The sequence below is a fragment of the Pagrus major genome, chromosome 23, assembly GCF_040436345.1.
Source record: "Pagrus major chromosome 23, Pma_NU_1.0".
In the NCBI taxonomy this organism is placed as follows: Eukaryota; Metazoa; Chordata; class Actinopteri; order Spariformes; family Sparidae; genus Pagrus; species Pagrus major.
In genome coordinates this window covers 9,672,003-9,785,567 of record NC_133237.1, presented here as the reverse complement: position 1 = coordinate 9,785,567, position 113,565 = coordinate 9,672,003, and the positions used below count along the sequence as shown (strand labels likewise).

Genomic DNA, 113,565 nt, shown 5'->3' with positions numbered 1-113,565 from the left:
AGACGTGAGTGTGTGTGTGTGTGTGTGTGTGTGTGTGTGTGTGTGTGTGTTTGATGAGGAGACAATTAAAAGTTTATATTCTTCTGATTATCAGTTCAGTTATTATTGAGGTTTAATTATAATGGATATTTATAAGATGACAGCTATAAATGGCCTCATTACGATCATGAAACAGGGTATTTAGAGGATCATGGCAGTGTGGAAGACTACAAGACATTACTGGTTTTATTCCTTTAAATCAGACTTTAATATATGAATTATGAGGGAAGGTTTCTTGATTAAGTGGTCACTGAATTGGAAAGTTGCTGTAAATTAATAACTTAAAGGGGCTCTACGTAGTTTTGGAGAGGAAATTCAAACTCAGAATTTTAATATTTACAATATTAATGAGGTAATAATATGAACTCAGAAATATTTATCTTTTCCATAACTGAATAAACAAGCTGTTCTCAGAGGAAAATAAGGTCCCCAGTACACTGTTTGAAGCTAGTTATTGTATATTCGCCAAATATAAACAAAGTAAAACAGTATGAAACTGTGTTGTCCTTTAAGGTCAGTTTGTCTATTCAGTTTATTAAGTCACGAAAACAAAGAGTTTGTTTATTTAGTTTGTTTAGGCAAGCAAAGTTAGCCAATGAAGATCTTTCTCTTCTGATTAAAATTTCTTCCCCAGAAATACATAATGCACCTTTAACACTATCGGAAACTACAGGGACAGCAGCTAATTATTCATTTTAAATCCCTGGTTTGATGGGATAACCAAAGTAAAGTTAACAGTGTATCTCCCCGCATGGACATTGTATGGACATTCTAGCATGCATCACTCTCAGCTGTGGTCTATGATGCTGCCGCTGGTGTGTGTTTATGTGTGTGTGTGTGTGTGTTTTGGCTCTGCATGGCTTCGCCTCTCAGACACAGTTTAGCAACAGCTCAGCCAGCTTGCATTATTCATACAGGAGCGAGCCTGCAGATAGGGTTACCCCGAGGCAGTATAGGTGGTATATTAAGGTGCCCTTTGCAAATATAACTTGGGATACACTCACTGTGATGGATATACACGCACACAGACATGCACTACATATGCTCATATGTGCGTGCACATGCGCTGAGGACATGACGAGGCCTCAAGTTAAAGCAAACAGCGGATGGATGGAGTCGCAGTAACCAGAGAGAGATGCAGAAGGTTGCAGGAGGTCACAAAGGCAAGCTGACGTGGATGTGGGAGGATACAACCACGAATGCAACACACATACGTACTCACTCTCGGACAAAGAGGAGGACACCCCTGAAGGCCGAGACTCACACAGACGCACGCACATCGGCTCTCCTTGTTGGGGGGACGTCCTGCCAAAGTTGGTGCGGCGGCCAAGATGAGGATTCATTGCCGGACTCACAGGATGCACTAACAATAGGAGACACACAAAGGACTACACAGACTCTGTCACTGGGATAGCAGGGTCTTTTATTCATCGTGTGACCCTGGGAAGTTACTTACAAACCTATAGAGAGGAACATGACCTGGAATTTACAAGTATTTTTGCTATGGTGGATGGACTCATTGAGCCAAAGGCAACAAGTGGGTAAAACTGAGAGAGACTGTAACCAGTAAGATTATTTCTCTTCCTATGTAACATTTTGAATTCAATAAGCTTTTGCTTTTTTAAAAAAACACTCCAAGACAGATTTCTGTCTCTTTTTGCACTCAAACAGACAACAGCTCCTTTGCAGAGGCTTGAAGACATACTGTAATGCGAGCGAGCACTGATGGCTGAGATTCCGACTCCATTACTAGATCGTGTTTTGAAGGACTGTGGTTTCTGTTTGTCTCAGTGTGCATTATAGAACAACTGACGTGGGACAGAGTGTGCCACAGTGTGTTCTTCTGGGGTGTCACAGGGACGGATCAGATGGAGGAAAAAGGAGAGAAGACGTGAAAACAACTGAGAATGAGAGGATGTTGCTGCTATTTGGACTCTTCTTCTCCTTCAAGAGTGCACATCAACATTGACATTAATACTGACGTGCTCTAGCCCATTTTGGGAACGTGTTCATCCTCGTCTTGTTTTAGAATGATTTGAGTTAGGAGACATCATGCCACCTAAAAAAGGGGACGCAAAATCAGCTGCCAAGAAAGGCAAGACAGAGGAACCAAAGAAAAAGGATGAAAAAAAGGGAGGAAAAGATGACAAGAAAGGGGGAAAGAAAGCGGAGGAGCCACCAGCTAAGGGAAAAGGGAAGGATGATGGGAAGAAGGGAAAGGGAAAGAAACCTGTCAGCGAGTCAGAGGAGGGGTCAGAGGAAGAAGAAGAGGAGGTAATGAGTGAGGAAGAAGAGTCTGAGGACAGCGAGGAAGAGGTAGTTACCAAGAAGGGTGATAAAGGGAAAGGGAAAGCAGCTCTGAAAGGTGCATCCAAGGCCATGGCTATGAAGGGTTTTAAACCTCCGAAACACTCACCTACATCTGATGACGATGAGGAGAGGGGAACGAAGGGGAAACCTCAGGTGAAGAAAGGGATGGGTGCAGTAAACCTGAAAAAAATGAGTGATGTCCACATCAAAGGAGCCTCCAAAGCCATGATGGGCTTTGCTGCAGAGGGACAGAAGAAGAACGTAGCTGCAGCAAAAGCACAAAAGACAGCAGATGCCAAGTCTCACCTCAAAGGAGCCTCCAAAGCTCTCACAGGTCTCACAGGGAAGGCCTCTCCTTTTGGCCTTCCCTCCAAACAGCCAGAGAAAGCAAAACCAAAGAGAAATCTGAAAAGCACCTCCCGTCTCTTCCTACGACTCTCCAAAAAAAAGAAACCTGCTGCTGGTGGTAAACCACTTTTGGGTACCAGCAAGCTTTTTGCAGGGTTTGGGGGTAAATCTGCTTCTGCTGACAAAAAGCCAGGTCTGTCTGGCTTTGGCTTGTTTAATAAAGATAAAAAAGATACTGCAAAAGAAAGCACACCACCAAAAAAGACAATAAATCTATCCAGTTTAGGGGGCAAGGGAAAAATGGCAACAGAGGCAAAAGGACTCGGAGGGAAGTTCAAAGGCATGTTTGGGAAAAAGAAAGCAGGATCAGGGTTTAAGAGTAAAGGCTGGATGTTAGGAAGGATAGCTGCAGCCACTAATTGGTTGACTGGGAGGTTCCTGACTTCTAAGGGCCAAGGCCGGCTGGGGGTACGAGCAGGAGGACGAAAGCGTCTGTCATTTGCTAATAGGAATGCTGGAGGGAGACAGACACATTATTACAATGAGGGCTATGAGTATGATGATGATGAGTATGGATATGAGGAAGATTACTATCATAGGTCGAGACCTAGAGGCGTCCAGAGACAGCCCATGGCCTATGACCCATATGACCCTTATGGAGAGGAAATGGAGTACTATGAGGATGACGAGTGGGAAGATGAATATGGGTATTATGATGATGAGGGCAATTTTTATGATGATGATGAGTATTACTATGAGGATGACATGGATTACTACAGTTACCCTTATGGTTATTACGATGATGAGTATGAAGAGTACTATGGCGATGAAGGGATGGAGTACTACTATGGTGAAGATGGCATGCTGTATGCAATGGAGCCAGAGCAATACGGTGGTTTCTACGACCCATATGACCCTGAGCTGTATGGAGATTATTTTGACCACAATATGGGTTATAACTATGGAATGTCAGACCCTTATGGCATGATGAGTACTGGTTATGATGTCGTTTCGGACCTATATAATGATCCAATGTTGGGATATACAGACCCTGCTGCTATTTATAACCCCTATCAGCAACCTATCTTTATGGATGCAGGGATGGATCCAGCTGAGACAGCACAGATGTATGGACAGGAGCAGCTGTCTTACCCTCTTACTGAGCCATTTAGGGTTCCCAGGCCCCAGGTTAGGCTATTTGGAAAAGACAGAATAGAGGTGGAAACCCTCCCACCTCCTCCTCCTCATTCGCTGTCCCCACAGTATCTCCCTCCCTCCCCAGCTATTGCCCTCAACAATCTGGAAATGATGTCAGATATCCAATATGAGCAGCCCCTTCCAACATACCTTCCTACACAGCCCCATTACCCCACGGTCATGAACCAACAACAAATCCCCAATCTTCCTCGACAAGCCCCCTCGCCAACAGCTATGATCTTTCAACAGGAGCACTACACTCTCCCTCAGCCTTTACACCCTCCTTTAGCTGTTCCTCCCAATCACTTGTCTCAATCTCCCCTACAACACCAACCGTTCCTCCCACAAGACCCACTAATGTTCCAAATGGGGCAAATATCCCCAATGGTCCCAGCAATACAGCCACAAATGCCTCCACTGATGCATTCACCGCTGCATTCACCAATGGCCTCACCTAGGCCAGTGCGACGAATGAGTCCCCTTCCATCCCCACAACTATCACTAAGGCCAGGATCAGTTAGGGCAATGGCACCTCCTTCACCCCGCTTCTCACCACATCAAATGGACTTCCAAACAGGGATCCAGCCAGACCCCTACCTCTCCCCTCGCTTACATAAAAGAGGGACAATTCACCGGGCCTCAATGGCAGGCCAAAGGCCGACCTCCATACGGAGACCACCCAGCCCACCTGCTTCTCTGCCACACCAAAGGAGAGGGATGTCAGTGAGAGCTCAGCCATCCCTGACAAGAGGAAGGGGGGGCATTGGGCTGCGCAGGGCTCCATCAACTGTTCGACCCCAATCCCCACTTTCTAGCCCCCTAGCTTCACCCCGGGGATCAATGAGGAAGAGAGCGAGCCCACCACCTTCTCCAAGACTATCTTTCAGACAGCATCCCCCTCCGGATGCAGTGCCTTTGCCATCCACCAGACCGCATTTGTTCAAAGGAAGAAAACAAACATCCAAGATGAGGCGTTCCCCCTCTCCTCCCCTACCATCCCCACAAAGATGGAGCCCCCCTCTACCTGAGAGATCTCAGTCTCCTCCCCATACCTTCCGCCCAACCTCCCCCCATCGTCCTCCCTCCCCTTCCCCATCTCGTATCAGCAGTCGTCCCCTCCCCACCCGGTCCTCTACTCGCAGGCTGAGAGGTGGTGCTGGAGGTCGCAGTCACGTGCCCATGGGAGCTGTGAAACCCTCTCCAGCTAACCCCTATTTACAGAGACGCAGTAGGCATGGGCCCCCTGTCACTCAGCATGTAGCCCCATTCAGGTCGTCTATCCATAGTGGCTCAGCTCCTCCCCCAGGACAGATAGGGGGTGTAGCTGGAACTCCCATGTTAGCCAGGACAGGCTCCCGGGCTGCAGGTTTAAGGGAGTCAAAGCGAATTGGTACTCCCCAAGGAGGCTTCCACAGACCTGTAGGTAGGGGCCAGCCGCTAGTCCGCATGCCCAGAACCCAACCCTCTCTTCAATCTAGGCAGTCATTCAGAGCACCTCCCCTAGTCCCACCTCTCTCTCCACAGCCTTCCTTGAAACAGAGTGGCCCCCTTTCCCCACAACCATCAGTGCGTAGGCTGCAGAGTAGACCTCCATCTCCACAACCATTGCATCGTCGATCTCCTCTGCCCTCCCGCTCAGCCTCTCCCATGCACCATATATCTCACCCACCGTCCCCTTTTCCCAACAGGGCTATGAGTCCCCAGAGTCTAGGGCCAACATCTTTTCAACCTCCAGTACCTCATCCTGGTTATCCTCCTGTGACTTTGCCACCATCTCAGATTATCAACCAGTATGGCTACACAATGATGGAGCCAGGCCCGTCCCCAATGCTTACTAATGCTTTACCAAACCCTCAGATTGTAGGTGCTACCTTTCCTCCCTCTTCTCTTCCGCGAACACTCCACAACCCTTATCTGCAGAATGCAAGCATCACCACACCTTTACAGAGAAGCCCTTCCCCCATACCTGGAGGGCAGGGGGAGATACCCACTGATGTACAGATGAGCCAAGAGGTGAGCCCATATGCCACTCTTGGTTTATCCAATGCTTTGATGCAGAACTCCCACCTTCGCAGTGCCTCCTACTCATCTCCTCTACAACGCAATGCTAACTTATATACAACTGTCCTCTCACCCCCTGAAGTAGCAGCCCCTCCTGCCCCCTCTGTACCCTCCTCGCCGTACTTGTCTTCTGCAATGCTAAGCTCCCAGCTACGTAATGCTTCCTTTGCCTCACCCCTTCAGCGTCATCTCTCCCCCATGTCTGCTGTTTCTGCCGCCCCTCCTCCCACCGCTCCTCAACAAGGGACTATCAGAGGTACCTCCTCATTTCTCTCTGGTGGACTGCGGACTGCTCAAATCCAGGGATCCATGTTCAAGCTTCCAGGTGGCACTTTGACAATGTCCCAGGGCCCTGTTGATCTTCCAGTTAGCACTAGTGGTGGAGGTGGTGGGATGCTGTCACCCTCAATGCTCTCCAATGCCCTGCAGAACCCAAGCCTACGTCAGTCCACATATCGACTACCTGATGGATCACTGGTCACCAGGAGCGAACCTGCTGCTGAACCTTCTCCAGGTCCATCACCCCTCTCATCCTCTATGCTGTCCTCTGCCTTGCTCAATCCAAGTTTGCGACAGGCCACATATCGTTTGCCTGATGGCTCATTGGTCACCAGGACTGAACCTGTTGCTGAACCTTCCCCAGGTCCATCACCCCTCTCATCCTCTATGCTGTCCTCTGCCTTGCTCAATCCAAGTTTGCGACAGGCCACATATCGTTTGCCTGATGGCTCACTGGTCACCAGAACTGATCCTGTTGCTGAACCTTCCCCAGGTCCATCACCCCTCTCATCTTCTATGCTGTCCTCTGCCTTGCTCAATCCAAGTTTGCGACAGGCCACATATCGTTTGCCTGATGGCACTCTTGTTAGTAGGACAGAACCTGCACCTGCACCCTCCCCTTCCTCATCAATGCTTTCCTCTGCACTGTTGAACTCCAATGTCCGTAAAGCTACATACAGGCTGCCAGATGGAACTTTGGTTACAAGAAATGAGCCAGCACCTGAGCCTGCCACCCCTTCTATGCTTTCCTCTGCTCTTCTCAATCGTAATGTTCGTGGGGCCTCTTATCGATTACCAGATGGTTCAATTCTAACACAGCCGGGAGATGAGACTCAGAATGCTGAGAGTACACTATCATCACCAGGGCTATCTAGCGCCCTGATGAATCCTAACCTGCGTAAGACAAAGTTTCAGCTCCCAGACGGATCATCATTGTTTGCTCGGAACCAACCCCAAACTCCCACCTCTCCTCACATTTCTGGTGCCATGCTAAACACCGGCCTCCGTGGTGCCTCCTACAGACTCCCAGATGCATCACTATTAAGGCAGCCTGGTTCTGCTGATACCTCTGAGTCACGTTCTCTTGACCTTTCCAATGCTCTCCGTAACAAGAACCTCCGATCTGCCAACTACCGTTTGCCAGATGGAACTCTGGTGACCCACTCTCAGCCCACTACTGCATCCAAAACACTTGACTTGTCTAATGCGCTATCAAAGAACCCAAACCTTCGTGGGGCAAAGTACCGTCTCCCTGATGGTAATATCATGACAAGACTTGGTGCTCCTAGCACCCCAGAACCTCGCTCACTAAACCTTTCTGGTGCCCTGCAGAACCCTAACCTCCGGGGGGCATCTTTCCGCCTACCCTCATATGCTGTAGTGTCACCCCAGGTCCAGGGATCTGGCCCTGAACAGCACTGGTCACAGGGCCAAGGTTTGGGACTGCAGCAAGATGTGGATGTGTGGGGTGCAGAGAGGTTACTGCCTCATGGAACAGTGCAGAACCTCAATAAGTGGTCAATGTATAGAGATGGGGAGCTGCTGGACCCCCACAGCCTGATGGGACAGGGACAAGTGGGACATGATCCAGGGGAGTGGAATCTCAGCAGGGAGGGGGAACCACAGGGACAATGGTTTGACAAGGTAAAGGTTTTGAATATATCACTCACATAACAAGCTGGCAAAGTTGGGCACTATACTATATGTATATATAAGTCCAAATGTTCATCAAGTCATCTTGCAGTTAGAAGTGTTAAGTAGTGAAAACCTGAAACAGTAGAGAATTTTCAGTAGAGTGGAGTAATCAGAGGGATACTTCGGTAACTTCATGATATGCTGATGATTTTGAAAGAGCAGAATAATGAATAGGTAATGGCACAATGAAACACATTTCTTTGGTGAGATGAGGGGCTCTGGATACAATCGAGAAATGAAAAGGTTCCATGTGAGTGTGTGCATGTTTCAGTGCATGATCCCATTGTGCATCGGCTATGTAAAAGCATCATGTCTTCATTTCTGAGTGAGTATGTGCATGTTTCAGATGTACTCTATCAGAAGCCTGCCCACTGTGGCTCAGCATGAACAGCAAGAGGAAGATGGAGTGGAGGACATGACACAGCTTGAGTGAGTCAAAGATCACACACACCTGAGTTAACACTGTGTCAGTGAGAGACCTACAATGACAAGTGCGACATTAAAATGTGTAAAACAAGAACGTTACATTCAAGGCATTTCATCACTTCTAAAATGTCTTGCATATGGTTTATCATGATTCAAAGTAATAAACTGCCACCACAACTGCCTTAACCAGAGAGAGGGAGACAATTATCTCATGTTCCTGATCTTACACACCAAGGTTTTTGAAGTTTCAAACAAGATTCTGGATGGGTTCTTGAAGCTGAAAAGTGTATAGTTGCAATTAGGTGACAGGCCTAAAGATGCACAGTCTAGATGGTGGAGTTATTTGAGAAGTTCTCTGTTCTTTGTCCTTAAATACTACCGTCCTATTGCTTCTTTCAAGGGAGATGCATGAGGGGGCTGTCCTGCTGAACCTGAGGAAAAGATATGAGCGGGAGCTTATTTATGTAAGTCTCTGAGCAGCACACGCATCCAACATACAACCACCTACAGAATGTCTTGAACCTATAAATCTAAAGTTTGTGTGTGATTATGTGTTGATTTTAGAAACCTATATTTTTTATGTCATGTTTCTTTATTTTTTTCTTTTCACTGTTCTCATTCCTTGTTTTTTTTTTTCAGACGTACATTGGTAGTATTCTGGTGTCTGTAAACCCCTATAAGATGTACAACATCTACGGGACGGACGTGGTGCTGCTGTACAAGGGTTGTGCTCTGGGAGAGAACCCTCCGTAAGTCATGTTCAATCTCAAACTTCAGGAACAATGAACCAAAAACAATCTGAAGGTAGTAGAGTCATAGTCTTTATACTTGACAAAAATAGAAAAGGTGAATTTGTACTATAGATTTTTTAGTAATTATCATGTTCTGTTTTTAAGCTTTTTGTTTGTTGATTGCAATGAAAGAAAAATTAAAGGTAGGAAGGAAGCTGACATTTTAGTAAAGGAAAAGGAAGGAAGGAAGGAAGGAAACTGGTAAATAATTACAGCAGGAAAGAAGAAAAGAAGGCAAGAAAAACAGAAGAAAATATTTTGGTGCTTATAGTTTCAGTTCACTGCTTTCACCCCTGTAGATATCTAATAGTAGTTTCCCTTTCTCCTTCAGGCATTTGTTTGCCATAGCAAATGCTGCTTATTCCAAAATGATGGATGCCAAACACAACCAGGTCATAATAATCAGGTAAGAGGCTGAGTCTCTATAATCCATACTAAAACCTTCTGTCATTTGCCATTTTTAATCACTTTCAGTTTACCTGTAAATCAGACTTTAAGGTGGAGGGTTAGTAAAGCAGAAGTAATTTAATTATGAGTTGTGAAATGATGTTCACAAATTTCAGTTTGGCTTCCTCTGATTGGATGGTCAGTTAGCAACTCAGTGAACAACTATCTCGTAGCTCTTAACTTCAGTGTCATACACACAGATAGGGTTTTGTGTCTGACCTCACTGTTAAAAAATATTCCTGGACAAATCTAATGTACACATGCACTAAACATTTGCAACAAAACTTTATTGCACATTCACAAACTTGAATTTGTGAGATTTTTCTTATTATACATTATACATTACACCTGTTCCTTTCTGTTGCATTTCATAAGTAACCTTCCAGAGTTTTGTAAAGGTATAACCGTGGTGTACACAGTGTACATGAAGCTTCTTGGACAGTCAGGTTTCCATCTCCAGTTGGATTAGTGTTTGTAAATTCATGAGTGTCTGTCTGTGGTTTTCTGGCCAGCAAACTTAAGACACAGCCATATCCTTCACTCCTCTTCAGCTCCGCCTATCTGTCACAGGCACCTCGCTCCATGTCAAAACTGATCTTCACAAGCAAACACGCATACACTTGCTAAGCTCATTTACATCTAACTCGGATACACACGTATGCAGTGCATCCCTATGCACAAGGGTGTGTGCTTTTAGAGATGGCCAGAAACAATCATAGGAAATACTCAAATGCCTTCACGTGCACACGCTTGCACACACCTGGAACACTCTAGCCGTATTCGGAAGGAGACACCTGTAAGGAAAGCCCAGCCAGGTCTGGGCCAGGAGCAGATTATCTTTCAGAGGTTTGTGTGTCCAAGTGAACGTGTGCGAACCCTGTGTTCGTGTGGGAGTCACTGAGTGCGTGTTAACGGGTAACTGTGGTCTGGTGTACAGTGACCAGTAATGGCCCGGTTTTTAGCTAACCAGCCCGTTAATTGAAACCTTATGCTGGAATGTGGTCAAGGTGCTGGTGTCCCTAAATACACCCGCACACACATACACACACACACAAACCTCTGTCCCCCTGTGGCCAAGCTTACATAATGGTGGTATTTAGAGGTAATCTGTTGGCAGTGGTGAGGTGCAGTGTGTGTGTCTGCTTAAGAGCGTTTCAGGTGGTTTAACGCAAAAGTGGAAAGGAGGCCTTGGCGAATGCAAGATTAGCCTGGTCTCACATCACTTAGTCAATTAAGTCAAACGCTCCACACACACCAGAGGGAAGGTGAGAAGGATCGAATAATGGACGCTCTAAGTGATTAATAAAACTGGGTGTAGTGGTGCTCAAAGTGCGGATAATGTTCACTCTTTGGCCTTGTCATCAAAATGACTGGGTTTTCCACTATTTTACCTTTTAGCAATTGGATTATCGTAGCCCAGTATGCAAAATGGGAAAGTTCAACCTGCCACCATAAAAGAAAGCTTTTGCCATGAAGGAATCCATTGAATATGTGCAGATACTTTTAATTTTAATGAGTGAAAGAGTTTTCTGATGTTGTCGTTTTTCTCTCCTATTTTGTTTGTTTTGTGTGTAGCTGTTCTGCTTGTTCAGTTATCATCATAGTATTTTATGTCACATGGCCGGTATGACTGGTGAGCCAAAATAGTTAATTTAATGCTTTATGTTATCATTAGTGTGTAAATATATTAAAATATCCCATCTCTGATGAGAAAATTCGAAAATTGCAGGAGAAAAACCACCAGGCAATGTAAAAAACAGTGTAAATGCTGACTAAATGTACCTGGGCATGTACAGTGAAGGTATATGGTCATGTCATGGTCATTCTGAGCTAGAAAACCATATATCTGTTTATCCTTCCAATTGACATTTGATATTTCTCATATTTAACCAATATAAAATACAGCAACCACATGCACTTGGGTAAAATTATAAATGATCACTTTATTTCACATTTTTTAACAGTATCCTTGCTTGTCTGACATGCAAAGAGAAATGCTGTGACCTCAAACGCAGAACACTGTATCAACTGCTGAGTCATATCAATGTGTTATCTCTGTACAGTAAATGTATGACTGTGTTTCAGTGGAGAGAGCGGATCTGGGAAAACAGAGGCCACCAAACTAGTCCTTCGCTACCTAGCAGCAATAGATCACAAATGCAATCTTTCACAACAGGTACACACACACACACACACACACACACACACACACACACACACACACACACACACACACACCTTGACCTACACAAAGTGCTGCCAGGACACACACATGTTCCTGTCTTGAAGAATGACTAATGTCTGTGCATCTTCTTTTCCGTGTTTCTCTGTCTCTGGCTCTTCTTGGCTGCAGATTGAGGTAGTGGGGTTCCCTGCATGACTTGTGCTTTACACTTTACACCTCATCTTCACATATAGCCATAAGAATAGCAAGTTGCTGTGTTTTGCTGTGGTGTGTGACAATATTCATTCGAGAAATCGTGTTTTCATGTGAATTTTCTTGTCAAATAAAATCTGTTTAGCATCCTTTCACCTGTCTGATTGATCATGATCTAAATTAACTAATGCTTATTCAGAAGAGTGCATTAAAAAGTCTTTTATTTGACAGAATTTTACATATAACCATATTGAGATTTGCATTTGAATTGTTTCTTGTTATTCTGTTGAAAACAAGATCTACAAAACAATGAGCGTGTTTGCTTTAGACCAGCTATCACTGTCAGATCAAGACATTTTGAGCATATTTGTCACCCGGCTGACAAAAGATGTTGATTTACTGTGTTTGAAATCCTGGTAGATACTCGAGGCAGCTCCTCTTCTGGAATCTTTTGGAAATGCCAAAACTGTACGGAATGATAATTCCAGTCGCTTTGGGAAATACATAGAGGTCTTTCTGGAAGAGTAAGTATGAAATCAAACAGAAAAGTTCTAGTGTCACGCTATCCCTTCTTTAATCACTTAGACCCTACTGTGCTTTGTTTTTAATAAATCTATTTCCACTCTTGTTTTTGTGTTTCTTCTCTCTCGTTTGCTCTGTGCTGTTTCTCTCTGTCTCTCTGTCCAGTGGTGTAATCAGTGGTGCCATAACCTCTCAGTATCTACTCGAAAAGTCTCGTATCGTCTTCCAGGTGAGACATACAGACACACACATAGAAGATGACACTTCAGATCTTTAACCATGTTTCCACCCCAAGGACCCAGAACCTGAAGTCCCAGGATCAGCTTTTCAATGAACTGAACTTCAGCCTGTTGATGTCTGCATTTACTGCAAACTAAAGATCCATGAAGATTAGGCAAATCAATCTGTTGACATATGAAAGAGCAACAGCTGTCTTTCATGTTATTTTTACGTGACTATACAACAACAATGATGTTACTGCTGCAACAGCTATAATGTTGTGTGTCCCATCTGTAAGTCCATGTCCATGAAAATGGTGGCTGAAATAAATTGCTGCATCCCTCAACCAATCAGAATTGTTCAACAATGCAAACCCCACCTTCAAAGGTCCTTTAGGTCTGAGCAGGGACTTTTGGGGGGTAATGTTCCCAGAATGTAATCTGGACCCTGTTTGCCATGTTGGAAACATACTCTGGAGTTCCACCAAAGGTTCCCAGTCTCTCAGGAAGGTTCCTGCAGTGGAAACGTGGTTTTATACTTTCCTGTATGTGAAAATGTTAAGCTTGTGTTTCCCCTTCAGGCCAAAGATGAGAGAAACTATCACATCTTCTACGAGATGCTGGCAGGTCTTCCCTCGCAGCAGAAGCAGGCTTTCTATCTACAAGGGGCTGAGACCTACTATTACCTCAACCAGGTAGAATAACACAGTGCAGCATGATCATGAGTCTTTTCAGGACTTTGAGAAATATTGCTTGGAGATACAGATGACATTTGGAAGTGTCTCTTTCTCCATACAGGGAGGGGATTGTGGGATAACAGGAAAGAACGATGCAGATGACTTCCTGCGTCTGCTTGCTGCCATGGAGATCCTCCACTTCACCCCTGAAGACCAGTCGGCCATCTTTAGAGTTCTTTCTTCCATACTGCACCTGGGCAACGTCTACTTTCAGAGACATGAGGTAGAGTTACCAAAGTAATCTTTTATCTTCCCTTGTTTTTATTTTTGTCATTAATATAATTTACTTGGAGACAATACAGGCAATTCCAATAGCAATGTATATATGTGAAATACAATGTATATTTTTGTTGTCTTTTTGGAATATTTTGGAGGAAATATAGTCAAGCAAAAATAACAAATGAATTTTCTTTATCATGACAATATGTAAAAACATTATGTCAATTAACAGAAAAAAATACAGGCTATTGATATATGATGATTGTAAGAACAACAGATGATTTTTTTCTCTCCTATGTTGCACTACAGGCTGATGGCCAGGAGGTGGCGTCAGTGGTGAGCGCTCAGGAGATCAGAGTGGTGGCAGAGCTGCTGCAGATTTCTCCAGAGGGACTACAGAAAGCCATCACCTACAAAGTCACAGTCAGTATTTCACTGGGGAATTACTTCTTAATTACATTTTACATAGTGTTAAAAATATTTGCCCTGCTTAAAAGCAAGAGCTGGTCCAGGTATAAAACCCCATCATTCTCAGACTGGCTGGTTCTGTGCAGTACGTTTACAGTTGAGTTTGACCCAATGTTGACAGGCAGGTAACATGGCAGTGTGCCAGTGTCTCTCTCTTGCCTCTGTACACGTACTGTATGTACTGACATTAAAGACATTGTATTGCCTCTCAGTGTCGTTTGCCCAGACACAAAGGAGGCACACCTGTCGATCCCACACACAGAGGGAAAGAAAGAGATGTACTTTTGTCACTGGTCTACTTGTGCAGTTGTCTTGACTCTTTGTGATTGGCTTTATAAAACTTCTCTACCCTAGCTATCTTCATAAACTAAAGGTTTGTGGGATATTGGTCTCTTGGCTATCTTACTTTGTTTATAAGTAATCATCCACATGTCCCCAGTAGATTATTCACTACAGTGCCTCATGCTCATCTGTCTTGGTGGAGCCAGAGAGACCGCTAGAGTACACTGTATTTCCATTCAGTCAGAATGTGAAAAAGTGCTCCTACTGTGCCTTATCTGGGTTAAGGGATGTTTTAGGCATCAAGTAGCAGTTTATTTCAAAATCAAACCCAAGAAGGACTACTTGTATCAGTAGACAGTAAAAGGAGTGGGTAATTAAATGTATATTGTTGAGTAACTGATATTACGAGAGAAAGCTGTATATTTAAAATGTACAAATAAGTGACAAAAGGTTGGTTCTTTTAGTTTGGATAGATAATATATATGCAACAACTGCATGAGCTGTAAACTTTAGCCAATGCTTATTGGTTGATTATAACTGATTGTTTAGTAGAGGATATTTTGCAGATCTTGGCAGTGTGCACTGCACGAGGACTTCTCAGTCTGCTCAAGCATGTAGTCTGTTAAACCACCTGTTTTAGCTCTATTCAGTAATGGCCTCCTGTCAATGCACCACTGGTTCTGAGTCAGATCCTCAAAATATTTGTGTGCTGGTTTAGTTCTTCACTTGATTTACTGAAAGGGATTTTTTTTAAAGGAACATTTTGGCTCAAACTGCTTTTCACATCCATAAGTTGTGTTACCTGCTTTATTAAAATACCTTTCTCCACTGTTAGTGGTAAGCAGAGTCTTAGAAAGTCTCAGAAAAACACAAATAAATTGCTTGTACCCTTCAAAGTAATAAAAAAAAATCCATAAGATGATTGTCACCCAGAGTTTTGCTGATTTTAATGGAAATGTTCATTTATTTTTGTAAATGCAAAGAGACTTACAGTTTTGAGATTATTGAGTCTTAGCTGTAATGATTATTTATTTTATTTAATTTATTCCACATTACATGTCACTGTGTCTTTGTGTCCTGGACTGTTTTACCTGTTATGTGCCTTACCTTTGACCTCTGACCTCCATGAGCCCTCATTCATTCATTCAGTCATTCATTCATTCATTCATTCTTTCATCATGTTTTGAAATACAAATCTCAAATCAAATCTGTCGTCATGTGCAGCGGCCTGATTAAGTTTCCATGTGGAAACAGAATCGCTAAACAATTAAAACATAATGTGAGTACAGGTTTGTCTATGATTACACCGATGATCACTTTGTTCACTCTACACATGTCTGCAAAACACAACAAGGTAAACACATATGCACTCATCCTGCATTGTATGATAGGACATCCAGTACTCAGACATAAATAGGCACAAACAGTATTCACACACTTGCTTTTGAGCTACTCTTTGTAGAGCGAAGCTTCAGGCAGTGAAAGCATCTCTTCTGTTTACAGTGTGTCATTTGGATAGCTCATATTTTTATAAATAGCCACACTCAGCAGAAGTGAGTGCACTGTAGCTTGAGGGAGGAGACCTTTCAGTTAAATTTTCTGTTGGAATTTCAACTTCACCAGCTTTTTCCAAACATCACAGCTCTTTTGGATGAGAGTCCCGCTTTCTTTGTCCAAAACGGCAGCTTTTTGTTTGCCTGAGCATTTCAAATTCAAGAAAAAAACAACTCAATGCGAAATGAATTAAGAGAAATGGGACAAAAAACATTGCCGTGTTGCACTCCTTTGCTTTAGGCAGAGTTCGCTGGTGGTATCCAATGAGCTGTCATTGTTAACAGGCTGGTTGTTGAAAGAAGGACATCCACAGGCCTTGCAAAAACAAAACAAAACAAAAAAGAGCAGCATTTGAAAGACTTTAACCTCCAACCTGACTGCAACATCCCTTGCATCTCCTCTTATGACACACATTCAGTCCTGAGCTTTAATTTACCATATTATCCTTGAGCAAAAAGGCACTGAATCCGTACCAGCTCCATGAGCTTAACAGGAATGACCCCATCGGCGTTACTGGATCATAAGCAGAAAAAGAAAGAAACTGGCTTAACAAACCAAAAGAGTATTCTAGTTCTCCATCTACTGGATTTACCCTGTTGCTCCATTTATAGTACATACGCTCACAAAGTGGATATCCTGAAAAAAAATCCTTGTTTTCTTGGTAGCTCTTTTGTTTTTTATCCATGTTCTCTCATATTCCAGTCTCATAAAACATACTGTTTAACTATCCGGTTTAAAGGAGCTGAAGTTGTCCTGACGGTCTTGTGATGCTTCTGACAGGGAGGAATACATTTACACAAGTACATCTGATCACGGTGCACCTTATGTCCTCTACACATTCTTCGCTCTTATACAACACACTAAGAGCCTTTTGTATTATTGATTTTCTAATTACAGAGGTGGTTCCTATGGTTCCTATGTAACAGGAGAGGAGTCAGTCGTATCCACTAATTTCCTCTGGCTGGATGAGGTGTGTGTGTGCATGTATGTTTGTGTCTGTGTGTGACAATCTAGTGCATTTAAAGAGGAGGTCTCAAGTTTCAAACCATGCAGACAGACCTGAAGTCCCAGACACTCATGTCAATGAATAAGAGAATAGAAGATAGAAGAAGTAAAAAAGTGGGAGCGTGGAAAGAAATGAGGGCAGCAAAGAAGAAGATGTCAGCGAGGGAGATAAAAGTAGAATAAGAATAAGAAGTGAAGCACATAGGAGGAGATGAGAGCAAGGTTGGGAGAGTTTGCAAAAGTTGGGACAGACAAAAGAGCATTAAGCAGCATGATGTTGAGGTATTTCACAGGGACTGTACCATTTTCAAAAAAGCAAGGCCCTACCCAGTGTTATTATACATTTCATGGGATCCTCCCCTTGATTTGAAGAAATGCAACACCGTCGCCCTTAATATACAACCTCTTTAATCATAAATACTTAAAGATGGACTATGTAGTTTTGGAGAGGAAAAAGAAAAAGATCTTCATTAACTGATTTTTTATGCCAAAAACAAACTAAATAGATAAACTCTCTTTGTTTTTATGACTGAAGTCTATATGTGGTGGACCCTGCCACCTTTCTAGCCTCAAACAGTGTTCTGGGACTTTATTTTCCTCTGAGAACAGCTTGTTTATTCAGTTATAGAAAAGATGAATATTTCTGAGTTTGTATTATTACCTCATTAATATTGTATATATAAAAAATATTTTATATGTTTTGTGGGGGAGATATGAAGACAGGTAGGTTATACATTGGGGTAAGGGTTAGGGCCATCCCTCCTATTTAAAATGATAAAATCACTGACTGGGCACAACAACACTAACAGGAGAGTGAAGGAGCTATCAATCAAGTCTGCACACATCCATACAGTCTCAATAAGATGTCGAATCAGGCAACATAAGTGAAAACAGCTGTGTACAGTCTTTAAATATTTAAATAGTTCATATGCTGTATATGTTAGATTTGCCTTAAATTATGAAGTAGGTGCCAGGATGCTGAAATTGTTCACCCTTCGCTCCTCATAAAATGTGTTGCTTTAATCAACCTTTTTGTTGTCTCTACAGGAGACAATGAGGGACAAGATCTTTACGCCATTGACTGTGGAAAGTGCTGTTGATGCCAGGTGAGAGATAACTACATACACAACTTGCACTGCATGAAAATAAATTACTCTTCTTCCAGATGCAATTCACATGCAGTACCTTTCTTAGGTAATTAGCCATATGTTCTGATTAAGATTAATAATTTGCATCAGTGAAAAAATTATTCAGATCCCTTATTTATGTAAAAGTACGTAAATATTTCCCTGTCAGTGTTTTACTGTTATATCTGATGTTTTTGAATGCTTTCACACAAACAATCTGCGTTCTCCAGAGATGCTGTTGCCAAGATCCTCTACTCGCTGCTCTTCCATTGGTTAACTGAGAGGATCAATGCTCAGGTGTACCCCTGCCAACACACGATCTCCATCTCCATCCTGGACATTTATGGATTTGAGGTGAGTGTCTCTTATCTTGCGTTGATCCTCCTCCATACAGGATGATGCATCTCATCCCGTCTGTCACTTCCTTCTGTCGCACAGCAGAGACACTGCAGGATAATCACTCTTTAGACATGCAGATGAGACAGAAAGAATTACCAGATGTTCGTGTGTGTGTGTTTGTGTCTCTGTGTGTTTGTGTGGGAACAACAGGATCTGGCCTTCAACAGCTTTGAGCAGCTTTGCATCAATTATGCAAACGAGTACCTGCAGTTCTTCTTCAACAGGATCGTATTCAGGGAAGAACAGGTGAGTCGACATCACACCTGTAGAGGCACTCAGGCCTTGTCCACGTGTAAATGGATATTTTTCCCCTCTAAAATATTCTGTACACACAACCTTAAAATTGTAGAAAGCTGCTAAGTTAAGTTATAAACTTTTAAAAAAGACCTTGAGTGCTAACAAATAACTTATATTGGTGCTCCCGAAGCATAAACAAACCAGTAGTCCACCGCTGCTGTTATTGTTTTGGTGCATGTTCATTTTGCAAAACACTAACAGGTGTGTGCAAATTGAGGTGAGGATCATGGTTTCCCAAAAGCTCCATTTTACATGTCCACATAGACGCACAGCAGTACATGGAAGTTTTGACAAATCTACACTTTAAAGGGGGCATTTTGGTGACCTAAAACCCTGTTTGTGTGTGAAAAAAAGGCCAAAACAGAGAGCAAATGTTTAATTTAACAAAATATCTGTATATGACGGGGACAACGCCTCAGTTACACACATGCACACACATTCTTAACATCACAAATCCATACACAAAATAAAACAGAAAAACAAGGGTACAAAAAGCTCTCATCAGTGAGTTAATTGATAAGTTGGTTGACAGAAATGTATAAAAGTTTATATCTAGACAAAGGAATTGTGTGTTAAATTGCATCACATGTGATCCCTGTGCAGGAGGAGTACAATCGAGAACAGATCCCCTGGCAGGACATCCCATTCAGTGACAACCAGCCCTGCATTGACCTCATTGCTGCTAAGCCTCATGGGATATTGAGGATTCTGGATGACCAGAGCTGTTTCCCACAGGTGGGGCAGGAGAAACCTGAGGAGGACCTGAAGATACTGACACATCTGTCATACATTAAATATATTCATCTTTTTTATTTGTCTATTGCTTTGTTGCCAGGCAACAGACCACACCTTCCTCCAAAAGTGTCACTATCACCACGGCAATAACCCACTGTATCTGAAGCCAAAGATGCCCCTCCCAGAGTTCACCATCAAGCACTTTGCTGGTCGGGTCACCTACCAGGTACAGAGCTCCTCAGTGGCTAATTTCAATTAGCAAAACCTGATGTCAAGAGAATCTATTTGATTAACTGTCATTGATCTGTACCATGAGCAAACTGCTGTTTTTAGGCATTATAGCACCAGTGATCAAGTGATGGCTGTGAGTTATTAAAAAGAAAAGCTAAGGCATCAGCGGTTATATCTTAATTTTATGTCAACAATTAATCCCATACTTTTTGGGACAAATCTCCTAATAATTTGTTGTGTCACCGATGCAGGTTTACAAGTTCCTCGATAAGAACTATGACCAGGTCCGTCAGGATGTCCTGGACCTGTTCATTCAGAGCAAGAACAAGGTGAGAGGAGAGGAACATCTTCACGTCTACATTTGTGTATATGGTCATGTGTTCTAATTCATGTGAACATTGTTAATTTCTGTAAAACGTGTGTATGTTGTGAATGTATTTTTGTGTGTGTGTCCAGATGGTGTCAAAACTGTTCCTGGTTCACGCAGAGGTGACGGGTCAGCAGAGAGGTCACATGAGGAAGAGCAGCACGGTTACCAGGAAATACCAAGCTCCCACCGTCAGCAACAAGTTCCAACAGTCGCTGCTAGAGCTTGTGGAGAAGATGGAGAGGTTCAACTGAAAATTAATAATAATAATAATAATAATAATAATAATAATAATAATAATAATACATAGCACACAGTTGCTGTCCATAAACTGGCACAATCACAAGTTAGAATATTGTTTTTAACACAAGAAGCAATCTCCTTAAATTAGAAACGAATATGAGCTGATTACTGACTGATATTTTTCCATTTCAGGTGCAACCCTTTTTTTGTTCGCTGCATTAAGCCAAATAATATGAAGGTAGATTTTTAAACAATCTGTGTTTCTACTGATGATCATTTGCATGCATTCAGTCTCACTGTACCCTGTAGGTAATGACAGTCATTGTTGCCTGAATGTGCTTACATATACATCTGCGTTTAGCAACCAGGTGTGTTTGAGAATGATCTGGTCAGCAGCCAGCTGAGACACTCAGGCGTCCTCGAGACCATTAGGATCCGCAGAGAGGGGTATCCTGTCAGAATGCCATTCTACGTCTTCCTGTTCAGGTACCACACACATAGTGTCAATCAATGGATGGTGAAAGGCACTTTGGTGGCTTTGTGACCTTACACCTCAAGATTGAACAGAAGTATTTTGGCAATGGAAGTTTACACAGAGGGAGCTGTATGATTGGCCCTTTAACTCTGTGTTTAGTGCTAATTGGCAAATGTTAGCAGGCTCACATGCTAAATTAAGATAAATGAACATGATAAACATTATACATGCAAAACATCAGCATGCTAACACTTTTATGTGAGCATGTAAGCATGCATTTAATGCTAACTTTTTCATCTGTTGTTCTGAATCCGAACGTGGAGTATCTGGAAGATCTTCCAGATCTTCAGATTCTTCAGAACATCTGGAAGATCTTCTGAAGAATCTGAAGATCTTCTGAAGACTTCTGAGGAGTCACATTTAATTTGCAGCAGAGGCATCAGCAGTTTGTGTGGTACAAGAAGGATAAGCAGCTGGTGGATCGCATGTTATTTTTTTAAAAAGTGATACTTTTTGTGCGTGTTTGTGTGTCATCACCAGGTATAAGTCCCTGGTGGGCATACGAGAGCTTCCAGCGGCTAATGGAGAGAACTGTGTGATTATGCTCAGTAAACTGTGTCATCTAAGACCAGGAGCCTTCCATGTTGGAGTCACAAAGGTGAGGTTCTTTTCTCATATGTTCTTGCTAACCCTTAAGCAATGCAACCTTTGATGGTGTTGAGTGACAAATAGGCTGTAAATAGGCTGTACCTCCAACCACTGATGTTTTGTGTGTATGTGTGAATGGCAGCTGTTTCTGAAGGAGGACATCTACCAGCTGTTGGAGTGTAAACGGGAGCGCACCCGTAATCTTGCTGCTCTCACCCTGCAGCGTTACACCCGCATGTTCTTCGTCAGGAAACGCTTCGTGGCCTTCCGCAAGAAGATCATCGGACTGCAGGCGCAGTGCAGAGGCTTCCTCATGAGGTCAGCACCTCTGCTACTACTGGCTCCATAAACATCAACTGATTTGTGTATATTCACAGCCTGATTTAGCTGACAGACAAGCATTTATGTAAACAAAATGCGGAGCTCAAAATGTACAAAAACGGTACGTCAGTCCATTCACTTTTACTATCTTCACTGTAGTAGTGTGACAGACAGATTAAGGGAGACACCACTACACCGATGAAATAATTTAATGGGGACACAGATTTTAACATTATGGTGCATTATGGTATTGTAGAAAGTTAGAATTCCATGTTTTTTTATTATAAAGCAGACCTAGGTGCTATATAAATGTGAAATGTGAACGTGAATGTGAAAGGGAAAGTGTCAAAATATACAATCCACATAGAAAAGCACACAACCTGTATTCAGATTCTGTGCCTTTAAATGAGCCGTCAGGATTTATGTAAAGTTGTGATGTCACAACTGTACAGACACCGCCCCCAGCAGAGCCATAGTCACAAAAACAACGGCAGAGCTGATGCAGAAACACAGTGGGTGTTGCCTTCTCAGGCCTGTTAGAGCTGACCAATCAGAGTGGACTGGGCCTTTCAGGAGGCGGGGCCTGAAAGAGAGTCACCAAACTGAGTGTCCAGACCGAGGGTGAATAGAGGTGCTGCAGCAATATGAGATTAAAGCACATTGTAATGGTGACTTTTGTCATGAAGCACTTAGCGCACACCTACAGCGTTTGTCTCTTTGCATAAAGTTTCATAGAAAATGGACTCGGCACATGACGTTAGGTGTTAGTCATGTGTTAACAGTGAGATGTCTCATTCTGCTATTCAGGAAGCACTATGTGAAGATGAGGGAGAGTCTGGTTCGGTTCCGCTCTCTCGTCCACATGTACGTCAACCGCAAGCGATACATCAAGGTACATGAGATCATATTTCAATGGGCAACATATCTCCTTTCTTGCATATTTGATATAACCTCTAATGCCTTAAATCACTCATGCATATTCTGTACTTAAAGAAGCTGTAGATAAGTTTGAAAAAGTTGGCCACATTTGCTCCAATATTACTTTAGAATCTTTTTTCCCTGGACTGAAGTGAAAATGTTAAATGTGTGACATCTGTGATCTGAGTGCAGATGAAGTTTGATGCCCAGAGGAAAGCTGAAGAGGAAAGGAGGAGGAGAGAGATGGTAAGATGGATGTAAGGACAGGATTTACATGGGAATTGAAAACGCTTCACCATTATCACTTCTCCTTTTTTACTCTGATTTGAATGGAAACTTTGTCTGAATTCGTCATTACTCTGCAGATAGATAAAAAATACAGTAACTCTTTCAGGAGCTGACCAAGAGGGAGGTGGTGAACGTCACACACTTGGTGATCCCTGCAGAGCTTGGCGCGTTACTGCAGACAGCAGGAGGTCTGTAAATGTCTTTTGTGAAGACAACATTAGTGTTCATCATACATATTCATGAACTAAATGGCTGAGTACTTCTTTTAGCTCTTTGAATGTGTCTCATCTCATCATCACCAATCCAGATCCAGATCCAGATCCAGATCCAGAAAATGATTTGAATAATTCTGACACAATGCCATCAACAAACTGAATGTTATTAAAAAATCATTTCAAACAACTTTATGGCCTAAATATGTCTGCTTGGCCTCAACAGTAGCAATAGAAAAGTAGAACAGTATGCATTATTATTTTTCCTTTTGATTAACTCACCAGTTTTTGTTGAAGGACTGTAAAGGACTCCCTGCTCCTACAATACATTTATGCTGGTTGATTTAGCGTCTCTCTCTCTCTCATTCCAGTCAGGAGGGAGTTGCACTCAGACTGTTTGGCTCTGCTTCAGGCTCCTCACATCCAAGAAGATGCTCAGCTCACTCTGCCTCTGGACATCAACAACTACCCGTTCTACCGCTACGTACAGATCTACTTCAGGGTGAGATGTGCATCAATATTATTACAAAATACAGTCAGCGTCACTTTTACAGACCAATTTGATAATAATATAATTTGTTCTTTACAACTGCCCTTTCAACCGATTGTTCCTCAGATTTACCCTCCTCAAACTCCACTTTAAAAAGCTATATGTCCACTGTAGAGGAGTTATACAGGGAATATGTTTTATGCTACCAGACTGATGGAATGAGGACACTGTAAAAACTAGACTGTAAAACTCTGGTCAAAACAACAGACCAGAAGAGTTCACCAAGCCTTTGAAATATATATATATATTTTTTTTTATTTTACCTTTCTTAGTCAGGGAGGACACCACTGTGTTACAGTAAAGCACTTTGAAGTGGAAGGTTTGCTGTGAGGATTCATTTTGCTTCCTATTTTGCATCTCTGTTGCTGTAGGAACCAAAGTTTGGGATGTTGATGGCGCCTCTGGAGTCACCTCTGACTCGCGTAGAGGACGACCTGAGAGGAGAAGCTCTGGAGCTCTTCATCATGGTGGGCTGACTTTTATAAAAACTAAATTTCAATTAAAAAAAATGTAAATAACAGTTTAAGTATTTTTTTAAGGCTATACACGGTTAAATGATACTTTGATTCAATAAAATAATTAATAATGATCTAATATAGAATATAATAAATAAGGCTAGGATGTTGAATTATATTTTCATGGCATTTCTCTTCTGTTAATACTTCTCCTAAGAAAATGTTGACTGCAAGACACAATTTAAAAAACAGTACAACTGACTTAATTCTGCTTTCAGGTGTTACGATTCATGGGGGACCCTCACCTGAACGGAGCACAGGAGAACATGTTTGGGAATTACATCATCCAGAGGGGCCTGCTGTCTCCAGGGTTACGGGATGAGATCCTGGCTCAGGTTGTCAACCAGGTGTGGAGGAATGTGAACACTGACAACGCAGAGAGAGGCTGGCTGCTGCTGCTGGCCTGTGTCTGCAGCTTCGCCCCGTCGCCCAAGATGGACAAATATCTACTGAAGTAAGCAAATGTGTAACATGGTGACGTAGTGTGATGTCACAAAGTCACAGAATTAAAGGCGGGACGACTGACGAGGCGTTTCAGGAGCAGTGTTTTCTGTGGGAGAGAGGAGCTTCTGTTGGTGCGGACTTTGACCTTTGTAACATTCAAGATCTTTTAGATGCACAAGAAAATATATAAAACGCTGAAGGAAAGAAAAAAACGAAAAGGCATAATAGGTCTCTTTTACACCTTATGCTTCCATTATGAGAAAAAAAGAAAAATGAATGAAATTGATTATAATACATTACAGGCTTTGGGTAATAACCTGGTCCATGTTACAGTTTTAATTACATAGTAAGTAAGCATAACGTAAAACATGAACAAGTTGTTTTTTTCTGTTTCAACATAGTATAACCTCAGTTGTTTTTCCCTCTCCAGGTTTGTATCAGACCACAGCCCTCCTGGCTGCCAGGCGTTACTGCAACACAGACTCATCCAAGCCAATCAGAAGATGCAGCTAGGCTCAGGCTCTGTCTCTGAGACTGCGCGGACCTATCCGCTGTCGCTGCTGGAGTGGACAGCCAATAGGAAGAAGGCTAACATGGTGTTGCATGTGCACTGTTTTGATGGTGAGATACAGCTAGCCTGTTAACATTGTATTATGCAGTCTGAACCATCCTGGGGTGTAACATCAGAACAAATCAGAAATATTCACCAAATGTATTGGTTTTAATTTTTCCCTTCACGTTCAGCTGAAAAACTTACACCTCAAGATTGAACAGAAGTATTTTGGCAATGGAAGTTTATACAGAGGGAGCTGTATGATTGGCCCTTTAAAACCCTCAGTTTTTATTTAAGTGTCATGTAAGTCATTACCAACAGTTTTAAATGAGCACATACCTCGATAAAAGCAAGGGGAAGTGCGTGGCAGGGACAGTTGGCGTCTCTTTTATTGAGCAGGATCAATTACGGCCCTTGATCATTGATTATTAATTGCCAGTCAGGATCAAGTAATGGAACCACAGGGCTCTCGGCCGAATTAATTGCCCAATTTATTGCATTTTGCTAACACTAACACTAACAATCAGACAGACAATACAAACAGTTGAAGATGCAGTTTATTTTATCGATTCATCTCTCTCTCTGTAGGAGGATCCTTTCTGTGTCCGGTCCATTCCTGGACCAGTGGAGAGGATTTAGCAGGAGACATACTGCGCCACAGGTGCTCTAATAAGAAACAGAAGTTCAATTAATTTATTTAGGATAATTATTTTTTTCCTCACAGTTATATTATACAGTACACAATGCTTTGAGCGTAGTATTTACAAGGTACAGGCAGGTATTTGAAGTGTGTGGTCTTGCTTGTAGGGGAGTGTCCGACTGGTGGAGGGGGAGTTCAGTTCTGATGAAGGAGCACGGCCAGTGGGTCGAGTTAGCAGGTCATGACTACGTGATGGACCTGATTTCAGACCTGGAGCTTCCAAATGACTTCCCAAAGCAGAAGAGCTACTTTGTCATCAGCACCGATGACCCTTCCAAAGTCCGAGCTAACGCCAGCCTGTCAGTACACAAAACACACAAATACATGCATGTGCAAATGTATAAAATGTAGATATTTACACCAAAGACCTGAATTAACTAAATAACTAATTAATTTACTGCTCCTCTCCTCTCCTCTCCTCTCCTCTCCTCTCCTCTCCTCTCCTCTCCTCTCCTCTCCTCTCCTCTCCTCTCCTCTCCTCTCCTCTCCTCTCAGTGCTTTGTTTGGCAGTGGTTTTGACTCAGACGAGGAGCTTCCTCCTGCCTTTCCTCTCAGCAGCAGCAGCAGACCAGCCTACAGTCTGCCTGACTCTGATGGCTACTTCAGCCATGGTACACCCACATACATACTATAACAAGTGTATAAGTCTGTTGAAATATAATATACAGTATTTTATGGATATAAAGTGTAACAGCCATGTGTAAAACTACGCTGCTGTCTGTGTGTATCCAGTAGAGTCGGATGCCTTCAGTGATGGTCAGACTCAGAGAGGAATGGACCGCTACCTGGACAGTCTGTTTGACCCTGTGCTGTCAGACAGCAGCATGGTGAGTACTGACACTGATTTATGAGAAAAATCAGAAAACTGTTCCTTCTGCTTTGGAAGTACATTAGCTCTGACGATTAGTTGAAGACTGAACACCGCAAAGCATCACAAGCTGATGTGTTTTGCAATTTTTTCATTCATCAGAACAACTTTATACTTGTACTCCACTGCCTCTCAGAGGCAAATATCATGCTTTCTTATTGTGCCACATGTGTCTCACAGCTTTAGTTGCTTGTTCCTTTTCAGATGATATTTTCCATGTCTGCATGTCTGTCTGGTGATTTTTTTGAGTTGGAATTTTTCTGATGAACGTAAGGATCAATTGTTCCTTTATGGGTTGAGAAAATTCTCCTACTTTTTAAGATAAGTTAACAATTTAAAAGCCCTCTTGGAATAATTACAAAATGCATTGTCACAAAGCTGAAAACAGGTGGTTTTACTGAGCTCATGACAAGTTGACTTTTTAGAGATACCTTGTTCTCTTCAAACATATGATGATCTTATAGAATATGATGCAATGCTTTGGATTGAACTACCCAACAGTATAAATTAGGACAACATTAAACATCTACAGCAGTTTAATGCAACATGTAAATTAATTCTGCAGTAATGATAATCCAAAAGCATCATATGCAATAGTAAACAGACAAGGAACATTTAACTGCATAATGAGTACTTTTTATACTTAAAGTACATTTTGCTGATAATGCTTACATACATTTACTCAAATAAGGCTTTGAGTGCAGTACTTGTATTATTAGTAGTATTAGTATTTCCACAGTGTGGTATTAGTACTTTTTTACTTAAGTTCAGGACCCAAATACTTTTTGTTTCTTTAGAAACCCTAACCCTTCCTTTTTACTTAATCTCATTTATATAGCTAAAAATGTGTTTATGACAGCAATCATTTTAAGTCAAAAGAATGTCAGAGGAACTCTCTACAAATAAAATGTATTTAAATTAATGACATGTACATATATATTTACATTAAGGCAGTGATAGAAGATAAGGTTCCACTGTATTCCCATCGGATGTTTCTTACGTCGTACAATTTACTGGTTCCAGCTTCCAAGATGTGAGAATTTGCTGTTTTTCTCTGTATAAAGGCTTCATTTTATTGCTTTAGTTTATTTTATTGTTGACTGCTGGTCCAGATAACACAAGCAGTTTGACTCTATCACCTCTATCTTTGGCAACATTTGATGTGTATCTTTTTTACATTTTATAGGCTTATTAATCAAGCTCTGAAATGCATGAAACAGTCTCGTCACGCTCCGTCCACCTGACCTGCCATCTGAATGGAGGGGAGTGTTGATGGATGGCTGGAACATGTGATCCACTGCTTCTGTTTGTGTCTGAATGGAGCAGACAGGAGGGATGATTAGGTTACTGAGCGACCTACCGTATTTAACTGTAACAGCAGGCAGCACACATGCACGGCTCTGTGGGGAATACTGTCCCGTCAACAAGTTCACAATTCACTGTACTGCATTCAAGTAAAACAGACCCCAATAAAAGGCAAAAGGGCCAGTCACTGGGAGAAAACAGGAAAAAGACACTTCTCAAAGACACTATTTCAAAATAAAACAACAAAATATTTATAGTTGGTATTTTGTGAGCTTCCACTGCAAAAAGATTGTGTCCTTGAGGCCCTTGTTTTTTCTATAAGTTTGAACTTATGCATGTGCGACTTAAACTTGTCTGTGCTGTAAAGCAGTTATACCAGGGAAAACAAATATATGGTTTTGCTGTATTGAAATTTTTGAAATCCAAATTTTGTTGGAAGTTCGTGCTCATGCTGGAGCTTCTCCTCCAGGGTGTACGGTACTTCCTGCGGAGTATTCAGTTCCTGCAGCTCTACTGACTCACTCACAGAGGGTCTGAATCAACCAATACAATCCACTCCCCCTCTCCTGTTCACTTAGTCCGTCTACACACACACACACACACACACACACACACGCACACACACACTTCTTACTCTCCTCTTCATGTCTCTCAAAGTCCACTTTCTCAACATCTCCAACCGTCCTTTTCCATTTGCTGAATATCTACTGCCTGCTTCCTTCTGGCTACCAGGACATGGAAAAGACTGGAAGTTTGTCAGCGAGGATGAAGGGAGCAGGAGGTATAGGCATCACAGAAGAAGGAAGAGGAGAGGGGGAGAGTCATCCGGCCCCCAGCCGGCCTTATCCACCTGGAATACACCCCGGAGGTAAAACACTGAAACTAGTGTGTGTTTATCATGTTATGTTGAGAATAGTAGTTTTTCTTTAGATTTGTATTTGTGTTATTTAGTTTAGTGTGTTTCCTACATGTCATTTTTTGGGGGTTATTTTAAATGTTCTTGTCTTTCTTTTGTCATGCCTCTCAAGCCTCTCCCTCACTCTTTTTCTCTCATCACTGACATCAATAATTCATCTTATTCTAAGTTGTTTCCAAATCCTCTGTATTAGTCTCAGGTTGATAAATAGTTCACCCTCTTTCTCACTTCTCAGCTTCCCCTGAACGGTGAAGTCACTGCCAAGTTTCAAATGTTTGGGATTTAAACCTTCAATTCCAAAGCAATTGTTAATAAATTTACGTTACATTAGTACATTAGTAAACAACCAACAGACAAATAGAAATAAAAAGCAAGTAATTGGATACAGTTGAACACAGTTACTGACTGAGGAGATGAAAATATATCACAACAAAAGATTAATAGTAATATATTTATTATTGTAATTATTTGATTTTGTTTAAGGGTGAGGGCTAAAGTGACATTGAACATGACAGAAGTGTAAAGGTTCAGGTGTACAGTTCACCAAGCTTAATCTGTCGCTTAGAGGCTGTAATGAGCAGTCTGACCTCATAGATAATGCATAGAGAGCCATTCACTGTAACCACAGATGACTCCTTTACCCTCTCTCTAGAAAGTTATGTAAATTCTTTTTTGATTTTGGCGAATTTCTTTGCTGATATAATGTTGGATACATGTTAATGTGTAGTTTCAGACACATTTATATTTTGAAAAAATGAAAACTTTAAAAGTACTGCACTGCACCCCTGCAGTAACTCTGAGGACACCCTCGGGGTCCCAGACCCCCCGCGATGCTAATGTTTAAAATAAAAGTCAGTGGATCACAGACATCCTTAGGATCCATCATGTGGGGGCTGTGAATGTGTGCAGACAGACTTACATTTCCATCAGTAGAGGCATGCGTGTCAGCCTGGTAAAAATTAATAATTAAATAATTTGCTTTCTCAACCACATTTCTGTTGAATGATTGTATCAGCAATGATTTCTAATGTATATGTTGTAAAAATATACATCTGTTGTAAAATATCAGAACTGGCCCATTAACTCTTACAGTGAAGTCTTGATTGTCTGCTCTTGCCTCCCTGGGACAAAAATACCAATTAAGTCTTTCCTGGAAGCAGCATTGTTCCTAACTCTTACCCTATTACCTGCCTGTCACTCCTGAAGCTGTGCCAGTGCTCCCAGTAGCAGGAGGAATGATGCCACCCATCCCTGCCATGCCAATCCCCTCCCACCACCACCACCACGAGCAACACCACCAACAACAACAACAGCAGCAGCAACCTCAACAACCTCAACAACATCAACAGCAGCCGCAGCAGCAGCAGCAACAATACCACCAATACAACCGCCCCACACAGCCCTACCACCAGCTGACTTCTTCTACCAGCCCTCCAGCCACACGTGTAGCTCCCACCCCATCACCCTCTCGCGCTCCCGCTGCAGCCCCCACAGTTGACAGAGACGCTAACATAGCCTCCCATGTCACAAGTGTCCCCGGTGTGCCGGGGGTGCCCTCGCTCCCTGTCACACCTGTGGTTCCAGGCTTGCCTGTGATGACAGGTGTGCCAGGTACAAAAATGGGGCGTGAGTTAGGTTTTCCGGCATGTTTGGCCTGAGGCGTGTGGGCATGGTGGAGTTACAATGAATTCAGTTTTTGTGAAATAAAAGCCATGTCAAACTTTTCTACATTTGTTACGAGGAGCACATTATCCTCTGTGTGGTTGTTTTGAAGCGAAGTGTCTACTAAGTGTTTTGCAGTGAACTGTGTGTGATTCCACTGTTTCTCTACAACAAAATGATCTCATTTTACTACATGGTGTCAATGTTTTATACTTCTCTAGGATCAGAGCAGGCTGTACTGACTCAACAGCAACAGGCCATCATCAACCAGCAAGCTATCATTCTGGTTTGTCACATATCTTTCCTCTGAACAACTGATATTAATGCACAGTAACCACACACCCCTTAGCAATGCTAACTTAAAACATGCAGTATTCAACTGTGTATGAAGAGGATAGCTCAACATTTTGAGAACACTTATTCACTCTCCTGATGAAAGTTAGATGAGAAAATCAATACCACTCTCAGATTTGTAGGGTAAATATGAAGCTACAGCCAGTTAGCTTAGCACAAAGACTTCAAACAGCTAGACTGGCTGCGTCCAAATGCAACATTTACATTTAAATATGACTTACTAACATGTTGTAAAACATAAAGTAAAACTATATATCCATCATGTGAATGTGTAATCTAAGAAATAAAATGAACAATATACAGTTACATATATTAATGTGTGTGTGTGTGCGTATGTGTTACAGGCCCAGCAGATGACCATGCAGGCCATTGCGATCCAGCAGCAGATGTTGTCTTCCTTCCCTCCCGTTGCCCCGGCCCCCTTGTCACCCCCCTCACAGCATCATCACGAACCCAGCCCTGTGAATAAACACACATATATACAGACGAGCATATCAGAGTACCTGCCAGCATGTATACAAATCAGAAATATTGTTTCACTATAAAAACAAACTCAATTGTTATCACTTCCTGTCTTTTTCTGCAGACCAGAGAGAGTGAGCAGTCGCCATACAAGCCTGCTGCTGTTCAGCGAAAAATAAGTATGTTTTACACTCTGTGGGTCAAATTAACTGTGTGGCATGAATCCCACAAAACAATTTAAATGTTTTGAAATATTTTTACAAGTATCAACACTATTCTAACTTAGTTAATTAATTGGTCTTTAGGTTTAATGAAGTGTTAAATCCATGCAGAAATAACCAAAATTGAATCCAACAGCTGCTGAGTTAAATGGTCAAACATCTGCACTTGATTTAACAAAACCCCCGACATTTCAGGTCCAACACGTGGCCCCCCTCCTGAGGACGTGGTCCGATCCAGTCCAACAAACACAGAGCGCATGGATCCCAGCCACGACATCAAAGACACCATCAAAAAGCACCAGCCTGCCGGCACGACAACTTCTTCAGGAGCTGCCACGCAACGGTAACACGCTCATTTTCCTGACCTAAATACTGTTTCTGATATTTTTCTGTCTGTTTATGTGCTTCTTATCGTGTGTGTGTGTGTGTGTTTGTGTGTGTGTGTAGGAAAGGTGATGGAAAGATCTTTGCAAAGAAGCCAGACCCACATGATGAAGCTATGGAAATCCTTAAAGATCAGATGGCGAACCCACCACAACCGGTACCCCAACTCTGCACTGACCACACACACACACACACACACACACACACACACACACACACACACACACACACAAACTAAAATACTTTCTGATCTTAATAATTTCATGTCTCAGAGTCAAAAGAAGCCTCAATCCTTCCATCATAAAGAAGGAGGACTTAAGACTTCCAAGACGATCAAGTCTCGCCCTGCGGGGCCAACTAGCTCCAACATAAGCCCCGCCCCTCCTCCAGGTGAACTTTTCACACACTAATGTGACAAAAATACCCAGAAATAAACAGCAGAATGACAGAAAGTTCTTTACTCATTTCACCTTTGCATGTTTACATGTAAATATATTTGGGAAGTAACAAACCCTTCTGTGTGTGTGTGTGTGTGTGTGTGTGTGTGTGTGTGTGTGTGTGTGTGTGTGTGTGTTTCCAGTCTCCAGAGAGTTGCCCGTAGAGGAGGAGATCATTCAGACTCAACTCCACAGCAGGACCAGTGATGAATATTACACTTACTCCAACGTCCCCTGGAAGCTCTACATGAGGAAAGAGGTGTGTTTCATGAGCACGGTTAAACATAAGTGGACAGAAATAATTCATATTGCCCACAAAGTTAATGGCACAACAAGTGAAAGACACTGTAAGAATAAGTGTATTCTTTATAGATCTTCTTGTAGTGAACATTAAACAACATTACAGTGCTTTAATATCATCATATTTTATAACTTTGTACCACAATAACTATTTCCTTTGTTGATCTTTGTCTGTTTACAGGTTTTCTATCCTAAAGAGACCTTCAACAATCCACTGATTCTGGATCTGATCTTCAGACAGGTTGATGATGATTTCATTATTTATTTACATTTCTTTTGTTTCTCCATTTATTTTATATTAATTTAATTTATAATTTTATATCAAAATAAATCAGGTTTAGTTTTTCATCATAGCAAAGATTATAGTAATAATGCTAATTTAAAAGATGATTCATTTCAGAAATGAAAGGGTAAAAGTAGTGCTTTTGATGGAGATTATCTTTATTGTGAAAGAATACATCCAATATTACACTTGTAGGTACAGATAAAGTGACTCCTACTAGCAGATTATTATTTCTGAATGTGTTTGTGTCCCGCAGGTAGTACATGATACCTTCTCTGAGGCCTGCATCCGCATCACGCAGGAGGAGAGACAGAAGATGAAGGCTTTATTTGGTATGAAAAAAACAAACACATGAATGAATGACTTAACTCTGCTATTAATGGCTCATAGACCATTCTCCTCTTACAATTATGTGAAAAACTGTCAAACTCAGGATTTTATCACTTAAATTCCTTGATTTGTTGACAGCTGAGAACAAAGTGGATCAGGTTTCGGGAACACATGATGAAAACGTGAAGAAGAAAGTGGCTGCCATGGCCAGAGACTCGTGGGACATTTACTTCTCTCGCCTCTTCCCAGCCTCTGTGAGTTCTTGTCTCTTTTCCTCTTTAAGAGGAGTTCAACTGAAACCCAAGGCAGCTTCCTTCCTTCACTTGGTTAAATAGACTTTGACTTAACCATTTTCATATGTGCCTGTACTCTGTTTCATGTGTTTGTTCCAGGGCAGTGTGGGGACCGGAGTGCAGGTGTTATCTGTGTCTCATAAAGGCATCAAGCTGCTGAAGATGGTGAGGAGCAGCTCTGCCGCTCCAGACTACTTCAGAGTGCTGAGGCCTTACAGGTGAGCCTGTGTGATGTCAGCCAAAGGTCATCAATATTTCCACCTTTGCAAGTATGTCTCATAATTGGAACATCAATTTAAAAAAACATTACAAGCGGTGACTTTAATTGATAGCTGTGGAAATTCAAATAAAACATTAAGAAAAGACAGTCAAGTGACCTTTTTCAACATTCTGTGTCGGGTGTCACATTCATTCGAGACTCCTTTCTCTTTCTCTTGTTGACCTCCTGGTTTTTGCATATCACTTCCTGCGCAGCTACTCGGACATCCTGTTTGTGTCGATTCCGTCCAAGAACATGCTGGAGTTCAACCTGACCAACGAGAAGCTGATCCTGTTCTCAGCCAAGGCCCCGCAGGTCAAACACATGATCGACCACTTCCTCACGGAGCTTAAGAAGGTGGGCGTCTGTATGAGTGTGTGAGTGGAAGAGTGTGTTACAATGATTTTGGTATTATTGGTTTGATCTGGGTTAAAATGAGAATCTACTGGTCGGACTAGAAAACTCAAAACTTCTATCATTTGTCACAGTGCATTAGCCATCTAAGTCCACATTTAGCATGCAGCATGTCTGTGTCAAACATGTCACATCTCTGTCAGGACTCAGAGTACATGGTGGCGGTGAGGAACTACATTACTGAGGACAGGAGTCTACTCAACTTCCACAAAGGAGACATCATCAGACTGCAGCACATGGACGGACTGGAGGCCGGTGAGACGCATGCTCAGAAACACAGAAAACGCTTACGCACATAGGACCTGCTATCTGCTTCTGTGAACCATGTACTGTATGTCTCTGCTTCTGTGTGCTTCATGCCATGTCTGTCACGCTGTATGTACGTATGTCCATGTGTGTGTTCAGGCAAATATTACGGCTGCATAGTGAGGAAAAAGGTCATGCTTCTGGAAGAGCTGAAGAGAGACACTCCTGAGTTTGGTGGGTTTGACAGGGTGTGTCTAAGTGTGTGATTGCTTTGCTGTGTGCTATTTTTTTTCATCGGTGGTTTGGACTTGCTTTTTTGTTGTTGTTTTTTTAGCAATTTTTATGCTTTTTTTTAAAGGAGGATTCAAAATTGGCTTCTTTTCTTTGTCTTAAAGGCTGAAAAACATAAACTCGAAGACATGAACTGAAGTTTTATCCCATTTGTTTGTCTGTGTTTTACATCAGACAGTTTGTCATTGGTTTGTAACCGTTGATATGTTACTGTATATGCATATGAACCTCTCAGTGACTGCATCTTCTATCTATGTGTGTGTGTGTGTGTGTGCAGGCTGGCGGTTCGGGGCCGTGTACGGAAAATCAGGAGTGTTTCCCAGCGAGTATGTCCGTCCCGTGGCTGCCCCAGACTTCCTGGTTCTCCCCGCTGAGCGTGTGGAGCCTCGAGACAGACAGGGACGAGTCGCTGCATCTGCTGCCGTCGCCGTCGCGATGGGCTCAGCCATAGTTGCCCATGAGCTTGACCTCTCCACAGAGGTGCAGATCAGGAAGTTGTTTGATTACATTACAGCAGTGTTTTTCTTAACTACTATCCAACAAAGAAACATGATGCTTATTTCAGCTTCAACAGTACTTCAGGAAAAACATCAGGCCCAGAGCGAGAATAACATTGAGATTTCAGCATGAAGTAGTGTATACCCCTATATTATAGTATCAGCTGCTGTTTGTACAGTATATGTTGGAATGTTTTGGTAAGCAGAAATGGAAATATTCTGTAGGTAATTACATCTCTGGTGTACCTTTAAGTGGCACTGATGCTTAGCTTTTTTTCTGCTGTATGTGTGTGTGTGTGTGTGTGTGTGCATCAGGTAGTACATGAAATGTATGGCGACAGTGTGAGCGTCGAACTGGATGAACTACCTCTGCACAGCAGCCAGTACTACATGGCTGAGTTTGCCAAGAAGTACTTCAGAGAGGCACAGAGGAGCAAAAGGTCACACACACGCATACAAGTTTCAAAATGTCTGCACTTTAAACGTCCACAGCTCACATTAGTTGCCGACTGCCTCTTGTATTTTTTCCACAGTGATCAGAAAGCCAAAAAGGGGAAGGAGGGCAGGGACCCTGTTGACATGGTCAAATTCTCTAAGGTAAAAAGTGGGATCAAGGTCAAAAATGTCCATCTCTTTTGTATTCTTATCGTATGTTATCTTAAAGTCCCCCTCCAGTCAGAAAGGTGTTGTTGTTGTTGTTGTTTTTATGTTCAAGCTTCACTGTATGTGTAAAGTTTGACACTAGAATGCTGCTTTCACATTTATCTGCTGGAAATGTAAACTTTCTCTGTGCTAAGCATGTCAGACACATTCATCATCATCATTTTTATGCAGTCCTGAACACATATGTGGAGGGGATCTTTGATCACTAATAATATTGCTGCACAAATACATTTCTTGTTTTTGTCTCTCCAGTCTCCGGTCCAGGAGTCTCTGATCGACTTCTCTGACAGCGGGATGAACAGAGTGGCTGCTGACATCTTCTTAGGTGAGAGGAGAGGGGATAGATAGGAGGTGGAAGAGAATGGTAGAGAAGTAATCAATGGCTTAAGGTTATTTTACATTTATACCCTGTTGTTGTAGAATAAAATACATGTCTTCATATCAGATTCATGAGATCCTTCAGTTCCATGTTGACTGATTTTTTTTGTTGTCCAGCCATAATGAAGTTCATGGGAGACTTCCCACTGAAGGGTCAGACTGAGCAGGATCTGGTCACAAATATACTGAAGGTACAGACACAAACACTAACATATTTCATAGGCGTATAAAACATTACGATAATAAAAAGATAGAGTGGCTTACATGTGATGTAGTAATGTTAAATTGTAGGGAAATGTCAACAGCCTGAAACAAACTTCTGTATTTGTGTGTGTTTGATGAGCTTTATTGAAATGTGCTCATAAATGTAGTTAAGTGGTGACCACGGCCTGATAAAGGATGAAACCTACTGCCAGGTGATGAAACAAGTTACTGCCAACACCAGCTCCAAACCGTAAGACTCCTCTGGATTTTAAATCAAGTGCTGATTAAGGAGTTGATCAGGAGTTGGGCCTTAATCTGCGTATATATTTTTGTGCAGGGACAGTTGTCAGAGAGGCTGGAGGCTGTTGTACATCCTGACGGCTTTCCACCGCTGCTCTGACGTCATGAAGCCATTTCTGTTGAAGTTTCTGCAGGACGCCTGTGAAAGCCCCGGGATGCAGTACCAAGGTAGCTGATCCAGAAACAACCCAACACGTCACACTCATCAATCCATCACGACCAGTCAGACTCTGTTCTTAGTTACTGCTGATCAAAGTGTTGATTGGCTGCTGCTCTTAATTGACAGGTATTGCCAAGGCATGTGAGCAGAATCTAAGGAGGACTTTTCAATATGGCGGACGCATACAGTATCCAAACAGCATGGAACTCAAAGCAATGCTGGTTAGTGTCTAATTCAGCCATGCAGTCTTTTGATATGGCTTATATAAAGCTTGTTTAAAGTTCAAATACACACCAAACCAAAAAGGAAAACATAAGGCAAATGACTAAGGGAACTTTTACAAGACAAGACAATATTACAACTATGTCTTTATCTTTTGAGTTTTAATCTTTTTTTTCTTTGTCATAAACAATCATTAGAAAACTATGGCGATATATATTGTATTATACATTAAACAAGGGGTGTTCAAAGTCTGACACTGTGAGCCTCCTCTCAGACAAAGTTTAATTGCTTTGTTGTGCTCAAGTAGTGGGTGCCTATGAGATCATGAGTGTTATTTGATCCCATAGACACACAACAATGGAGCCAAGATAACCTAATATTGCTGTTTTACATAACTTCAGACTACAACAATACATAAAAAAGGTCTGTCCTCAGGCATTTATTAATGTCTGACTCTGGGAAAGTGGGAAAAACAGTAAAAATCCTTGAAAACGACTATCTCTGAACAACCCCTTTAACCAAACCACACACATTTAGGCTATTCTATATGATCTCCTTTCAATAACTAATGTAATATTTTTCCCTTCCATTCACTGAACCTCTGCCCCAGTGTACTCCTGCCTCCAACTTTGACCTCTGCATGAGACACGAATGTTTAGAACAGGTTCAGGTTAAGGATAACTAATACTAATACGACAGTAGTATTGATAGTTTTCTACTCAAGACATATGTCACGTTAAAGTGTGGGTTTACTCAGCAGGTGCTGTCCAGCTCTCAGTGACAGCTGTACGTTCCATGCTGGCGTTAATTCCTGTGACGTTTCCCTCTGATTGTTTTTTGTGTGCAGGCTGGGCGGAGCTCCAAGAGACAGCTGTTCCTGCTGCCAGGTGGGATCGAAAGGCACTTGAAAATCAAGACATGCTCCGTGAGTTGGACTGACTGCGGCTTTTATAAAAACAAATAACAGATGCTGCATTCATGAGAAAACATGATGAAGACTTCTTTATTTCAGGTTGCTTTGGATGCCATTGAGGAGCTTTGCTATGAGATGGGGCTGCAAAGGGCGGAAGCTTTGGATGAATACGCCATCTTTTTGGTCACACACAGAGGTAACAAGGATCTAGCTTGTTATAGCGAAGAACTACAATGCAGACACTCTTGACATAGGGCAATACAGTACACTATATATAAACAGGTAAAAACTGACTGTGTGTGTGTGTCTACATAGGTCAGAATGTCCGTCCCCTTAACAAGCGTGAATACATCCTGGACATAGCAACAGAAGCAGAGCCGGTGGATGCCAACTACAGTCTTTGGTTCAGGAGAGTCATTTGGAGTCTGGCTCTCAAACTTGACAACGAACTCTATGTCACTATGCACTATAATCAGGTAGAGATCGGCTGTATGTTTATACTGTACTCCATACAGTTCTGACAATTCTATCAGTTTCTGACGTTTTGACTAATATTTTTACTGTGTGGCTGCTTTTACAGTAGATGTTACCTCTATTGACCCCATTGCAGCTCCCCCCATAAGCCATGTGAAGTCCAGATCCACTTTCTTCTCTTTTTCACTTCATGGGTTTCTGCAGGGAAACAGTTGAAACATGCATTTGTGTGACAGCAGACTCACTCCAATTAGTCTGAGAAAGAAGATGTGTCTTTCATGTCACAAGCGAGCAGCAACACAGATTGAAATAAACTGTCGTGACTTCTTTCTCTATAATTAGTTATGCTTTAAAGTTCCATCACGCAGGAACTCACATTTGCTGATCTTGATGTTCTTCTTGTGGCTTGTTTTCCGAACAAACGAAAAGACAAATTTGTAGTTTGTAGGTAAAGCAAGCTTTTAAAAATGAAAAACAAATCAAATAAAAAATGTAAATGGACTTGCATTTCTATAGCACTATTCCAGTCTACTGAACGATCAAAGTGCTTTTACAACACTTGTCACATCCACCCATTCACACATACATTCGTACACTGATGGCAGAGGCTGCCATGCAATTCGGGGTTCAGTATCTTGCTCAGGGATTCTGAGGGCAACCTTCCATTTACTGGATGACCCGCTCTACCTCCTGAGCTCATGTCTTTTTATTTTCTCGCAGTTACTTTGTTGCAATTGCTTGTAGTTGAGAACTATTGCTCGACAGCGTTTTCATGCTACTGCCTGCATCTGATTCTATTAATTGGCCAGCCATTTGCTCCTATATTTTTTTATTGCCAACCTTTCACTCACAGGTGGCATTATTTTTATTTAAAAGCACAACAAAATTGGCTCTAACATAAACTCTAACAAAACGTTACTATGTGCCTCTGCTCAAGGTGTTGCCAGACTACCTGAAGGCCTTGCTGAGCGTGGTTCCTCAGGGTAAGGCCAGTGACCAGCATATGCAGCAGATCGCCAGACTGGCTGCCCTACAGCACCGTGCCAAGGACACCATCTACCTGCCTACCCTGTAAATATACACAGAAATACTCTCACAACATTCAGTTTCAACAGGCCAGTGGTTGGACACATCTCAGTACCATGAATACTTGTCAGCATCTCTATAGACAGACACAAATACAAATGCTCACAAAACATGAGCGTGCACATGCATGACAATCACAGGTTCATCCTCACTTTGCGAACACTCTTCCACATTGGCTACTTACACAGAAAACACTAGCTGGCGTGCACATGTATAATATGCAACTGCTGCCTCTCAGGTTTGGTTGTGTGTGTGTTTGTGTTTGTGTGATTTTAGCCGTGAGGTGCAGGAGTGCGTCCCCCCACCATTCTACGGCAAACAGGGTTCACAGCCGTGGCTGAATATGACAACTCAGCACATGCAGCAGGTGCAGCCCTTAAACCCACACCAGGCCCGCGCACAGTTCCTCGGTAAGACCACACCTCTCTGTGAATGTGTGTGTGTGTGTGTGTGTGTGTATATTTCAGAAAGTGATTCACAGTGTGAATGTGTAACAGTAGCCTCTATAGACACCTATAATATTCGTCAATGTCACATCAGTAATTCAATAACCACATTCATATAGTCTCTAATCTGTTAAAGTGACAGTATGTGTGTTTTTTGTCCAGGTCTGGTCAGTGCCTTCCCCATGTTTGGCTCCTCCTTCTTCTACATCCAGAGCTGTAGCTCTGCCTCTATCCAAGCCCCCTGCATCCTTGCTGTAAATCTGAATGGGCTGCACTTTCTTAACAAGGATACTCATGTACGTCACAAACACACAGTCAAATATGCAGTACTTAGTCCACTCAAACAAAGATCCAGTCTGTGTAATGTTGCCTCACATTCCAGGACCAGCTTTTAGAACATGGCAGTGGGCAGCTAAATATGTGTAACAGTATGATGCAGGACATGTACTCATTTAACATTGACCTTTATCTGCAAAAAACATACAGTAACTATTTGAAAACAACGAATTTGGCTCCCTCTGCTGGTTAAGAAGTTTGCTGTCTTCTGTCCATCCTTCCATTTTATTATCTAAATAGAAAAATAAAGAAATATAACATTTTATAGCTATTAAATCTTCTATGTTATATCTTATATGTGATTTTTAATATCTGTTGGTCAGAATATGTGTAGAAGTGTTTATTGTCATGGCTGTTTGCATGTGTATCCATTCATTTATCTAGTTTTGTGTGTAAATGTGTGTGTCATTAGGAGGCCATGGTGCGTTTCCCCTTGAAGGAGGTCCAGTCAACTCGCACCCAGAGACCAACTTCAGGCTCCAGTTATCCATATGTGGAGATTATGATAGGAGACCTGCTCAACCAGCGCATCACACAGCTACAGCTAGAGCAGGTTTGTGTGTGTGTGTTTGTGTGTGTGTGTGTGCGTGTGTGTGTGAGGGAGACGCAGACAGAAAGAGTTGATTTATATGTAATTTTTTTCTGTGCATTTCACTCACTTAAATGCTGTTTCCTCATATTTGTGTGTGTGTGTGTGTGTGTGTGTGTGTGTGTGTGTGTTTTCCAGGGCCTGGAGCTATGCCGAGTCATTGCCATGCACATGGAGAACATGTTGTCCGTCAGAGAAAAGAGACTCACTTTGCCACCAAGTGAAATCACCCTGCTATAGCACAAACATGCACACGCACACACAGATAAATCCCACTTTATGCCTCATTAATGTACTGTAGCTACCTCTATTTTAAAAACAGAATATTTTCGCACGTAAAGGTAATGTTTCTGTAGTATGATGGATGTATTGCGATGATGTTGATGACACAATTCACAAAAACAGGTGTACTGAATTCGGGCTGCTTTTAACAACGATTATCTTCTTCATTAATTTAGTCTATAAAATGTCAACGAAGACGTCAAAATCATAGTTTCCCACAGCCAAAGTTGTCATGTTCAAATGGTGTTTGTTCAACCAACAGTCCCCATAAATGATTAAAATAAGCAAATATTCACTATGTCCATGCAGATCTGTACCTTGCATATAACACATACCACTGAGCTTAATGCATATATGTGTCTATGATGCAATGTATGAGGTAGAACCTGAGAGTAAGACAGGATAAATGTCCTTTCAGAAGGAACTCATTAATGTTTTGACCTTTTAAGCCAAAACTGTTTAAGATCATGCATGCCACAGCTGCTTTATAGGGCCGGGACTATAATGGATAACGCCTCTTTAATTTACTTTAACTTTCCCACTTCAGAAGAATTTTGTGATTTGATCCTATGGCAACATTAAAAAATGCGGTCTTGCACTGAGGGTAGGAACCCCTGCTGTTGTTGGCTCTGTGCAAAGTGCGAAACTGAAACAAATAACTAGCAGATTTAAGTATAAACTTATTGGCCCTGTTACATTAATAGATGCTTGTGGTTTGACATGTTAAATAGTTTTTCCATTGGGCCTGGGCCTACATGCAAGAGTAGCCTACATAAATTATTTGTGCACCCATTAGATTTCTTTTTAAATAAAGTATCATGACCATTTAAAATGAAAAGAAGAAGAAAGCAGCCACAAATTCAATTGATGTTCTTATGTTCCTCCCTGCCCTGAATTTAAGGGAAAGTCATGACAGTGGAAAAATAAGTGGGAAGCACAATTTGTTATCAGCCACATCACATCCCTGAACACTTTGCACTAATTATGCTGATTATTTATACAATGTATATATGTTTTATAAATAGCTATTGTACATAACGAATAATGATGCATGTGACTAATGTTCATTAAAGTTTGTAGCATAAAATATATTGTGTGAATTTGTTATTTTAAAAAAAGGAAATGTATTAACAACACTAACAAACACGTTTACAAGCATGATTCCAAATGCAGCAGAGAGATGTCGATAGAGTAAATCAATAAATACCAAAGATAATATAGAAGACAAAAATAGATAAATACATACACAAATAAATAACAGCAGTGAAAGCAATGGGTTCTTGAGACAGATTGAGGTCAATGAACAGTTTTAACAGTCTGAATTCATGACAAAGGAAATAGAAAGATAAGGAATCATGGTTTTGTTTTCTGAAGTCTGTCTCATTCAAAGATAATTCACCAAATAGCCTGCAATCACAGCATTTAGGATCAGTTCATGTCCTTTCTATGGATGCTAAAATGTTTTCCAAGAAACCTAGAAAACAACCAGCAATTAGCATCATCCCAAGATGTTTTACTATAATTACAGTCGTAAATTATTTACGATTTTTCAACAAAAGAAGGTGAACAAGTTCACTTGCTTTGCCTTTATTAACTCTTACAAGCTATTTACTTTCTGACGGTTTGATTTCCTATAGGGGACTCGCCGTTTATCGCCTTGTATGAGCGGTTGTATGTGGGACGTTCACCCGGTGCGTCCTGTGTTACAAACCCAACACACCCCTCCAGAGCGCTTGGCTGTGTGGGCGTTCCTGTATAATTGCTCGCAGATTTCTTCGCCCTCATTGGTTCACAGCAGCGGGGTCCGTGTGAACCGGGAAGAGGAGGGGGAGCTGTGGTCAAACCCCTCCGCGACCTAAACAGCATCAGGAGGGAGAGAGGGGAGGAGAGCCGCAACCCGCAGCAGCAGCAGCAGCAGCAGCAGCGTCGCAGCCCCGCTCTCAGCCTGCATGGGCTAGCTGGTCGGTTAGCTAGCTTTAGCATCGTCCGACTACGCCGCACCGCCTCTCTCCTGCCGCCGAGAACCCCGGGTTGTTATCTCCGTGTTTTCCTCTCCGTCCCCCCGCCGGTCCTGCCTCCCCTCCCGCCCGACTCCAAGATGATGAAGTTTAGGTTTCGTCGGCAGGGCACCGACCCGCAGAGGGAGAAGATAAAACAGGAGCTGTTCGCCTTCAACAAGGTAAAGTAACGGGACGGAGGAGAGGCAGGGAGACGGAGAGTGAGGCAACCTCCTCTTCTTCTCTCCTCCTCTGCTGCTCCCCAAAACTATCTCCTCTATCTCAAGACGGGACCATGTTTTAAGTCGAGCACTCTGCAGCGTTGCCCCGGCCGCTCCTCTCTGTTGCTGCTTTCTGTTTCCAGCTAGACACAGAAAAGAGCTGTAAACTGCAGCGGAGGGGCGATGGACTCGGACTCTTTGTTGATGTGTGTGTGTTTCTGTTGTTTTCACGGCTCGTTAATTGGCTTTAACCCAAGCGAGGCCCGCGTTCAGAGTGAACGGAGGAAAAACTTCTCCCCGCAGACTCAACATCGCTTTAATTAACCACCAACAACAGATTATGTCAGTGATAGGGATTATCAGGCTTCGCAGTAACGAGATTATTTGTGTTGTGTTGCAGCACTTTGATGCTTCATGTGTGAGTGAGTCGAGTGACCCATATTTCATTCAGATATCGATCAAGATGGCTGTCAGTGTGGTGACAGTTGGACCCCTCTCAGAGGCAGTGTCAGGTTTCATGCTGGCACCTCATCTACACGTACAGTAAACCTCAACTTCCTGAGTTCACATTATCTGAGCTGCATGTTGTCACCTTGACTGGTGGGAGCTGCTGTAACAGTAGTGTCTACATGCTACACTGAGATGCAGGAACCAAGTTGAGCTCTGCTGTGGCCCTGAACCCAGGTTAGGTGAGGCTCCTGTCTGTATGCACACTGTGTCATCACTCAAAAAGTGGAGCAGAGTGTCCCAGGAAGCAGGGCTGACCAAACTTTATGATGTTGAAAGCCACGATTTATCACGCACACTGTGGATGACAAAATGAACCTCGCTCAATACGATTACTAAGAAAGGCATAGCAGATAGTGCAGTGTAAACAGAAAAGAAAGCATAGAACTGCTAAATCTGCAGCCAGAAAACTTGTTTTTCAATCAAATAAGTACTAGAATTGAGTGTTGAGTGTTGCAATTTCACATCATTTTGGACCAGTATTATATATGTATACAAAAGGTTGGAAAAGTTAATGCAGATAATAAATAAACAGCACACAAAATGCTTAATGATACAACTTGCTAAGGAAGTCCACTGGAGATTAACTACAACCATTAGATCTGGGAAAAGCCATTTAGTTAGTTGTGATGCTCTGCGCATTGATTTTACATTTGTTCGTCCTGGACAGGTACTCTGAAATTCAGAGCATCTGTATCTAAACCACTGACGCCAGTAAAGCTAGTATTTCTTTATTGAATAAATTGTTCGCTGAGAGTATTGTAAAAACACACAAACTAGCATGTGATGACAGATCAGCTTGTTCTGGCTTGTAGGGTCGCACTTGTCCTGGTTAATGTTCCCAATAAGGTCCATTCAAAACCTGAGGTTACTTGCGTGTCCCCGGTTCTCTGATGCCACTTTTCCAACAACATGGAAACATTCTGGTTTACCTACCTGATTTTAAACCCTAAACCTGAGAAAGAAATATATTATATATTAAATATAGATATTTATACGTATATATTTATTTTTATCTACAACCTCTTTTTTTAATGTCTTCCTGCAAAACCAGTCGCCCTTGACAAATAAAGTTGAAAGTTGATATAGGTTTTCCTTGACCTCAGTGGGCATGTCATATTCTACAGGTTGTAAAAGAGGATGGAGAAGTCATGCACGTGATAGTCTTCTTCATCTAATTCTTATAGTTAATAGTTGGTCCATGCTTGTTTTTTGGATAAAAACAAATATCTGTTATAACAGAAACAAGCTTGCAGGCAATCAATGCAATCTGTCATCTTTCTGCTACTGTTTACTTCCGTTGTGCATCATGCAACACCCTCTGTTGATGTCGACATCCTTGATCACAGTGTTACTGCTCAAAACTGGTGGAAAGGTGGGCTGGTTTGCTCGATGGTACTAAGATTCTGAGAATCCTGATCAGAACCGGTTCAAGAACCAGAACTAATTTGGTGGAAAAGTTGTATGAGTAGCATTGGTGAGATGTCACATTATGGCCTACATGTTAAAGTGAGTGCTATGAAAGGGAACACATTTTCAAGTTTGAACCTCCGAAGTCTTCACTGCAAGATTTCGGTTGTGTTTGCCATCACTAAGTTGTCAATCTTATGAATATACTTTGTGTTTTAGTATGTGTTTCATTTCTAGAGATGTTATGAGAGATGGCAGAGCAGAAGGGGTTAGAAGGGTGCAAACAAAATAAAGTGGTCTCCTCTGGGAATAGATTGCAAACTCATATTAAAATGTCCATCAGAAGTTCCCAGAGGCCGGTGTGACATATTGAAATTAGAGATGTGTGTGTGTGTGTGTGTGTGTGTGTGTGTGTGTGTTCGGTGTCATACTGTATATGATGAGGAAAACCAGCTAATTCTTATATTTGAGAAGCTGTAAAATGCAAATCTGTGGCATTTTTAGCGTAAAATTATTTTTAAATTAATCAATAATCAAGAGAGTCGTGGATATTTTTTAATCAACTAACCACTGCAGCTCTACATGAAGATTTAAATTTTGAATTTAAGGATATTGGTAAAATGCCTTTGACAGTAGCAACAACGTACAAAGATTTATTGATTAGCTGAAAGAGAATTAATTGCCAACTATTTTGATAATTGATAATAGTTTCAGTCAATTTTAATAGCAAAAATGATTAATTGAATAATTGTGAAAATGATAAACAGATTAATCAATAATGAACTGTCCATGAACTGTTTGTCGCAGTGTGACAACAAGACATGTTCTTATAAGGTTTGGCACCAGCTGCAGCAGCTATCACAGAGGTGGTCTCTCAACAGGAGTGTTACTTTGATGTATGTGTGTGTGTGCGTGTGCGTGTGTGTGCACGTGTGTGATCAGACTGGTACTAAGAAACAAAGAGTTAATGTTTTACATTGTATCTGAGTTCCAAACTAAATAAGTCATTGCCAAATTTCTCGATCAAAGAGGCCGGTCAGAGTTTTTTGGCCACAAAACTTTAAAGACCCCCTCGACCTCTTTAAAGTGGGTTAAGGTATCTACAAAGTTTCTGTTCTGTTTTTCCCTCTGTTGATCTAAATGCTTTCCCAGCTGTCTCGCCTTCTCCCGACATGTGCAGAAGGAATAGCTGTGAATTGATGTTAATCCCATTTAACAAAGTCTGCAGAGCGTTTTAATGAAGCGATGCTGCTGCCATCAGTGTTTTTTAAGAACTTTCCTCTTACTTTATTAAGGGGGTCCTCCCTTTTAGACGCCGCACTGACTGTACAGACACTCTCACACACATACAGAACGTGGTGTTAAAGGAAAAAAATAAATAAATCTGAGTGTTTTTCATTGTCTTCTTTCTTGTGTTATCTGTTAATCTCTCCTCTGTTTGTCTTTCCCACATCTTCGCTCTGTCTGTTTCTCTCTCAGACTGTGGAACATGGCTTTCCTCATCAGCCCAGTGCTTTGGCCTATGACCCCAAGCTGCAACTCATGGCCATCGGGACAAAGTCAGGAGCCATCAAAGTGTATCCTTTTTATTACCAATTTTGATTTGCAACGTCTGTCACAGTAAGGCTAGGCAATAAATTAATTTTTTTGAAATAACCACATTTTTGAAAGTCTTCCATCAGCTTCAGTCCAGTCCACATGTCTAAAAGCTCTAAGTGGTTTACAAATCAAAAATGAGCCGTGAAAAATGGCAAACTGATTGTAAAAATTAAAAACATATCGTCACAGCTGACTATGCGTCTCTCAAAATCTAGCCGACTACGACTTGCAAGACAAAAACTATCAAAGAGAACCCTGAGCAGCGACTGGTAGGATACACAAACAGTTTTTCTCACTTCTGTCTGTTCACATCTTTTGAAGTGCAGCTCTGTTTATCTGTACATCAGCTCTGCAGTGCAGCTACATGCGGAAATCAGTGTTTCATGCACCTGTCGGGCTCTTTAATGTCATGTTATCGAGATTTTGTTTCCTGTGCAGGTTGTACTGCTTCTTTAAACGCCTGTCATTTGTAAAAAAAAAAACGAAAAACAAAAGCATGTCTACACAAAGGGTCCATGCTATTTTTGTGCCTTTTTAAAGCTAATTTAACGGTTTAGTTCATGTCTGTGCTGGTTTTTTCTACGTTGCTGTTGGTTGTCTTGCTCTCACGATGCCCCGTGTGCTTTTATGAATGTTGAGGAAATAACTGATCAGATGTTTCTGCAGCAGAGCTGTTTATATAACAGCACTTCAGCAGGGCAGTGCATTGCTATGTGTGCTGTCTGTCTCTGTGGGTAGTTGCACTGTCTGCAACCCTGAAGTGAAGAAGAGTGATCTGTTGTTCCCATCTAAACTGACAATATTGGAGGAAAGTTTAATCATTTTGTACAATCTGGGTTTTATTTTCATAGTTGTGGCCGTCATTCTTTTGGGTTATAGTAGCATTTTTCTCACACCAGCTACTAAATGTCGGATATTTAGGAATTGGAAGCAAACATTAAAATTATCACCCAAATGCTGTTTACCATTTGCCGCCTGACTTTTGAGACTTACTGGAGTAATAAGCACACAGTTTCACTACGCAATTGATGTTTCAGGTGCACTCACTTTCAGTGTAATTTCTGCTTAAGTGGTTTAGATGATCTGGTCAAAGTGACGGTTTGTTTAACACCTGCATGCGTCAGTCTGACCACTTGTGCTCCTGCCCTATTTTAGGCTGTTGAAGTGCTGTCACCACCTCCAAATCACTGCAATTAACTTGTGAGTAAAATGTAATTGTAGCTATGAAAATGACACTAAGCGAGAAAAACAAAACAACATCATTACATACACTATCAGGCGGATGATTGTTAGAATACCATAGATGCATTTTTGAACTTGCGGCCAGTTGGGAATCTAACCCCCGACCCATGGCAGTGTCAGTGTTTGAGCAACACAGAGTTAGTTGGGACACACTGACTAAAGCTGTACTGGTTTGGCTTGCGAGAAGCATTGCAGCAAAACCATAATTTGGCTTAGAGCGTCAGCATGTCAAAAGTTCCAGCCCGGAGGCTCATGCAGAGCTGTGACATATTATTGATCTTGCTCATCTCTCTATGGCTGCCAACTCTGTCATCTTCACTATGACGATTCTGTGGGTTAATATCAGTCTGTTGCTTCGTCGTTGGGTTGTTTACTGGTCAAGCACCATCATCTTTGGAAAATAAGTACGTTAAGGGTGTTTGTTTTGCATGTTTGCCTCACATGTTTCACGTTTGTCTCGCATGTTTCTTTGACGAGTTGCAGTGGAGAGCATGTAACAGGATTTATCAACACAAACATGCCAGTGTTTATGTTGAGTGTATTCACCGCGACTGTTTATGGTTATTTTAACAGTATGTGCATGTTTATCAGTGTGTGTGAAGGGAGGATGGATGAGGTTGTGTGCAGATGCATTAGACCAGAGAATTGACTCTTTGAGATGCTGCTTTGAGAGATAGAGAGAGAGGGAGAGAGAGAGAGAGAGAGAGAGAGAGAGAGAGGCTGGTGGTGCCAGGCACTTGCACCCCAGAGGGAGATGGATGGAGGGAGAAATGGAGGAGGGGAGAGATGGAGATAAACAGAGGCAGCGAAGACAAGGGAGTGTAAAAGAGATGGAAGAGGGAGGCAAAATAACTCCACTACATGGCTGTACCTATTTGAGCAAAATGACTGATACTGCAAAGCTCAGACGAGTCATCCTGCTTTTTAACAAGGTCCCAGCTGCTGTTGGAATTTCTGGAAAGTCAGCATGTATACCCTCAGAGAATATCTGGGAAGTGTAGCAAGAGTCATGTTGCAGGAAAGAAAAGAAACGCTGTATCTTGTTTTACACTGATTGCATTAGATCAGTCGTTCCTAACCCCTTGAGGTTCTCAAGGTAGCGCAGGTTGGGTTTTAATTAAAGGGTTTAGAAAGAACGTAATAAAGAATTCACACAAATGATGGTAAATGTTTTAATTTTCTCAGTTTTTCTGTTAGAAACCATTCAGATAAAACAGTTTGACAGGTAAAAACGTGTTTGTTGAGCTTCTCGTAACACCTGACAAAGTGTTGTCAGTAGATGTTGCTTTATTTGTCAGGAGGCTGAAGATCCAAAAGGTCCGAATGACTGCGTTAGATCACCTTTTAGCTGGTTTAATGCACATCACAAAAAGCAAAATTGAGTGTTAACCATTTTTAAAACAACACAAACCAGGTAGAAGGAGTGATCTTAATTCATGATTATTTTCAAATCCTCACATTTGAAATGCTGGTACCAGAGAAAATGGCGCTGGACAAATTCCAGAAAAAGGACTGAAATGATCGATCAGTTATCAAAATAGCTGCAGGTTATTTGTCTTTTGATTGACTGATGGATTCATCTTTTCAGCTGTAACGTCAGGGCTCTGAGGAAGGCTCAGTTTTGTCCTGAAAATCAAGTTTGGTTAAAAAAAGATAGTCTTCATTTTCTGTGTCCCCATTTCCTGATAATCTCACAGACTCACTGACTTGGGTTTGACCCGGACATGCCTGCCAGCATACCTGCCTAGTACTGTAGTACACACACACTCCCAGGTTGTAATGCCAGATGTGCGGTTTGACTCTCACACACACTGACGCCTGAGCAGCTCAGGAGTAAAGACTGCACAGAAAGTTCGGTCGATCAGAGTTTATTGACTCAATTACAAGGATGGAGTGGAAAATTGCAAAATTTGTGGAGTTTTTTCTCTTGTTTGAACTTCTGTTCTCCATCCTGGCATGATCTCTCCTCTTGTTCACATGCGCGCTTGTTCAGCCTCTTGCTCAAGTTTCTCACTTGTTCTCTCCTTTTTCCTCCCTCTCTCCCTCACTCTCTGCGTGTTTAGAAAGGCAGAGTCATATTACGCCCTGAGAGTTTCTGCAATCGACCACAGACTGGGGCTCAGCAGAGGGAAGGGGACAATGTGGTGTGGACTTTTTTGTGTGTGTGTATGTCAAGAGAGATCATGTGTGGGGGTGGTGAGCCGATTCTTGGGGAGTCTGTCTCCTGTTGAAGAATGCATGTTGGGCTGCCCTGGGTTAACCCTCCGTGTGTGTGTGTGTGTGTGTATATGTGTGTGTGTGTGTGTGTGTGTGTGTGTGTGTATTGGGTGAGTAAGAGCTTTGTTGCTGAGTCTAGTCTTAATAAAGGAAGCTTTTGAATCGGTTTCCAAGACAACCAGCACAGTTGCTGGGGATGAGAAGTGCTCGCAGACTGAAGGGTATTAAAAGTCTGCAGCTCAGCACGTCACACACCAGTTTATTGGTAGAAATACATCAGTTATGGGTAAAAAAGTCAGAAAATACTGCGCCACAGTATCACTGTACCAGTATGAAACTGTGGGCTGTGACCTTATCTGGACAATCCAGTACGTGCTGAACCACACTGAAACTTTGTGACCGTTCAGTATTGACAATCCTGCAGCCTGAGGACAAGCTAATATTTACACACACGCACACAACAGAGCTTTGATGTGTGTGTGTGTGTGTGTGGGTGTGCTCCTCCAGCTGTCATCTCTCCCTCTGTCTGTCTGACATCCTGTCGGTCACACATATATACACACACACACACACACACACACACACACACACACACACACACACACACACACACACACACACACACACACACACACACACGCACACACACACGCTGCGTCATTGGATCTTGTTTCTTTTCCTGGCATTTCTTCATATTTAGAAGTAGGTGACCAGCATTGTTTGCTGATGTCACAGGGTTGCGGCTTGACTTTGTGTACGGGAATTCATTGTTTTAACACTGTGAGTCATCCGCTTTTGCAAGACATAGTGGAGACATGTATCACATTGGACATAAACCAAAATAATTTTTTCATTTCCTTACTTTCTGTTGTGTAAACCCACTATAAAGCAACCCTTTTGTTTTTGCCCTGCTGTTTTGAAGCCTTGAGTTTGCCATTATGGCCGCTGCCAATTTGTTTTTTGGGAGTCTAATAGTGACTGTGTTTAGTAGAGAAGGTGGCGCTTAGATGCTGTGGTAGCGACTTGACAATCACAATGTAGCCACGCCCTAAAGCATACCCAGCCTTATTGTCTTTTTTCTACTAAATGGGGCCATAATTTACAATATGAACATCATGCTGTGCTGAAGAAGACTTGAAACTAGCGATTGACACCATAAACTCATTAGTAAGCTGTTTACTGAGGTATTAAATCAAGTAAGAAGTAGGGTCGTTTTTCTCATAAGCTTATATACAATTTGACTTCTTTTTGAAACCAGTGGAGTTACCGCCTGCTGACCTTTTTTAAGAATGAAGGTTTAAGCCACTTCTGCATTGCCTTCACTTTTCAGATCCAGAAGCTCCATCCATATTTTATGCTTCCTACACATTGTGGCATGAGACGTGGACACTGACAGCTGTTTAAGCTCAATGTGAAGGAATCCTGACGTGTTAATCCATCCAGTAAATTCCCCATGTGCTTGTTTGTGCCACAAAACTTCCTTTTAATTGTTACACAGCTCCAGATTTTCCTGCCCCTTTTTATTGCCTGCTTTTTATTTGTACCATGTCCCATTAATTTGTTTTCATGCTTTGCTGCACAGACTGTGGTTTGTGTAATTTGTGGAGAAAATACTATGTTATGTAACCTGTGTTCTTTTTAGGCGTTTGCGTTTAACAAATCAATAAGTTGAAGATGCAGACTCCCTTTAACATTCTTCCCACCCATCACCTCCTCCTCCCTCTCACCCACACACTGCCTACTCTCTGCTAACTGTCATTACTTTCTACCATATAGAGTATAGCACTTTTTCTCTTACAGCTCACTGTCTTTGCTCTTTTTCTCCTCCCATCATGTCTCTTTTTGCATCGTTTCCTTCCCACCACCATCTCTCTGTCTCTTTTTGTCACTCAGTTGATTGACTATAACTTGTTCCTCATTGATATTCCTGAAGAATGGCAGGACATTTAAAATCCCCCCCCCCCCCCCCCCCCCCGTTCTGCTTCCTCTGTCTCACTCAACCTCTCCACCCTCCTCTATCCTCGTCTTTGGTCTGTGCCGATCCTCCTCACCCCCCACACCTTTACAGATGAATGGACACACACACACACTCTCTCATCCAGTTGGCAACAAGTTGGAGGGGCCTGTCTGTAGCGATAAAGGGTGTGTGGTCTCACCGAGTGGAACAGAGTGCAGGAGCGAAAAAGAAAACATTTACCCGAACTGACAGATCAAAGTTGTGTAAAAACAATCAATCCCTGAAAAGCTGAATTAGTAGGGACGGGTGAATGAATTAAAGTGAAGAAGAGAGAGAGAAGAAAGAGTGGTGCGTAATGGTGGTGTGTGCTAGTTTTGTATTTGCCAGCTGTATCTTCAAAAATATAATGCTATTGCCAGAATACTTCCCAACTCTATTGGCAATGGATAATAATAAGCCTATTAAGCTAATCTTAAAGCAAATTAATGTACTTGACAGGGACTTTGACTCAAGTAAAAGAAGTTTTGCTAGGATCTACCTTCATCATAAGCTGACATGCCAGATGGTATGTTACACAGAACCATCTGGGAAGAAACTGTTTGGAAAAGGGCAGGCACTTTCAAAAAGTACTCTGCAGGTAACTGGACTAACCTGTCATCGTCTATCACGAGCTAACTTCAAACTATTGGATCAACAGTAAGAGAAACTCTTACCAATGTCAGACAGGGGAAGACCGAAAATAACTTTTCCATCAAGAAAAGAAACAAACAGCCGCTTCTCTTGTTGGTTGTCACATCTAAACCACACCTGAAGCTGCCAGTAGTAGGATGCTGATTGTTCCGAACCACTGTGGTTTGTTAGCACGTTAGCATGCTAATATTTGTATAAACAGGGGTGTCGAACAAATTCTACTTTTGACTTGAAGATGCTGCTCCAACGTTAACAAATCAACAAGTCGTCAAGTGATTACAATTCACATGAGAGGCACTTGATTTCAGGGTGGTGCTAGAGGAAAAATCATTGAAGTCAGTAGGATTCGTCCTCTGGGGATCATGAATGTTTGTAGTGTTGTAGATAAACTTTGTTTAACCTGTTTTGTTGCTGATTTGACAGTAAAGCATGTCCGCTGCCGTGTCAGGGGGAGCGTGTGCACCAAGTGAGTGGGACAAGAGAGGGGAGGTGTGGGAGGTGGAGAGGTACTAGCTGAGGCAGTGGATGCAAATGAGACAGGATTGTTTCTCTAGTGGGTGGGTGGAGTTGTTTGGCTTGTCTTGCTGTAGACTGCCTTTTGCCAGACGTCTGAGGAGTTTGTGATTGTGTGTGTGTGTGTTGCTATGTGTGTAGGGAAGAAAGGGAGTTGAAGAAATTGCATGCAAATTATGCCTCCAGAAGTTTGGAAGTAAAACAATTAGTTGGCTGAACGCTGACTGAAGTTTTCTTTTTAACTTTTCTGAATTTTTTGCTGGCATAGATGGTCTTATTCTCCTTTCTGTGTGTGGTCAACTTGCACATTCATCCTTGGGTCTAGCGATCCGTGCTTCCTGTCCATCCCTATCTTCTGTCGTGTGTGTGTGTGTGTGTGTGTGTGTGTGTGTGTGTGTGTGTGTGTGTGTTAGAGGGTGTGCTGGCTGTTGTCTGTGTGTCCGCATGGAGGACAATGCCTTCTGTTTGTCTGTATTCAGACCGTGAAATCGCTTTATCCCTGCTAACGCTCTCTCTCTGCATCACCGGGCAATCGCACTGTGTGTGTGTGTGAGGAAGAGACAGTGATTCAGTGATTATGAGTTACTGTAGGCCTCCATTGTGTGCACTTTCAGGGTTCTCTGTTGAGCAATCCGGCAAATCTTTGCTCGCTCCACTCCCAGCACGCAGGCTGATGACTGGTTTCTTTGCACTGATCAGCACAGTTAAACCAGTACGTCATTCAACAGGTTGCTCAAAGTTTGAAGTCTACCATGTTGAATTCTTTTTCCTGAACCTTTTGATGTAACTCTAAGACCAATTATACACAGCTTTTAGTGTCTCTTCAGCTTGTCTCTCTGCTTTTTATGAGTTTCTGTGGTTTATTTTATGAAGGCATTCAATTTCATATCCAAATTGGATTGCGGCGGCCTTTGAATAACTGCTTTGAGTCAGTGTTTCCAGCTCTACCCAGTATTGACTTGATTGGTTTTACACCCTTGTGTACGTGTCTGTGTTTGGATTGTGGGAGAAGCCTCTGATCTTCCTGTCGAGGCATCCTGAGAATTTGCAGCAGCTCCTTTCATCTCTCTCTCTCTCTTTTTTTTTTATCCACATGTCTTAGATCGAAGAATAATCTTTATGTGGCATGTTTTGAAATGGCAGATTCATCAGCCCTTGATGTTTATCACAAGTGTAATCTGAATAAGAGTTTTTAGTCACTCTGGCGGCATGGCTCCAGGAATGGTAATGTCGGTTGGTCCACTGCTTTGATCCAGACTGAAATGTCTTAACAACTATTGGATGGATTACAGTGAAATTTAGTACACACATTCGTGTCCTACTCAGGATGAATTGTACTTTGGTGATCTGCTGACTTTTCCTCCAAATATATGCAAATCTAATGACCTTCCCATCATCCTTAGCTATACTTTGTACTAGTGCTATTTAGGAAAACATTGGAGTTGCAACGATTAGGGCATCCAAAGAAAAATTAGCTGCCAACTATTCTGTTAAGCAATTAATTATTCAAGTAATTTTTCAGGCAAAATGTTAAACATTTGCTGATTTCAGCTTCTTAAATTAAAGGATTTTCTGTCTTTTCTTTGTCATTTAGGATAGTAAATGAAGAGTCTAACCCTAACAATTTGATACATCACTTTGGGCTCTGATGATGAGCATTTTTCAATTTAATTGTGAAAATGATTGCATATTAACCAAGAGAAATAAAGAGAATAATCGTAAATGGCAGCCCCAGAGAGCATACTAACATGCTAAATTAACGTTTGGTAAGACTGTGACTGCATGTGTGTGTATTCATGTGAATTTAACTTCTCAACACATTTGTGTATCTGTATTTAGCACAACAGCCTGGCTGCTGCAGAGGGAGGGAGGGTGACACATTTATTATCTGCCCACTTCTATTGAGGGCTTGTAATATTGGCCAATGAGCAGATCCCATGGGGGGAGGGATTACTCACAAACATATACACACATTTATAATGAGGTTACAGCTAGAGGGACTTCATCTACAGATGTCCCTAGTGAGGAGGTGATGACATCATCACCGGGAATCCCTCTACCAGCTGTCCTCTGACATCACCAGGACCAGGAAGTGTGTGTGTGATCTGTGAATCATGTGCCACAGTTGAGCTTTTTTTCCAGTCTTGATCACACTCTCTTTGTTTGTCCCTCCTCATAGCAGTAATAACCTCTGTTGTGCTTTACAGTACTTCTGCTGCCTGTCGGACACATTTACTTGGTGTTGTGATGAATGACAAGGTTTGAAACTGGATATGGTAGCAGCCTGTCAGAGGTACTACAGACCAGCCAAGTGTCAAGGCTCTGACACAGTCTCAAATAGTCATTAGTGGTTGTATTTTTTTTCTCCGTGAACTGACAGCTTTCTGTGCAGTCTTATTTTGCACAGCCAGCTTAAATTTGTGTGAGATGACGTGCAGATTTGTGTGACGAATGAGCTGTGGTCATCGTCACATACCTGGGATACACACGCAAACCACTGCCGTCCATCTGTCTTATACAACTGTGGAACTCTGATTTTGTCTTCTGACAGTTTTCTCACAGCAGTCACAACTGTTTTCATCTCTGTTTCATCACCTTTCCTGCATAGATGTATTTTTTACTCAGTTTGCCAGCCTTCCTTTGCTCACCCAGTCTGCTTTTAACACAGCTGTTTGACACATTTTGCAGTTGCATGTTCACTCTCACTTCAACATTATTACTTTGGTTGCATGACACAGTGCTTTCTTGCTGAAAGAAGGCCCTGACACACTGACAATGCCCAACGGGCTGACGTCAGGGCTGTTGGTCACCATCTGTGTAATCTGTGACCAGTTGGTGCGTTGTTTCTTGAAGCGTTGGCATTGTACAGCCCTTGTTGGCAGCGATTGAGCCTGTAAGATGAGGTGTACCTTTAGCTATCCCCCGTAAGAGAAATTCAGTTGAAAGTATTTATGTGGAGCCCATAACCCGCCCATAGCTGCTCCCGAGCTTTTCTGCGGCAGCTCGTTGGTGAGAGAAATCACTCTGATTGGCTGTCCAGGTAAGTGGACCAGTGCACAAAAAGAGAGAGGGAAAGCCTCTTGAGCCCAAGGATTTCAGATTTATGAATTACCCCTAGCATCATATACTGCGTAATAACATCTAAAAAAATTGATTTTCAAATCTGCAGGCATGGGACAACATATATCTTTTATGAGCCCATATCAGCTGATAATATCAGCCAACGGATATATCGGTCCGGCTCTACATATAACCTCACAAAATGATGCAAATTGGCATTTTTGCTCTTCTGTTTTTGTTAGTATTAAACAAATTATATATAATTTGTTAAAATAGTGATCTTGTTGCTCATAGGCAGATTACGAAACCTTTTGGACAGAGCCAGGCCAGCTGTTTCCATCTGTTTCCAATATTTATGCTAAGCTAACCAGCTGCTGGCTGTAGCTTCAAATTAACCATTCAAATATCAGAGTGTCATCAATCTTTTCATCTTACACTCTGCAAGGAATTGAATAATTTTATTTCCGAAAATGTCAAACTATTCCTTTAAGGGAGTAGGAGACTGTATATGTATCTTTAATTGTGCTTTTCTCAGTTCTTCTCTCACATAAACTCTGTCCTGGTCTTTCTGCCTCTTTGTCTCTGGACTGGTGGTTCATGACCCATGAGTGAATGTTCCCCTCACACCTCCACCTCCAGCTGTCTGAGGCATGTGTTATTGCAGCGAATAAAACCCAGGGACAGGAAGTGACAACACTAAAGGAATGCTAGTATAACACTCCGCCGGGCCTCTGGGGAATTAGGATAGGGAGGGAGCGAGAAAGGAGGGATTTATGCTGGGAGAAGAAAGAGGAGGGCAGGTACCTTTTTTTTCTGAGCCTGAGAATGGGAGTAGAGCTGAGAGGAGTTAGAAGAAGACGGTTACCAAGAATTGAAGGAGGGAGAAAGGAGACGGCAGAGGAATGTTGGTATTAAAAGTCCACTGGACCCCCACAGGGAAAACGAGTGGTTTAAGGCAGAGATGGGAAAGATGTTTAGAGCAGAGAAACAAATTGTAATGACCTTTCCTGTAATCAAAGAGCTGGTGAAGTAGAGGGTTAAAGAAAGTGAAGAATTACTGATAGATCATTTGTTTCTTGAATAGAACAGATGGGAGAGAAAGGAGGAGAATAGAGATGAAGATATTGAATTTGTACAGTTCTTCCTGGGCATGCAGTGAACAGGAAAGAAAAGACCTGTGCCAGTCAAGTAAAGATATGTATAATAGGAATGAAAAGAGGAGGATATTAAATGTATCTTGTTATAATATGTATCTTATCTCAGAAAAAAAGGATGGATAATAAAAAACAATGGTGGTAGGAATACAGAAAACCAGATCAACTGCAAACATGAGAACTCCCCAGATTTCCTCTTATTTTTCTGTATTTTTAATCCACATTCCTACAGGCTTATGTAAGCAGTATTTAAGTGTGTCAGTATTGCTCACGTGTGTGTGTGTGTGTGTGTGTGTGTGTGTGTGTGTGTGTGTGTGTGTGTGTGTGTGTGTGTGTGTGTGTGTGTGTGTGTGTGTGTGTGTGTGTGTGTGTGTGTGTGTGTGTGTGTGTGTGTGTGTGTGTGTGTGTGTGTGTGTGCTAATTTGCAGTTTAGACCAATTTAGCCTAGTCCTGTCCATGGCGTCTTGAGTATAGCTTTTATTTTATCAGCTCTAGCTTCATTTACTGGACTATAAAGATAGGACTCTGTGTAGATTGTCACTGATTACGCACACAAACGCACACATACAGAGTGGTGGTTTTGGGCATCTGCGTCATCTGGTGTTGGTAATTGCTATAAGCTTTGTTATAGCGTTCTAATTTCTCCCTTACTATTACACTTAACCAGAGTGTTTCTTCTGGTTTACAGCTCAGAATCGCTAGTTTAACTGTTCATGGTGTTGCACTCTGTCCTCCCAGTCACACATTTTAATTCAATATTTCAATTATTATATGGTTATCATGATATGAGTATATATCATCTTAGATTTAGATATTGTTATATATGGCATAAGTGTTGGCTTTTTCTGGTTTGAAAGGCTGCATTGCATTTTCTGACATTCAGTCTTGTTCGTCCATGTGTTGTTAGACTGTACATGAAATGACACTCAGTGGGAAAAACTGTAGTTGTACTACTGAGTACATCTTTCATACCTCCCTCCACGCTCTACACACAGGGCCCAATGTGTTACCCTTACCTCAAATCTCTTGGACTGTATCTTGCATAATGTAAATACTCTTTAAATAATAGTGTGAGCTTTTGCACATTCCTTGGCCAATATTTTCCTCATTCCTGCATAAAACTGTACATCTCTTGCATTTAAATATATATGTTTTTCATGTGGTGTTCTGTTTTTTGTTTATGCTTCTTGACTTTCTGTATTTGCTATGATATTTTTTTATACTTTCTTGTATGGTGTTTATTATTATGCACTCATATACCAAGGCCAACTACTCTTGCAGCGTAGAAGTGGTTAGACTAAATTATTGCAAAAAAAATAAGCATTATATAGACAAGAATAAGTCCCTGCTATATTTGTTTGGTTCTGCCATATGGCACATGTTCCACTGGTGGTATGCTGGCTGTGGAATCTTGTCATTGTACACTGTAAAAGTTTGCTTTGTTATGAATTTCCTTGACGGGACCCTCGCAGCTACGGGGCCCCCGGTGTGGAATTCACAGGACTACACAGAGACACCACTGCTGTCACACAGATCCACTTCCTGCCTGGACAGGTGAGCTCCATACCACTTATTTTCTGATTGGAAAGACTGTTATGAGAGTGATGTTGTGATGCTGATGTTTGCCTCGCTCTGTGATAGGGCCGCCTCCTGTCCCTGCTGGACGACAACACGATTTACCTGTGGGAGCTGGTGGCTGGCCCCCCAAGAGAGGTGGGCGGGGTTAAGAAAGAGGGCCTGGTCTGTCTACAGGAAGTGAGCAGCTACAGCCTCCCAGGACGACCTGGCATTGAGAGCTGCAGGTATATTAGAGCCTGTTAATACTGTTTTTAGATCTTCATTTTTTCCTTCAAAGTGACTCTTCCCTCTCTTCTTCTTCTTCTTCTCAGTGCCACTCGGGTGACTGTCCTCCTCTTGCTGAGGTCATGTGACCTGCTCTGCATTGGAACAGAGGGAGGGGGCGTGTACTTCCTGGAGTTGCCCCGCCTCACGTTGAAAGACAGCCAGACGCTGCTCCAGGATCAGATCACGCAAAGGTGAGGCTGTCTTGTAAATGACTTCACAGAAAGCAAGGCTCAACTTATGAATAGAAAAGTCATGTGTAGTTTCTCCCTTTTTCTGCCTAAAACTCTCTTCTTGACTCTTCTACCCTCCTCTCTATCCTTCACAGTATGTCTTCCTTTAAACATTAAACACTCCAGTTTCCTCCACTCACAGCTCCAGCTGAGCAGGTCGGGCACACACATTCATGAAGGAATAAATATCCCTCTTGACCCCGGCAGCAGCAGCAGCAGGCATGTCAGGGTCATGTGGTTCAGGGACCATGAGAACGGTCAAATCTCTTGACCAGTGTTTGGAGAGTAGAGGAAAGACAGCAAGAGACATCACGTACTGTGAAACAGAAAAATGATATTCTCAGTGCAGTTTGTTAAATCACAATAAATAATACAAGTTTTTGGATTTGGTGAGTGTGAGTAGTGCTGAATCGGATGAAGATAATGGTGCTATTAACTGAAAATTGGCACAAAAAGCATTAGATATGTACAATAAATCTAGGGAAGAATTTGAACAGATGTTTTTGGGAGGAAAAAACGGGTGGATACAATAAAATACAGTGCAGTACAAGGCAGTAAATATCGGTGAAGTTGACCTTAAAAAGCAGCAGTGTCCTTGCCTCTTTTCTGCCGTTGCGTCGCCAACTCGCTTGCAAAAATATTGACTTCATTTTAGGGATCTGAAAACCTATTTTCTCGATCAGATTCTTACTTAACGTGATGGGGAGTTACGGCAGTTTTGGTTCTTTCACATGAGAGATTTCTGTAGGATATTTATGTTTTCATCTGCTCTCGCTAGTGTGAAGTGGGCGGGGCTGAGTTGCATAGTTCAAGTTCATGCCACATACCTCTGTGCACCAGGATTTAGCAACATTTGATTAAAAATATGGTGATCGATATCAGGCTGCTTGTTTCTGCTGCCGAACCACCGTCAGTCAAATCTGATCAATCCACACCCACACAGTCCTGAAGTAGTAAGAGTTTTAAACTCTTAATGAATAAGAGCTGATTATGTTTTTTCTCCTTCAAACATTGCCTTTTAAAATGTTTCTTGTTTAGGAATGAACATTGAATGTAATTAAGGCAAGGCTTTATTATAGAACCATTCAAAGCAATTCAAAGTGCATAGAAATAGAAATACACAAAAACATTTAAAAGGACAGTAAAACAAAACCAGAAACAAGCAAATAGATTGAGATTGTATATGTTGAGATTCAAAAGAAATATATTTTAGAAAACAATAATTAACACAAACTTAAGTTTTAAAAACTTAAGTTCTCGGGAGCTTTGAAGCTGACTCAGGAGGCTTAATCTGAATCAATCAGCTTCCACTGTAAATAGCTGTGGGAATTGCTGATGCATCAGTTCTAAACAAGCTTACATAATGAAGCAAAGGGGAATGGCTCATAATTCATAATATGCCAAAACACTGGAAAACTGCTTAAACAAAGAGGAACCGTGGTCACAAATAGATCAGTACAAACACTGATTGAAAGATATGTAATTGTATTACTACAGGGCTGATATATTGTGTGCCGTTTCTGTTATTTTGTCCAGTCCCTCAACAATCATGCAGTGTATTGTGCAGCCATGTATGAGAGTTCAGCAGTGAACTAGAGCAAAACTCGGTGTGAGCAGAGACACAGATCTTTAGGACAAACTGCAGTTTTGTGTATATTAATGTGATGACGACACATCACCATGATGGTAAAATAATCTGCGTGTAACAAACGTGCTCTCTGTAGTGTTTCTTTATTCTTCATGCTGCAGCCTTCTTCCTCTGCATTCCTGTGTCGAAGCACTGGCAGAGCATCACAGAGCTGCTGTTGTGTTGCTTTTTCGTTCCTCTGTGACTGTCTGACTGGTCGGCCAAACCCCTCATTAACTAGGCTTGTTTAGGGAAGTGGGCAGAACTGAGGCCTAACGAGAGCCCTGATAAGGCTTGTGTGTGTGTGTGTAAGTGTTTGTGTGTGTGTAAGTGTGTGTGTGTGTGTGTGTGTAAGTGTGTGTGTGTGTGTGTGTGTGTGTGTAAGTGTGTGTGTGTGTGTGTAAAAGAGGGGAGGTTTTAGACAGTGCGGCTTTGTACCGGCTGCCAAAACACGGTGTTCCGGTTGGGGAAGTGTTTCAGCTGAATCTCCAACGTGCACACACACAAACACACACACAAAGACAGACACACACAGAGGCTCATCACCAGGACTCTGTAGCAGGATGCTGGATTCCCTAAAAATACTTGTGAACGAAGAGACGGACACAATGGAATGCTTTGTCGGTAATGTTTCTGCCTCTGTGCTTCCGGAGAGGATCTTCCTCAGTCAAAGCAGTCAGATGTGTGTGTGTGTGTGTGCATGTGTGTGTGCGTGTGTGTGTGCATGTGTGTGAGTGTCACACAGCCTGGCTATCACTTTTGCGACAATCTTTTGCTGCCTCATCAGCAGCAAAGAGACCAGGAAGCTGCATACCTCACTGTCCTCCATCACTCTTTGTTTGTTTTTCATTTTCTCCATCTCTCTCTCTGCTGTTTCCTCTCCTCTCTTCTTCTTCTGTCTTCACCCCCTCTTTTCCCCGTCCTTCGCTGAGGGAATCCTCTGACATCTCGAGGGTGTGTCCTGCTCTACATTCCTCTGCTGCCTCAGAGGAATGTCTAGCAGCTCAGCTCCAGCTTGAAGTTGTTGTTGTTGTTGTTGGAAGAGCAGCCTGTGGTGATATTATAGTTTATACAGATGGTTTGAGCTAGGTGTTGATTATATTATACATAAGGTTAATCACTTTTGGAGTTTTGCTTTGGGTTGTTTTGTGTTTTGCCCTCCAGTCCCCATGTTCTTTTTATCAACAAGATTATCCGTATGCTTCGATTTTTCCTCCACTTCTTGTATCATCCCTCTAACTTTTCAAAAGGTCTGAATGTGGGCATTTAAATAAACATGGCTAATTATGTACATTAAACACACTACCTTAGTCATCACATGACCTACAGTATGTATGTAACTTTGGTCACATAATAACGGATGTAAATGGGGAAAAAAAGATCATAATCTCTGGCTCAAAGTGTTGCTCTGACTGTGGCTCCACCTTCAGTCTGTCAGTATTAATCATTTTATGCCCCGTCAAGGTGACAGACTCCTTCGCAGACAATTAGTTCACCTCGTTCTGACCCACAGACGTGTAATTTATAGCATGCCGAGTTACAAACAGGCTACAGATGTGGGATAATGGGTAATGTTTTGTTTTCCCAGCCTGCCAGATGATTACAGATGTGGGAAATCCCTGGGGCCGGTGGAATCGCTACAGGAACATCCCCAGCAGCCAGGGAAGATTCTGATTGGCTACAGCCGGGGCCTGGTGGTCCTGTGGGATCTGAACACACGTCAGGTTGAGCAGCTCTTCCTGGGCAAACAGGTACCTGGTTTACAGAGCAGAGTTTAGTGTTTCTTCTTACTGACAATGTTGCATGGTGATTTTTTTCATGCTGGTACAATGAAGAACTTTTACAACCTGTTCTGATGGCTCTGTATGTACTAGTCTGTGTGTGTGTGTGTGATTCCCCCCTGCAGCAGCTGGAGAGCCTGGTGTGGGAACGCTCTGGAAACTTGTTCGTCAGTTCTCATAATGATGGAGGCTACTCTGTGTGGGCTGTTACTAATGGCAACACCTGCAATCACCAGCCAGTGTCCTCCACCATCCCATATGGTGAGAAGTGCATACATCACACACACACACACACACACACACACACACACACACACACACACACACACACACACACACACACACACACACACAGACACCTCTTTTGTATTTCCCAGCTAATGTATGTTTGAGGCATGTTTAAGTGGTGTCATCTAGGTCTGGTAGAGGTTGAGGTCTCCTCCACAAAGAGTTGCATCCAGTGACTGACAATAGCTTAATGAGCCATGACTGCTGACATATTGTGACTCATAGTGACTCGTTATTATGGCCGGAATTAGTGTGATGACGATGAGCCAGAATAAAGGTAGAAAAGTTGAAGCTTTAAACACTTTTTCTCTCTGATCTGCGGTGGCCCTGTTGTGTTTTGTGAAATGTTGTGTTTTGACCCTCAGGGCTACCATATTAAACCCTTATTTCTTCTCTTTCTTTGACCCTCTCATTTTAGTCTGACCAAAGTCTTTGTGATGTTTTTTGTTCATGTTTGTTTGTCACAGGTCCATTTCCCTGTAAGGCCATCAACAAGATCCTGTGGAGGACAACACAGACGGGGTGAGTCAGTGATTTATTTTGTCCTTTTTTCAGTACATTTGATTCCTGCAGTCATTTTGGATCACAGTGCTAATAAATATAAACTCCTGTCTTTTCTTTTTATTATTTGCAAGACTTTTTTTGTTTTTCATTTTTCTTTTTCTTTTCTTTTTTTTAATTATTGTTTAAGTAAATTTTCACCTGGATTTTATGTCCCAGTAAATCCAAAAGTTGTTGTGTGCTTTAAAAAAAAGCCACAGTAAGCAAGACACTATTAAAAAGTAACAAGAAGTTGGCTTCTAATCAAGAACTCATTCATGTAGTAGTTTACAAAAGAAAATAAAGAGATTTTGTACTGCTAGTGGTAATTTTAGAGTCAAAATTTTACCCAGATTTTTGAATGACTGCAGTGTATTCTTTAAAATAGTCCATGAATATAAAAATGTTAAATTATGATGCGTAATTATATATGCCCTCTTTGTTGTTCTGGATGCGATAGCCGAGATTGACGTGAATAAAAACACTTTTTTGTGTGCCTCGCTTCAGATCTCCAGTGTTGTTATACAGCGGAGGGATGCCCAGAGCCAGCTACGGTGACCGCCACTGTCTGACCATCCAACAGGACAAGGAACATGTCACTCTCGACTTCACATCAAGAGTCATTGACTTCTTCACTGTCCACAGCATAGAGCAAGAGAAAGGTCAGGAGATGGCCAACATTCATTTTAGATTTCAGGGTTTTCAGACAGGGTTTTCTCTGCTTTGATTCAAGAATTTAAGTTCCTGTATCAAAAATGTAATACAGTCTAAATGTTTTAGGGGCATCCGCGTTTCATATTCTGTCTCGTCTCTGTTTTTACAGAGTTCGATGAGCCGTCTGCGTTGGTCGTGTTACTAGAAGAGGAGCTGGTTGTGATAGACCTCCAGACTGCCGGCTGGCCCTCTCTTCCCACTCCCTATCTGGCTCCTCTCCACTCCTCAGCCATCACCTGCTCCTTCCACATCTCCAGTGTCCCTCCCAAACTCTGGGAGAGGCTGGTGAATGCTGGCAAAGCACAGCAGGGTCGACAACAAGCACACGGGGTAAGAAGCACTCTGCCATCACAGTTTAAATGTTTGATTAAATTCCTTTTTCTGTAGCTGTTGGTACCCTTTAAATATGTTGTAATTACTCTGTATTATGATCTTAAACAATTAACTTAAGTAAGTTTATGTAAAAAAAAATTGTATTGTATGTATGTATGTTGACCATATGAAAGCTTTGATTAGATACAATGCTTTTTGGAGAAACAAAAATTACTACATATTCAGACTGTTATCTCTTTGTCCTACATAGACGCAGAGACTTTGTGGTTGACTTGCTATTTTTTGTTTAGTTAACTTTATTTAGTTGACATGGACATAACGGTAGCATTGGTGCTGCAACATACAAGCATGCACTTAACTCAATTTTTATAGCAAGATGCTAATTTACAACAGCTGTTGACAGGAGGCTTCTAAAAGGAAGAGAAAAAAAAGAAAAGCAAAAGAAGAATCAAACCCAAAATCTTTACTTTTTTCCTCCCATATAAACCAGAAAACATTGAACATAAAGCTGATTTTTGTAGATTTATGTTGAATGAACTCTTGTATTGCAGAAGAAACATAGGACTTTGCTATCATTTACATGTATTGATGCAGAACCGTGTTTTCAAGGGGGTTCTCGGACAGAAATAAGGAAATTACAGGCATTTGACCAAAAAACAACAATGCATTAATAAAAGTAATACATTTAACAATACAAACAACACAAAACAATCAAAAGGGAATCATAAGAACCCACACATACGGGCTCCCTCACAATCCCACACACACTACATCTCTCTTACAAGCTTCATCTGCACAAAATGTAGGAGAACTAAACAAAATTATTTCTTCTGATACAATGTCACAGTACTGAATCTACCTAGAAACTAAAAGCAAAGAAGCAAAGCAAAGATATAATCACTCTGAGTGAGTTAGGCAAATGAATCCAGTCTAATGGTGCTTTGAACGTAAAAGCACATCCTCTAATTTCTTTAAATCCTTGGCACAATCAAAAAAATGGCTGTTTCTTTGGGTCTTTTGTTTCCCAGCCCCAGCACCCTTTGATACCTTGTTAATGGTGGTCAGTTGTTGGCAGGACACTATGAACGACAGGATTATTCTGTAAATTGGTTTATTCAAGCCAGTGGGTGTATTAAATGACAGGAAATTCGTCTAAGCAGCTTAACCTGAGAACAACTTAAACAGAGTATGGCCAACCGCCAAGCTGCTTATGCTTTAAATGTAACACTATCAACTCTAATCAGCATATACGTACACACTGTACATAGAAAAACCGGCATCCTCAGTGGCTGGAGTGTTTTATTTGGATTTCTGTCAAATGCCTGTTAGGTGTCATTATCATGGCTCAGCCGCTGCCTTGTATAAACTGTAAAATGAGTGATGTTTCTAAATTGATCCAAGTAAAGGATATTGCAGTTAAATAGGTGTTATTACTCACAGGCTGGCAGCTCAGAGGAAACCGACAGGAGTGTGACCATCAGCCTGCTGCTAGTGTTAACTTTAAGAGCAGGTGTAGGCAGTTAAAGGCTTTGCAAAGGCTTTGTAGCCCAGATCAGCTGTTTGATCAGTGGCAGATTAGACACACACACACACACACACACACACACACACACACACAGCTGGTACACTCGTAAATCTTCTCTGTCTGTCTGTGTGTGCAAGGCCAGACCAGAGACACTGGCACTGCAACAGAGCAAAGTCAACAAAAGCAGTGTGAGCTGAATGTGTACAGTCTTATCCATGAGGGCATGCCTTTGTGTCAGGGCCAGTAAAGTTTGAGCTGAGGTTATGATCAGATGGAAAGGGTTAGGGAAATGTTCCTCTCAGTGATGGAGTTCTAACTTCTCTCCAATCTTGGTCTGGTTTGTGCAGAGTTGGCCCATATGCGGAGGGAAAAACCTGGCACCTCCACCCAAGCAACAAGAGCTGCTGTTGACAGGGTATCTGCACACACACACATTTATAAACACACACAGGCTGTGTCCACACTGCAGGTGGATCCAGTTATTTTTCTTTCATGACACAAACCTGGCACCGATCTGTTGCTTTCTAGTAAGTGGAATGACTAAAAGCTGCATGAAGACGTTTTTTCACTTCTGATGTGAGCTGCATGGATATCCTGTATGAAACTGGATCTGCTTGTGACTCGTTCTGAAACTGAAGCCAGAATTTGTCAGCATTGCTGTGGAAGTAAGGAAATCCTGGGACGGTTGGCAGAATGTTGCCGTCTGCAGATGTTTAGCAGAGCTAGTGTTGGCATAGAACACACTAAGAAACAACAATGTGAAGGAGGTGAAACAGCTGGATTGAATGGAGTTTAGGGACTCAAAGTTTAAACCAAACTTGATATAGGTTAAGCTGCTGTAAGTTATACATTTTTATCAAAATAAGTATGAATTAGATCTATATACCAACAGTTATCACTGTTAGAGAGTGTTCAGTAACCCATGTCTCTCCTCCTCCTGCTCATGCAGTAAAATAGAAAATATATTTTCTGCTATCCTTGCCCAGTTTATCCAATCCGGATAGGGAATTACATAAAGAGGCGTTCCTGTCTGCTTGTGAATGTGCAGAGAGCAGGAGTAACCGCTAACTGCTGCTAACTACAGCCTCCATTAGCTAGTTAGCTCAGTTAGCTGTGCAGCTAGCGGTCTGGACTGGGTTGGTTGGTGGGTGTTTACACCAATAGCACAGGAGCTTTGGACTGGGATGGGCCAGTGCTAGCTGGTTAGCATGCTAACTTATGTAGTAGATATCTGCAATACAAACATAAAGTTAATAACATCAAAACTGTTATTTCTTATCATTCTGTTGATAATTTTAGTATATTTTTTAAATGTTTTTCACTAAAATTCTTGCATATTGCACCTTTTATAATGTGGCTTTGGGTATTTAATAAACTGGCAACTCTCTGTATACATGACCAGTCCGAAGAAATCAAATATTAGCAGCAATTAAGATCCAAGCATTAACATGCCAGTCTCTCATGTGCACACAGAGACTTGCACAGTCTTGATTGATTTGACAAAAAATATTATATTTTTGTAGAAATATTTCTTTAAATTTTGCGTGTTTTACAGGCATGAAGACGGCACAGTGCGTTTCTGGGATGCCTCAGGCGTCGCTCTTACCCCGCTGTACAAACTCAGCACGGCCAACGTCTTCCACACTGACTGTGACCCTTGTGACGATCCCCAGGACCCTAGCAACGACCCCGACATGCAGCAGGAGGAGGAATGGCCACCCTTTAGGAAGGTGAGAACTGAGGACGTGAAATGAAGTAAGAGCATGTCCTCCAGAGATCAGGAACAGGATCGTATTTTACAGGCTGTGGGAATTAAAACAATCTGTGTTTTACACACACACGCACAGTCAGTCCTGTAACGGTACATCTGTGGCCTAATTTTCTCATCTGGTTGTTTTCATGTGTTTGGTTTGCAGACAGACCCACCCCATTGTTCCTGTTATTAAAACTTGACTCTGAAGGAACCACAGTCTGATTCTGTTGTAACAACCCGTTTTCTGCACTGATTTAAATTTAAATGAACTGATTCAGCATCAGTGGCAGAATTTCACGTCAGGGGAATCTGACTGAGTTGTTCGGCTTTGGTAGATTGCTGACAGGAAGTGGAGATGGGTCACGAAGCGAAACACTCGATGAATATTTAATTCCACTGGATGACAAAGATAAGCTGGGATCAATTATGGATAAAAAAAAATGGAAGCTAATCTTGAGTGATACATTTAACAGTGAAAATTGATTAAATTAGCCTGGAGTCTCTCTCATTTTCTCCTCTTAAACTCGTCTTTTCCTTCTTTTCACTCCTTCTCTCCCCCCACCTTTCCTCATGTCTCCTGTGGTAACAGAGCTGCATGTTCAGGAATGTGGCCCTCATATGGGATGAAGAGCCTTTCTCTTTTTTTTCTCTCTGTAATGAAAACCAGACCCATCAGCCCACTCTTTCTGTGCATATGTGTGTGTTAGTGACCAACTTCTCCTACTCCTTGTTCTGCCAAGACACAACTCCCATATGAGAGGGATTTCTATTGGCATTCCTACTGTGTGTGAGAGACAGATTAATGCACGTGTTTTGCTGAGTTGGGAAAGGAGGGGATTGTCAGAGCGTGGAGGAAGGAGGGGAGCTTCACGAGGGCATGTTGACATCAGTCTCTAATTCATTTGTTTGGTCAGTTGAGATCTAATATGTAGATTTATGAGACAAAACTTGTCCCTGATCAGGACAAGTGACCACAAGAAATTGAAACCATACCCTAGAGTGTTTCTTTATATTTATCTTTGCAGTATCGTCTAATGTGTTTGTGTGTTTTTGTGTGTGTAGGTGGGCTGTTTTGACCCATACAGTGATGACCCCAGGCTTGGCATCCAGAAGATCAGTCTGTGCAAATACAGCAACAAGCTGGTGGTGGCTGGAACAGCTGGACAGGTAAAGATGTACATACGGCTACACACAAGCAAATCTATTGAGCTTTGTCTTATGATACACCTCGGGTAATTTCTAGAAGACACAATACACTTGTTTGTATGATAAAGGCTGTTTATATTTGTAGGTTTTAAATTTTTAAGTGTTCAAAGGTGCAATATGTATAAGAATTAGCCAGCTGTTGTAGACATACTCACTCAAACGGGACAGCATATCACCAGAGTAACAGCTAACTGCTGCTAACTGTGGCTGCTCAGAACAGAGTCCGCCCATCCAGTGCAACATCTTGATCCGGGATGTTGTGGTAGAGACAGGTCTCTGATTTCACGTTGTTTGGCCAGCCAAATGAGTCCCATTTGTCCATTTCCTTGTCCTGTGACCGGACATTAGCCAGGAGCAACCTTAAGCCAATTACCTTGGCTCTTATTCCGACTCTCTTCCTCCCTGGGGCGGTCCGGCCGGTCAGGTTGGATGGTCGAAAGACATAATGGGCAGTGATTGTCTCAAAGTCTGCTGCTCTTAATCCAAAAAACCTGCTTTCTTCTCAAATGAAATTGCATTCCTGTCATAGGCAGTGCAGGTTTCAGCAACAAAGCTGAAAAAATGACGGTTAAAAAAACAAAAATGTTACCGGCCGCTGCATCTTCATGCGTCACCATTGCCATAGCAGCTGACAGTTTTGCTTGTGTAGCTTTTGTGGTAGTTGGGGTTGAGAATGTTGATTGAACTAACCTGGCTCACCCTTATGGGAGCATCAGTGTGCTTAACTAATCTCACAGCACTCGGCCTTCTTCAATTATGAGATATCTTTGTTTGCAAAGTTGAAATTTTGGCTAAGGGTGATGCTAGAAGAAAGCTCAAAGTATTGAAAAGTTTTCATTCCCAGTGGAGCATGTGCTCAATACATTTCACTCCCTCTTCTCCCCTTCAGATTTAGATATTTCTGTGTACAAGTGGAGGATCAGGCATGACAGTAGTGCTAGAGGAAAGGTTAGGGGATCTGAAACATTAGCATTTTTTCTTCAGGTGACCATGAATATGGATGAATACCATAAATATTCATATGATGCTTTTTTTTTTATGGACTACAGCGCATTTAGAATATCCCATAACTACTTCCTGATAAAGGGATATTTACACTCTTTGAGCAGTATAGAGAGCAAAAAGTACAGCTCACTGATAGATAAATGCCCAGCTCTGACACTGATCTGACACTTTTTACAAGCGGTTAATAACTTAACAAGTTATTACTTCCCATACTGTTGCTTATTTATAAGGATGAGGGATTTGATCTTTTTAATGCCCTAATTATTGGAAAAACTGTGTCAGACAAGACAAGTGTCAGATTTCTCTTGTAATTCTTTGATACTCATATATATAGAAATGGGTAATTAAATAAAAAATGAGCAATGATGTTTCTTCCCCTCCTGTGTCTCACCAGGTGATCGTTCTGGGTTTGAGTGACGAGCGTTCGGACCACTTGGTGGACGTGTCGGTGGTTGATCTGCTGCAGGACAGGGAGGGCTTCACCTGGAAGGGCCATGACAGGCTGGAGCCACGCCTTAAACCTGCCCCTTTCCCTCCAGGCTTCCAGCCACTGGTGCTGGTGCAGTGCCTTCCTCCAGCGTCCGTCACTGCAGTGGCGCTGCATGCCGAGTGGAACCTGATCTCCTTTGGGACGAGTCATGGATTCGGCCTGTTTGACTACCACAGACGAAATGCTGTGCTGGCCAGGTTATTATTTTTGTAATTTTTGTTGTTTACAAGTCAAAGAATGAAGGTTTTTGGAACATAGTATACACATTAGTATATGAAAGCCCTGCTACTAGCTTTTTTACTGGCACAGATAAACTTTTGCCATATTGTGATCCTGAAAGCATCACCTTGCTGCTCTTTATGTCCCGCTAGGTGTACCCTGCACCCTAATGATTCCCTGGCAATGGAGGGTCCCCTGTCCAGAGTCAAGTCCTTGAAAAAGTCCTTACGACAGAGCTTCAGACGCATCCGTAAGAGCAGGGTGTCGGGGAAGAAACGCACCATCACCACACCCACCAGCAAGGTCAGTGACAGTCTCTCTTTGGCAGTAAGAGCTCCATACAGAACATCCAGACTGAATTAAGTTGTGTGTTTGTGACTGTGTTATGTGCAGGTCCAGGAGGCCAACGCTGCTCTAGCGGAGCAGGAGGAAGTGGCACCGGTACAGCGAAGGATTGAACCGCGGTCAGCGGATGACTCGCTGTCAGGAGTTGTCCGATGTCTCTGCTTCGCTGATACCTTTCTACGCGACGGTGTGTTTACTTACTCATGAGAATATCAAGTAAATGTGGAAAAATGCAGCCTTGTTTCAGCATTTTCATATAATTTCCACGGCACTAACTCCATTTGTTGTATTTTTCGTATCCACCAGGTACACACCACGGCCCCACGCTTTGGGCAGGTACCAACTCGGGCAGTGTGTATGCCTACGCTCTGGAAGTGCCTGGCGTGGGCTCGGGGCGCGCATGCGAGCGTGGCGGAGCTGGCGAGAGCAGCGTGTGTGTGGAGGCGGTGTTGGGTAAAGAAATCCAGCTGATGCACAGGGCCCCCGTGGTGTCCATCTGTGTGTTGGACGGCCGGGGGAAGCCACTGCCGGACCCATACGAAGCCTCCCAGGACCTCGCTATCGCGCCAGATATGACCAACGCTCACTCTGTGCTAATCGCCTCAGAGGAGCAGCTAAAGGTAAAGATAACCTGTATTATAATGTATGTTTTTTCATTTTGTTTCATATTTTATATCTACTGTCAAAGACCGATGATGTCACAGATCCAAATCTTTCCACTCTGCTTTCTCCCCAGGTGTTCTCTCTCCCGAAGGTGAGTGCTAAAACCAAGTTCAAGCTAACGGCACACGAAGGCTGTCGGGTGAGGAAGGTGGCCCTGGTGGCCTTCAGCTCCACAGCTCAGGAAGACTACAGCGAACACACACTGGTCTGTCTGACCAACCTGGGCGACATGCACCTCTTTAACATACCTGCCCTCCGACCACAGGTAAGGTTTGTGTGCATGTGTGTGTTGGGAACGTCTAATCTGGACAGTATTTGTGCTTTTTTAACTGAATTTTCATCTGTTTTCTGTGTCTAGGTACGCTACGACTGCATTCGTAAAGAAGACATCAGCGGCATTGCATCCTGCGTCTTCACCAAGAACGGACAGGGTGAGGAAAACACTTTTGGAAATGTGCTGAAAACCCAACTGAAAATTTCCCATTCAGGCACTGAAAGTCACAGCAAGATGGAGAGGGTTTGTATTGTAACTGTCTAATTCTCTTGTTTTCCCAAGCAGGTTTTTACCTGATCTCCCCCTCAGAGTACGAGAGGTTCTCTCTGTCTGCCAAGGTCATCACTGAACCACTCTGCTCTGTTCAGCTGGACCGGCCGCTGGAGCCCACACCTGCCAGGTAACAAACAAACACACACACACACAAACACACACACACACACACACACCTTACATAATATAATATGAAGCCGATTCATCAATTAGTCGATCAGAGTAGAGAAGTAAATGAAGAGTCTTTGGATTTTGGACTGTTGTATGGCTGCAACTAATGATTAATTGATTAAAAATGTGAAAAATGCTCATTTGCCAGTGCCCAAAATGACAACTTCAAATTGCTTCTTTTGTCAAACCAGCAGTCCTAAATGTATTAACATTCTGTTGACTGAACTAATCTATTAATTATGATAATAATCAACAAATTAATTAGCATTGAAAAATAATCATTTGTACAAGAATATGACCTTTTATTAAGACACATCTTCCGTTCTTCCATAAAGATTACAAGTAGCTGCAAGTAACTTCTGTATTTATTGCCCACTACAGGGACGTAGATCGCTTGATGTGAGTAGCCAAATAAAAACAAAGCTGTGCGATATCGTTATAATCCTCCATCACAATATATGTAATATAATAAATCTGTTGTTGGCTAATCCAGTAAAATAAATACCTGAAAAATCAATTAACTGGATCATCTTGATTCAAATCATATAAAACCAGGTTTGGCTCAAGGCTCATTGATATGCAACATTTTCCAAAGACCCACTGTAAGCCTGTCAAGGACTGTTGGTGGTCCCTGGACCCCACATTGGAAACCACTAAACCTACTGTTCATAACGCTGTCTCATGGGACACCACTGGCTCGAGGCTATCGGCAGCTTGTGAAACCAGAGAAATGATACTTTCACTGTTATTGCTTTATTATTACTCCAACTACTGCCAAAGCAAATGGTGCATGCTCATATGTCTCCTCAGCGATGGTACGACGACGCAGCCACAGGCCAACGGAACCCACAAGAACCAGATGGGTCAGGCTGAGGGTAGGTCTCAACGCGCACACACACACACACACACACACACACACACACACACACACACACACACACACACACACACACACACACACTCCTCCCCCTCACTTGTTATTTCTCCCCTGTCTATTCTTCCTCTTCATCACTCTCTCTTCTCCCTCTGAACCTCTTAAACTGTGAGGAGGCCTTGCAGGGGTCCCCCTCCGGTCTCCATGGCAACCATTCAGTATGCCCCAGTTGCCTCTCCTGCCCAGCACCTCCTTCCCTGGCAGGAAATGATGGTTGTTGTGGAGACCAGAGTAGGGTTTGTTTATGTCCTAGTGGGCCTTTCACCTGACACTCGCTTTAATAACTCATCATGAAGAAAACACAGAATGTTCATTTTAGAATATTGTAAGCATTAATTCACCATCAATAATGTTTGTTTGTAGGAGAAAACCCAGATTTCAAAGACTTCAAAGACATCTCTTTTGATCGTTGTTTGGTTTAACAGAAAAGGGAATTCATAAAGAAGATTGGTGCTGATTTCTTTTGAAAATGTGTTTTTAAAAGATTCATATTCCTTTAGCTCTTCTGTCTCAGATAACAAAAAAGAACGTAATACAGTGCTACTACGTATGTGTAAAGAGTTGAATTAAGTCTGGCTCCAGAAGGAGCTGTATTGAATCTGACGAATTGCTTCAAAGTCTCTACCAACTCCTGAGGGGAAAAATCTGACTGTTTAGCTACTAAAGTTTCACCAGCGACTTTGCTTGTCTGCAGTTTGGTGATGAGCAGGTAGTGTACAGTTGTGAGAGTGAAACAGAACAGTAAAATGGTGGCCCAGAAAACCAAAACAATGACCTGAAAGATGCTAAAAAGCTTTGTAGAGCTGAGGGAAGTGCAGAATTAGGTGATCTGTTTCTGTGGGTTTGTCACTACAACCTTCCCCTTTTTACTGCTTTCACATTACAGAAAGTCTTTTGACCCATTGTTGATATAAATATTGATTTAAAGCAACTTTCAGTGATCGAAACTGGATTTGTAGAAACAGGCTAATGCAAGAAATATGTGGACTCTTGAACTATGAGAAGATAAAAACTACAGAGAGATTTCAGTCTACTTTATTTGTTCTCCAAGTGCAGCTCAACTCTTTGCTTTTGTTCATCTTTATTACATTCAGATACATTGTTAGGGTATAAAAGATGGTTTCATTGAATCTTCTGTCTAATTAAATTGTGATGAAGTGTTTTGAGACTGCTTTGCCAACATTTTATTCACTCAATCCCACATTAGTTGGAAACTTTTCAGAGCCAATTAGAGTGCAGCACCACACAATCAGTCACTCAGATGTAGAAGCCTGCTGCAGCTGCTCACTCTGTGGCTTTCTCCCCCACAGGGCAAACAGAAGAGCCTCCAAGCGCCCTGTCCTCTCCCATTCTGGACACCCCGCTGGACTCCCCCCTCAGCTGTGCTGATCTCACCCTCGACTCCACCGGAGAACTGACTGTGGAGGACGTCAGGGATTTTCTAACGTAGGCGCACACTTTTTAAAAAATGTTTTGAATATACTCCCCACCTTGTAAGACAAGAATTAACTTGCGCTTTGTGTGTGTGCTGTGCAGCACTGTGGACGAGGCAGAGAACAACCTAAAGAACATTAAAGAGGAGGAGGGACGCTCGACTGGTATCCTCATTAACTGAACAGGTTAGAAACACACACACACAAACACAGGTGAGGTACTTACAACAGTTCGAATTATGTATATTCCTCCTGAAGTCGCACAAACACACCAGTATGAGCAGATGCAGGAGCTCACACTTGCTCAAACACACACCTGTTTCTAATGGAGCTGGTCCAGCGTGTGCAAACATCAAAGAGTTGTTCTGTGTTAGCGCTGCATTCCAATAACGAGCTCTCCACTCTTTCCCTCCGCTCTGTGAGCACAAACCTTCTCCATCGAGGCCATTTCAACAGGCTGTTTTTCACTTTCTTTGTACTGTACTGCGATGGCCCGGGGCTAATTTGTGTAGCCTCTTTATTCACTGTGCAAGTTTTAATTCATCACATTCACTTCTAATTTCTTTCTCTTTTTCTTTTGACAAGCTGCCACTGATCCTGATGTAGCACAGGATACTTTATTTTCAAAACTGGAGCAGTCTTAACCTTTACTGCGAGGTTCGATATAGATCACAACTTTTACACAGCTGTTACCAGCACATGTACCCTGTGTGTTCTCAAGAAAAAGAGAATGGGACAACTGGAAAAAGGAGATTATCATCACAGCTGTAGCTTGGTTTTGAGACAAAAACCAGAGAAGTATCAATCATTAAATGCAGTGAAATGTGGGAGATTTACTCGGTATAAAGTTATAAGTTTGCGGTACTCTGCTCTAACTGCACTCATCCATTTAGCTGCATGACTGTCTGAACTCACAGCAGTCATAAATCAGGAGGTAGTGGTCGCTGACGTCTCTTCTGCTCAGTCTGTTTGTCAACACCTTAATTTTCAAAACTCTCTGCTGCCCTCTGCTGGAAACATCTGAAACTATACATAATACACTTCAACTGCACATTCTGTACTTTTACTTTATTTTAAATTTGTAAGATATTCGGTTTATTTATTTATGAAATACACATTTTTGTCATTAATATTTTGTTATATATGTTAATGAACAAAAATATTTTCTGTCCCCCTGTAATTATCGATTCATCTGTTAGTCATGTTTTTATTATTCTGTCACACATCAGAAAATTGCACATCACAAACACCAGATTTTCACCTAGATCAAACTGTTGATCTAGGTGAAAATGTTGCTTTTTAACTCTTAAGGCAACAAAGTAAGAGCAGCAATAGATATTAAACGAAACAAACACGACTGGTAAAGTCTGAAATTGAGGTCAAAGTTTGAAGAATGCCACACTTGTTAAGGTGGACCCACTTCTACTGACTTTCAGTGAGCATGTTGTGCTAAGTGTTAGCATAAAGCTACAGTCTGATCAGTCTAATGGGGGCAGGATGAAGATACCGTTGTCTTTGTTCACATCATTTAGCTGCTCTGCTCCCTGTGGTTAGTCTTTGAAACAAACTTTGCTGCTATGTAAAGGCAGTGATGTTCTCTTTTTCTCATCCTGTCTTCTGCTTGCAGTATCACAGGGAGGGGCTCAGGTGGTCTGGATGGACCGGATTTCAGTGCTGGACCACAAACATCTCTGTCCCATCTGCCCACTGTGGAGCCCCCCAGCCAGCCCTCTGTACTCTCCTGTCAGCCTGGCACAAACCTGGAGGAAAGAATACAACAGCAAAGACTGTGGTCGTGATTCCTCCCACTGGAAGAACAAAATCTTCTTCTCCTATAACCACTTTGGAAACATGACGTTGCCTCCCACTTGGAGACAGAGACAGCCTACTGAGCACAGCGTGGCGCCTGGATGGACCTGAACTGAAATTTCTGTCGTCTGGCTCGACGCTCCCGTGCGATTGTTCCTCCTCGGCTCCCCCACCCCCCACCCCCCCTCGACTTGATGGATACAGGATGTGACTGCGGCTCAGCCTTCAAGGAAAGGACTGTAACATTCTGCGAAGGAGACTCCCCGGTGACGTTTCTGTGTTTTATACATTTCTATCCACAGTTTTGTGGCGCGCTGGGATCGGTCTGAGGTTTCCACACAGTTGGAACTGGAAGCGGCAGTTGCCAAATGTGCTCGTTGATTCCTCGTGGATGTGCCGGATTGTTCCACCACAGCCCTGTGAAAGACCCGTGTTTATGAACCGAGGAGATCCAGCAGAGACTGACAGGGAGCATTTTAGAGAGTAAATGAAGTATTTTGAGTATTGAAGGCTGTAGCATTTGTATCCTTCCCCTCCTAGGTGCCATTAAGGGCAGTTGAATCACCTCACCCAGCGTCCTGTGCGAGGCGGTGTGTAAATCAACTGTTTTCAGGCCAACACAAGCACATCAAGAAGCTCTCTGTCTACTCTCTTGGTGAAGAAGAAAAAAACTGAGTGCTGGGATAATGAAGGTGCTTTATTAAATATGTTTTGTATGGCTTTTGAAGAAAGTAAAGATATTTTAAAAATAGAACAGGGGACACAAGAGGAGAATTCACTTGATTTTAAAGGGACCCAGCTGGTGAAGAGGGAGGCGAAGGTGGGACTGTGTATTTAGGACTAGAGCAGAAGTATTTTTGACACTTTTTTGAGAAACCTTTATTGCTAAACGCATGGCCTAGGTTGCAAATACATCCATAAACTCTTAATTCTGTTTTCATCAGGCAAAAAAAAATGCAAAACTGGGCCTTGTGTCACGTGAGGAGGAGGTGGGAGTGTAATGGAGGTCTAATGGTACGACACACCTGTAGTGAATTTAGATAAGCGTTTGGCATTAAAGTTAGATTTTATCCTCATTTTCTGCTCTAGTCTGGTTAAATCGGCGTGGATGAAAAGAAGAAGTGGATGAAGGTGAAGGATGTGGTGAAATGAAGAGTCATTAGATCCTCCCTCCTCTGTTAATGTCACATCATCTCACGCAGAAATCTTTTTGACGGAACTCAGGGAAGTGTGGCAAGGGAAGCAAAGTGAGTCTGAATGGTGAAGTGTAATGTACTGTGTACTACGATGCACCCAGGAGAGATGTCTTCTTTTTTTTTTTTGGGTTTCTGTGAATCGGTGCATTCTGGGTAATATTGGTTAGACGCAGAGCTTTCTCATCACCAGTATTTTTAACCCTTTTTTTAAGTTTTACTGTGTAAAAACAAAACTATATACAGTATCTATACCTAGGTTTACAGCAGACAGGTTTACAACAGCGAGCCGATGATAGTAAAATGTTAGAAGTAGAACCTGTCGCCTAAAAACCGCTCAGTATTCAAGCTTTTCGATCACCTCACGTAAAACAAAATATAAGAAAAAAGGGACCTCACTATTAACTAATGTAGCTCAACAGGTAGGAAACATGTTAATGCTTTTTTACTTTCGTGTTAGCTTCTTTCGGTGCTCCGGTTGACACACAAACAATTAACCCTTTGATGCTACAGCTGGCACAATTTACCTTTTTAATTCCACAATTAAGATGAATTTGTTTCTACTTTGTTGTTCAGTTTTGTGTGTAGGATTTTAATCGGGTCGTTTAGCGTTTTGGCTGATGAAGAATTGTGAATGTTAATAAAATTATTTACTCTCTCTACGGGAATTGTCTGCTGGTTTGGACTTAAAGTGGAGGGAACTCCAGTGATGTGGCATCGCACTCAGTCTGTGATACATTAATTATTAACCATACTGAATATCATAGAAATATTATAGGAACACTACAGGCTGCAGTGTGTCCATATGATCCTGTCACTCTTCTACGACTACACGTGTTGTTATGTGTTACTTTGACTATGAAGGTGACCATATAGTAGCAAATTTAGAATTAATAGTTTATAGTTCAGAGAATATTATGGATCCAAGATGAAACTAACGAGGGTGGGACTGCATTACCCACAATGCATACCACTCCACTGCATACCGTTTGGTACTAATACCATACTGTATTGTGTAGTTTTGGGGAGTTTAAATAATGTTCCAGGACAACACAAGATTTTCTGCTTTTTACATTCTGCTTTTTCTCTCATTTTCCATGACTGGAAAACTGGTCAACTGTTTTCCAGATTTTCCAGGATGTGTGGGAACCCTGATAGACTGGAAAGAGAGAGGACCAGATAACTCTAGGTAACAATTTGCTTACCAGCACCTATAAAATTATGACATGTTATTTACATTTTCAAAAAAATGAAAGCGTAAACATCCACCGCAGCTCAACACCTAAGTGTGTTTGTGGAGGACCTTTTACATGTAAAACGGCAAAACAGTGAAAAAAGTCCAGGTGACAAAACATGTGATGTGAAATTTTATTTTTATATAAAATACATAAATAAAGCATCTGCAGGTGGCATCAGGAGCATGTGCACATATTCATATACACACACATACATACATATGTGTGTAGGACTCAGACACACTACCAGGCATACAATTCACCCCACAAAATAAAGTATGAAGAAACAAAATGATGGTAATTGTTGCAGCCGTTTGAGAACACACAGATATCTTGGACTAACGCCTGCACACTACACAGGTCATATGATCACAAGAAGCACTGCAGCAGTCACATCGACCCTGGAGGCACTGATCTACAACTGGTTAAACGTAACTCATCTGTTAACCATGCAAACACACTACTGATATCAGATCAGTGGAACCAGAGGTCACTATATGTATTACGTCTCTCATATGGTGCAAAAGATCTCCCATTAAAATTTGCTGATAAAGAATTTTGTTCCAAAACATGAAACATATTTGAAAAAGAAGGCGACACTTTAAAAATCAACATCTAATAACTAAAATGTCTCATTTTAAACAGCATGCGTTCACTCTTTCAAAGATGATCACACTACATTTTGGAAAGAAACTTCTAGAAAAGCAAAATAAACATTTTGACAAGTTGAATGCAGCCTGTAATGTAGAAGAACAGTCATATTTAGTTCCTGTATCTTCTGGGCTCTGCTGATTGCACATTTAAACATCCGTCCTTAAACTTTAACATAAAAGACTGTCTCACAAGCTCCCCACCCTGACCTCCGCTCAAGAGTTCTTTGGCCAAACACAACTAACCGTTAAAACTTTCACATGGCAAAGCAAATTACTATCCAAAACATCTTTATATGGCAATCATTATGTTCGATTGAAACAAAAAGGTTTCTCTTTGCATCTGATCAGCGGCCGAGTTAGAGGAGGTGAGAACAGCGACTGAACTGACAGTAAAGGGGCAGCCCCCGTTTCAATGTAGGCGCATGGGGCAAACACACAAACATACCACGTATAATCGACAGAAAAATATATGTATAAACCGACATTCCTCAGAAAAACAATTATAGTGCTGTTCAGTCCCTCAATGATGAAAAAAACGATACAAACTGTAAAATTAAACTTTTATCCGCCTCAAACTGCTTCAAATGAGCTGCGCAAAATGGCACCAAGCATGGAGGAGCGACTGCTAGTAATGAGCACTTAACCCTCCTCCGCTGAATATTATTGACCATGCAGCGCAAGCCACGTGAAAGCAGCAGAACAGATCGATATGTTGGGAGATTCACCTCCCTTTGGGTTTTGATAAAGCCTCTGTACACCTTAGACATATTTCATCGCAAAACATAATTCTCTTCTTTCATCCAGCTTGTAGAAAAAGGTGATAATTTACTAATGACAGGAAAACGGCCAACAGCTTCTTGACCGGAAGAGCGTTCACTGATTGTGCTAATCTTAAATCTGTCCAGGCGTTTTTCTGTTTTTGCAGGCAGACTGACAGTAACATGTTGGTCAAGAGGCTGTTGAGCAGCAGCGCCGAGCGGGATCGAGGGAAGGGATTGGAGCTCAGGTAAAGCCGAGTTAGGCAAAGACATCATCATCATCAGACTGGTAGAAACTTACATGGCAGCGAGTACATTTGATGTATCTGTGAGCGTTTCTGTGCGTTTGTCTACGCGGGGGGAGTTTTGAAAGGCCCCCAGGCGTGGAAGCAGCGTATGAAGCAGTGAGGCTCGTTTCCCTTGCGCACCAGTCGCAGCTTCCTGGGGTGTTCGGCGTCCTTAGAGCGCATGTGCTGGATGTAAACCTGGAGAGGGATTGGTAAGATGTGGAGGTAAGTATATAACACCAAAATGCAGGTACAATAACAGAAATGCAAACACAAACGTACACACAAACTGCAGTTTCTAACTAACCTGGCAGGCTTTGAGACTAAGTTTGATCTCCACCTGGCTGGTCTGAGTACCGACCCACATGTATACCTGAGGGTAAACAAGGACGAGACACACAAAAGTAATGAATAAAATGATGAAATCTGTCTGATTCCACTGTCTCTGTTCAAACAAATCTGTGATCGGTTGGTACCTCGTGGCCATTGTCCAGCAACATGATGTCATCATCAGCCAAGTCGTCCTGACAGAAGTCTGAGCACTTCTCTGACACGGAGAAATAACCCTTCTCATTGGAACACCTGAGGGAAAGAGAGGCAGGAGGAGGACGTGAATACGTGGACAGAGAGGAGAGTGACAGACGAGTCTGAGAAGATGAGTCACACTTCTCAATTGTTTTAACTACAATGACTAAAACAACCATTTGTAAAACAGATAACATTCACTCACCTAAAGAGCCGAGCGTGTTTCATATAATCTGCATCTTCATCGTACTGCTTCTGAGAACCAATCCCCACCCAGAAGAAGTTCTCTGGCTCCTCCCCCTCGTTAATCACCTAGGAGACAAAGTGATCAGTTTAACAAAATACATTTCATGCTTGTTTTTAGCTCTTGTCTTCTCACTTTCAGTGCAAATACTTTTAAATTATCCCTTAAATACTTTAATGGAATAGTTGAAGTAGTAGTAATAAACTTTTTTTAATAATTCAAGTTGCACTCAGAGAAATAAAAAGAAAGAAAAGTCAAAGTGAAAAGACTTAAGTTACTGTGAACACTGAATTAAGAATAAGTGCTGAGTGAAGATGAACATTCACTTGTACTTTAAGAAGTGAAAGCTAAAAATAGTGTGATCACATGATCTGAAACTGTCTGCTGAAGTGTAATCACCTGAAGCAAACGAACAATAGAATATAAAAATAGTCTTTTTTCAGCTGAAAAACAAGAAGAAATCAGTAAAAATGTCAGATGAAGAAGAGATGAAAGCTAAATTTTCAGGCCAGTTAACAAAGTTGAAATTTCTGTTCAGGTAGAGGCAACAGAGATAGTGTGCAGAGTTTTTGTGTCAATGGAAAAAAAAAATATACATGAATGTTAGAATAGTATATTCCTACAATATAGGTGCACATAGACATTTACCTGTTTACTGTACGTGTCATCAAACATGCAGTTCATGATGTCCTCGGCCAGTTTGGCTTCGTCGGGGTCAGCAGCTCTGCCCACCCAGGTGTACACGATGCCCTGGTTGTCTGTGCTCTCAAATGGTACCTGCAGAACACATACACAGTTACACAGACGCCAAAGAGAGGACTCTAAAAAAAGTAGAAGGAGACAAAGGAAAATCTCTGGTGGGACAAATTACTGTTATGTTGTTATTATAGTGTAAAACATAATAATCACAACCTTGAGGATGAAGCAAAACTCTGAGTTGAGATTGCTGGAGTCTGTTCCGATCTGGATAGTCCTAAGAGAGAGATGAAAGGTAAAACAAATATTTAAAAAAAAAACCTCTGGGGGAAAAACATTGGCTTCTCTAGAGGACAGAAAGCTGCACTGGTGTGCGTTATAATAGAAGTATGACTACCTGGTGCAAAGTGCGCTGCCATTGGTGCGTATGTGGTAGAGCGAGGGCTGAGCAGCATCAGTCTTCTGTTTCCTCTTCCCTTTGTGGATGATGAACTTCCTCTTGAAATGGGACAGGAACTTGAGGTTCTCCTGCTGCTGGGTCATACGCACCACCTTACAGCAAGAAAGGAAGAAAGAAAATGTTGAACCAAACACAAGCAGAAGTGGTCAGGCCTATACTGTGATGACAGCATGTATGTCGAGGGTAAAATAATGTGTACAGATACTCCCCATACCTTCAGTTTTCCAGGGAAAAGACTCTCAAACTTCTTCTGCAGGGAGAAGGTGAAGGTGAGCCAGCCCATGTTGGAGGCCTGCCTGCCCTGCCAGAAGTACACCACACACTGGAAGTCCTCCTCGGGCTGTTTGTCCTCCTCCTCATCTGCTGCTCCTCCTCCTTTACCTGCTCGGCCTTCGCCGCCTTCTCCCTCCTTCTTCTCCTTCTCCTCGTCTTCATACTCCACAGGCACCCAGTATCTACAAAGACAGAGTGAGATTAGAGGAGGACGGTGACTCTCTTTGACATAACGGCATCAATCAAGCAGAGCCACTTCTCTCCTGTAAGAGGTCTGGAAAACGTCCCTACCTGCAGAGGAAGACGTAGCAGTCCTGAGTGTGGAAGTGTCCAAACTCCTCCTCAGGCAGGCGGGCAAACTTCTTCCCCTCCAACACGAATCCTTCCATACCATCCAGATCCTCATTCCACTCCTCCATCAGTTGTTCAGCCTAGACAGAACAGATACATATGTAAGAGGTGGAGGCTAAAAAAAGATTGTGTTTTCAGTGAGTGTATAGAACAAGAATAACTGTGTGTGTTGTTACCTCAGTGAGGGCCATGGCGGGCTGCCTGGGAAGGAAGAGAGCCGTGAGGTCGGCTTTCATCTGGTCCTTCTGCTCTGCGTCTTTCTTCACCTGGGAGAGAAAACAGATGTTTGCGTTTGTGTGGCCTCCAGACAGGCTTTTTATCTGACATTTCTGGTCTGGAAAAAATGCAGCTGATAATCCTATCTTCAAACACATGAATACTTTGAGAACAATGCCCCATTTTGTGAACTTTTGGACTCGTTTCAGCTGTCTGGGACCATTTGACTGGTAGCCTGCTATCAGAGTGTCAACACTGAGATTTTTTCTGAAACAAAAACATACACACACAGGCGTATCACTGACCTTGCCCTGGAGGTTGTCCTTCTGTTGTACAGTCTCAGCTGCTCTGGTGTAGTCCACCTTCAACACATCGTCCCAGTTCTTAAACTTGGACTTAAACACCTGAGGAAGAGAGATCAAGATTATGTTATACTGTGCTGAACTGTGCGTTTAACCAATGTCTTTACCATTGCACTGGATTTTATATACACAATAAAATGTATTTCAGTGGGTGTAGAATAAACAATTTAAACGGCAACATTACACTGAGAACATTGTACGTTTTTTTGTCCTTCCTGCAGAATTGTCCACAAGTGTGTTTCTGTCTGTACATCCAGCCTATTTGCGAGGCTGCAAATGGCCAGTTAAGTGTATTTATATATCCCTGCAAGACAGATCGTTACAGGAATGCAAGTAAAGCAAGTCGACGTTATTGACTTGTAAAATTGATTTTGCTGTCCTAACTTTTTTCTGCCCACACAAGTGAAATGGGAGTGCCGTCCTTGTTTTTCTTTCTTTTCTTTCACTGCATTAAAGGGGAACTACAGTATGCTGTTTTGATTTTTAATATTAATGAGGTAATAATACAAACTCAGAAATATTTACGTTTTCCATAAGTGAATAAACAAGCTGTTCTCAGAGGAAAATAAGGTCCCCAGAACACTGTTTGAAGCTAGAAAGGTGGCAGGGTCCGCCAAATATAAACAAAGTACAACAGTATGAAATTGTGTCGTCCTTTCAGGTCAGTTTGTTTATTCAGTCATTAAAATGAGGAGAGTTTGTTCATTAATTAGTTCAGGCATTTAAAAAAAATTCTTGCTAAAAACTACAGACTGCACCTTTAATAAAATAATAACTTTGACCAACTAGTTAGGATAGCAACATTTAATCGAGTACTAATCACATCCCTAATTTGAAGCAATGGTATTTAAAATGGTACCTGGCACTCGGTTCCCTCCAGGTTGCGGGTGACGAGGGCGTGTTTGGGCCGGTGCAGCATGGAGCAGATCTCCTGACCCAGTTTTAAGGCGGCGGCTCGGACGAGACGTGGAGACTTCCTCCCGATCCAGATGAACACATCGGACCAGCAGTCCAGGATGTAAACGCACTTTGTGTCCAGCAGGGACTGCACCTGAGGAGAGGGATGGAAATACGGAGAAGTGAGGCAGGAAATGGGGCAGTGAGACAAACAGGGACGTAGGTTCAGCTGATAAACTTACCAGTCTCATCTCTGGCAGGGTGTCCAGTTTGACTTTGTGGTCTTTGTGCTCGACTGACAGCTTGTAGTTGATCTGTGGCAGCTCCAGGTAGCCCAGACCCAAACCCACCTACAGGACAATGAGAAGACATGAGTGAATTGTGATTTCCTGTTCGGCGCTGCTTCCTGTGATGATAACTTTTTACAGTGGCAATCATTGGAGCTGCTGAGACTGTCAGCTAATATTTAACCTGTTTGATCCAGTTACTTAATAGTCATCAAGTGCTCTTAGCCTATCCCACATACAGGACATGATTACAGGCCATTTAAAAAAAAAGCTCAACATAAAATCCTACACACCTCCTACAACATGCACCAATCTGCATTACACCTACACTACGGTATTCAGAAACATTCAGATCGTGCTGAGGTCAGTTACAGAGAGTAGGATGAGATAAAGACTATTAAATAGAATCACCTTGTAGAGTTTCGGTCTGACAGGAGAGAAGTCATCTGGTACGTGTTTCTTGATCTCCTCTGGCTGTCCCCCCAGCGACTCCCAGAAACCTGGAGGCTCCTGGTTCTGCATGAGGGTTGTGATCTCTGCCTTTCCTTTACGCTCATTCTTATTGATCTTTTCTGCAAACAACCTGAAAGATGGAAAACAACGTGCATCCAACACAGATTTATATCACTATATTTATCAGCCCGAATCAGCAACAAGCTTGTTTTCTACTAGTGGCAGGAAAGATTGTGTAAGCTCTCACCGAGCCTTTGTGGTGCTGCTCAGGGTGGCGTTGCCTCCCCTCCAGACAAAGATTTCCAGCCCTGTGTCCAACAGGAAGACGTAGCTACCAAAGAGAGAAAGACAGGATGTTATGGACCAAGTCTGACGCTAAATGAGACACAGTGTACATATCCAACAGCAGTAGGAAAAAATGAGCAATAAATCAACTGCAGGCCCAAAGTAAATGCAGTGATTATGACAAACAGAGAGAAGAGAGATGGAAAGCAGTAAAAAGCTGCGAGTCTGGTGGTGTGAGAGTTACCGAGGGTCGAGGGAGGAGGCCTTCACAGGTACAGACTCCAGTCTGATGTTTTTCTTGCCGTAAACTCTGTACAACCTGATGAACACACAAAAGGATTTCAGACCAACACATATGCAATAGATTATTACACAGACTTTAATTTACTTGCAAGAAGCTGACAAAATGTATTAGAAATCACATAAACTTCCCTTTTGAGCAGCTTTTCAAAACAAAATTGCTAACATGAAGAAATTACAATGATAAAAGCAAAAGATAAAAAATATAACATTAGAAATAAATTTCAAAGGGATAAAGAAAAATAATGGAAACGATGCAAGTGTTTTGTAAAAAGAGTTCCTTCCAGCCGACCTGAGAGAATAGTTGGTGTCCTCCACAGTGTAGAATCCGCTGGCTGTTCCTCCCTCAATGTAGGAGATCTCATTGTTAAACACCTGCACGCAAAACAAAAACTGTCATTTACAACAGCACGTAGAGATTGATACTCAAACATAGTATGTAAAATATGGAGATAATTTTTTGCGCTGCATCTAATAAAAGAATACGCATTTTGAACCACTGTGAAATTACCTAATGCCAACTAGTATCAGAAATTCTTGGGTTGTTTTGTTACTGCGAGTATATCACCCCGATACATTTGCTTGTATGTACAGCATGTTTCTACGTACGGCACTGAACTCCTCGCTCTCGTCTCCCATCTCTTCCCGTATCGTCCTGCACTCCGCTCCAAGGAAATTTCTGAGGTTGACGGCGTGGATGGCAGCACCAGCCTTCTTGTCCAGAGTGGCCTCCTGGCCGATCCAGTAGTAGATCTGCCAGGTCAGGGCACTGTTGTCGTCCAGGAAGGTCTGCAGTTGCACAAAGAGGAATGCGAGAATGATGAGAAGAGTACAGATTTCCACATACAGATTTTGCAGTCGTAGCCACAAATCTAATTTGTCTAATGACAGTCTACTGACATCGAACTTTGATGCGTTACCTTAAGGACGATGTAGCAATCAGCCTCATAGAACTTGCCGTGGAAAGTTTCGTCCACTTGGAGGGGAATAAAGTTTTCTATCTGATACACTGATATACCTGGAACCTGCAGGAAGGGGAAATACAAAAGATACATGTGTATAATTGAGCTTCCAAAAACTTTAAACTTTTACAACACATATGCACACACACACACACACACACACACACACACACACACACACACACACAGATAGATTACCTGCCCTATGTCCTCCATAAAGTACTCAGAGTAGTCCAGGTGAGGTTTCTCTAGACTCTTGTCCCAGCGCCGGATCTTTAAATCAGCGTATTTCAAATCTCCGTTCTCCTGCAGAATTAGCAGATTTCTTGGTCAACAGAAAACAAAACAGCCCTGTTGTGTGGCATTCTTCCTGTGGCCTGCGTAGCCATCATTACTTCTCGTATTTTTCCTCACCTCCATGTTCTTCTTCTCCTGTGCGACGTCACTCATGCCCTTCAGCACCTGCTTCGCCTGATCGTCCTGAGAACAGTCCTTTCTCCTTCTTAGCCTCATCTTCCTCGCCAGGGGATCTCGGGGGCTGGCTCCTGGACACATCAACACAGAGACAGTTTGACGCCTCGAGAAAGTACGCAAGTTGTATTGACAGCAGAACAACAAGGCACTAAAAAGGGTATCTTCCACTACAGTCATGTGCACACCTCCTCCAGCAGCAGCTACAGTGGCAGGTGAAGCCCCGGCCAGCCGGAGCTGGTTCTGTAGGGAGAAGTCGATGTTGTACCACTCTGCTCCTCTGTCCACTGGTTTAGGAGGCATCACCAGGTTGGGGTTCTCACGCACATCCAAAACCTATACAAATATACGTTCATGGGAAAAGGTTATTGGGTTCATAACAGCAATATTTAATTAAGTATATGCATTAGATGAAAGATTATTGTGTTACGGAACACTACCTTTAAATTGCCAAATTGTTTCGCATTATCGTAATACAATATTCCTACAGAGACTTACATGTAATTTAAATCTTTTTCTTGTTTTACTGTTTACTAACCATTTCGTATTTTCTTTTCTCTTTCTTTTTCATATTTTTATTGTAAGTCATATTTATTTTATCTAACCTCATCCCATTTCTTTCCTTTATCACACATTATATTTAGTGCAACATAATTTGTTTTAGTCAAAAGTTTTCTCTCAGTAATCACACCCTCATTAATCCACCATTTACCAAATATAAATGTTGTTTGAGTCCAGTATTATGGGTATACAAAAGTTATTATTTCAGTGATTGTTGTACCTCTAAATCAGTCAAGAAGTGGATGGCCTCAGGCAGCGTTACCAGGCGGTTTTTGTTCAGCACCAGCTTCTTCAACTTGCCACACCTAGACAACAACAACAACACAAAACCACATGTCCACATTGTATGGTTACAAAATACAGCCCAGCCTTGAAAAGAAACACATTAGATAACAGAATCAGGAAGTGAGATGTAAAAATTAAAAAATATTAGCGATGCACCGAGTATTAAGACTTTTAAGAAAGTCAATATTTTTGTTATGAACATACAATTGAATTTTCCACTAAAGGTTACAAAAATGTTTGTGTATATTGTCAATAATAGTTCCTTTAAGAAATCAAGAAAATCAGAATCAGCACGTAAGAAAAAAATAAATAAATAAAAAAAGTTCCATCTCAAAACAATTTCAGTCTAGCAAATCTGCCCAGAATGTCAATTGCATGATTTTGGCTGGTGGCTCATCCATCACAGCACCATCATCTGTGTGTTTACTCGTGTGTTACCTGCAGAGTCCCTCGGGGATGAGTTCCAGGTTGTTGTTAGCCGCCATGAACTCAGTGAGGCTGGACAGTTTGCCGACGCCTGGTGGAACCCCATCAAAGTCCAGTTTGTTAGAGTTTATGTACAGCTTCTTCAGTTTGGACAGCTTACAGATCGCAGACTGGAAGGAAAAATATGAGCAAACTTTAAACATCTTACAGATTCAGGAAAATGCATCAGTACAACTACTTGAAGAACAACACATAATTCTAGCATGACATTTTATCAGCTTCACATATTATCCAGGTTTCTGAGATGAAGATAGTTTTGGTCTCATTAGCCAATGTTTTGAGATATTCATCACTCAGATTTGTGACACAACTCAAATAGAATTTCATTTTCACATCGCAACAGCTCAAGATACAAAACTTTCTCAATGATGGTAGTGAAAAAGAGTTTTATTTGTGTCCTTACAGGCAGTGAGGTGAGCTGGTTGCGGCTCAGGTTCAGTGTCTCCAGCTGAGTCCACTGATCGATGCAGAGGGACAGCTCTGAGATCTGATTACTGCTCAGGTTGAGTCTCTTCAAACTGCCCAGTGAATAGAGGCACTCTGGTACCCGAGTCAGGTCGTTACATGACAGGTCAACATCTGGCGGAGACAGGAGGGACAGAGGTAACATGAGTTTGTAAAAAGTACGAGTCCCCAGACGGAGAGTTTGAGGATTTGAACAAAGTGACACATTTATGAAAAATGTATCACAGGTCTGAGTGCCAGAGGTAAACGTAAGAGGAAAATGTGTCGGGTCCCTGGATGAGTGGTGGGTGTGTGTCTTACCTGCTAAATGTGTCAGTCCCTCCAGGCTGGTCGGCATGTTGCTCTGGGTCCTCTGGGTGTTCCTCAGGTGGAGAGTCTGTAATGCAACCATAGCTGGCAGCTGGCTGCTCACACACAAAGACAACAACAGTTAGAGCAGCGTCACAGTAAATAAATGCAGTTTTCTGTTCTATATAAATGTACCACCTCGTTTAAGGCCTGACAAAACTGCATCTTCTTACCGCAGCTGGGCATGCATCAGCGGGTTGTTGTTCAGTATGAGCGTCTGCAGGTGAATCAGGCGTCTCATCTGCGGCGGCAGGCTGTCCAGCTTGTTGTCGCTCAGGTCCAGGTACAGCAGGTCAGTCAGGTTGATGAACAGCTGGTTGGGGATGGAGTCGATGCTGTTGTGGCTCAGATTCAGCACCAGCATGTTCCTGCTGTTCTCCAGGTCCCTGGGGATCTCTGACAGCTGATTGTAGCTCAGGTCCTAAAAGGAGATGAAGGGGGAAGTGTTCGGAAAAATAGGATTACCTTTTTGTCGTAAATACTGTACATTGCAGCCAACTGTGTTTTTGGGACAATTAAGTTTCCTAAGGTGATAGGGGCTGGGATCTCTTCTGATTCAATTCCAGCTCAAACAGCTACAATGCGACTATAAAAAAGATTTTCAATGCATCCTGAAGCAACAACATTTTTGATTTCTACATATATTTTACTTTTAACACTATCCAATTGGTTCAGCTGTGGAAGAAAGACTCCATGAGTGCGATAAGCAGAGGAGAGACTGCTTGAGATTATTAGGTACCAGCACAGAGAGGTCATCTAGCTGAAAGATGTCATCTGGGACTCCAGAGTTCTTCAGGTTGTTGGCTCTGGCTACGACCGCCTGCACACATTGAAACAAATTCAGGACACCATTAATACCACACACTGGTTTCAATAGAAATTAAACAGAAAACTCATGAGAATTAGTCAAAGCATTCCACTGAAATCAACAGTACTAACAAACGATTTAGCATTGCTGTTGCTCATATGTGGTCTGCATGTGCTTTATGTGCATTTTCTCATGCATGTGTGGGTGTCACTTACCCGTAGGTTTGGTAAACTGGACAGCTCTCCATGTAAGGTGGTCAGGCTGTTGTGACTCACTGAAAGATGCTCCTAAAGAAGGAAAAACAAGGGGTTTTGTTAACAGATACACAGCAAAAAAAGAAAACATAATAATCTTAAATCCCATAAATGTGCCCTACAAGGTCACTGCCATGCAGTGTACTGCTTGCACTAATACCCAGTTGTGTCTAAATAGAATAATCTAACTACAAACAGGATCAAATCAAAGCAGGTTTCAGTTTAACGCTCCCCAGACGCTGTGGCTCCTTGCCATGATAGCAGACTAATCTTATTTACCTACACCTGGTAAGATCAAGCATGTTGGCACAGATCATCTTTTTGCCGTGACCTGCTCACTACAGCTTTGGATGTTAGGTATAGATAATCCAATCACAGCTATTGAGGATAGTAGTAGGGCTGTGTGTGTTAATCAGGGGAGGTTTCACTAGTAAAGTGCACCAATCAGTTGATGTGATGATCTCTGTTTCCCACACATCAAGTTGAACCAAATGGTATGCGCTGAATCATCGGAGATTAGCACAAATGCAATAATAGGTAGTAGACAAAAGTGTGATGAAATTACCTACCACTATTACTGCTACTGACAATAAAGATAATAATACCACTACTATGATGGTAGACTTAAGGACAACATGATAATAACATTCAAGAAGAGTAACAGCAAAATTTATGTCAGACTAAATTCCTTCATATTTAGAGGTGTGAGGACAAGCTAATAATTGCCCTGAATGTCTCACCAGCTTCTGCAGAGAGGCCAGCTCCTCTGGGAGGTAACACAGTCCTGTCCTGTTCAGTTTCAGCCATCGCAGACTGCTCATACACTTGACATGCTCTGGGAAGTACCCACCCTGGAAAGACAATGGGTGGTTAGAGGTGGGAGAAAAGGAAGAAGAAGAGAGAGAATGACTTCTGGCATCAGTAATACTGATACTGACTTTATCATCTATACTCTGAATTATTTATTTCTTTTCATTATAGCACCATTGAATTTCAATGGAGCCTGTGGAGGGTATAAATAAAACTCAGCTCGCATTGTCTGTAAAACATAAAAAATTGGGGTGTCACGATTTCAAAGATCCTTTATTTATTTGTTTGGGGAGATGGTTTATTCTTGACAGATTTGAGAAACCAAACTTTGTAACTAACTTCATTTCCCTCTCTCTCTTTTTATAGTTGAATCAATGAAGGGTGGTATTTTTCTGTTGAATTCTGGAATCTTTATTTTAGGTAAATATTATTTGAACTTGCTTAACCCTAACCTGCAAAAGCCACCGAGATAAAGTCAAGCTGTTATTGTACAACACCCCTATCTATAATTATCTGATGATCTCATCTACTCCATGTTTGATAGTCTAACAACAGCATAGCCATAAGTGGTGAAATAAGGTTTAAATTAAAATAAATAAATCTAATTGAATTGTGCCTTTAATCAAAAGTCAAATCGAACATGGGTTTGGAGAATCATGACACTACTATAAAAAATCATTTGAGCAGAAATGTTGGTATACAATCTTAGATGTAGGTCTATAATAAATAGAGATCTGTTTAACTGCAACTGGCAGAAGTCAGTAAATACAAGACCAGCAAATACACTACAACAGTTCTGTCCTTGCAGGCAGTGAGGTGAGCTGTTTTGTCTCTGAACATTGTAAATGTGGAAGAACAGTAATACATACAAAATTAAAAGTTGTCAACACTGGTGTGGTTGGTTTCAATGTTATAGTGTGTGGGTGTAACAGCATAAATCAGACCACTTCTGTCATGTACAAATCAGCTACTTGAGAGAATGCAGCAGTAATCTGGCCAGCTGTGAAGTTCAGTCTATGTTATCTTACACAGTCAGGATAAGAAGCCTGAATAGTTGAGCTCACAGCCAATATGATCTAGGGCACAATTGGCCAGAGGAAATGATGTCATCCCACATTAGCCGAAATTAGATTTGAATCACCAGCCATTCACCAACTAACATAAACAAGTTATTCCCAGGCAGCTTATTTGAACTACTTTCATACTCACATTCCAATCAGCGATAAGCACACAAATAGTGTGTCAGTTCAAATACTTGTCAGATTTTCCCAGCTGTCACGACTACCAGCCGGGCTGCTTCTCTAGCCTCTCAAAATAAGCTCGCAAAGTGTGTCAAACCCTACAAGTAAGACGACACTGGGTGGCTTAAACCATTTAGCAAACTCTGACTAAAACATTACCTGAGGCTGTTGCTTTTGGTCGGAGCATTATCTAACTTAAACGCTGATAACGCTGACATGTTCTGACACAGAGCTTGTGTCTCTGACCCAGACAGCCAGAGTCAACTTAGCCGACAGAGAAGCTAAATTAGCCAGCTAACGTGACGTTTGAAAGCTGGCTGCGTTATCCCAAACAACCCAGAATAACGTAACCGCTAACAAACAAAAGAAGTACCCTTCAGTCCCCTAAACAGATATATATTAACTGCCTGCCACGACGCTTGTGGCCGACCCGAGACTGTTACTTTGTCCATGTCAAACATCTGACAACTGGCTAACGCCCAATGCTAGCAACGTTGAGCTATGCTAGTGTTTTAGCGAGCTCAGCCTTTAGCCGTTTGTTGCTCTGAGGATCTAACTTGGATTAGCTTTAGCTAGCTAACGAGCTAACGTGTTAGTTGCTCAACAGCGACGGGTATAATATCAAAGAATATAGCTTTAAATCCTTACTTTGAAGTCGTTCCCACTCAGGTCTACCCCCCTTATGAAGGGAAGGACTCCGGTGGCAGCCATTTCTGGTTGATGTCAGCTGCTCAGCCCTCAACTGTCTATTTTGGTCCAGCAGCAGGAGGGTTGTGGCTGGTACGCGACTGCTCTTCTTCTTCTTTTTTTAATGGAGGTTTGTTACCGGCGTTTTAAGTGCATTAGCGCCCCCCTCTGCTTCGGAAGGTGAACTAGCGATTATAATTATCGGTCAGCGCCCTCCAGTGGTCATCATCAGGGATTACAACACAACCAGGAATGTGTGAGTCCCACTTTTGAATAAGGGCTCGCTAAATTAATTAAATCTGTCGCAATATTAAAAGCTGAGACAGCAGTCTCTCTTTAAAATCAACAGGTTTATACAATATGACCTTCATTTAACCAAAAATGTTCCTCCACTGCACTGAACTGCGGGACATTAGATTGATAACATTAAAGTTTGCACACAGAGACCTTGTCTTAGCTGATTATATCATGAGTTGCTAATTTCTCCGTAAAAAGCTCTTCTGTCGTGACACAGAAACCACTATTGCAACGAAATTGTGTCAAGTCATTTAGAGATAGCGGATGATACCGGAAAAGATACGCGTTTCTTTCAAAATAAGGCCCTCTCTGAGGTAAGCCTACAATGTATTGCATGCACGTTTCTCAGTAAATATTTTACTTTGAAGGCGGTAGAAGCGGAAGTGTTTCACGTCTATCTAAACGCGGTGACATCATTTAAAGTACCGCCCAGTCAGCTGTGCCGTTAAGTGTCCCTAGCTTAGCCAGCCGACAGAAAAATAAAACACAAGCTATTTTTGGTTTTACATTATGGATAAGAGCGCCACGCGATACAATGTACAGCTATACATTTATGATTTATCGCGAGGAATGGCCCGCAGCCTCAGTCCCATCATGTTAGGTAAGTACAGGTGGAAAAAATCCGATGCAGTCTGGCCTTGGGGACAAATAAGTGATAATAACAAATACCGGGTGGAGATGCCTTCTCTGGCTTACATTGTAAAGCCGCTTGTATACAGTTGTTACAGTGTAGTATACTGATCTATGACTAAGTTATTCAAGGCCTAGTTGTTTTCATTTATTTATTTTGCAAATAAACTATAAAGTGATTTATGTTCCTACATCCTAAGGAGCAGCTCAAAGATCGTTATTGGGGGTTGATCTCAAACTGCACATTAGATCATCTTCTACCTCCTCCCTTCTTCTCACTACTTGTTCCCTTCTTGTTACAGGAAAGCAGCTGGATGGTATCTGGTATGAATCTTTTTTCTGCTATTTTGACAGATGGCTTGCCTGTGACCTAAAAGTCAGACCTCCTGAGTCATGAAAACATCGTTTCTTCTGTTACTGTATGTGTGGATCCAGCAGATGTAGGCCCCTGACCCATTTCTGGTCCCAGAGCAGATAACACAGGCATTAAATATCGTCTTTAAAGGAGCACTATGTAGTTTTGGAAATGAAATTCAAACTCAGATACTAATCAGGTAATAATACAAACTCCGAAATATTTATCTTTTTTCCATAACTGAATAAACAAGCTGTTGTCAGAGGAAAATAAGGTCCCCAGAACACTGCTAGAAAGGTGGCAGGGTCCGCCACATATAAACAAAAAGAAACAGTATGAAACTGTGTTGTCCTGTGTTTATTCAGTTTATTCAGTCATGAAAACAAAGAGAGTTTGTTTATTCAGTTTGTTTCAGCACTTAAAAAAATCAGTCAATGAAGATCTTTCTCCACTGATTACAATTTCCTCCCAAAAACTAAAAAGAACACCTGTGAAACTACCAAAAACAGCTGCTAACAGAGTGTCTAACTGTGTCTAGATTTTGCTGTTCAGTGATGCTTTAATTTGTTTGTTTTAAAGTGATTTCAGAAACATAGAAATCGTAAAATTTAGTATAATTAAACAAAAGGACTTGTAGGATAGTGGATACTCCAAGAAAAGTAAATAGCAACACTCTGCCTTAAAATAAAACATCCCACATAATCAGGCATGAATTGTATCAGAGCCATAGAATTGTCAGTTTAAAAGCATTTAATATATAATTACTATTATAATTGAGTTCTATGGTTTGCTAACTGATTTGTTTGGCAGAGGCACTGAGTTCCATTTTTAAATAAATCTGAGAAACAGTGAGTTGTTCTGACCTGAATTTACCCTCATGATAATTTTGTGCTTTTCTTCCCCCTCCAGGCACACAGCTATAGTGGCATACGGTGATGAGTTCTTCTTTGGAGGGGAGGGGATCTCCAGCTGTTCACCGGTAAGTCTGTAACAAGCGGACCGACTTTCACGAGTCTCATCAAACAAGCTCATGAAGGAAATGCCTGCAAACCGAGAGTTAGCGCAGAGAGGCCTTTAAATACCTGAACACTTCTCTCGGTTGAGATTATGTGTTCCAGCTGTCAGTGCACCGTACTGCCTCAGCTAAATCTCTAAAAATTCAAATGGGTTTGTGTGTTTATGAAAGCCTCATTAAAATGTTGTCATGTGCGAGACATGATGTCAGGTTCATTCCTTTGAGATGTTGCCAGTTACCAAGGCCTCTCAGCATATCACAGAGTTAGTGATTCACATGCTCTGACATGCTCTCAGGTGCTGTTTTGTGATGATGTTTTAAATCTGCCTTAATTACCCCCACTTCAGTTTGTGATTTTCTTGAGACTGGTGCTCTAAAATTTGCATCAAAAGACCAAAACCTACCATGTGTCTGTCACCACTTTTTGACTCCCCTCCTTGTCTATGTTACAAATATAATGTATATCATAAAGAAAAGCTAAGAAATTTGCTGGGAATTAGCATTTTTATCAAATGCTAAACAAGATTAAATAGTGCTTTTTATATACAATTTGCAGCCATGGTTTAAAGGGGCAATATCTAAGAATTTTATATGAAAACATTCAAATATAACTCAAATCAGCAACAAAAAAAGTAATCATGAGTTATGAGATATGTATTGTGTTGCAGAAATATCTGCTGAAGTTAGCATGCTAACCAGCTAGCCTTCCATCCCGGTCCAAAGCTCCTGTGCTAGTGGTGTAAACATCAATTCGTACCACTAGCTGCATGGCTAACTGAGCTAACTAGCTATCGGCAGCCACAGTTAGCAGCAGTTAGCAGTTACTCTGCTGATATACTACATCATATTTGTTTTGCCCATTGTTTTGACAGGTGGCCAATTCTTACATAATGCCCCCAACAATCGGGCTCTGTGGCACAGTGGTGTAACATATATATAGAATAAATGCATGGTTGGTTTTGGTCTTTTGAAGAAAAATAGCTAAAATCTAAAGATGTATTAGTAAGGAAGCCCTAAAGGGCCATGCATTCATACATTTTATTTCCTCCGTTTTCCCGTGATAATGAGTTAATTTCATTTGTTTTCTCGAGATCTCGAGTTATTATCTCGAAATAACAACTGCCGTTTTCCTGAGATAACGGGATAATTTTCTTGAGATCTCGAGATAACGAAACTTTGTTTTCCCGAGATAACGATATAATTAATTTGAGATCTTGAGAAAACAAAACGATAGTGTAGTATATTAAATCATTGCAGGAAACATCATTCAGTGTAGCAATGTCAGAGGAGCAGGAGCATATCGATCACCGCGTCACATATCTTTTCGATCAAGGCTGAAATAGCATTATGCCTTGCTATTACAGATAATATACACATTAGTGTGCGTAACCTAAAAAGACGGTTAGCAAGGCTTCAGCTATATCGGCGGTGCAATCTAAACTAAACATAGCTGACCAGCTACGAGGTCTCGGGCGTTTCCATAATCTCAGGCCTATCATATCACAGTCATTATCTCGAGATCTCGAATTAATTATATCATTATCTCGGGAAAACAAAGTTTTGTTATCTCGAGATCTCAAGAAAATTATCCCGTTATCTCGGGAAAACGGCTGTTGTTATTTCGAGATAATAACTCGAGATCTCGAGAAAACAAATGAAATTAACTCGTTATCACAGGAAAACGGAGGAAATAAAATGTATGAATGCATGGCCCTTTAGGGCTTCCGTATATTAGCCTTTAACAATCAATGCTAACTAAATTAGAACAGGCAGCAATAAAATGTAAGAAAACTGCTAAATTAACCTTTGACATTCATTTCTTTCTACATGATATTGCAAAACAGCAGCTCTACAAAGCCATCGCTCTGACATTCAGATGGACTGATAAAACCTGCTGTTTGATGTTTGAGATAGCTGAACATGTTTGAGCTGCCAAACGCCATTCCAACTGTGCTGCAAGTTTGCCCGATCACAGGGTGCGTTGAGATTAAAATGATCCAAATCAGCTCATCCTCAGACATATGAATTTTGTGTGTAACAAAGCTCCTTCTCAGCTCTTCAGAGCCAGTTATTGGAGAAATGAAACATCACTGATTAACTTATGCTCGTCAATAGCTCTCATATAATAGCTGCTTTTTTTTTTGTCTGCTGTGTGTTTATCAGGGTGGGACAATGCTCGGCCCTCCAGACACAGTGGTAGAGCTGGGAGAGACTGAAGTGTCCGAGGAGATCTTCATGGATTACCTCTCTTCCCTGGGAGAAAGCACATACAGGTCGAGTAGCTGTCATCAATTTCTTCTTCACTTCCCCTTCCTTCATATAGGAAAAGTAGCAGTTAAACATGATGTCCTAAAACAGACACACATGGGTTAAAATCACTAATCCATCTAATCGTTAGATTTTTTTGTTGTTGTTACTGACATGTCACAATGCATAAAGGCTGTTATCTGATGCACTAACTCTTTCTTCCATTCTTCCCTGGTTCAGAGGTGACAGGTATCGTCTGTTTGAGCACAACTGCAACACCTTCACCAACGAGGTGGCTCAGTTCCTGACGGGCAGGTCCATCCCCTCCTACATCACCGACCTTCCATCTGAGGTCCTCTCAACGTGAGTGTGCCAAGCAGTGAACTGTTATGAAAAACTCACACTGAGCTATTTGTGGCCATCACATGGAAGACACAAGTTCTGCCACAAAGTCAGTGTGACTTTGCTGCTTTTAAGAGAAAACAGTCACCAATTGTTGCTGCTGTTATAATGACAAGGCCTGCAATTACTGTACTGTAGCTGCTGAGATATGTGCCCAAACAGACAGGGCAGGATCCAGGAGTAGGCATACTTGGCACATGCTAAGGGCCTTTTTGCCACCAGGGGGCCCGGACAGAGGAGAAAAGAACTGCCTACTTTAAATAATGTTTAACATACATTATTAAAACATTTAAAAAATCATTTTTATCCACACACTATAATGTTAGATATACTTTTTTTTGGTAAGTGCATAACTAACCAATTGTGTATGAATACTGAAAAATATAAGTAGATAAGCTAAGCTATATACCTAACTAAATTAACGAGTGTAATAATAATCATGTGGCCAAAAAAATACAGTCTGCCTCGAATAATCTGTCCATTTAATCCAGCCCTGGACACACCAATGCATGGGAGCATTGGCGAAGATGCATTGTGGGTAATGTAGGCTCTGGGTTTTGAAAAGCAGTCCACTGGTAGATAGCATTGCACTCCTATAACTCTATTGCACTCATCAGAAGAACCAGAGATATATCCTTTTTTGTTCCATGCATTCTTATTCCTTTTCAAAACCGGGTGCCTACATTACCCACAATGCAACAGATACAGTATGTTCACATGCAGTAGGATAACAATAGGGTTTCAAAGTACAGTCCAGGCCTAAAGAAATGTGAAATCATTGTGTCACGATTCGGTTTGCAATATCAAATCTCCTCCCTCTGCCTCTAGACCGTTCGGCCAGATTCTGCGGCCCATCCTGGACTCGATCCACATCGCCCCTCCAGGAGGTAACGTCATCAACGGGGGCAGGAGCGTCTAACCCGAGAGAGCAGCAGAGTCGCCGAGTGTTCGCAAAGGTCACTTCCATTGTAGTCAGTCAGTGAGAAGTCTCAATCTAATCGTCTTTCTTTGTTTTATTTCTGTAAATAAGTTACACACAAGCGCTGAAGCTGATGGTGTTTGTAAGCTATAACTGATTTCTGACCAGTTAATCCTGAAAATTCATAATTTAAATATCATTTCCTGCTTGAAATCTAGTTGGTTTATGAAAACTATTTAGCTGACTTTGATGAATGTTGCCTTCTTAGAAATACATCTACGTAAAGTCAGATATCCAGTTAAAGGGGCACTATGAAGTTTTGGGGGAAAAAAATTAAAACTAAGATTTTTCAGTATTTACAATATTAATGAGGTAATAATACAAACTCAAAAATATATTTTTTCCAGAACTGAATAAACAAGCTGTTCTCAGAGGGAAATGAGGTCAACAAATATATGTATATTTGCCGGGGCCTGCCACCTTTCTAGCTACAACGTAAACAGTATGAAGTTGTGTTGTCCTTTAAGGTCAGTTTGTTTATTCAGTCATGAAAATCAATCAATGAAGATATTTCTGTTCCGATTAGAATTTCTTCTCCAAAACTAAACAGTTCATCTTTAAATGAGTTAAATGTAAAAAGGTATATTTAGATTTGGTGCACTGAAAATTAATTGATACTTTATACACCATAACATAGAAATATTTCTCCACATTAAAGAGGCACTATGTAGTTCTGGTGAAGAAATTTAAACTCAGAATTTTAATATATTTACAATATTAATGGGGTAATAATACAAACTTATAAATATTAATGTTTTCCATAAGTGAATAAACAAGCTTTTCTCAGAGGAAAATAAGGTCCCAGAACACTGTTTGAAGCTCGAAAAGGTGGCAGGGTCCACCACATATAAACAAAGTAAAACAGTATGAAACTGTGTTGTCCTTTAAGGTCAGTTTGTTTATTCAGTTTATTCAGTCATGAAAACAAAGAGAGTTTGTTTATTTAGTTTGTTTAGGCATAAAACAATCAGTCAATGAAGATCTTTCTCTGCTGATTAAAATTTCTACCCCAAAACTACACAGTGCACCTTTTAATATTACACTTTCTACCCCACAGCATTAATCCAAAAGCTGTAATTAAACCACATACAACATTTAAATACCTCTTGCACATTAGTGCATCCAGCTTATTTAGTACTTTTGTAGAAAATGCTCCTTTACTTTTAAGTTGGGTCCTTTACTTGTTTCCCCTTCTGGTATTACAGTTTTAATTTAATAACAATTTTAGTTCTTCACTTTAGTTATTTAATAGGGAATTAAGCTTGTTGTTCATAGCATATCAGGTTTCACACATGGTTTCTGCAGTGCGGCTGACTACAATGAAACTAATCTTAGTGTGCACTTTTGCATAGATGTGTTTAATATATTCAATTCAATGGATGCAGATTGATGGAAAATAAGATGGCTGAATCTTGGAGAGTCTTTTAATTAATGTCAATCATATTTAAATTTTGCACTTTTATGATTTGTTTTACTTATTTTTTTGTTACTTGTCAGCCTGTAGTTTAATTTCCCATCAGTGATCCTTTTATGTCCGTAATATTTGTCTTCACTGTTTCTGTTGAACTCCTCTGTGTTCGCCTCCTTAACTGAACCTTGTATTATCATTCCATTTGTGATACGACATACAGCAGGTGATTGATGCCACACTGAGTTTATAAGATTAGAGTTATATAAAAAGTGTATGTCTCTATAGCAGGACTGGGATCAGTTCATTATCAGTTCAGTTATTCCTATGTAGATGAAAGTTGACATTTGTTAACAGGAGGGTTGATTACAAAAGTGTGTGTCACGCAGGGCAAGAAGACGACACAAGAAACAGTTTGAAAGTGATGTAAAATCATTTTCCATACAATCCTTGTCGTTTTATAAAGGTTTTTGACAACAAAAAGACAATTTTCTTGGTCAGAAATATCCAAAAATGTAGGCTCTTATATAAAAGTGAACTGCGTCACAGCCCTGTTATATGACGTAAATTGTGCCTCTTGGCCTGTGTTACCAGCTCCACAGGGAGATCATCTTGTTATACAATGTTTTTGAAATTTCAGTTGCCATGTGGGATATTCTAAACAACTGCACATCCACACATTTTTTTAAACATAAAGTTGACCATATGCTGTACTGTCAACTTAATAACAACCTGCTTGAGTCCTTTAACAGCCACCAGAGAGTGTTTGATATACAATACACCTCTGTGCCTTCATTTCCCTCCGCTTGGCTACAGTCACACTGTTGGGAGTTGGCATGGTTATCGTATAGCACAGATGGTAACTTCCTGTGCAGTCCGCATTAAAAATCTGGTAGTTAGTTTACTGCATGAAGGTTGAGAGATCTTAAAAATAGTGAAATACACAAAAAGGCACCCTCAGCCCTTACAGCCTTTAATATAACGCATTACACCCTGCACTCTGCCAACAGAAAGAACAAATTGTTGTGTAACTTAATATCAGATGTAGATCACATGTTTTAGGGGTTACCTGATTAAGACAGTGTTACCCATACAAACCGTATTAAACCTCATGAGCCTGAACAGAATGAAGAAGAAGAAATAGCACAGAAAAACAAGAAATCACTAAATAAAGATCATTTCATCATAAACAGCATTAATAAACGGTACATTTATAGTTAATTAAACTTTGGTTAGTAGTGGTTTGACTGTTAATTAACAATAAAATGCCTTTTAAACCATTTATCAAGCAGTTGATTATGTAATGTTGCCACTAATGTCTATAATACTTTACATAACGTTCAATCCACTGAAAAATGTACAACATAGCCCGTATGCAGGAAACTTTGCTTACAAACGAGTCGTCAGGACTCAGCGTAACCATGGTTGCACAAACACCAGTAGAGAAACACGGTGGGTGGTGCCTGCTCAGGCCTGTGAGTGCCGACCAATCGGGGCAGACTGGGGTTTTCAGGAGGGTGGTCTTAAAGAGACAGAGATAGATTGTGAATAGAGGTGCTGTAGCAATGGACAGTATAAGAAAAATAATGTGTTTTCTGAACATTAAAGCATGTAAACATTTTCTAGTAGACACCCAAAATAAGATAATGAACCTGAAAATAAGCATAATATGGAAACCTTTAATAAATGGTTTATAAAGCATTTCATTGTTTGCTAACAGTCAAATAACTATTAACCTAAGTGTAATTAACTATAAATGTACCATTTATTGTTGAAGGTTATTATAAAGTGTTGCCACAATCTGAAAGACAGATTAAACCAGCATTGACTTTCAATGAGTTCTCCTGCAATAAATAAACCTTACACACATTTTACTGACGAGCCGTCGCCATCACTCGGCTCTCGCGGCTTGATCATTTCTGCACAGAAATATTGGAAACATTTGAAAACTTTATTTTTCCAAGATTTGTACATATTTGGCTACTTTTAGGTTAATTCCCCTTTATGAGGCTGGAAAGCTCAGGTGAATCTGGGTTCTGATATTTTGCCTTCCGCTAACCAACTAACCAACATGCTAACCAGACCGATGAAATGTATTACTGCACAAGTCACCCTTTGTTGCTCTAATATATGTTGCTGGCTGCTACCTGTACTGTGAAGATAGTTATGGATATTATTCCCTATTGAAATGATCTAATGGTAGATATGTTTATGCATATTGTTTGTATTGTTTGTGTACTTGTTTTTTTTTTTTTTTTGTAATTCTACCTACATATAAAGCCATTGACTGCAAATGTGAGAATGTCTGTTGTGATTTTATTACCTTTACAAATAGCTCCTGGTTATTGAAAGTTTTTTAAAGTGCAACTCTGTGCACAGGCATTTTGATTTTTGCAAATTGCACACATAATTGAAATGCAATGATAATATAATTTGCACAAATACACACATTTGTGGAATTAAATTTGAAGGACTACAATATATGCACATTGTAAAACTGACAAAAAATAAAAAAAAACATCCACAAAACCCCAGCGGGAAAAGTGCTAGATACAAAAATAACATAACAAATTGCAATACAAGGAGTAGCGGCACACATGAATCACAGTTCTCTTTAATTTTATTAGCAACGTTCCGACAAGCTATAGGTCTTCCTGCATATACCCATAGGAAGGAAATGAGAAATTTAAATATAGTAAAATATCCAATTACATAATCATCTAATCACATTTATGTGATGTGTATCCTTGTTATGAAGACAACACCAAATGGTACTAGTAGACATATATAATATATTTTACAAACATTGTTTTGAACAAACTTCTAGGTCACCAAAAGTACAAAATCTTGAAACTCTTAAATGAGATATTATATTTATTCTTTAAATTCAGTTTGTTTTTTTATACCATGTGCACATAAAGTTCCTAGGGGTTAATAATCCTCTAATAATAGGGTATGAAGGACCTAATATCAGTCCTCATTTAAACCATCAGGGGGATGAGGTGTTGATGGATGAAGATGCAACAAATCTCCTGTTGCAAGAGCTTCTTTTTGTGTAGATAGTCTATCAACTTCTTCAGTGTTCAGGTGTCTCAAAGATCTAATATTGTTAACTTGAAATAATCACGTCACCTATTCTAATATAAGCTTCCTCCTGTGCGCGCTAGTATTGTTGCTGCAGTTCTTTGAGTGTCCACAAAGTGACAGTGTTGCTCTCTCTCCTGTTAGAGATGCACCTTTAGGACGGAGGTGGATTCAGATCAGAGGGTGGCAGTTTAAAAACTGACGACTAAAAATTACATTTTAACCAAATAACTCATCTTTATTGCTTCTGTATACCCATGTTCATAAAATGCTGCCAAAGCCCCAATGAGCAATGCACGTAAACTGCTAACTGCTCCATATGACCACTAGCCAGCAATAAATGACTGATGTTGTACTGAGCAATCCTCAGTTGTGTGTGTTTTGAAGGAAGTGAATGCTCAGCAACACTGGGTCCTCTCTGGGAATAGCAAAAGGGTAATGAGAGAGGAAATGCATTGATATAAAAATGGAGAGTAATACTTTCATCTGGTTTTGGTAATGACAGAAATCAAATTAATAAGCCGAATGTGACTTTAAAACCATCTGCTTTCAATGTAGTCTAATAGAAAGCAGCACATCCCGATTTACACACAGATTATTCATCATTGTTCGGTCATTAAACATTCATGAAAAAATATACCAGATCTCATGTGTACCCTGCGATCATCTTGTCAACTAAAATCTGTGGTATCAATCAAGATGTCAAAGAAGGCATCAGTGTTCCAGATGGTGGATATCTCACTGTGCAGCAGAACTGTTGTGCAGACAGATGTGAAGCAGACTTGGTCCATGGCCTTCAGATCAGCACCCCTCCTACGAGGCAGTGGATAATAAATGCAGACAGACCTAGCCTGTCCTTGCACCCTGCGGCTGAGTAGCTGAATCAGCTCGGTTAGTAGCACAATTATGAGCGTCCATGTGACGTTTGACAAACGTTAACCTTCTCTCCAACTACAAGGGTACTGTCAGCCTGGCCAAAGTTGTTAGCATGGCAGTACCTCTGTGACAAAACCCAGTGAGTCACACCGACCCCCCTGCTGTGGTGACGAATCCCTACATGACACATAGGGGTGACTTGGCTTCTCCGCCTATAGGCCCTATTTTAGCTCTGGCACTAAGTTCATTTTACTATTACTACTGATGTCAAAAACTTTGAATATTAGAAGCCCTGTGCTGTGCAGCTCAGCCATTTTGTCCTCAAAAAACAACATTTTTTGTGTGTTAAAATAAAATAAATAAGTTAGACTTATCGTATCGTTAGCATACCACAGTCTATGTGATAGATGGCATTATGCTATTGGCAAAATTAAATAATATAACAGTAGAATTTTGGCCTCTTAAGGGCAGTGAAGCAACACATAAACACAACATTGACATATTATAACCTGGTAAAGTTGATTTTATGATCATATTAGCAAAGAGGTGCAGCCGAATTGGTGAACATTAGCATAACAACTCGAAGTCTAATACTCTACTTTTAGCTCTGTTTTTGGTCTTCACCAACTCCTGAGAGAAATAGCCTATCTGGTTCTTTATTTGTTAAATGCTTAACCAAGTTCACCAGCTAGTCTGCTGTTTGGTGCAGTATTGGTAGGGTAGTTGGTTTAAAGAGACATTAGCATTACAACTGCAATTCCAAGTCAAATATTAACTCTCCTTTTAGCTCTGTTTTTGGTCTCCACCAACTTCTGAGGGAAACATCAGGCTCTTAAGCTTCTAAATACGCCACTAAGTTCAACAGCTAGTCGCTAACTGTGTCTTTTAGCGACTAGCTGTTAGCGACGTCTTCTGTTGCAGAGATGGTAGTGTAGTTGGTTTATCACAGCTTTTTCGTTGAAAATGCAAGCAGTTTCATGCTACTTTGAGCATGCAAAGACGCTAATGGTGACAAGGTTAACATGCTGATGTTTAACATATTAGCTATTTAGCAGTTTGTAAACATGCAAACATTTTTTTTGCCAATTAGCACTAAATACACACATTACATATTTAGTTGTAAAGTTAAGTAATCACCAAACAAGCCTAACATTGGCTCTTTACTTCTAGTGAAGTGTGAAGATTATCTTGCTGAACAAAATGTGTATCATTAACTTGTGTTCGCCACAGAGCTTATTTTGGCGATAATCCAAAATCCAATTCAAAAATCCCTTATAACTTTCTGGCTAGCCCACCAAAATACGACATCCCTACAACACTCTTTGCAAAGGTGGCGTTAAAGTCAGGGGGAATTCATCTTCTGGGCACCGTGAATGTCGTTACTAAATTTTCTTCCAATTTTTCCAGCAGCCTAAATGTTGATGGACTGCATGTTACAGTTGTCAAAATATAACTTACTTAAATCAACTTACTTACAAATTGGACCTTTAAAGAAGCTTTAAGTTGTCTTATATTGTACATGATAAAAATAGTAACCAGCCTGGGAAAATAGCGTGAGTCAGTGGTCGGGAGGTTAACCACACAAACTTAATGGATCGTGATATTGCAAATTAATGGGGAAATTGAAATCACAGCAGCTCCAGTTCCGTCAAGGGGCCCCGGTTCCTGTTTCTCCATATGCTACATAACAGTGTCCTCATAGTGTCTCTGTGTGTGTGTGTGTGTGTGTGTGTGTGTGTGTGTGCGTGTGTGTGTGTGTGGATGTGTGTGTGGATGTGAGAGAAGGTGAGAGACAGAGAAAAGAGGGATGCTTTTAACAGGTAAGTGTTTAAAAGCTGCGTTTTTGTGAGCTCTCCTGAAGGTTTTGCCGGGAGAACTACATCCCCAACGGCTTAATGTTTCATTTAGCACTGATATGCATAATTAAGGGATTCGTGTACCATTTTTGAAGGTTACCCTGCCTGTTCCCAGCAAGGAATAATTAATGTTTGCACTGCACAGTAGCACAGTGTCAGGTTCTTAGTTTTGGGATACTGAAAATCTACAATTTGTCACACTTTTGCTGCATCTGGTATTTCTGCAGGAAGACATCCCCCTAATCTCATTTACGAATCTGCACGCTCGAAAAACACTATGCAGCGCAAAAGCTCCTAAATGGCAAAGCCTTGATCTTCAAATCTCTTTTGACGCTTAGGCAAACCAAACAAACTATCTCTATCTCAGCTGAACCAGAATAAAAAATCCAACACTTAACCAGATTTTCTGTGCACTCTTTGCCAAGACAGTAGAATAGCTGCTGTAATAATCTGTTAAAATATGCATTGCTCCCAATCACAGATACTTTCTTGTGTTGTCACGACACTCGTCTCCACATTTGATTGAGTTTTGTCTCACAGGAGTCCGGATAAATGTTGTAAGGCACATCAGTAAGTGTGATGATTATTCTTGTCCAGTCATGCTTGCTCAGACATGGTTTCATCTCTGCTGTAGGTGTCAGTTTGAATGACTGTCAGTTTCATCGCAGCAACCTCTTGTAGCATGTACGAAAAAAAGGAAATCATTCCTCGCTCCTCTTCCCCCTACGTCCTTATCCTCTTCTACCTCATCTCATCTGTCATGTGTTCAGTTTCTTTTTTCCTCACTCTGCCTTTTTCTATTCCTTCATTTCTCACCTGTTTGACCCACCTTTCTTTCCTTTTCAACCCTCCCTCCTGATTTGTTCTTTCTCCAAAATCCTTAATTACCCAGCGAGTTTTTGCTTGGCTGCACCTCCTCCGCTTTGCAGGCCTCCTCTCATTTGTCTCCACGCCTCCTCCTCCGACTCTCCTGACCTCCTGTTCTTTGACCTCTATCATTCTCCATCACCCATCTTGCTATCTTGTCGTAATGGGCTCAGACTTTGCCGCTATTACAAAGTACTCCATTGAGTTTTTTAGGATAACTTTCATAAAACGCACTCAAGCGGAGTCAGAGCGTATAAACAATCAGAGTTTCCACACTTCGCTGGGTTTTTGTCTGTCATGTTCTTTTGTTTTGTCGCTTGGTCAAATGCACGCAAACACACTCACAGCCAGATAACTCATTCCGGAGTTGCTTCCATTCTGTTTTCATCTCATGCAGCGACAGATTACTTCGTGGTGTTACATTAAGGCTTACAGCACATTTAAAAGAACATTGTGGCATGAAGTTGCAGACCAACGCAAGATGACAAGGGTGTGACATCCTCGCTTACTCTTTGTTCCATACTGTACATCTATCTGTTGCCTCAGACCACCTCTATCTCCTTCCTGTATCCCCCGTCTCCAACTTCTCAGCTCCCTCCACAGGCAACCAGCTGGGGACGGGTCCAACCAGCTGGCCAGGTCACTGTTTTGGAATCGCTCGGGTTCAACAGCTGCTGTGTGCTCCTTGTCTGTGTCAAGCCAAGGCCAGGATAACTGCCATGCCCTTGCATAAATACATAGATGCATAAATATATATATATAGAGAGAGACATGTGAGCTGTCCCCGAGACCTTCTGCCGCATCAGTCACCATTTGCAGCCGTTTCCTGGAAATGCCCTTGGGCTGTCCCATCTGGACAATGTGTGTGTGCCGGTGAGTCCATGTATGTCTGCCTGCACGTGTGTGTGTATGCAAATTTTTGCTGTGCCTGTGTGCCTGTTTTGTTTTGAACTTTAAGTGACCTTGACTTTTAATCATCCTAAGATCACTTAAAGGAATAGTCTAAGATTTTGGGAAATGCACTTGGAGACGTCCTCATCAGAAAAATGACCATATAGGTTGACTAAACCTATTATGCTTTTTCATTTTTTTGCCCTTTCCTTCTGTGTGTTATATAGGTGCATGTAAAAGACCTTTAAAGTTAAAAAGGTCAAAGTCCGCACCAACAGAAGCTCCTCTCTCCCACAGAAAACACCGCTCCTGAAATGCCTCGATAGTTGTCCCGCCTTTAATTCTGTGTCTTCATGACATCACAATATGTCAAGGAGTCATACATCTGCATAATTTATGCCTAGTTTAGCACGTAAGAATTGATTTAGCACAGTTGCTCTGTTGTTATTAGTGGTGCTGGGTCAGCATGTGTAAGCTGACCAACCAGAGCAGACTGGGTATTCAAGAGGTAGCCACAGTTATTATTATTATTACTGCAGTTTAAGTGAAAATCAGGCGAAGTAGTCCAAAGAGTGACAACACCGTATAGGGAGGTGGAACGGATGGTAGATGGGTTAAAGAAGGACAGGCCTTTAATTCAGTAGACCGCTGTTCGTATCCAGTGTGAAACCAGAAGTCAACAGTGAGCTCTTTTGACTTACTGATAACAGAATTGTCCCGTACGATATGTATTCGCCCTGAATGATATGTAAATAATACCATATTGAAAAATAAAATGCACTGTTCCTTACTGAATCAATACAGGATGCGATTTATTCCTTATTTCGCACACACCTGACTCTAGTCCACACAGATAGAAGGTCAGGGATGGATAATTGAGGCAAACAAGTACAACGTTTTCACGCAGGACACCGCTGTTTGTGTCCAGTGTGAACCCAAAAGTAAACAGTGAGTTAGTTAAACTATTTTAGCGTAGTGAAGTTACGTCACGTACACGTCATAACCATGGTTACGTCGAAACATACGTATGTTTGTAACTAAAGTTACGACATAAGTTATTTTAATCCAAAACACAATGTTTTCCAGTGCCTAACCGAGTCGTTCTTTTGCCTAAACTAACCAAACAGCGAGTGTACAATGAAGGTCCGGTACACCTGTCGCTAGTACGCTTCAACGGTCATTTTGTTTTGAGAGTGATTTAAGTTGTTGGAAATGACTAACAATTGACCTATTCAGTCGTTTAGGTATGACGATGTGTTGGAAGATTAATATTTCTCTTATGTCATTCTGGTCAATATGAACCCACAGCCAGCAGCTGGTTAGCTTAGCTTTGCATAAAGACCAGAAGCAGAGGAAACAACTGGCCTGGCTCTTTCCAAAGGTCACAAAATCGCCCCACCAGCCCTTTTTTATCTCACAAATTAACATGTCATATCACTCTTGTTTACTCTGGACAGAAACCAAACCATGAACATGATTGTGGGGTTGCCAGACTAGACCAGTAGAGCCTTCAGGGAGGTACTTTTCCTGGCCAAGAAATAGTCAGGCAGGTCCTCCATAACACTGCAACATGTTATTCTTACACGTCAGTTCTTGTATTGATTAAACAAACAATATATAGCGCTAAATTATGCTAATTTATAATAAATTAAGCTAACCATCATCTAGCGTGAGTTTAATGTTAAACACCATGATAGTAGTCTGGTATCAATCTTCCCGTCTAACTCTTGGCAAGAAAGGGAATAAGGTAACTCGCTTAAATGTCAAATAATTCATCAACTATCTCTCTTGAGAATCAAACACAGCCATAAATAAACATTTGAGGCATTGAACTCAGTCTTTTTTAATCCAGTTTGTTGCTCTCAACTGAATAAAATTTTCTTGCTGTGTGAAGTTGTTGAGCAAGATATGTCAATTAGTGGGCAGCCATGTTGTTTCGATGTGAATCACAGAATGTGATTTTGAATGTAAACATTTAGAAACAGGAAAAGAAGAAATGGAACTGTACAGATCAAAAGCAAAAGATCAAAGCCAAATGGAATGGAACCTTCAATCATCCATGATGCATATAGTTATATCAGCAGGCCGTCAGATTCAGTCATTGCAAACTTTCAACTGTCTCAACAAGTGACCCTACCAAGACAATGGGAAAGAAAAGCAAAGATCCAAAAGGCAGACCACTGATACAGACGACATCCGTCCATCAGATTAGAGCTGTCCATCAGAAGACATCTGTCCATCAGAAGACATCTGTCCATCAGAAGACATCTGTCCATCAGCGTCAAACTGAGCATTCCCCAGCGAAAATGCGGTCTGTGAGGAACTCGAGAAGTATCCAGTGGACCTCTAAACAGCGGCTCAGAGACAGTTCTCGGGAGAGGCTGTCCAACAGGTGTCATGCACTTCATCAAGAAAATGCAGAGCTGAGTAGCAAGTTGGTTGAAGAGAAGACCAAATCTGTCAGTCTGAAGAAACTGACAGAGCAACTTCGCCAAGAGTTGGCTGAGACAAGAGACCAGTTGGAACAACACAAAAGCAGTGATCCAGTAACCCTGAGCAACACAAAGATTGCCACACAGGTGAGAAATAATGCAAAGACAAAGAAGAAGACAGACCTTCAAGAAGATTACATGGAAGTCCAAGTGTCCGAAATAATCAACAAAGGCAAGTCCACAGCTGAGCTCCAGGTGGACAAGGACAAGAACCAGCTCCTCCAAGACGAACTGGAGAGGATCAAAGCTTCACACAGCGAGGCCACCTTAAGGTACGAAACCAATGTCACCAAAGCCAGACACCAGGTTGACAACCTTCTGCGTGAGCTTGAAAATGGAGTCCAGCAGCACAAACGCCTTCAAAAAGATTACGAGGAGCTGCGTGTTGCACATATGTTCAGCCAGGGGAATTTCCCAGCTGAGCTCCATGCAGAGAGAGAAAAGAACCAGCTTCTCCGAGAAGAACTACAGAAGACATGTGTGTCATACCATGAGATCAGCCAAAGGTATGAAAATGACGTCATCACTGTCAGACAGCAGGCTTACACCGCTCAGCTCGAACTTGAGAAGATCAATATTTCACACCATGAGATCAGCCAAAGATACGAAACTGATGTCATCGCTGTCAGATACCAGGTTGACAACCTTCTGCGTGAGTTTGAATATGAAGTCCAGCAGCACCAACGCCTTCAAAAAGATTACGAGGAGCTGCGTGTTGCTCATATGTTCAGCCAGGAGAATTTCACAGCTGGGCTCCATGCAGAGATACAAAAGAACAGGCTTCTCCAAGAAGAACTACAGAAGACATGTGTGTCATACCATGAGATCAGCCAAAGGTATGCAAACGACGTCATCACTGTCAGACAGCAGGCTTACACCGCTCAGCTCGAACTTGAGAAGATCAGTATTTCACATCATGAGATCAGTCAAAGATACGAAACTGATGTCATCGCTGTCAGACAGCAGGCCGACACTCTTCAGCGTGCGCTTGAAAATGAAGTCAAGTCTCACGCAGACACAGTGTCCGCAGGCTGGCATGTGATCAACAACTTGAGGGCTGAGCAGAACACCCTTCGTCAAAAGATGGCAGTGGATGTGCCAATGGAGTGCGAGGATGAGCCAATGAAGCAGCAAGAATAGCTCCCTGAAGTCCCCTCAAGTCCATGAGGCGAATCTCCCAGAAACATCGGTAGTGACCCCTTCGATCTGGAAAAAATCCTGTCACTTTCTGGGATCGAGAAAACCAAAGAAGTGGAAGGAGTAGGCTTCAAACAGCTCCAGCTTTTTGTCATAATCAACAACAACGCATAGTGACATTCACAACACAAATGTTAATAAGCATTGTTGGCAGGCATGGTGGTACATGTCACACTGTGAAAATGCTAACTAGTTGGTATCCTTCTGTGTGGAGTGTGTATGTACCCCCATGCCTGTGTGGGTTTTTCCCCAGGTGCTCCGGTTTGTCCCACAATGACAATGAAAATGAAAATAAAATAGAAAATAAAATAATTAGAATTATAACAATAATAACTGTTCTGCATTAATAGCTGTATTTTGTAGCATGTAGTATTTTAGCATTCACATTTTTAAAGGGGTTGTCTTTCTTGAGATGGGGACACATTTTGTCCCTCAAGTGGCAGTTCATAGGTCTGTTGAATATCCTGACCAACAGGAACATGACTACATTCACTAATAAAAACATATTGGCAAGTTCT

The 113,565-nt window shown here is 41.6% G+C and overlaps 4 protein-coding genes across 4 annotated transcripts; 3 read left to right on the top strand and 1 right to left on the bottom strand.

The window, feature by feature from the left end:
• The first annotated feature begins 8,275 nt into the window (after nucleotides 1–8,275).
• Nucleotides 8,276–41,531, top strand: myo15aa (myosin XVAa). The gene is made up of 64 exons (XM_073494096.1): nucleotides 8,276–8,358; nucleotides 8,756–8,819; nucleotides 8,995–9,104; nucleotides 9,478–9,552; nucleotides 11,679–11,769; nucleotides 11,947–11,952; nucleotides 12,391–12,494; nucleotides 12,658–12,721; nucleotides 13,292–13,405; nucleotides 13,509–13,670; nucleotides 13,976–14,089; nucleotides 18,023–18,081; nucleotides 18,333–18,456; nucleotides 18,652–18,747; nucleotides 19,402–19,533; nucleotides 19,634–19,759; nucleotides 20,016–20,093; nucleotides 20,221–20,375; nucleotides 20,567–20,612; nucleotides 20,736–20,860; nucleotides 21,390–21,507; nucleotides 21,640–21,815; nucleotides 22,626–22,710; nucleotides 22,929–22,982; nucleotides 23,131–23,212; nucleotides 23,608–23,738; nucleotides 24,158–24,253; nucleotides 24,520–24,755; nucleotides 25,176–25,366; nucleotides 25,887–25,959; nucleotides 26,106–26,297; nucleotides 26,494–26,609; nucleotides 26,731–26,825; nucleotides 28,904–29,039; nucleotides 30,971–31,035; nucleotides 31,448–31,564; nucleotides 31,690–31,744; nucleotides 31,982–32,129; nucleotides 32,234–32,327; nucleotides 32,443–32,560; nucleotides 32,751–32,866; nucleotides 33,089–33,148; nucleotides 33,447–33,522; nucleotides 33,659–33,774; nucleotides 33,913–34,031; nucleotides 34,288–34,429; nucleotides 34,630–34,741; nucleotides 34,892–34,966; nucleotides 35,301–35,503; nucleotides 35,836–35,960; nucleotides 36,054–36,117; nucleotides 36,436–36,508; nucleotides 36,679–36,752; nucleotides 36,933–37,015; nucleotides 37,103–37,233; nucleotides 37,352–37,446; nucleotides 38,295–38,372; nucleotides 38,460–38,556; nucleotides 38,676–38,836; nucleotides 39,772–39,905; nucleotides 40,197–40,330; nucleotides 40,529–40,662; nucleotides 41,115–41,255; nucleotides 41,430–41,531. Exons 1-64 carry the CDS (start codon nucleotides 8,276–8,278, stop codon nucleotides 41,529–41,531), a joined length of 6,951 nt encoding a protein of 2,316 aa, XP_073350197.1.
• Nucleotides 41,532–43,447: 1,916 nt separating this feature from the next.
• Nucleotides 43,448–79,453, top strand: llgl1 (LLGL scribble cell polarity complex component 1). The gene is made up of 24 exons (XM_073493987.1): nucleotides 43,448–43,752; nucleotides 47,188–47,285; nucleotides 59,613–59,694; nucleotides 59,782–59,942; nucleotides 60,030–60,176; nucleotides 63,431–63,593; nucleotides 63,749–63,884; nucleotides 64,379–64,433; nucleotides 64,959–65,113; nucleotides 65,275–65,495; nucleotides 67,371–67,438; nucleotides 68,579–68,753; nucleotides 69,839–69,943; nucleotides 71,382–71,674; nucleotides 71,849–71,999; nucleotides 72,090–72,228; nucleotides 72,348–72,661; nucleotides 72,778–72,969; nucleotides 73,063–73,135; nucleotides 73,264–73,378; nucleotides 74,233–74,297; nucleotides 75,667–75,802; nucleotides 75,893–75,975; nucleotides 77,417–79,453. The coding sequence occupies exons 1-23, from the start codon at nucleotides 43,672–43,674 to the stop codon at nucleotides 75,969–75,971; spliced, it is 3,204 nt and encodes a 1,067-aa protein (XP_073350088.1). The 5' UTR covers nucleotides 43,448–43,671; the 3' UTR covers nucleotides 75,972–75,975; nucleotides 77,417–79,453.
• Nucleotides 79,454–80,145: 692 nt separating this feature from the next.
• On the bottom strand, nucleotides 80,146–94,538 carry flii (FLII actin remodeling protein). The gene is made up of 31 exons (XM_073493986.1): nucleotides 94,413–94,538; nucleotides 92,454–92,564; nucleotides 91,675–91,746; nucleotides 91,391–91,471; nucleotides 90,825–91,072; nucleotides 90,604–90,707; nucleotides 90,242–90,417; nucleotides 89,791–89,948; nucleotides 89,288–89,372; nucleotides 88,695–88,842; nucleotides 88,450–88,580; nucleotides 88,234–88,341; nucleotides 87,994–88,098; nucleotides 87,683–87,862; nucleotides 87,366–87,448; nucleotides 87,018–87,092; nucleotides 86,736–86,819; nucleotides 86,447–86,618; nucleotides 85,991–86,098; nucleotides 85,711–85,902; nucleotides 84,795–84,893; nucleotides 84,450–84,539; nucleotides 84,214–84,353; nucleotides 83,864–84,104; nucleotides 83,587–83,741; nucleotides 83,406–83,466; nucleotides 83,142–83,270; nucleotides 82,455–82,561; nucleotides 82,201–82,306; nucleotides 82,032–82,097; nucleotides 80,146–81,922 (listed from the first exon to the last, which is right to left on the bottom strand). The coding sequence occupies exons 1-31, from the start codon at nucleotides 94,473–94,475 to the stop codon at nucleotides 81,788–81,790; spliced, it is 3,813 nt and encodes a 1,270-aa protein (XP_073350087.1). The 5' UTR covers nucleotides 94,476–94,538; the 3' UTR covers nucleotides 80,146–81,787.
• A 665-nt stretch (nucleotides 94,539–95,203) lies between these two features.
• Nucleotides 95,204–104,080, top strand: LOC141020053 (desumoylating isopeptidase 1-like). The gene is made up of 6 exons (XM_073495096.1): nucleotides 95,204–95,349; nucleotides 95,681–95,702; nucleotides 96,643–96,712; nucleotides 98,912–99,021; nucleotides 99,236–99,358; nucleotides 100,226–104,080. The coding sequence occupies exons 1-6, from the start codon at nucleotides 95,259–95,261 to the stop codon at nucleotides 100,314–100,316; spliced, it is 507 nt and encodes a 168-aa protein (XP_073351197.1). The 5' UTR covers nucleotides 95,204–95,258; the 3' UTR covers nucleotides 100,317–104,080.
• Nucleotides 104,081–113,565: the final 9,485 nt, after the last annotated feature.

Bases quoted from the DNA above. Each gene is read 5' to 3' on its own strand.
- myo15aa (XM_073494096.1), top strand. From the start codon at position 8,276: ATGTACTCTATCAGAAGCCTGCCCACTGTGGCTCAGCATGAACAGCAA. The intron at 24,254-24,519 runs GTGGGCTGACTT...TTCTGCTTTCAG, and splicing joins CTCTGGAGCTCTTCATCATG to GTGTTACGATTCATGGGGGA. The intron at 32,130-32,233 runs GTAACACGCTCA...GTGTGTGTGTAG, and splicing joins TCAGGAGCTGCCACGCAACG to GAAAGGTGATGGAAAGATCT.
- llgl1 (XM_073493987.1), top strand. From the start codon at position 43,672: ATGATGAAGTTTAGGTTTCGTCGGCAGGGCACCGACCCGCAGAGGGAG. The intron at 64,434-64,958 runs GTGAGTCAGTGA...GCCTCGCTTCAG, and splicing joins TGGAGGACAACACAGACGGG to ATCTCCAGTGTTGTTATACA. The intron at 72,000-72,089 runs GTCAGTGACAGT...TGTTATGTGCAG, and splicing joins TCACCACACCCACCAGCAAG to GTCCAGGAGGCCAACGCTGC.
- flii (XM_073493986.1), bottom strand. From the start codon at position 94,475: ATGGCTGCCACCGGAGTCCTTCCCTTCATAAGGGGGGTAGACCTGAGT. The intron at 89,373-89,790 runs GTAACACACGAG...GTTGTTGTCTAG, and splicing joins ATCCCCGAGGGACTCTGCAG to GTGTGGCAAGTTGAAGAAGC. The intron at 83,742-83,863 runs GTATGGGGAGTA...TCTTGCTGTAAG, and splicing joins TTTTCCCTGGAAAACTGAAG to GTGGTGCGTATGACCCAGCA.
- LOC141020053 (XM_073495096.1), top strand. From the start codon at position 95,259: ATGGATAAGAGCGCCACGCGATACAATGTACAGCTATACATTTATGAT. The intron at 95,350-95,680 runs GTAAGTACAGGT...TTCTTGTTACAG, and splicing joins CCTCAGTCCCATCATGTTAG to GAAAGCAGCTGGATGGTATC. The intron at 95,703-96,642 runs GTATGAATCTTT...TTCCCCCTCCAG, and splicing joins AAGCAGCTGGATGGTATCTG to GCACACAGCTATAGTGGCAT.